At 44.1% G+C, this 144179-nt stretch overlaps 2 protein-coding genes, 1 long non-coding RNA gene and 1 pseudogene across 9 annotated transcripts in view; 2 read left to right on the top strand and 2 right to left on the bottom strand.

The window, feature by feature from the left end:
- ABCC12 (ATP binding cassette subfamily C member 12) overlaps window positions 1-50083 on the bottom strand; it is a 59461-nt gene extending 9378 nt beyond the window's left edge. The window contains exons 1-22 of one of the 4 annotated variants that reach the window (XM_079117620.1): window positions 49964-50083; window positions 47775-47930; window positions 45399-45546; window positions 44882-45115; window positions 43530-43703; window positions 42959-43106; window positions 39879-40027; window positions 37234-37341; window positions 34923-35201; window positions 30277-30348; window positions 27232-27356; window positions 24092-24164; window positions 22303-22506; window positions 18504-18638; window positions 18321-18396; window positions 18172-18267; window positions 14885-14974; window positions 14116-14219; window positions 11999-12196; window positions 11060-11286; window positions 8666-8803; window positions 4818-4974 (exon numbers count right to left, since the gene is read on the bottom strand). In XM_079117620.1, coding sequence (XP_078973746.1) covers window positions 4818-4974; window positions 8666-8803; window positions 11060-11286; window positions 11999-12196; window positions 14116-14219; window positions 14885-14974; window positions 18172-18267; window positions 18321-18396; window positions 18504-18638; window positions 22303-22506; window positions 24092-24164; window positions 27232-27356; window positions 30277-30348; window positions 34923-35201; window positions 37234-37341; window positions 39879-40027; window positions 42959-43106; window positions 43530-43703; window positions 44882-45115; window positions 45399-45546; window positions 47775-47930; window positions 49964-50082 — 3210 coding nt within the window. In that variant the 5' untranslated portion in view covers window position 50083. Of the gene's footprint in view, window positions 1-4817; window positions 5005-8665; window positions 8804-11059; window positions 11287-11998; window positions 12197-14115; window positions 14220-14884; window positions 14975-18171; window positions 18268-18320; window positions 18397-18503; window positions 18639-22302; window positions 22507-24091; window positions 24165-27231; window positions 27357-30276; window positions 30349-34922; window positions 35202-37233; window positions 37342-39878; window positions 40028-42958; window positions 43107-43529; window positions 43704-44881; window positions 45116-45398; window positions 45547-47774; window positions 47931-49963 lie in introns of those variants that run through there. The other 3 variants (XM_079117619.1, XM_079117622.1, XM_079117621.1) reach the window with 3 other exon arrangements.
- Window positions 50084-78565: 28482 nt separating this feature from the next.
- On the bottom strand, window positions 78566-142197 carry ABCC11 (ATP binding cassette subfamily C member 11). 3 transcript variants are annotated; one of them, XM_079117605.1, is made up of 29 exons: window positions 141557-142197; window positions 139952-140088; window positions 137527-137685; window positions 133246-133393; window positions 131128-131361; window positions 126786-126959; window positions 124890-125037; window positions 124615-124763; window positions 122803-122910; window positions 120288-120548; window positions 118236-118307; window positions 113764-113888; window positions 111694-111766; window positions 109366-109569; window positions 107103-107237; window positions 106918-107014; window positions 105495-105584; window positions 103353-103453; window positions 102352-102549; window positions 96337-96563; window positions 96077-96214; window positions 93473-93659; window positions 89103-89192; window positions 87602-87791; window positions 85618-85777; window positions 81821-81899; window positions 81102-81215; window positions 79214-79378; window positions 78572-79088 (listed from the first exon to the last, which is right to left on the bottom strand). In XM_079117605.1, exons 1-29 carry the CDS (start codon window positions 141758-141760, stop codon window positions 78996-78998), a joined length of 4260 nt encoding a protein of 1419 aa, XP_078973731.1. In that variant the 5' UTR covers window positions 141761-142197; the 3' UTR covers window positions 78572-78995. The 3 variants fall into 3 exon arrangements, with proteins under 3 accessions (XP_078973732.1, XP_078973733.1, XP_078973731.1); XM_079117606.1 differs by lacking the exon at window positions 79214-79378 and having other exon boundaries at window positions 78566-79088; XM_079117607.1 differs by lacking the exons at window positions 111694-111766; window positions 113764-113888; window positions 118236-118307; window positions 120288-120548; window positions 122803-122910 and having other exon boundaries at window positions 78571-79088.
- On the top strand, window positions 81224-87534 carry LOC306648004. The gene is made up of 3 exons (XR_013760242.1): window positions 81224-81366; window positions 85677-85818; window positions 86740-87534. It is a non-coding gene; the product is annotated as an uncharacterized lncRNA (long non-coding RNA).
- LOC306647669 (S-adenosylmethionine decarboxylase proenzyme 2-like) lies at window positions 96701-99816 on the top strand (annotated as a pseudogene). The gene is made up of 2 exons: window positions 96701-96806; window positions 98813-99816. The product of its transcript is annotated as an S-adenosylmethionine decarboxylase proenzyme 2-like (transcript).
- Window positions 142198-144179: the final 1982 nt, after the last annotated feature.

The following is a 144179-nucleotide window of genomic DNA, read 5'->3' as shown; positions in this document are numbered from 1 at the left end:
CTGCAGGCAACTGGGATTCCCTTGCACTGGGGAGATCCCGGACACCGTAGGGGCCACATCACAGTTGTTCCATGCCAGGGCAAGAAGTTACCTCTCAGTATCCTCAAGGGACTGATTGCAAGACGCCACCACCATCACCCTCTGCAGATACCAAAATCCAAAGATGCTCAAGAACTATACATGAAATGGCATGGTATTTGCATCTTACTTAGGTACCTCCCCCAAATAGCCAAATAGTCTGTCACCTCCGGATTTCCCCTAACCTCTAACACAATGTAAATGCTTGTAAAGGATTGTCACACTGTATTTAGGGAATAATGACAAGAAAACTAGTCTACATGTTCATTGTAGATGTTGTCATTTTTTTGCTGAATATTTTCAATCTGCAGGTGGCTGAATCTGTGATGTGGAACATGTGGATTCTGAAGGTCAATGTATCCACTAACTCCCCTCACTCACTGCTGAGGCTGACAGACTGAGAACCCCATCCTCCATCGCTGGCTCTTTGCGGTTCCAAAATCCATGGATATTTGTCACCGCCTGCAGCAACAACTTGCACGGGTCTTATGGGTGGTGGAGTGGAAACTGAGGCATTTCTATCTTTCTCTTTGGTGCACTGCTTTCTTGCTTGTTTATAGAGGATAGAGGAAATGAGGTTTACTTGCTTTGAGAGGAGAGAGAGAGACCCCGCTTATCAGAGAGAAAGAAACTTTGCTTAAGAGAGAAACTTTGAAAGAAAGACAGGCTTTTCTCCGTTCCGCGATCTGCCTTCCGCTGCTGCCCCTACTCGCTGCTGTGTTTTCTCTGGCTTTTTTGCTAATGGCTGCTGTGGCGTGTCTTCTCTCTGACCGCTTCTAATGGCTGCTGTGTCTGTCTCGCTCCGCCTACGCTTATATCACTTCCATGACGCGAAGAGCAGGGCCACGCCTCTTACGCAAAGATTAGGCAAGACGCTCTGAGCAGGCAATTAGTGCTGGAGAACACATGCGCATACATTGTGTGCGTGGACGAGAAAATCACCTGAGTGTGCTTATGTCAATCAACCTCCTGGCTGCCGATGTGATCAGGCGCCATCCCCACCGCCAACATGGCACAGCCCCCAACAATCCTCCACATCTCCAGCCACCCATGGGCTTAACCTAGCAGAAAATGGTTAGAGGCAGGACCAGTCTTCTCTCACTAGAAGACACACGTTTACTAAGCAGTAGTGAAGGGCCCAGTAATGGTCAGGGTGCTGGTTTTCCAGGGTTGAACGTGATAGACAAGACCCCTGCACTCATGGGCTTACATTCTAGTGGGCTGGAAGGTGGAAATTTCAGGAACTGTAAGAACAGGATAATGAAAAACCAGGATGCTGTGGGAGATTGGCTAAGGTTAGGCGTGGGGAGCCAGTTCAGAGTGGTTAGGGAGGACTGTGTGAGCTGAGCACGAATGATAACAAGTCCACCAGGCAAACTTCAGGCAAGAAAGCTCTGGAAAGCAGCAAGCAGCCTTCACAGAAGGCAGTGGAGCCCAAGTAGGTGAATGTAGCCGGAAGAGGAGTGACCGCACACCCTCACAGGCCTCCCTAGCACCTACCTCAACGGCTCAACACAGGTCAGGCCTTCCTGGTTCTCTCAGAACAATGGCTCTTGACCTGGGTGATCATGTCCCCAGGGGACATTAGGCAATGTCTAGAGACATTTTTGGTTGTTACAACCTGGGGGAAGGGATGTAATATTGGCATCTAACAGGTAGAGGCCAGGGAGGCTGCTGAATATCTTCAAATGCAAAAGATAGTCCCCCAGAGAAAGCATTATCTAGCCCAAATGCATATTAGAATTCAGGTAATGCCCCTTCCCCGGCTTACAAAGCTCCACGTATCTTACCCCTGCCAACCCTCAGACTTTATTTTTTACCTTTGTTAGGCCACACAGACGTTTCACACCCTCAAACATGCCAAGCTCAGACCTGCCTGCCCCCTCCCCATGCCTTTCCCTTGTCCCTCTGCCCGCTGTGCTCTTCCTCCAAATCCTCCACCGCTGGCTTTTCATTGTTCTGCTCTCAGCTGGAAGTCAGCCCCCAGCAGAGGCCTCCTGGGGCTTTTGGTTATAATATTGTCCCCACTTCCCCATCACTTTACCCTACTTCATCCTCCTCACAGCACTTTCCAAAGCCTCCTTAATTATGTACTGGCCACCATATTTATCCCAGCTCTGCACCAGAATGTAAGCTCCATGAGGGCAGGAGGGCCAGACTGTTTGCTGCTGGATCCACAACAACCAGTACAGTTCCTGGCTCACAGCAGCTGCTCAGTGGAGAACTGGCGAATGAACCAATGGACCCTGTCCTTGAAAGAGGCATATACATATCTTCTTAAGGACAGGAGGTCAGGGAGGCTGGAATAGCCTCAAGTGCAGAGGACAGCCCCACAGGAAAAGCATTATCTGTCCCAAATGCATATTAGGCCATCTCCTGAGGGCTTGGGCAACCCACCCAGGATTAGAATTTCCACATCAGCACAGCACTGGCCCCATTAAGTGCCTATTCTCCTCCACCGTGGTATATAGGACGGTTACTTTGCATTGACTTTCTTGCTCTGTGGTATTTCACAATAATTTCTCATCCATTTAGGGGGTCTCCTCTGTTCTCAAGTGAAGCCCTGTCATTTTGATTCTGTGTTCTCCAAAGGAGTTTAATGCTGGAAAAGCCCCAAAGCCAGCTGGAGGAGCGATCCCATAAACCTCAATGTGTGCAAATTCTTCTCTGAACCTACAGGAATGTTTGGAAACAATTTCATGGAAAGCCAATGATACTGCCCAAAAGCATGACCTTAGATGGGGCAAGCTGTTTTACTTGGACCAATTAAAGGAAACCATTCAACATCATCTGTTTGATTTTTTAACTAGGCAGCAACAAATGAAAGCATCCATCCATGAGGAAAACTGGCTGCCCAAAGAAAAATTCATTTTTTTCTCACCTTAGAGTATGGAGGATATATTTTTGTTCCTCCTCCTTCCCAAAATAATACTTAGAATGATATCAGAGAAATTTCCTCAAAAAGAATAGACCCTTAACAGTAAGGGGATTGGAAAGAGATGAAATTGAATGAGAGAGTCACAAATTTCTGCAAGATGGAAAGAGAATGAGAACCTTTTGATAAGATGGAAGCAGAATGGGCTAAAGGGATTTGAAGAGCCTTCTGTCTAGCAGAACCTGGAGAGTCTCCAGGTGTGAGGAGGGGGCCAAAAGAGGCTGGCAAATTGATAGTCTGTCTAGAGACAAAGACTCCTGGTGGACCCATTTATTCACTCCATCTTTCTCCCAACCAGAAGCAGTTACGCACTGTAAATCTAGGCACAGGAATGCATGCGCACAATTTTCCCTCTAAAGAAATTGAACTAACTACCTGGGGCTCCAGGAATAGTACCCTAGATAAAAAAATTCCCTTTAATTTTAGCATGTGGGTGCCTAAAGGACAGCTCCCATGCTTAAATGCAAACAGATTGAGAGATAGTTGAGCAAATCCAATGGCATGAAAGAGCAAGAACTGGATAGACAAAAAGAAAAAGTGATCCAGGAAAAAACAGATCTAAGTCAAAGAAGAGGGGAGAGTCTAAGAGGAGGGGGAAAAACTCTAATATAAAATATCCTCAGAGAAATGAAAAACACTCCAATGATTTTAAAAAGTTATTTTCTTAAAAACAGAAAGAATAAGAGCATGTGAAAATTAAATATATGAATATATGATTGTCAATCTTAAAATTCAAAAAAATGGCTGAATGGCAGGACTAAGGCAAATTCCCAGAATAAAAACAAAAGACTAGAACAGAAACTTTGAGATAAAAGAAAAGAAGCAGAAGATTGATGCAAGAAATCTAATATGCAACCAATATGAGTCATAGGAAGAAAACAGAGAAAGGGAAGAAATTGTCAAAATAAAGGAGAAATTTTTCTGAATTGAAGGGAGATTTGACTTTAAACAAAAAGACATTGAACAGAATATTTTAAAATGACCCACATTCCAAAATATCATTCTGGAATTTCAAGTGCCATGGGTAAGACTACACTGGAAAAGTTTCCAGAGAGAAAAATGTGACCATATATCAAGGGACAAGATTCAAGAAGCATCAGACCTGAGTGGTCTGGCTTTAAATCCTGGCTTTCAGATATGACATGTATGTGATCTTAGCAAGTTTTTCTGGGTCTTGGTTTCCTCATCTTTAATATGGGGCTTACAGCAGCATCATAAGATCATCCTGGGGGAGTAAATGAATTAATTTATATAAAGCACTGTAAATGCCATGTGTTTGCCTATTATTGCTGTTATTCAAAATAAAACAACCAAGAAGACAAGCCAGTCATAGACACTGCCATCGCCTCTCCAGTATTCATTTCACAGCCCCCATTGTAGAGCAGCTATACAAATTGGTGGTGGTAAGGGGAATGACCCTTAGCCTAAACCAATCATCCCAATCCCATCAAACCATTGATTAGTTCTGGGGTACCTGAATTAATCCAATAAGAGTAAAGTTCAGGATTTGTCTAATGGTTAGGACAGGAAATACGTTTCTCCCAGCCATAGACCCCAGAGGATGTTGGTCACCATTGCACAGCTATGAGGGAAGGTATCACAGGAGAAGGGCAAAGATAAGAACCATGATCCAACTGTGCCTGAAGCCCACACAACTGCCAACATTTTAATGACGTGAGCCACTAAACTCTTTTTATTGTGTAAGCCCATTTGAGTTTTCTGTCGTGTCCAACCAAAAGCTCCTTCCCTAATATTTTTTATGCCAGAGCCTCCAAGCCAAGCCCAACCCTGCACCAGCGGTTACCTGGATGATGTAAGATAGTGACAAGCCTTTGGATGAAGCACTGATTGAGGAGAAACTCAGGGTCACCAACAAGGCCACAATGAGGGTGACGATGTTCATGAGGACATCCATTCTTAAAGCAAACCACCGGAGGGCACAGTTAAAATACAGAAGGTGGCTGGAGTTTTCATCGTTTAGCATCTTAAACCTACAATTAAGAAAATCAGACAAAATAAGGTCAGGTTATGCTTAGGTCACATAGACTTAGGATTAGGGCAACTGGGGAAATGAATTGAGGGACTCTTGACTCAAAGAGAAGCACCCTCTCACACAGGAAACATTGAGCATCTATCTATCCACCTTCTATCTGCACAGACACCTTTGATGTGCACGTATATTGAGAGATTCCATGTGGTGATTGCCAGTGGTGCTAAGTGGGCTCTTTCTGTCTTTCCCCAGAGCTGGCCACTGGAATCCACGACTGAGAATAAAAGCTACCAGAAACTTCATGCAGTTTGCCTCCCTCCAAGGCCTTGTGGAAGCAGTTGGCCCTGTGATCTATATAATGGATGGGGGTGGATAGTGGAAGAGACCACCCTCTGGGGAGAGTCGCTGTTTGTGATGGCGAAGGAGGAAGGGAGAGTGTTTGCCTGGTTTCCCCTCCTGACTTTAGAAAGACAAGATTCAAAATCACTGCTTAGAAAGCTGGGAGGCCTCTTCAAGGACAGGAGGTTACATCTTGCACCCCTGCCACATGTCCACTGAGCCAAAGGACTCACTGAGGGAGAAAGAGCACAAGGCAGAGTAACAGAGAGATGACACACCAGAGCACAGAGGCAAGACCCACCCCTGGAGTTCCCCGGTCCCTGGGTGAAAGCAGGACGCAGTCTGCCTGTTCCTGCAGTTCCTGGAATTGAGGGTGCTGCAGGCTTGATGTAGTATTCCTCAGCGCGAGGCCAAGAGGAACCCGGTGGGATGCTGTCAAACAGCTCACCAGTAACCCCAGCAAACCTGGTGCGGCAATCCTGGCAGAGCTGCTTGGGATTTGATCTTGTTGGGACTCCGCCCTGCCGTGCCACATCTGTACAGTGGATCAGCGGGGTTGCAGGGATGAGCTGCGGAAGCCAGAGAATGGCCCAGAGGCAGGCCGCCCCCTAGGAATGTGTCTTTTCTGCTCCCCTCCCAATTTCCCTGCACCAGCATCAGAAGACCAGACTCGGAGAAAAGGGAGAATGAATTTAAAAGAAAAAGAAAAGACCAAGTGCTTCCCAACTGCAAGTCTACAAATCCCTCCAGACCCTCCAACACACACACACACACACACACACACCCCGCACAGCCTTGCCATGCCAAGTCTGGGGAAAAAGAGAACCATGACTTTGAGTTTATGCACCAGTGAATTTTTACCCAGACTGAACCAACTATTGGGGGCATCAGAATCCCTGGCCACTGAGCGTTCCCTGACCGGTGAAAAAGGGGCTTCCTCAGAACAATTGGTAGAAGTTATTGAGGGGAAAAAATGAGACATTTCAAAGTTTAAAGTCCCATGGAGTGACAGTTCCTCCATCATCCTGAATGTCTGAGACACTGCCATTGTACCCTGTCCTTAAGAGTCCCCCTTGGATTCTACCGGGAAGCACCTCTGACCAGCCATCTTGGACTCTGCCACACCGTCCTCCCTTCTGGGTCTCCAATCAACTTTTTTCCTCTAAAGCTTAACCAAGATATTCTTCCAAATGCCACAATCTTTCTAATTCCCTGGTGACAAATGCAATGTGCATCAGGAGCCCAAGCCCTCTGAAAAGAAAGTATTAAAAGAGGGAAGACCCCACTTGTGGGGCTCAGATCCCTACGGAAGTCTCTTAGGCATCTTGAAGGAGAATCTGTGGGAAACCCAGCTTGAAACTGTTTTGTTTGTCAAGGGTGAAGAGATGAGTGGTTCCACAAACTCTTCTCGTGATCAGAACATGGCAACAGTCTACTTGGGATGCAGGACTCGGCAAAATAATGTCAAACCTTGACACCAGGTCCAATTAGTAACAGGACCAGCTGCTGACTGAACCAAAGACAAACTGTGAAGTCAAGTCCATTGAGATCCTGGGTGGCCAAATAGGGAGACAGTGAGAGAGAGAGAGTTAGACCAGCATCAAAGTGTGTGCTAACTTTTTAAGGAAGGAAAAGATAGGAAAGAAAAAAATGATACAAAGGCTGCTTGAGATTCATCACATTTCATTTTCATGTCTTCCTTTGAACACAGCTGGACCTCATTCCCTGGCATCCTGTGCAGGTGGAGTGAGCCCATGTGGCTGAAATTAGGTCAATGAATGTACAGAAATGTATCTTCACTGGGGTTGGGCCTTAAACCCTTTCTCCTCTCTCCCCTTCCTAAGTCCTATGGGACAGAAAAGCCTCGGAGATTACGTGCCTGAGTGTGGAACAGAATTCCCTTCTCCTGCCCCATGGATCCTCATTAAATTGGTACTTGAGGAGGAATAAATATTTATTGTTAAGATCCCAAGTCTTGGAGTTGTTTGTCACTGCAGAGAGCCTATTGTGATTGCTACATTTTCTATGGTATTTTTGGAGTTTGGAGCTGGAAGACTCCAGAGAAATTTACTCTATCCACAAAATTGAAAGAAACGTGGCCTTTAAAAATTATTTTTACATCGCTAATAAGTGGATGATGACGACACATAATGGGGGGAGGGAGGGGTTAGTGTTAGGGTTACAGTTAGGGTTAGGGAGGGTGGCAAGAATGAAGGAAGGAAGGACTATATGGAGGGAAAAGAGGGGTGGGAGGGGTGGGGGGAAGGGAAAAAATAACAGAATGAATCAAAGAACAATACCCTATGTAAATTTATGATTACACAAAATTTATGATTACGCCATGTACAAACAGAGAAACAACATGTATCCCATTTGTTTACAATAAAAAAAAGCTAAATAAAAAAAATTAGAAATTTAAATGTGATATTTTGAAAAAAAATTATTTTTACAAAGAACGTGTAATAACATGAAAATTGGGATTTAAAATACGTAAATTAAAAAAGAAACAATAAAATGATCATAAATATTTAAGAAAATTTCCTTGAATAGAATCTTCTGATCCATAGTTAGATGTGCCCCTGGCCCACTAAACCAAATTAAACAGAATGAAAGAAAAGACAGGAAATAAATACAGGTTGACTATAACGATCTGAAATTCTTAAGACCAGAAGTGTTTCAGATCTAGGCTTTTTTCAGATTTTAGAATATTTACGTATACATAATGAGCTGTCTTGGGAATGAGACCCAAATTTAAACTAAATTCACTTATGTTTCATATATGCCTTATATTATACATAGCCTGTGGGTAATTTTTATACAATATTTGTACTGTGTTTGTGTTTTGACCATGATCCATCCCGTGAGGTCAAGTGTGGAATTTTCTACTTGTACAGCCATATCAAAAAGTTTTGTGTTTTAGAACACTTCAGATTGCAGGTTTTCAGATTAGGGATGCTCAAACTCTCTATGAAAAGTGTCAGCAGGATTGGGGGTGGGGCCTATGAGCAACTTTTTCTTCTTTGTTTCTGCTTTCCTGTTTTCCTGAACTAAACACATTTTTGCCTTTCAAGTGAAAAAATGAAACATAAGGTCGCATACTGAGGCCATCACTGAACGAGCTCCCCTAATTCATATCTTTTGGGGGCCCCAGATGCTGGAAAAAGAGGCAGGTATCGGACAGTGCTCTGCCCAGTTGCTAGCTCACCCATCAGTCCCCTGCAGCCCAGACTTCCCTTCTCAGAACCACAGAGGACATTGGTTTCTGCAAACTCCTTTTGGGGTCAGGCAGGAAGCAGGAAAGAGGGACCCAGCCCAGGACTTACTTGTTGATGCAGTCTTCCTTTTTGTCATAGGCATGAATGACACCCAGGCCCTGCATGGAAGAGGTGATGTGGGAAAACCAGGGTGACCGGCTGACGTTCTCCACCTTCTTGAGCTCCTGGACTCCTCGGTGGAAAACACTGTGAGGAAATCAAGAGGGGCCAAGAGACCCACAAAGTAGGGTCTCGATGGGCTTGACCTCAGCACATGAAGCCCCAACCATGCCCTCAGTGTGACAGTTAAGTCAGAGATGGTGCCATCTAAGTTGAGAGAATGAATGGTCTACCCTTCTGTATCCCCAGGGAGGCTGGAATCATTGCCACCCTCCTGCCATCACCCAGGTGGCCATTGCCCTGTCCAATGGAATGAACAATGGGCATCTGAGAAAGGTGAGGCTGGGGTCCCTTCATTTGCTCTCAGACCTAAGTGTTTCCTGTCATGCTGCATAAGATGTAATTCTAGTTTTTGAAGACCAGAATTTTTTTATAAGGTTCAACCCTTGAACCACTTAGATGCCCAACCAGAGAAAAAAGGGATCTGTTCTATCTTGGAGGGAAACCTGGTTGTCATATGCCAATGTGTGGTCTTCTAAAGGCATTTTCAAAGACCATTTTGAACTAACATCATGATAGCCTCAGGAGGTGACTTTAAAACCAAACCCTCACAGGATGCTGCTCCCTTTGCCTAGAAGCCCCAGGAAGCCAAGTGAGCAGGAGACCCGTGGCCTCAGGCTTATACATTAGCTGGCTGCTCATGAGAGGGAGGCTAATCCTGCCTCCCGACTCTCAGATAAAACTAACCCAGGGGAGCAAGGGAGGAACCTCATTAGATTAGAACTCAAGTAAGTTGGATGAAAACATTAGGATAATTCAATCAGGGCCAGCTCTGGTCTACCCTGTCTTTAAAGCAAGAAGTGGGGGTGCAGGGCAGAGAAAAGGCTTATGCTGAGTCAATCAACAGTATAAACAGGACAGCAGACAGGAACGAGGGTCTAACACAGGTGCTGCCCAATGAACACAAGTCCACAGGATCCATTGGAAGTGATGGTCCTTTCTTTGAAAGAACTTGCAGGCATTATTTTTTATTTTTGTCCAAATAAACCCTTGAGTTTGGAGATTGAGGCCAGGTGTCCTCTCTCAGAGTTAAAGGCATACTGCAGTGAGCGCCTGGCTCTCCCCACTCCCAGGGCACTTCCCACCCACACGCCAAGCTCCCATACAGATGCCAAGTCCAGCTCCCTAGCCCCAGGGACTCTCTACCCACATTTGCCATTATCCACTGGCACCATCTGTGGATCTCTGATGAACAAACTTGAGTAATCCAAAACCAAACATATAATTGTGACTATCCAAACTGCCTATCCTCCCATATCACCTGTACTCCCCACATTGGGATCATCCTTGGTTCTTCCCATCTTCTTAACACCCCAAATTCCACCAGCCATGAAACCCCAATGAATCTACCTTACAAATGACTCTTAAATCCATCTTGTTTTCTGTTCCCACTGCCGCTGTCTATGCCTAGTCCTTGTCAACTTACACTCCAAAACTCTCGTCTGCATTACATTTTACTGTGATTTTTATTTGACGTAAATTCATCATCTAGTCATTTGATCCTCACAACAAACCCTTCTGAAGTAGGTGAGGCATATATTTCTGTGATTTTCATTTTGAGATGAAGAAATCAAGCTTTGGAGCCTTTCTCTGGTTTCTCCGAGGTCCTCCAGCCAGCTTTGTGGCAGAGCTGAGACTCCGGTGCAATTTTTTCTGATTGGCAACATTTTGCCCTCACTCAACACCCACCACCTACCTGCTGCTAAGAACCTCTGTTCACCCCTGAAATGGGGGGAGCTGTATCCCCCCGGGGAGGCTGTAATCATTGCCACCCTCCTGCCATCGCCCAGGAGGGCATTCAGAGCCTCAGCAGGAATCCCCGGTGCAAAGCAGGCCTTTCTGTAACCACGCCAGTGATTAGGGTGCAGGCTATTTCTCAAAGCCCAGAGTGCATGAGAATTGGCCTCCTCTCTCTCTCTCTCTCTCTTTCTCTCTCGTCCAGCAGCAGTAATGGCAGAGCCCAGTGGTTAAGAACATATCATCAGACAGACAGCAACCATGGTTACTATTTTTCTGACCTGGGACCAGTGACAATCTCCCAATAATATCCACCTCTCAGGGTTGCTCTGAGGCTAAAATGCCAGATGTGACCAAAGCACTTAGCACCTGGAGTTTAGTAAGTGCTGAAAATCAATGTGCTTTACCATCAGAGGGACAGTAAGTGCTCACTATCACCTGAAACTTGGCCATTGTGCATGTCGTGTGTGTGTGTGTGTGTGTGTGTGTGTGTGTGTGTTTGTGTGTGTGTGGTGTTTCTCCTTTTTAAATAGTGTGTAAACCTACCATAAAAGAACCAAGAAGATTATAGCAAGGCCAGCCAGGACCAAAAGGACAGCGGGAAACACAGCAGCCAATATCATGAGAATAAACACCACCATAAAAAACTGCTGCAGAAAGTTCTCGGCGTGAAACGGCAGCCTCACATCCAGTTCATCCATATCTTTGGAAAAACGATTCATTAGCCTGCCAGTGGGAGTCGTGTCAAAGAAGCTCATTGGGCTCTTTAAGATCTGTAGATAAAAGTGGAGATTCAAACTGGGTCGGGGAGAGTGTTTGGCAAACCCTGGCCACTCTGCTGGGGCTGGAATTACGAACTCAGGGCCTGACCTTTTTCTGAGGGTACACCCAAAGACCCAGGTGATCTTGAGAAGGTGAGGGTGGGTGCTACCCATTCCTGTGGGCATCAGGTATGGGTGTGGGGCCCTGCAGGTCAGGCTTCTGAAAATCTGGGAGGCAGCCTGGGATGAGAGAGAGGCTGATACCTTTGGAGGAAGGAGGGACATCTCCCTCCCTAGGGCAATAAAAAGCCAAGTTACATTTTGCCTCTCTTTCCTCAAAGTGTGGCCCACACCTGTCCCTGGCAAGGACCCTCACAACCAAAGGCTGCCACCCACTATGGCAATGGAGTGTGAAGGGGATAAAAAGTCCATCTTGGGGCCCTTACTGTATCCAGGACTGGCAGGAGCAGGAGACGCCCTCTTGGCCTGCACATCTCTACTCCCTACCTCCACCTCTGGCCTCGCCTTGGGGCCTGTGATGTACCCCTACAGTTCCCTGGAATTGACCTTCACAACTGTAATGAGATACGTGGAAGACTCTTAACTGACTTCGAGCTCCCTGAGGGCTGTTCTGCCCCAGGCCCCAGCACAGTGCCCCGCACAGAGGAGGGACCCAATAAACCCTGTGAAAAGCGGATGTGCCTGTGGCCCCTGGTAACTGCACCTTGTCGAACACTTGGTCGTGCAGTGAGGAGGACGCCATCAGTGTGGTCTTGGTGAAGGTCAAGCCTTTGATAATGCCAAACACCAGCACGAACACCATGCTGGCTGCATATACCCACTGGTACATGTGCTGCCCGGTGTCTGCTAGGACCTTGCCAATCTCACACATGCTCTTGTTGCTCTGGGACCCACAGGTCATCTTTGAAGCAAAACAAGAGAAGCACCATGAATTGGTAAACTATCAAGGGAGATTTTTTCCAGAGAGAAGAAATTAAAAAGAGCCCACAGTGGTGAGGGATCGGGGCAAACACAAGGGTCTCCCACCACGGCTGCACGCTCCATGGCCTACTGGGAAGGCATCCATTAAGAATGAGTCTGGTGGGTAAAATCAAATCAACTCCCTCTGGGGTCTAGGAGCTTTGCATGGGGGCACCTGACTTATGAGCATCACCCAGTTGGGGGGAAACAAGGCAATGAGCTAGGCAGGCACAGGGCAACCATCTCAGAAGCTATCTGTGCCTCAGGGGACCAAAAGTGATGCTGAGTCAGGAAGATCCAGAAACAAGGAATCTGGATGCCATGAGGCTAGATGTGTAGCCATTAGGCAGCCCAGATAAGACGGGATCGGGGACCAGTCTCTGACTTGCTGAGCTGCTCAGGGTTTCTGGGAGACTCCAGGGGACTTCTCAGTCCAACAGACCAGCTTCACAGTCTCTCCCCTCTCCTTTTCCCAAAGGCCAACTCTGAGGCTGCTGGGACATGACCCTGGGTTCCCTAACTGGGGAGGAGGAGGCTAGAGAACACACGGGGCTCCCTGCTGCCCAGTGAGAAGATCATTTCCCCAGCCTTTCCAGGGGGAGGCCGTCTTTCCTTCCTTCTCCTGAGAAACTGGCAGTTTCATCTTTCTTTGGGCTCTGTGCTAAAAGTCAAGAGGGCCTTTGGGGAACAAACAAACATCTTTCTTCTAAATGCCATTCTGCTGATTACAGTAATGGAGGAAATGTAAACCAGAGGTGGCTGATGGATGAACGTCTATAAAGGCAAAAGCAGCCCCAGGGAGTTAACGGATAGAAGGCCCAACTTGGAGGGAGGGGTTTCCCTGTGCCTTAGGCTGAGCCCACAGTGGTGAGAGATCGGGGCAAACACAAGGGCCTCCCACCACGGCTGCACGCTCCATGGCCTACTGGGAAGGCATCCAGCCTAGGAGGTGGCTTCTCCTTGACCCTATGCCTGAGGCTCTCCAAGGAAAGGGCTCTTCCTTGGGAAGAATACATATGTTCTGGGAGAATACATATGTTCCAGACATGACTCTCTGTTCCTGCACAGAGCAGGTGAGCAGTTGCCCTTTTCTCTTGGGAATGGTCTCAGAAAGCTACACCAAGCAGCCTCTCTCCTACCAAAACTTCCCCCATGCCTGCTCACTTTGGTTGTCATAGCAACAGAACTGTGCCAAAATGTAATCTCAAAGGATGGGCAGGCACCCCCACAGCATTCCCTGGGGGCCCAGAAAAGCTTTGAAACCACTGGCCATCAGCTGGAAGAGCTTCCAGCAAGCTCGAAGGAGAGAAAACTTCTCAGTACTTCCCCGGAGGGACCCTGGCCAAGGTAGTAGCCTTGGGAGGCAGAAAAGGGCTCCTGGTGGCCCTGTAGCATTTTCAGACTGAGTCTGACTCTTCCATGTCCTGAGAGCAACACTGGGGAACACAGCCATGAAGAACCTTCCGGCACCAGAAGTCTCTATGATAAGATGCCAGTTTCTCTTCAGAGGCTTCACTAGCCCCTCCCTTACCCTCCTCAGAGAAAATTTAGGACAGAAGCTGCAGAACCTCCCCATCCTGCATGTACTTGACCCCACTCGCTGTATCTGACTAACACTATCTTTTTTAGTCCACCCTTTACAGTCTGAAAGGGGCACATAAAAATCCAGACATCCTACTTGTCTTGAAAAAGTGAAGGCGGAGCGTGAATCACGTGGTGTAAGCAACTGATCTCAACTTCACAAAAAGGGGCAAAAGAACGAAAATGAGCTCACTGTGTACCACTGGACACATTCAGGTTTTTCTACCAGAAACCCTTTCGCTCCAAGACACACACTCGGCATTGCCAAATGAAACTCACCTGTGACTCCTTGTCTAACCAGAGACCCAGCCACCAGTTGCTGAAGGCAGAGCTGCCAATCATCAGAAAGAAGAGGAACATGGCAAAGAGAGAGAGAAGGTACCCTGCAAGAGGAGGGGAGAGTGAGGGGCGGCAGCCGGCTTATCATCCTCAGAGCCCAACCCTGGGAATTTGGGAAGTTCAAAGTCTGCAGGAAAATGACTCCCACCTCTGGGAACCACATTCTAGACTGATTCAAGATGTCTAGGTGTTAGGCCCCTGAACCCCAATGAGGTTGGAAAATGGTTCGGAATTGTCAAGGTATTAGAAAAACCTCCAACATGCACTCTAATAGAAGCAACTCAGTATTCTTTACAAGGAAACCAATAAAAACCCAGTCTTGGGGAGAAACTAGAAATCAAACTACAGATATGTTCCGCACACGGAGGTGAGAATTGGGTGCAGATGACAGGTAATAAGCTGATTGTGTCTGTACTCAGTGATTAGAGAGCCAAGGTGTGGAAGAACCATCGCTAGTTCATGGCTGCTGCCCACTCAGCTCCAATAAAACCGAGTCTGGCAGCTTTAATGGAGATAAAAAATGATCCCATTTAAAAGGCAGCATTATCAGACTTTAGTTTTCAGGGGGAAAAAAATAAAAAGCATTGATAAACAGCCCTAGCATAAAGACAGTAATTGTTAAAGGAATCATAAAATGTGAAACCAACAGTTTAAGAACAGATTTTTTAAATGCAAATTAAATCAAGAAACCCTTTGTTTTATACCGAACCTCCGGAAGCCTTAATGTACGTGTGATATGTTTTCCAGGTCACAGTTCCTTCCTGGGAGGATTCAGTCTGGACAAGCTGGTGCACAGGAACTACGGAGAAAAACACAAGCCATGGCCCTGGGTCCTGACCCAGCCCCCTGGATATGCCATACCTCTGCTAAGGGAACCTGTGACCCATCCTCCCATTTGCCCTATGCTTTCAAATTTCTACCATACTTTAGCTCATTCTGTTTTATTTGATCTTCATCACAGCCCTGGAAGCAGGTGGTATTAGGTCTTTTGAGAAACACTTATTAAGCACCTACCGTGTGCTCATTCCTAGAGATACAAGTTGCGTTGGTGTTTCTCCCACAAGACCCCCAACTAGTAGACAGGAATGCACGTACAGGTGACCCTCGGTACCCACGTGACTCTGCATCTGCAGGTTCAACCAACTTCAGATTGAAAATATTTGGGGAAATTTTTTCAACTATCCTAAACCTATACAAACTTTTCATCCTGCCATCACTCCCTTAATAATATAGTATAATGACCGTTCGCCTAGCATTAATATTGTGCTAGGTATTAAGTAAAATAGAGACGATTTAAGGTATGAGGGAATGTGTGTGTTGGTTATATGCAATTACTATTCCATTTCATAAGGGTCTTGATCAACCACAGGTTTTGGCATCTGCTGGGTACTCCTGGAACCAATCCCCGGAAGGATGCTGAGGGGTAACTGTGGTTTATTTGGGAGCTAAAGGGAAGAAATGAAAGGGAAGGGAAGGCTACAATAAAAGATGTGCCAACCCCTGTGGGCACCTGGGGCTTAATCCCATTGTAGAGAAACCTCAGAGCCAGTGGGGAAATACTTCTTAGAGCTTTTTTCACATGAGAGGGATCTGAGATTTCCTATGCCATCTCCTCTGGGCCACTTGGGGAGGGCTCCTCCTTGGGGAGGTTAATTCTGCAGCTTGTCTCCTGGCCACCAGAGACAGTTCCCAGGCAAAGGTATGAAGAGGTGGCAGTTGGGAGTCAAGCTGTGTGCACTGGAGTGACAACGCCCCCCCTCCAGCCTCTTCTAAGGGGTGCCCTCCTGGGCCAGCTGCTGCATGGACCCCTGACTCCCTGCAGTGGCCGTCCCAAGTACTCTCCATTCTCCAAGGAGAAAGAGTAAAGTTCTCCTGGAAACAGCAATTTACAAATACCGAGATGCTGGCCAAGGCAGCTCCCAGCAGCCAGTACTGAGTGTACATTTCCTCTTTCTCCTCCATACAGAGGATGAAAGTTGATGAACAGAATTATAAACCATACTTGGCTTTTGCAAACAGAGATAAAAAGGGCTGGATGAGGGGGGACCCTACACATGGACTCTTTCGCACCTCAAAGGTGACTCCATGAAGAGAGCCACCATTATTCTCTGCCTGAGAACCTGTGTGCTTCTTTGAAAATGGTCAGGATGACTTTCACGCGTTGTGTCTCCCTCTTGGACTGGAAGATGAGGGAGATGGGTGTGGACAGAGCCTAAGGAATGGCACTCTGGAGCACAAAAGGAACCGGTGTAATCCGCTGCAGCCTGCCGGCCCAGCCAGGCATGTGGCTGGTGCCCTGCTTGCCTCTGCTGGACTTTAGAAGCTGCTCTGATCCTTTAGGTCTGCCTGGCCTCTTCCCTACCTTTCAGAGTACTGAGCACCTGGTGTATATCCTGGAGGATTAGGTCTCTCTGGGGCCACATTTCACAACCTCACTTCCCTCTCCAGTGAAGGGTGGGTGGGAGGAAATGAGGAACTGGGATTACTCTCTCCCCAGGACCCCCAATCCTGGGCAGCCTGGAGTTTTTTCCCCAAAACACGAGAAAGATGTCTGAGCGCTTCACTTCATCCCAAGAAGCTTCAGAGCAGTAAAAATAAATTATCCTTCCAAACATGCGTGCCTGTGTCACAAGCTCTATTAATGGTGCCCAAATCCATGGATTTGGGGACTTTTTATTCCTTCACATTTCAACATCTCTGAAATCTGGATGTGCCTTCCACTCAATAATATATGATGTCATTTAATTGGAAGAGAGTTTTTTTCTCAGTGGTATATAAAATAATGGTGGGCTTAAAAAATTGATGGCATTTTAAATTTGATGAAATGTCCCTTTAAAAAAAAAAAGCTACATCTTAATGAAGATTAGGACTCTAACTTGGAAATCCACCTTGCTGTGGGTGCTTTGAGGAGTTGGGACCCCCTCCCCTGTCTGTACTCAGTGCAAGGCAGGGCACAGAGCTAATACTCAAGGGACATGGAAAGGATGACGGGATGGAAGAATACGGTCTAAGGAGAACTGGCTTGACCAGACTGGCCCTTGCCCAGTTCATCTCTCTCCTTGGCTTCAAACCCTCCACCCTTCTCCTCTTCTTACCACAGTATTCTTAGCAAATTCCTGCACATCCTTGGGGAACCAATTTGAAGGCCACCCTCTCCATGAAGCCCTCCCAGATTTGTTTGTTACTCCCATCAGGACTCCCTGTTTCCCAGAGCTATCCATTTGCCTGTGATCCCCACCAGACCATGAGGTCCCAAGAACTCAGACATTTGTTCTTTCTCTCCTGTCCGAGCCTAGTACCTCACACAGAATATTTAGTCCCTATTTGTTAAAAGAACAAATAACCATATCCCATCTCAATCCCTTCACGGCTTCACAATCCTTTCTCAGTGTTCCCCATCAAAGATGGGAAAGAGCTCTTGCTGGTTTTTGCCTCTAATTAATCCCCGTGCATTATTTTGATCTCTCCAACGAATAATGATAATGACTATCAAGGGTCACTCTGTGTCAGGCCCTGTGTTGATCACTCCATGTGTAGGCTGTCGTTTAATTTTTGCAAGAACCTATAAGGATACTCTTCATTAAAAGCTTGAAAGACCTGGGCACGGTGTCGCATACCTGTGTTCCCAGAGACTCAGGAGGCTGAGGCAGGAGGATTGCAAGTTTGAGGCCAGCCTCAGCAACCTCTCTGGTCTCTATCCATTAAATACCAGTAGCGTTTCTTTCCCCAATTTGGCAAGTAGAAATATCCCCCATTTTATGGATTAGGAAGCTAAGATTTCAATACTCTCAGGATCTGCCTCAAGGTCACAGAAGTAGTTAAGTGGTAGAGCCAGAATTTAGACTAGCCGTTGAAGCCCCAGGTTTATTTCCCAGGATGCCACACAATTCTAGCTACCTCAGATGACATTTGCAATGCCTCTATGTTCCTATTCCGAGTAGAATGCCCAACATACACTTGAGTATTTAAACAAGGGAATGAATGCTAAGTAAATACCTTTGGTGTCTACAAATTCTGAATTGGTTTCAGATTCCTTTCCTTCATCTTTCTCATCTCCTGGAGTCAAAACTAGGGTGAGAAAGAAAGAGAGGTCTGTGTCGGCTCCTGGGCCAGGGGTGGGAAGAGGCGGGATTCGAACTCTGTACCTGCGTCTTCATCTGTCTCCTCAGGGCTCTCCTGAAGGGCTTCCACCATGGCTTCATTGTAAATGTGCTCAGGGTCCTGGAGACAAAATCAAATTCCTTCTGAGAGCCAAATGGCAGAATTTCCACCGGGCCAGACCTCACCAGGGAAGGCTCCCACCCGCCACCACCCAGATGCACAGTTACCTTGAATTGCAACCCCCGGAGATTGTGGATCAGTTTTGCATACTGCCCTCTCTCCTCCATTAGCTTCTTGTGGGTTCCCTTTTCACAAATCTCTCCGTCTTCTAACAAGATGACCTCATCGCAAGACTCCAAAAACTGCGGAGAGAGTAATCGCCAAAGAGCAATTCTTGCTTTGAAAAGAGAGAGGAGAACCCACAGCAAACTCCCACCTGGAAGTGTCCCAGTCTTATAACCCAGGGGTTCTCGATCTTGACATCATTGACAGTAGGGGCCAAATAATTCTTTGTCTTCTGGGGGCAGTCCTGTGCATTGTACGATATTTAACAACCTCTCTGGTCTCTATCCATTAAATACCAGTAGCATTTCTTTCCCCAGTTTGGCAAGTAGAAATGTCTCCCAACATTGCCCAATGTCCCTTGAGTGTCCCCAGTTGAGAACCACTGATCTCGTACTCACAGATCTCATGAGTACAAAAGCCAGCCTTTGTCCAAAACAGTGAAGTACATTAAATTTTCCTTTGCTCCTGCTTCCTAAATGAGCTGCCCTGCTAAGAAATCTGATTGCAGATATTTGGAAAATGAAATTGACAGTCACTGTAGTCATGATTTGGTTGGGAGGGGAAATATCATCTCAGCAATGGCCTTCCTCTGCTTTAACACTATAAGACCCCCCTCACCATTCCCACTGAGCACAGGAGAAGCAGACTGGGGCAGTAGCTCAAGCCACACTCCAAGCCTAGGTTTACACCAGCTTTAATTCTATGACAAAAGCACAGCTACAGCTACATTTAATGTGGGCATCCCCTGATTTGCTCAAAGCACTTCTGTTTTTCTCATTTGAATTCTCTATCATTTCCATATCACTCCTATGATCAAAGAGTTCTGCTAAGAGGGGTTTCCCTTCACTTTGGAAGAAGATAGAGCTCTCTCCACAGCATCAACCCCAGAAGGGCAGAAAGCCCCCTCCTAGAGATGGGCAAGATGAGTTTAAAATGGTCTGACTGAAAGTAACCTTAACAACAAGGTCCAAGGTCAAATCAACCTGGGATACTCTTCATTAAAAACTTGAAAGACCTGGGCATGGTGCTGCACACCTGTAATCCCAGAGACTCAGGAGGCTGAGGCAGGAGGATCACAAGTTTGAGGCCAGCCTCAGCAACTTGGTGAGACCCTGCCTCAAAATTAACAACAGCAATAAAAAAATTAAATTAAAAAGTCTGAAAGAAGTAGCTCTATTTATTCACTGTACACCTGACAGGGGTGGGGAAGAGGATGGCACCTAAAAAGTTAAATGATAGCAGTTCTCATGGCTTGGGTGATTCTGGTCTTTACTCCTCCCTGAAACTAACTGTCCTACCACCAGTCACTTCCTCAGAGAGCCCATGCAGGAACGGCCTGGCTTTTAATGTCCAGTTGAGGCACTTTCTGACAGAGCCTCATCTCAGAAGACCACCTCTCACCTTCGCACTGCATCTTCTGCCTTCTCGAAGCCTGGCCTTGTCTCTCATCTCTCAACCTCCCACACCCCAGTACCGTACGAAGGCAGGTAGCCTTGTTACCCGCTGATTTTCCAAATGGGGACTCGCAGAACCACTGGGCCTGTTACAGCCCCACGGCCTTTTCTGCCCATGCCAGGGCCCACACCCCAGCCCTCCGAAACCTCCTGGTAAAGCCCCCAGGGGCCAGCAAGTCCCCAGTTCACTTCAGCCAGACCAGACAGATTGCAGTGGCTTTATTCTGCAGAATCACGAACCTGACCCTGGGTTAGGTATCAGCGGCTGCCACTGGCCTCATTTCATTTGTTTCCTCAAGTAAATAGGAGAGCAATCACCCAGCCCAGCCACTCAGAGGCATCCAGAGTAAAAGCAGCAGAGACAGAAATGGTCTGGAAAAGCCCCAGGGCTCCAGTTCTGGAGCCGAGTCCCCTCCTCCCTTCCAGCGGGTGGGATGATCAGACAAGGATTCTGCTGCCACCTGGTGGCCACTTGCAATTTCCAACACTCAAACTGAGCTAAAATGACCTTGGGGGAAAGGTAAATGGACTCTGGGGAGACTGAAGGGGAGGGGGCCGGTACTGCCCACTGTCACCCTGCTGGTCCCTGAGTTTCAAAGACCGCGGCTGAGGTTATGACGTCCCCTCCAAGAGCACTCCAGGAAGGAGAGCTCTGACTCCCATTTGTCAGGGGACAGGAGTTCCCCTCCTGGTTCCCAGGACCCTCAGGACAACCCTCCCCACTGCTGGTTTTCTCCAGGGACCAGTCAGTCACAGGCCAGAACTATGGTTACCATGTTCAGCAACACGGCTGGCCCAGAGCCCCCATTCCGTCACCACATGGGGTTCCAGAAGAAATCCAACCTTCTCCACCCTGACCTGCACAGGCAGAGGAGCTGGGAACTCTCATTCACACCAGCCCAGCTCAGCACTTCCAGGAGGTAGTCCAGCCCCCTCCAAGGAAACCCAGACCACCTGTGCATGCCGAATTTGAACACTTTAGCCCTGAGCTAAGATCAGCTCAGGGGCAAGGCCAGAGTGATGGGAAAACTGGGTTTTCTAGGTCTCTGAAAAACTCCTCAGGTTCGCCCTCTTGGCCACTGTCAAAGGATCCTAAGATGCTGGCTGCAGTGTCCTGTAGCCATGGTAACCTCATTTGCTACCACCCTCTCTCTCCCTGCCCCAGCCTGACTTACCCTTGCAAGGCAATGAGACCTGTTTCCTACCCTCAATCCAGGCCCTTGTTGAACATGGTTCCTGAAGGAGAGAGAAGACAGGACTTCTGCTCTCCTGTCCCAGTGAGCCTCCCACTGCAGGTCAGTCCCATGGATCTGTCCTCCTACAGGAGACCCCCACACACAACACACGCATACACACATGCTTTTGTGCACCAAAACGTGTTGCACATCTCTGGGGAGAGGAGAGAGGGAGACGGCATGAGAAAAGGGAAACCTGGATTTTCTTAAGATGGAGAAGAGTCCTAGATTCCCCTCAGGCATTTAGAAACCCCTTGAGTGAGTCTGGGGTCCCTACCCTGCCAAATTCTCCAACTTACTCAGTAAGACCCCAGTCACTTTCTTCAGCAAGATTCATGTCCCGCGGGTTGGGGATATAGCTCAGTTGGTAGAGTGTTTGCCTTGCAAGCACAAGGCCCTGGGTTCAATCCCCAGTACCGAAAAAAAAAAAAAAAAAAAAAAAAAAAAAAGTTTCATGTCCCTAAGCCTGACAGAGACACAGCTTCCCAAAAGTGAGGGGTCAGGTTCTGAGCAGGAAGAAACTTCCCCAAAGCCTTAACCTTCACCCCAAAGTCCTAGCCTCATGCCCTTTTCCCCTGAGGTGTGGTGACCGGAGCACCTGGCCTGTCATCCGGGGGCCCACTACCCCATCGTGCCCAGCCAAGGTGCCCCTGGTCTCAGGCCTACCCAGTGCTTGTTGGAGGAAGGGTGGGGTATGAACTGTTTCCTCCTGGCTCCCCATCTCCTCTCCACCAATGGCCCAGAGCTCAGCAGGGGAACCTCATGTCCACCCCACAGGTAAGAGTCAGTTGTTTATGGAGAATCCACTCTGATGAAAGAAATATCTTGGCTCCCCTGAACCCAAAGTTAGGACCTATGGAGGACATACACAGAGAGCAGCAGGCTGAGCTACCAGAAGCCTGGGGGGATCATTGGTGTCTCCTGCTCCCGCCATGCCCTGTCCAGTCAAGCACAGCCTCGGGCGAGAGAGACAGGTTGTACAGAACAGGAGACCAGGAGCATCAGGTGCCCCATACCCCCAAGAGCTCATGGACCCTGCGTGTCCCAGTCACCTGCAGCTGGTGGGTCACCAGGACGACAGTCTTCCCCTTGAGCGTCTTCTTAATACATTCCTCAAAGACATGCTTCCCCACGTGGGCATCCACCGCTGACAGGGGGTCATCCAGCAGGTAGAGCTGACGGTCTGAGTAGACAGCGCGGGCCAGGCTGATCCTCTGCCTCTGACCCCCAGAGAGGTTGAGACCCCGCTCCCCAATCTGTGGACAGGGACAATGGCACCACCCATCATCAGGTCCCAGTTCTCAAAGGACAGGTGCTTCCTGAAGCTTCTCAGGATTCAGAGGAGAGATATACAGACCGACCATCCTCTCGCCCAAGCTCCCCACCCTCCACTCGGTGTTTAACTGGTGAGGGGAGAGGTGCCCTTCCCTTGCTCCCCCAGGAGACTCAGTGAACAGCTTGTTCCAATGCTGGGGGATAGGCGCCTGCCTCACCACATCCCCATCCCAAAGCACAGCGGCAGGGAACAGATGTATCTTGACCAATAACACCAAAGAGAGTAGGTTAAGCACATAACTCTGGGAGAACAGACCGGTGAACAGGAGGGAGTCCTGTTCCCTTTCTTATGCAGCAGTCTACGCCGCCCCCTAGGCAAGTCTATAATCCACAAAGAGAGGAAGCATGCTCCCTGGTCATTATCACACTCTGGGCAGAGAATAGATGCTCAGTAAATATTTACTGAAAGAATGAACAGCCTAGGTTGCTAACTTCAGGGGATTCCATCCTTCTGAACCCCAAGCGAACCCCCCATCATGCTCAGCCATTTGGGTGTTGAGCTGGGCACTGGGAACTGGACACACACTGGACAGGATAAGTGCCCAATCTTTCAGAAGCTCACGTTGTTAGAGCACAGTTATATGCACAATCATGGTACCAAGCAGAATCCAAAAAGTGCCAGCTGAGAAGCATATTTAGAGCCCTTTGAGGAAAGTTGCTTTGGGCTGTGGGACTGGAGAAAAGGAGGTGGATTTGGGGTTAGAACTCAATGCAGGGTAACAGGAGCAGGAGGAAAGACTGGGAGGCTAGGAGAGAGTGGGCACTCTGGCAGGTAGGGGTAAAGAGAAGCACAACCTGGAAGGGTAGTCCAGGGCTGCTGCGTGCCAGGCCAGGAAGGCTGCGCTGGCCCATTCCTTGACTAGGAGACTAAGGGCACTCCCAGAGAAAGACTGTGCTTTGAGCTGATCTCTTGGTGAGAACTTCAGCTTTGAGCTCCACCTGGGCTCCTGGGCAAAGTGGTGAAGACTGTGCAAAAGGCACAAGTAAGCCAGGGAGAGAAGAGGATGGCATGGTGACTTCCCAGGTCACTTGCATTGACAGATAGCTCAAGATTGAGTCAGGCTCTTTGGACAAGCACCCCAAAGGCAATGTCTGGAGGTGACTCCTACCCTTCTGGACTGGGCAGAGCCAGTGAGGCAAGAAGGAGCCCTTGAGATTCCTGCTGTGTGCAACACTCCTGGACCCCTGCTTTGGAGGACAGAGCTGGTCCTTGAGGTAAGGAAGCAATTTTCACCAGAGGCCTTTCCCGAGATGGCTAGGGAGATTGGGAGTGGCCTCTGAAAGTGACCACAACGAACCAAACACAAGTGGGCTTGGTGTCATGCCACTGTGATGTCCATGAAGTACAGACCCAGGTAGAGAATTCCCAGTGGTCAGAACCTGAACTTTGCCCATATTTTCTGACAGCCTTTCTGCCTCACAGGTATCTGGAAGCAGATCTGGGCTGGACTGGGGAAAAGGGTTGCTGGGCAGCTGTGCTGGGCTTGAGCTCCCAACTCGGCTCACCTCAGTCAGGTCTCCATAAGGGAGGCTGCGGAGGTCCTTCTGGAGGCCACAGACACGAACTGTGTGCTGATACCTGTGGGCACAGAAGTCAAGTCAGCACAGTGAGAAAGACCCCACAGCACTGCTGCCTTGGGCTGCTTCTGAAGGCACCAGTGGTCATCACTGATCAACTCCCCAGCCAGTTGCCTTGTCTTTGATGTCCCAGGGGCAACATGGCCTTGGCTCCCGGGGCACTTCCCCTGACCTGAAACAAAGTCGATTGAGGGATGGGTCCTTCCTTTGCAGGGTTCCCGCCATACAGGGAGGACGACACCAGAGTCCGTGCATCCCCTGGAAGGAGTGCCAACTGCTAACACTACTCATGGGAATCAGAGAATGGGGTCAACTTTGTGGGCGGAGTCACTGGGGATGGATTCTGGGAAGGCAACAGAGCTGAAGCAAGACAGGAAGTGTGGCTGAGCCTAATGGCATGGGTTTGGGTGATTACAAATGGCAACCATAACATCTGCTGAGCCCCTTTGGCTCCAGAAAACTACTGCATCCACCCATCACTCCTACCAGGTTGGAGAGAATGGGGACAACCAAAGACACTAAGGCTTAGAGAATGTCACCTAAAAGGGAGAGAGAGGCCAAGTGGGAGTAGGGCCCTGGCTCTTGGGCCTCTCAACCTCTCTGTTTTGCTCCCTCAGCATCAGTCACTGTCAAGCCTTGGAGTTTGGTCTTTGGGGAGTTTGACTTATGGGGTCCTAAGTTTCTGGGACCAGCAACTCATGTGCAAAGGGTAGAAAAGTTAACAGGCTCAGCACCACCACTGTTCCACTGGGCACGACAACATTCGGCCCAGGGAGAAGCCCATCCCCTGAGAGTTCTGGCACTGAGTGATCTAGAAAGTCAGGGCTCAGTGGGATGCCCAGGCTGGCGTCATGAAAGGAGTCTGCACTCTCCTCCCTCAGTATTCTCTGCACCCAACCCACATGGTGCCTCTGTAAACAGAATTTCAGTGCCCCTCAGCCATGCACAGCCACCTCGGGAACTAGCTTCTGCTCTGAATGGCTGGTGTGCCAGGTGGCAGTCAGGTGTGGACCCCATCCAAGCACTTGTTGGATGGACCCTACAATTGGACCCTAGATTTGTGTCCCTCTGGACAGGCTACCTAGCTCCACCAGGGTTGTTTAATGATTAACTAAGAGATTGACAGACATCATTATCACATCATCATCATCATCAGGACCTGCTTCCACAATGTCCAACAGGCAAGCCTCACGTCTCGGACTTCACAAGACACACCTTCCCAATAAAGAGGCAGTGGCAAGGGAGAAAGTGGGCAGGCCTTGAGAAACTGCCCTCCAGGTGGCACACAGGGCCCGGCAGCACTTGAGAGCCAGAACAGAACCTGGGCACAGTCCTGAGCATCACACTCAAAAGCCAACTTCAGGACTGGAGTATGCCGTGGTGATGGCTGGAGGCTTTGAAATAAGACGGATGTGGGTTTGAATCCCACAGGGTGACCTTGGACAAGTGACTGTACCTCCCCGTCCCTCATGCTCCACTCAGTAAAGCTGGGCCAATAACTCCTTGGGTTACTGTGAGAATAGAGAGGAAACACTGCAAAGCCATCGCCACTGTGTCCCGCACAGGGCAAATCCTCCATGGAGAGAGCAATGTCTTCACCAATCTTCAACTACAAGCCCAGGCTGCTCGGCACGTCCCCATCCCCTCACCACACCCCATCTTAAATTTCCTCCCACTGTCCTGCATCCTGTGGCCTGAGAGTCACAATTTCTAACCTAGGAGCCAGAGCTCTGCTGAAGGTTCCATGAATGGAGGCTACTTGATTCATCCTTCAACGTTCATCTAGTGCCACCCTCTCTTGCCTGACCTCCACCCACCCCCTGCTCCCTCTGGACAAGCTGCCACAGTCTCCTGCCACTCAGCACGATCCTCCCTGTTGCACTGCCATTTCTGTGCATCTCTTATAGCCCCTCCAAGACTTGAGCAAAAATTCATCTGAGCCATCTCTGGGTCCCCTGTGGTGTCCTGCATGTTGCAAGGCATTTGGTAACTATCTACCCTTTGAACTTCCTTGTTGATAAATAAAGGAACCCTCCTCCCAGGTTGCTCCTGTGGAAAGAGAAGCATTCCAGGTGGGGGTAGGAGGAGGCACAGTTAAAGAGGCCAAGGCCAGGAGACCTGAGCAGAATGATCTGGTCTCTGCCGAGGACTCCATGCTGATCAGACCTTCCTGCCATGCCCGAGCCTCCTGGTAACAGGAGAAAGCACATGCTGGCCAATGCCAGCCAGCAGGGACAGAGTGTGTGGGTTCAAACAACAGAATGAGAAAGTCCACAGCTTAGCCAGATTCCTAAGACCAACCCTCATTATTTCAGCACAGCAGTACTTGAGTGACCCAGCTGTCAGGCAGTTCCAGCTACAGCAAATGATGCTGGAGTTCACAACATAAGTCTGAAACTCAAGTCTACCATTAAATAGCTTTGACCTTGGGCCAGTCAACTCTAGGCTTGTGGCCTCAGTTTCTTCATCTGGAAAATGGGGATGTAATGCCAGGATCCCCTCTAAATAGATGGTTAGGGGACTCAAATGAGAGAATACATGTGACAACACACTGCACTAAGCAAAGAACACAGCCTACAGTATATCAAATAATTATAACTGGAACTTTGCTTTTATTTCATTAGATCATTTTGAGGACACTAACGACAATATATCCTGATAACACTGATGTCAATTAATAATGTCAGAGCTGATTAACTGCATGCCTACTGCTCATGATTTCAAGTGAAGTTTTGGTTACTCAATCTAAAGCAAAATTGCCAGATTCATTTTTCTCCAGTCAGATAACATATGCCCTGTTTCAGAAAACCACAGAACATATGGTACTATGCCCTGGGAACAAGGTGTCAATTGCATCCTCTCCTCAGTGTGCAATCGCAGGCCTGCAGAAGGGGCCTCTCCCAAACTCTTGGGTTGGGAAGGAAACAACAGGGCCTGTGTGGATCCAATGAATGTTTCATCAGAACTCGTTAAAGAAACCCACTTAGCGATCATTACCAATGGCATCAGCATCTGCAATAGAGCATACCAAACACTACAGAGCTTCACGCTTTAAAAGTTAATGTTACCTTTGGTGATCGTACTTTTCTCCAAATAATATGTTTTCTCTCACATTTCCATGGAAGATCCAGGCTTGCTGTGAAACATAGGCCAAGGTTCCGTTGACAGCCACAATTCCTTTCTGTAACTGCATCTGCAGTGACAATACCAGAAAAGCCTCAGAAGCCGAACCTCGAGGCCTTTTTCAAAAGCCGATTGTACCTGGCCACCCACTTATTCTATGAGCATTGATTATGGAGGTCATTTTGTCCGTGCACTGCAAAACCCAGCTCTGCAGAGGGGCAGTCTCAAAGTCAAACACCTGCGAGGGTCCTGGAGGGAACATTAGGGAGGAGGCAATGGCAAGTCCTACTGTGAACTAGAGAGCCCAGGCTGCAGGGCCACTGCCACACAAATGGCATCCCCATGCCAACCCAGATGCCTTCTGAGCCGACTGATCAGAAGAGGCTCCCCTTCTTCCAGGTGCACTGACAGGCTCTGATCCTCCTTAGCCAAGTCCCCAGGGAGCAGGACACAGCCTGCACCACTGTGGGTAGTGGCCCTAAAGTGCCTCACCTTAAGGAAGAAGCTACAATTCAGTTGTACAGTTGGCACCATGCAAGGATGCGGGCCAGGTGTTATCAGAGCTTCGGATTTTTCAGGAGGAATGGAAAATCCAGTTTCATGTAGGACTTTGGGACTTTTCAAACATCAAGCACTCTGATCAAAAAACAATGGTCTTGGTACACAAGACCATTTAGGATGACCCTAAATGAAGGGCTTCTGTTAGATCATGGTAGACATTAGGGTGGTACAATGCTCAAAGACACGGAAAGAGGACATGTGAGGCATGTCTTTGACATGTGAGGACATGTGAGGCAGGCCCTGGTGATCAGGCTGATGCTCGTGGGACAACAGCAGTGTTCTGAGGGTAGGGAAGGAGGATAGCAAAACTGTCAAGGGGTATGGGTGCCATTTCCTCTCAAGAATGATCCAAGGAACAAAGACGCAGAGGAGAGAGGGTGATGTTAACAATACCAGTAACAATAATAGAAGGTAAAAATGTGTGAGCGATGGAGTCTTATTTAGCTACAAAGAAGAAAAAAAGTATGTCACATGCAGGAAAACGGATGGAAGTTGAGAACATTAAGCAACATAAGCCAAATTCAGCAAGTCGAGAGTTGTATGTTTTTTTCTCATATGTGAAAGCTAGAGAGGAAAAAGGAAAAGAAAGCTGAAGGCAGGGGAATCTCATGAAAATGGAAGAGAGATGAGTAAAGGCAGGGAGCAGGGGGAGGGAGGAGAAGAGGAAATGGGGAAATACCGGGGAATGATATTGGCCAAATCATATTGTTATGGTGTGTGCATGTGTGAAAGTGTAACAAAGCCTACCACTACGTACAGCTATAATGTGCCAATAAAAAATATGGAAAAGGTGTGTAGGTATATTCCAGGTACTTGTGAACTGTGTATAAAGATTTTTATTACCACGATTGGCTTTGGGAATTATCCTAAATAATAGGATATTATAATATCCTAAATAATAGGATTTATGAAATAGTTGGTTGAAACCAACTATTACATAAATGTTCTCATTTCATCCTCACTAAGCTCCATTTTATAGATGAAGAAAACAAGGCTCAGGATGGTTAATTCACCTAACCAAGGTTAAACAGCGAGCATGTGGCTGAGACAGGTGGTGAATCCAGGCAGACTGGAGCCCATGGGCTTCCTGTCACCCCCATGCACGGTGAGGACCCCAATCTCACCACTGTCTCATGGGAGATATTCTATTTTCTCTGAGAAGTTCCAAAGGAGCAGAGCAAAGGACAGAAGTCAAGAAAGCAAATTTTATTTCAGTATATATCAAAACACTCCAAAGAAGGAACTGCATATGAAATAATGAGTTTCACGTCATTGGAGATATCTGAGCACAGGGTGGATCATCTCTTATACTGTCAGGAGGATCTAAGCTTTTATGGGGAGAATTGGGCTGGATCACCTCCAATATCCCTGCTGACTCCAGGGTCATCACAGAGGCAAACATGCTGAATCTCAGGGCACAGGTGACCTTAGGGGCTCACCCAACTCAGCCCTGCCTCCACCTCCAGGCAGAAAAGGGGACCTCACTCTTTCTACAGAGTATTCAACAGAGGCCAAAAGAAGTTACTCATGTTGGAGCTTAGAACACACACACAACCCTCCCCATCCTGCTTCACCGAGCCAGGCCCCTTGGTCTCCTCAGACACCTCAGCCTCTTCCTGTTACAGGCAATCCCCGCTGCAAAAAAACTTCTCCCAAACTTATCTTTAGGGGCAGCAGAGTGAGGAGAAGGAGGACTCAACATTTTTCCCCAGAAAACTTCTCATTCATTTAGGACGCAGCTTAGGAGCCACGAGAACACAGAGGCCTGTGAATGCAGTTAGTGGCTTCATCATTTCCCCTGGAGTCTCACAGCTAGTGGGAGGAGAGAAGGGACAGGACCTGGCTTCTTCCCTCCTCCTGTACAAGGCTTGTAGAGAAGTCGGGAGCACATTGCTGCTTCAGCTATGCCTTCCTTCAGCCCCCCTTCATCAAGGCAAGCCTGGTTGAGCATGTGCTCTTGGCAGACACTGGGGCAGGGACCTGGGGTATGGAGATTAATGAGGGAAAAGTACATCGAAAGTCATCATGAGTGCCAGACTCCGTTGTTTTCCATGAAGCTGCCTTGCTGGATTTTCTAAATCAGAGCAGCTCAGGTCCTGGGGAAAACCATGAACCTAATGATCCATCTCTTCCTTTGACCAAGATGGGGCTCTAGGTGAGGGAGCCGTCCCCATTTAACACACATCCTCAGGGGGCAAACCCAAGAGTGCATGCAAAGCTTAGCCCTTGTCTAGCCGAGGGGCATAGAGCTGCCGAGCACATCAACCTCCCAGAAAGCATCATTAACTATGTGCCCAGTGTCCAGTGCAGCCAAGCCCATGAGCTGAGTTCATGATTCCACCACCAAAAAGCCCCAAACTCCGCAGGAAGCAAACCATCCCATTGTCATTCGAATACCCTGGCTTCACAGCACTCACCACTCAGCTTACCTGCCCTAGGACAGCTGCAATGAGGGAGCTCTTTCCACTTCCAACATTCCCACAGATCCCTAGGACTTTCCCCTGCCAGGAAAATAGAGATAAGCCACCATCACTCCTCTAAGTCCTTGGAGGGTCTCGGACCAAAGGCATCCCTCCCAGTCTATGCTGCCTAGGCTAGGGCAGGAGAAGGCGTGACTACTGGCTCTATGAGGTGACAGCTGCAGTCTCACATCCCAAACTCAGTACACACAACCTGGGAGGATGCAGGAATGTAAGTCTTAATTAAGTGCTCTCCCTTGTGCAGCATAGCAGGGCACCCAGAGGGCTTCCAGAAATCATGTACAGGCACTGATGTAAAACAACCTTGTGCTGGTCTGGGAGACACAGGCCCTGGACATGAGCACTGTCCTCTGCCCAGATCCCAGGAAAGCAAATCTAATGGAAGCTAAATGTCTGCACAGCCCAGGGGTTTGAGAGTAGCCTTTGAAGTATGGAGAGCTGGGTGCTTTTCAAGTCATTTTTGATGAATTCCTCCACCATAACAACTCAATTTAAAAATACTGAACAGTTGTACTATTTTCAACATGTTGGACTCCTGGATTACTCTACAGCTGCAGATTTATTAATTCAACCATCAAATTATTATTTAGCACTCACTATGTGCCTGGGGTTGTTCTGAGCACCAACAGTAACACAGCAAGGAGCACAACAGACCCATTTGCTGTCTGTCCCCACGGAGCTTATGTCTTAGTTGGGGAAGACGGACAGGAAGCCATAGAAGTGAAAAGTACATCAATACCCACCACAGAGGAAAAGGCAGCAGGGAAGAGACAGGGAGTGTGGTAGAGGCAGATGTGCTGGGAGAGCCTTCCTGGAAAGGCAGACATCTTGAGTTCTCCCAGAATCAGATACCTAAGGTTTTGAGTGAAAGCAACTAATTTGGGAGGTGCAGGAAAGCGACAGGAGGGAAGAGGGGAAGTGATATAGGAAAGGGAAGGTGGCCACAAAACCTATATTAAGTCAGCTCCTGCAGGAAGCAAATGAAGCTCCATGCTTCAGGGAAACTCTGGAAACCCTGGAAACTGAGTATGGTTTCATATGAACACCCCACAATCATTGTCTGTGGACTCCTCCCTGGACTGTTAAGGTCTTAGAGCTTGGTGGGTAGGGTGGAGAGACCTCAGTGCCAGATGTAGATCTGGCTATTAGAGGACAGCCAGAGCACACCCAAAGGCCCAAGACATAGGCCATGGAAAGCATCTGGTACTACTGATGTTTGAGTAAGCTCTGAAGTAAGTGAGGGAGAAGGCCACACAGACCACTGCAAGGAACTACTTACTATAGGCAGAGTATTCAGATAGAGACTCTGAGGTGGGAGCATGCCTATGGCTGCATTCAAGCAAACACAATATTTCCCATGGAACGTTCTAGAACATTTGCATTTAAACCTGTTCCCTGCAGTCCCTAGAGCAAAGATGCCCAACATGGGGCCACATATGACTGCTTCCCCATCCCAAGCTACACCAGAAGGCCCATCACCTGCTTGCCACACCCAACACCTGAGATGTTGTCATCGTAATTGCTTTGACAAGTCTTTACTGAATACCAGCTAAGAATGGGAGATAAAACAGTGATCAGGACAGATATGGTCCCTGTCCTTGTAGAGCTCACAGTTTCATTAAAGCTGCAGGTGTATGAAACAAATCCTTTTAAATTCCACTAAAAGTACTCAAGGAACTGGGCATCACGGAAACTTTGAGACAAAGAGATCACTGGTACGGATCCAGCCTCGCTGCATATTTGGCTTTCCTCCAGTCCTGTCCATTTTGGAAGACCAGATAAGAACCCTCTAGATCAATCCTTGTCTTCAAGAAAAATCCCTGAGCCCTGCGTCCTCCAAGCTTCTGATTATTCATTTGTTCATTTGGCAAACATGTTGGGAATATCTGAGTTGGGCACTGGGCTCAGTGCTAAGGACGTAACTCTGAATAACACACCCTGACTTCATCCTGGAGGATAGAGTCTAATGGAATTGTGGAGCTAAATTTGGGAAAGCACGGATGGCCTGAATTTAGAGCATTTAAGGGCATCATGTAAGTTTAACATGATTGTTGTTAAAGGCAACAGCAGTTGCTGAGATCAGGTGACAATCTGGGCTTAGTATTTTATTGTAAACAAATGGGATACATATTGTTTCTCTGTTTGTACATGGCACAAAGGCATACCATTTGTGTAATCATAAATTTACATAGGGTAATGTTGTTTGATTCATTCTGTTATTTTTTCCCTTCCCCCCACCCCTCCCACCCCTCTTTACCCTCTATACAGTCCTTCCTTCCTCCATACTTGCCCCCCTCCCTAACACTAACTCTAACCCTAACACTAACCCTTCCCTCCCCCCCATTATGTGTCATCCTCCACTTATTAGCGATATCATTCGTCCTTTGGCTTTTTGAGATTGGCTTATCTCACTTAGCATGATATTCTCCAATTTCATCCATTTGCCTGCAAATGCCATAATTTTATCATTCTTTATGGCTGAGTAATATTCCATTGTATATATATACCACAGTTTCTTTATCCACTCATCAATTGAAGGGCATCTAGGTTGGTTCCACAGTCTGGCTATTGTGAATTGAGCAGCTATGAACATTGATGTGGCTGTATCTCTGTAGTATGCTGATTTTAAGTCCTTTGGGTATAGGCCAAGGAGTGGGATAGCTGGGTCAAATGGAGGGTCCATTCCGAGTTTTCTAAGGAATCTCCACACTGTGGGCTTAGTATTTTTTACGGGTCTCCCCATTCTTTTTTACATGAGTCTCCCCATTCTTACAACCACCTTGTGAAATGGGTACTATTATAAAATCTATGGATCAGATAAAGAGACAGATTTCAGGAGGACCTTAGGCAATATACTCAAAGTCAAGTGGTTGGTACTGGAACCCAGTCCATCAGGCTTCAGGAGCATATTCCGAACCTACATGACAAATGTATGGCCCCAACTATATCTTCCACTTATTTCACAAAATATTGACCCTGCTCTTGATGCACAAATCGAGACACGACCAATGCCCTGAAAAGAGCATTTGGAGTAAAGAACTAGGAGAGTTAAATGGCAGTTTCTCTATAAGATGAGAGCAGTTTGCTGGGGTCTTTCTGAAGCAACTAAGAAAGCAGGGTTGGAGCGTCAGGGCCTGCACCACAGAGGCCACAGAGAGTGAGGAGAAGGCAGAGTAGCTGCATTCAATAGCACTTAACTGAGACCTGAGCTCAACTGCACTCAGCCCACAAATATCAAATGAATATGTGGCAGACAATCTTGTTAGCTACAAGAGGTACCATTTTCACACTGCCTATTGAGCTTAACGGTACATAATAAATAAGAACCTCTCCTTCTATAGTGTTTGCATAGGGAAAGAGAGAGTTAACAAGGTGGGAGATTAAAAAAACTAGGCAAAAGATTAATGCTGAGCCCTCTGTGGCAGAATCGACACTGCCACCTTCGGAGCACTAATGCCAGGTTCCCAGTGCAAGAAGATACCTGCAGGAGATGCAAGAGCAAGCCAAGCACTCCCTAAATTCATAGCTTCACCCAAAAACTCTATTCTCAATCCTGAGGAAAGGTAGGGCCCACAGTCTCTGATGGCTCGACTGACTTTGTTCTGGCCACCCATTTCTGGGTTGCTTGTGGATTTCATTTTGCTTTTTACAAGAGCAATATTTCATGGCAGTTCAGAATACAAACTCTGGAGCTTGGCATTGTGTGTGGAGCCCTCCTCTGCCATTTGACCCTGGGCCAGTTATTTAACTTCCTAGCACTTGAGTTTCCTCAATTATAAAGTGGGGGTATTGTAGTATTTACCTCATAAAGCTCCTGGAGGGGCTCAATGAGTTAATTATGTACCTGGTAAGTAGTAAGCTCTCTTGTCAGTTACTATTATTTATCTTACAACTCCAATGTTAAGAAAAAATCTAATAAGATTATGAAAGCTAGTCAGTTTGAGGTTAACCACCTGGAATAGATTGTCCATTCAAAATTGCAACCATCTCCAAAGTAGGCATTGAAGACCAGTAATAATATGAAACCCTCTTCCAGAATTAAGTTTGAGAAGAATGTCTCCAATGTTTACACACATAGTGTTTAAATTGAGTTGGGGGGACAACAAAGAACCTGGTGAGAGAAATCTCATTACCATCTCCAGTTCAAACTGAATTTTATTAGTTTAGGCTGAGAAGGCCATAGCTATGTGATACAAGAGGAAGGAGGCCGTACTTTTAGAACACACACCCACTGCTACAGTTTGGATATCAAAAGTCCCCCAAAGGTCCATGTATTAAAGGCTTGGTGGTGTTATTGGGAGGGAGTGTTGACTTTTAGCAGGAGAGGCCTTGTGGAGGAGCCTTAGGTCATTGGAGGCATGCCCTCAAAGGGGATGTGGAACCTGATCTCTTTTTCTCTCTCTTGTTTCCTGTCTTACAATGCAAGTGATTAGCTCTTCCACACTTTTCCTGCCATGATGAGTTATGCTCACCAAAGGCTCAAAGCCAACGGGCTGTCAATCTTGGATGAAACCTCCAGAACTATGAACCAAAATCAACTTAGAAGTTAATTGTCTCAGGTGTTTCATTTTAAAATGCAAAGATAATGCACCCACCTTTCTCACCACAAAGCTTATGTTGTGCAGAACCGATTTGGGGCCACCATTTTGTTCCTCTGAGCCAGCAAATCCCTGGGCTGATGGACTGCTCTCAGTATATAGTTCCTGTCTCCGTTTCTTGAAAAAGTGCCTTTTCTGGTCCTGCACTTTCTTTGAGTTATTCTTCTTGTTGGTTTCTTGCTCCCATGTCAAGGTGGCATTTGCTAAAAGCAAGACAATATCTGGGTCTTCTGGTTGGGTGATGTAAGATGGGGGGCTTTTATCTATGAGAATTTTCTAAGAATAAAGAGACAAAATTAGATGGGCAGATGTCATCCATTTGCAAGAATCTTCCCAATATATCTTCTAATGACCCCAAATCACAATCTTGGCAAGTCTACCCAGGAGATCCAGGGAAGAGATTCTGAAGTTATTTCCTCAGAATAAACAGTAGAAGAAATAGTCCACCATTACATATTATCTGGGACACATGCCTCTTTAACCATGAGGGCTATGTGGGTCACCCACACTGGAGAATGCCCATCCCAACTACATTTCACCCTCATGCATTGGATAATTAGCCTTTGCCAGTATTTTGGTGATGGATTTCTCTGCTTGACACTAATATATGTGAAACCAAGGCCTATTGTGCCTACTTCCTACATTCCCACTCTGCTCAGTTTGACAAAGTGTTTGCCAAGTGCCTACCATGTGCCTGGTCATGGGATAAACAGCAGAAATGCAAATATAAATGAAGCCTGGTTCTTGTCCTTCAGATTGGTCTGGAAGGAGATGGGAACATGCAAAGATCATTTCAGTGAAATATGTCAAGGATAAAGCACTGTTATTTCCAGATAAGGGACACTTGACTCCCCAGCCAGAGGTCCACATGTTTGGTGCCCAATCTGAATTTGTACAGGTGCTCTACAGGCAAAGATGAGGAACAAGAGGGAGAATGAGAACCTGGGAGTGGAGGACACCAATGGGAAAGACAAGGAAGCATGCAAAACATGGCTTGTTGTTGGGGTGTGGTGAGGGCATGAACAAGCAATTCAGGATTACTTGAGTGACAGGGCTTAAAGCAGAAAAGGGATGGGAAGCAATTGAGACCAAACTGAGGAGCCATTGATGGAGGGCCTGAGGTTCTAGAGAGGACAAGCACTCTAGAATTTTGAGCAGTTAAGAATCCATGATGGAACCAATATTTTAATAGCTTTCTGAGAGTTGAGTGTGATACTAGGTTGAGAAGGAGGAAGTTGGAAAAGGAGGACTGGTTCATAAATAACTGACAATTCAGATACCAATTGATGGAGCCCCTGAATAAAGGTGATGGCAATAAGGACAGAGAGGAGACTGAGGATTCAAGAAATAACACCCTTCCTCTGTTTGAGGAAGCATCTTTAATTTTTTTCTGATGTAACCATATATACAATGAATGTGGAGGTGGTGATTCTTGTGTTGGGTCCAGAAGACAGTAACAGTGTACCTTCTAATCCAATCTTAACAATGATACCTCTTAAAATTGGGGAAATACAGTGATCAGGAGGTGACTCAACATGGCTTTAAATTGTTGGATGCACACAGTAAGTGAGAAGAGGGGAACAGGAACCAAAGATGCTTATGAGGACTTCTGGAAGTCTAGCTTGAGTAAGACCATCTGATCACTTCACAGATATCTGAAGTGCTATTTTCTTGACTAGAATGCCCGGCTCCTTTTCCATTCTTCACCTGAACTTCAAAACCACTTTTATCTACCCTTCTTGAATGTTGCTTATGTCCTTACCATGTACATAAATTACTAGTGTACCTGGTCCTATGCCAGAATGGGGACTCTTGAGGGTAAAGAATCTCTTAGTTTTGCATTTCCCACACGTCTTGTGTTGAGGAGACACATAGTAAATCTTTGGTGAATGAATAGAGTGACTAAATGGAGGTCACTTTATTCTTTATCACTTTCACCACCACGCCCATCACAGTTCAAACTACTTAAAAGGGGGAAGATTCGGAGCAACACAGCAAACCCATACCCACTGCTGGAACAATTTTAAATTTATTGTTTGGATCAAGAGTAAAGGTCAGGAACATCATCTCCACGTACAGAGATTCTATTTCATTTTTCCTACAAGGGCAGACCACCTATAAAACTCACACCTATAAAACTCCCTCCATGCTTATTTATTGCTCCAACTCTAAATGGATATCCTTCTCTCAATGTCAACCCAACAAGGGACCCAGCCCTCCAATGGATTGGTGCAACATCCCCAAATCAGAGCATTTTTCCACCCAGAAATGAAATCTCTCTTCCCTACTCACCCAGTGTTAGTTATACCTTCATTCTCCTTAGAGAGACATTGGCTTCGGCCATTGCTTTGACCGAGAAAGGCAAGATTGCAATTGAAAACTTCATTACATTAAACATGGCAATCACACTAAATGCCTGCAGAACAAAAAAGAGACACAAAGGTTCAGAATGGGAAGTTGCGTTGACTCTAAACCATTCTATCTGTGGGGGTTAAACTTACTGAGATTAAAAAAATGATAACACAGGGTCACAGAGGAATATTTTTTTTTTCTTTTCATGGCTCAGAAACCATAGGTTAGAAAATTAGGGACAGTGGCATCCTAATCTATGTTGCTTCTGAATTTTCACCAAAATTGTAGGATATGTATCCCCTTGTCTCTGTTGAACTAGAAGGGAAAAGATCTGAGACAGCCCTTTTAACTGAATACTTCTGGAAATCTCCATCCACACCACATTCTTATTTAAGACTAGACCATTCACTCAAAACCCTGGGCAGATATTCCTAGGTCATTCCCTGCTCTCTGTTCTTTAGAGGACAAGAAGATCCTTCTCCACACCACATACAACCCCAGGGATAGAGGTGGTAGCTCCCTGGAAGGACCTGCTTACCCCTGCTAACAGCTAGAGTGTGACCTCCAGCTCTCCTGCTCCCAGTGCCTGGCCTCTACCCCCTCCCTTCCTACACACTAATGCCAGATTTGAGAGCTTTTGTTCTATTGCACCTCCTGGCAAAAGTCGCCTCCTGTCTTCATTGAGTTCTTGCCCTCTGAGTCCTACCGAGTAGGTAATTAATATTGGATAGCCTCAGTGAAGACAAGTTTCCTCCCTTCTCTTGGTACCCCAGGGGTACAGGATCTCATCTCCCAAACTTCATGTTCTCATCTGTCTGACTTGTAATTAGCAGCCTCTCTCTAGCCACCCATTTTAAAAATTAATAACCCAACTTTCTTCACCAAATCCTAAGTGACCCTGCCTGCTATTGAATGCGCCCCATGGACAGGGCCTCAGGCTTCAACTAATTCTACATATGTTGCTAAGAGGATAATGAAGGATGCTTCTATCACATCTGGTCCTTAATACATCCCCAAAGCAACTCTGTCAGATCCCAAAGCACCATCTTTGCTTAGGAAGCCCAGGCCTTAATTGACAGAGCACCTGGGCTCTCTGACCTGACCAAAAACCTCTGGGCTGACCTCCTACCCACATGGTCCTAGCAAAAGAAGTGACTGCAAGGTATTCTGAATCCAAAGAAATAAAGAGTCCCCACATTCAGGAAATTTGGTTGGGTTTAAATTTCTTCTAAACCATCACAGTAGAAAATATTAACTATATGCACTTAATTTGGTTTCAAATTGACTTGCTTGATGTGCTATATTGCTGGAGGGAAAAAAATTGTTTGGGATCATAGAAAGTAGGCACAATAATTGGGCAGTGTTCCGTTCAGCCTTCAGTACATCACTGCCATTGATTTCAGCTTTGGGTTCGTGGCTAGGTCCAAAGCCCTAGAGTATTCCAGAAAGGAAACTAGGCACAGGTGATTACCTGCTAAAGAACTTGAGAAAATAAAAACATTTCTCCCACTCTCTCTCTCTGTCTCTCTCCCTCCCTCCCTCCCTCTCTCCCTTCCTCCTTCCCCCTCCTTCCTTCCCCACTCCCTCTCTCCCTCTCTCTCTCCCTAATCCTTGGTGTCTTTCCTCTAACTACTTGTCCTGAAGAACTTCCTTTAATATCTTTGCTGCTTTTAAAAAATTTATTTACTTAAGCCAAGGGTCATTTTCTCTCTGGCTCTGTGTTCCTTTACCTTTGAAGGCTCAAGTCCATTGTAAAAAGCACACACATATCACATTCATCCCAGTCCGCCTGAGGCTTGCAACCCACTTTTGCCTGGCCTGAGTGAGAATCAGGCTAATAAGAACAGAACACACTGATACAGCACTTAAGGGCCAGAATGTGATTCCATGTGTGTTGTATAAAATGACCCATTTAGTCCTCACAACCGCACTGATAGAGACAATTATCCTCCTCTTAAAAGATAATAAAAACCAAGGCAAGCTAGGGTTGTGGCTCAGAGGTAGAGTGCTTGCCTAGCACATGTGAGGCACTGGGTTCCATCCTCAGCACCACATAAAAATAAATAAATAAAAATAATAGCAGATGGAGTTAAAATTAAAAAAAAAAAAAAAACAAGGCAAGAGATGTTCAAAAATTTGCCATAACTCATAGCTAGGAAGTAGTAGACTCAGGATTCAAACAGGGCAGACCCAGCTCCCAATCTGGGTAGACTCAGACCCCAACACTGCCTCTCCCAAGGCTTCCAAATCCTTTGACCCAGAGAATGTTCTCAAATTCTCCTTCTTGGAGCATACAGTAGATGGATAAAATACCCAGGTGCTATTTTGGTTTCTATCTTTTCCCGAAACATAAAATTACATCCCATTCTTAACTATTACCTCTCCCCTGCCATGAACAGGGTAAGAATCATGGTTAGGATCTCTCGGAATCCTGGTCACTCAAACAGCTGTTTTAAATTTGAGGGCTGAATTCTGGCACAGTTTGGCCTATTGTGAATGGGTACTTTGATACCAGGGTCTAACAAAGGTGGGAAGGGGCTTCCCACCTGGGTCTTGCCAGGGACAGGGTACAAAAGAGGCCAGATCTAGAGATGTTCTTACCACAGGGGCAGTGAGTTTGCGCCTCAGGAGGATGTGGCAGGTGAAAGTCAACACAATGGCTATGGTGGACACAATGGGGGCCAGGGCCGAGTTTCCACTCTGGACATATCCAGCTTTTTCCAGTAATTTTCTTTCCCTCTTTCTTATATCTGTGAAATAGAAAGCAGTTCAAGGTGGTCTTGTTTTGTATATCAAGCACCAGCAAGAAGAAATGTCTCCATGCTGCCTGATCCTCCTCCAAATGAGGGTTAGTGATTTCTGTTGTACGAAAGCCCCAGGCACAAGCCCAGCATGGACTTGGAGCTCAATATGCAGGAGCCAGTTGCCATAACTGGATGACTTCCAAGGTCCCTTGCTGTCCTGTTACTCTACATGTCAGGAGTCACAGGCCCAGATGCCTACAGGGGCAAGGCAAGGGCTGTAAGTGACAGGAGTGAGGAGAATGAGACCAGAGGGAACGTGACAGAATGAAGAGCCCAGACCACAGTGAGCGCCTGGGAGCCCAGTGTCACCAGAACTTCGACTCTTGGGGAGTTTGAGATCTGGACCTCTGTGAGCTGTCTTCCTACTTTTTAATGTTGGGAACTCATTGGGGAAAAGTTTATAAATATTGTAGGGGACAGGCAAAGCACATGCTGACCCAAAGACTGCCAGATGGGGGCCCAGCCCTGTGCCCCATACCAGCCACCAACGCTCAAGAGTATTTTTTCCTTTCATAAGGCTGCAAGGTGCCCAGAACTCCACACTGTCCACAAATCAAATCCAAGCCACCTTCCTGTGGTGGCTCATCCCCAATTCCAGCCTCCTCTGCAAAAGCCCTTTCACATCAACTGCAATAGCCGCGGCTGTTCTTCCTGAGTGCTCTCTGTGAGCCAAATGCTCCACTCAGCGCCTCACGGCCTCACGTCTCATTAGGTTCTTCACACCACCGTGATGACAGAGAGGCCATTATGATGCACTTTTGACAGGAGAGGACACCACCTTAACAGGTTAACTAATTTGCCTTTTAAGTGATGGAGGAAGAACCAGAGCCCACTTCTACTGGGATCCCGAGCTTCGCTACCCATGTGCCCTTCACCCCAGGACACCCAGCTGTGCACTTTCCCCAAGCGTGCCCCTGCATCTTCACCCCCAGGACGGTGCTCCTACCTGGGGCTTCCCCAGATCTCTGTGTGTCTGCGCGCTTCCTGTCTTTAAGGCCTACCTGAAGTTCACCTCTGCCAGGAAGCCTTTGCTGACCTCCCACCCATTGTGCTTCCCCCTGAGAGCTCCCAGCAGCTTCTCTCAGATCCTCTTGGGGCATTTCCCCCTTTTATCTTATAGAATAATTAATTTGGGTACTCACCCTTGGAACAAATTTTAATCTGATGTTTACTATATGATAGGCATTGCACTTGGTGTTGGGGAATATAGGAACAAATAGGGTCTCTGCCCTCTTCCAAGAGGGAGAGCAACAATAAAGAAACAATTAAATAAGACGATTTTAAGTTGTGTTGAATGATCTGGAAGAAATGACCAAGGTAAAGCAATAAAGAGGCATTGGTAGAGCATAGACAGGTTTGGGACTCTGATCCAGAAGGTCTCTTTGAGTCAGTCACATTCAAAGGAGACCTAAAATCAAGGCAGAGTCACTGTGGACACCTAGCAGAAGAGTCTAGGCAGAAAAATAGCATGTGCAAAGATCCTGAGGTGTGAAGGATTTGACATGTTGCTGTAGAAACTGAAGGTTCTTGTGGCTCAGGTGGAATTATCAAAATTTTCACTAAAATGTGGTGGAGTCAGAGAGTTCACCAGGGGTCAGATCATGTAGGACCTAATAGGTTATATGAAGGAATTGGGGACTTAGTTCAAAAGAGTTGAAAAATCAAAGTGGGATAAGAAACCACTAAAGAGTTTCTGGCAGGACCTAATGGGCATTTTTAAAAGGTCACACTGGTGCATAATGTATTGAGGGGGAAGGTGAAAATCAGGAGGGGTGCACACCTAAACCTTCTCTCCATAGCCCAGGAGAGAAGATTGGCTTGGACTGGGGTGGTAGTTGGGTGGAGAGAAGCTGATGGATTCTGGATGTCTTCTGGAGCTAGAGCCAACAAATTTGGGGCTATTTTTGAGCTTAGTCATCTCAGCCTCTTTTAATCTTCAAAATCGGAAACCCTTTGCCTGATCACTTGTATAACTCCCATGGTCTTGCACATAGTAGGAATTTTATTTTTTTTATTAAATTGATTTGAGTTAAATTGAGTTGAGCTGAATTAAGTCAAATGGAATGAAATTTAATAAAACCAAAGTAGACTGTATTGAAGTGAGTTCATAATAGGAGGAAGTGTGTCCAAGCCTTCAAAGAGAGTCCCATAGGACTGCTGATGTCCCTCTCAGTAGCACTTCCTTCAGCAAACACAGAAACAGGTTTCCTAAATCCCTTCTCTGACGTGCACACAGCTTCAGCCCCAATTACATGCCGATGCAAAAGTGTAATTGTAGATTGAGAGAGTCAATTGTAACAGTGATTCAGATCATTAATTGACCAACCACCTGAGTCCATGTCAGCAGTTATGGAAATGTCCCTGCAATTAAGATTTGCATTTATATTTGATTGAAATAGTTTTAATATCATCTTTAAAAAAAAAAAAAACCTAAAAATGCATCTTCATATCTGCCTGAGGAATGTTGAGTCAGTGGGCCATTCAAACATGAAGCTGCTGCAAGCGAGGAGATTTGTGCGTGTGTGAGTGTGTGTGTGTGTGTTTTTGTAGACTTCTTATAAGTCAAGAAAATAGCTTGAGGCAACTCCTCTATTGCTTAAAATGTTAGTGGATTATTTTTCTAAAAGGTACTGGTCATGCCAGGATCCCATGCCCCAGCAAAATCAAAACCATATGTCGCTCACCCTTGGATTCATCACAACAGATGCCTGGCTCTTAAAATCTCCATAATCCTTGGGAAAATCCTTGAACCCACAGAGCAGCTCAGGGGGTTCCCTCAACTTGTTTGTGCAATGCCTGGCCCTGGAAACCTTAAGAACTCCCTAGAAGAACACATTCTACAGTGTAAGTGGTTCTCTCAGCAGTTTCTCACCCTACCTCGAATGGTGTTTGTAAAAGATCTCTCCCAGGCGTACATTTTAATCAGCTTGATGCAGGTCAGAAACTCATTCATTGTCTGAACTCTCTTGTCTGTCACCGAAATTGCTGATCTTCGGAAAGCTGAATTGAGCTTAGCCATAAACATCTGAAAGCAAGGTACAAACACTGTGTTCAGGGAGAATTGCTGAGTTGCAGTCGGACTAAAAATTCAGGGACCAGAGCACAAGTGCCAAGATAAGTTCTAAGAGAAGTTGGCTGAACTTCTCAGTTGAGTCCTTCCCTTGAGCTTTAGCAGCTGACCAGGCCTGGGAGAAACCACTGGGGATCAGGAGGATGATATATAATGAATTGCCAGGATGCAAGGGGGAATGCTGGGGACTTTGGCAAACTGAAGAAGCATGCCCCTCTCCCCCAAAGCATTCAAATTCAAGTTCTTCCAAATCTACACTATGGCAGCAAAAGAAAGCACCACCTGCAAGCACAAAGCCCCAGAGATGAAGCCTTCTGCCAATTCCATGAAAGCAAATGCAAATGTACAGCGGTTCCAATTGCAGAGGTCTGCCATTACCTGGACGGGGATGAATATGATATACACGGATATCCCGATGAGAGCTGTGGGCCCCAGAATGAAATAGGCGTACACCGCACAAACGGCCATTAGGATAGGGATGGTGGCTGGCAAGGGACAAAACAAGGCAGCTTCAAACAAAGAATAGCTATCACTTGATAGTATATTGAGAACCTGGAAAGAAAACACATGGGTTCAGACTTGGGAGGGTAATTCAAATATTTCCTTACTGAGGGGTTTCTGAATGACCTCATGAGTTTTGTGGCCTCATTTTGGTATGACTTTGGAGAGGTCAGTCTTTTAGGACTGAGAATCCCAAAGAAGAACCACTTACAGAGTAGTAGAACTATCTAGGAACACGCTGGAGAGACTGCTTGCTGCCTATCCTGGGTCTGTCTGCCCTTCTTCCTATGTAGCAGAGTTCAGGCAGTAACATGCCCGGCCACATTTCCCAGCCTCCTTGGTGGAAGGGCTGACTGTGTGAAGGGTATGATGAGATATAAGGTGTGTAATGGGACGTTGGGATGGGTTCTTAGGAGGGATCAACTCAACTTGGAAGACACACCCCTTTGGTTTTTCTCTCTTCTCCAACCAACAATCTGAAACATGGTTGGGATGGCTGGATCTCTAGAATCTATCCTGAACCATTCTGGGAACTACAGGCTAAGACAGTGACGAAGAAAGAGAAGCATCCTGAAATCTTCCTGCCAGCCCTGCATTGCCCTCTTCCAGACTCCTTTTAAATGGTGAAATAAATTCATCTTGTTTAATCCACGGTTATGTTGGGGTTTCTGTTACATGCAGATTCTAATTATAATTGATATGGGACTCTTTGAACACACCAAAAGAGCAACTGTAAGAGCAGAGCAAGCCCTTTCTCTTAACTCACACCACCTGGGGTTCCCTTGATTAAGAGAATTTTAAGAGAATAAGCAGCAAGGATTTTATTGCTGAGGATTAAGGGCTAAAGAAAATGTCAACTCTGAAGTATAATAGGCACAGTTTTCATTATGGCTCTGGCACCCCAAATGCTACACAATTATTGGATCCATCCATCAATCAATTTTTTTTAAATATCGATAGTGTGCTCTTCATTGACAATAGAATGAAGTCACCCTTAAGGCCTGATCCAGCTGTAACTAGGAAGTCTTTCCCAATTCTCCAGCTTGAACAGAGCCCTCCTTTCTCTGAACTTTTCCCATGTTTTGAGTCCCAACCACCTCTGAGATGCAACATGATGGGCAGGATATGGATAATCAAAATAGATGCCAGTGCTCCATCCAGGAAGTACCTCTCACACATATTTTAAAAACTCAATTTTCTAAAATTAGACTCCTTCTGGACAAGCTTACCTCACCAACAGAGAAGTGTGTCAATGTCTTGAAGGACACCAGGTTTTCGAAAACCAGGGTGGAGAGGGCCACCTTCAACCGGATCGCCGTGCGGTAATTTATGGCCCAGGCAAGGGCCCAAAAGAGGACCTTGGTAAACTCGGTGGCAAAAAGGGCTATGCACAGGCTGATGCCAACCCAGACTTTGCCGGAGGAGCTCTCGGTGTGCTGGAGGATTTGGTGAATGAGAACCGTCTGTAAAACAGCGCGGTGGAGAGAGGAGAGGGCCACTGGGGGTGGAGGTTGGTATACGAGGCCTCAGATAATGTCAGCAAGCTGACTTTATGAGGCAAACTTTTTAATTAATTTCAGTGGCTGCTGCGCTTGACAAGGATTAAGTTTATGAAAATTCACCCCTGAGGAGCACAGAGATAATGACAATGCACTAAACCCACCAGTTCGTAGAGAAAGTAACTAATGGCATGCTTTGCCCAGCTGGGGACCTAGGAGACAAGGCAGAAGGGCCGCCCCCACTCACCGGCCCTATGGCTGACATGATAATGCATAGGATATTGGCCAAGATATCCATTAAGACACGCGTCCTCTGGAATTTCCAGGCCACATGGCCCAGGGAGGCCTTCTCAGGACCCACCCTTTCTACCTCTTCATCCCAAAGGATTCGAAATCTGCGATGAAAGAACAGAAAAGAGATTGACATTGCCATTTCCTCTTTAAAACTGCTCTGGTGGGCAAACCCTGACAACACAGCCCTTATCCCTGAGAGCGTGCTTCGCCTCAGACAAGCAGCTCAAAGTCTCCTTTCTTCTTTGCCAGGGGAGGTGGGACACAGGAGGGGCAGAGGGCAATGCCGAGACACAGCTGGTAGGAACAGCTGGCACGTGGGCACTCCCAGACTTTGCTTCTACTGTCTCCTGGCCAGCTAAGATAAGAAGACAGAGACAGCCAAGAAGTCAACAGAAAAATCTTCCCCAGGTCAAAAAGGACTGTCCATTTCAAAGATCTGAAAGAAGACCAGTGTGCAGGAGAGGAACTGAGGAGGCAAGGGGGCACGGCTGGGCCAAATCTCACGAGACCTCACAGGCTCCGCAAGGAGTCTTGATTGCATTTCGATCTAAAGTGCAGAAGAAGCCATGGCAGGTTTTTAAGCCAAGAAAACAGGACCATTTTACATATCTAAAAGATCACTTGGCTGCTGTGAAAGCAACGGATTATTGGGGGAGCAAGGGAAAGGTAAGCATGCCACAGTAGGGGACTGTTTGCATCCAGGTGAAAGCTGACAGTGGCATGCACAGTAGGGCAGTGGCTGCAAGGAAAGGTGGAAGGGAGCAACAGCAGGACTTACCCATGAATTAGAGGTAGGAGGAAAGGAGAAGGGAAACCAAGAGTGGATCCCCGTTTCTTGGCTTGACCAACTGTGTGAATGGAGTTTAAAGAGTCAGGGAAAAGAGGAAGAGGAGAACATTGCCAGGTTGGGACTGAGGTCACTAATGCAGCTTTAAGCACTTACCTACCACGTGGAAGGCCCTGGGTTCAATTTCTAGCAGGTGCATGCACACACACACACACACACACACACTCACACACAATACAGATTTAGATATAGATGTTTGTGAGTCACCCAAATGCCACTGTCCAGTGGGACACAAATTCAGAATCTGGAAGAAAGACCAGGACTAGAGATGGATACATCATTGAGTAGCCTGCATGTGCTTGGCATCTAAGCTTTTGAAGCAGAAGACAGCATAGAAGAGAAGAGGATCTAAGTTGATGTTGGGTAGATGGAAGGGCACAATAGAAATGGAGAGATACTGGCCAGAGAACTAGAAGGAAAATCCAGTACTCCAGACACAGCCCTCTTCTCTCTGTGCTGTCTGGCAACTTTCTCCAGATAGTAGATTTTAGAAATTACCACTAGCTGAAATGTCTTCAGGGCAGAGATGAGGAGAAGCAATAGCAAGGCTGTACTCCCAGCCCTTGAAGTATTTGCTCCAAGCTATGCCCTGTGCTTTACCCCCAGGTGGCCAAAGACAGGGCGATTTCCAGGAGAAAAACGCACAGAGGGCTTTTGAGAACTTCCTCCTTGTGTAAGACATTCTTGGTCATTAGAACTTAGCACTCAATGAGGCTGCTGAAAAGAAGAAAATTGGTGTCTTTGTGTAGAGGTGCACAAGTCTTCATGTATTTCCAACTGAAAAGAGCAAAGTAATGAACAAGTATGTAGTAAGTTTCACTTTTTTCTTGAAATGTAAAAAGCACAACCACTGAGTGGAGAGGGGAAAAGAAGAGGCATTCCCCTGTAGAGGGTGATGGCATAGGACATGTTTAACCAGAGTAGGAAAATTCTGGAAAGGACCACATCAACATTTTAACAGTGCTTAACCTCTGGGACGCAATAATGTTTTAGAGATACTTCTACTGCTTAAATTCTGTTGCTTTAACATTTTTATAATGAACATGACGTTTACAGTTTTACAAGTCAAAATGGCAAATACTGGTGCCATTTACGTTTGGTTCAACCTAAGTGCATTTCATGATACAGAAGTCCAATAATGATTTTTAAAGTGAAACAAAACACAGTGCTGAGAGCTATATGCAGCAGTCAGGCAGGGCCCACCAACATCAAGCAAAGTGAGTTTCCAGCCACAAATGAGCTGAAGGATCCTGAGCCCCAGACTATAGCTCTCCAACCAACTCTGCCCAATCCTCACCTCCCCTGAGACAGACAAGAAGGGCAGGTAGTCAGCCCAAATCTCAGAGAGCAGCCACTGAGAAGGATCACCAGCAGCTGTGTGTGTCAATTCCATACAGGGGAAATGGAGGCACTCAAAGGGGCCCACAGACCCCCTTCCTAGGGAAGGCGCCTCTCCCCAGGTGACCAAAGCAAATCTGGTACCTTCTTGCATTGGTGTCAGATGAGTCATATGGTGACAGCGGGGGCAGGGTATCCACAGTCAGCGTGTGCCTGTAACTTCTAACCATCATCGGTGTGAGCCAGGAAAATGTGGCAAAGGAGAGCAGCCCTGCATTGTCCACCGGGTTGGATGCCAACCTAAAGACAATGCAATACTCAGTGTCTCTGGGTGTTGGGGTCATTGCCCTGGCCTGCTGGCTTGACTAAGTAACCACAGTAATAACCACAGCCACACTTAGAACCCGGGACTTGCATTCATTAACCCTGGAGCCCGCTTATACAAGCTCATGAGAGACATTATTAAATTTTCAGGAATTTTGCAAGTCAATTGCTAAAGGCAGCCAAAATTCAAAATTAAGTTACATGAATTTAAATAAATTATCCTAAAGACAAAGGTGCTCCATGCTCGGATCTCATCACTTCCTAAGTATGTTACTATTATCTGTTATTTGCATCTATTTATCATCTTTATAATGGAAACACCATAGAATGGTGTGCTACCATCTCTTCCCAACTTGGCATTCAATAGCGTCATATAGGTGACTCAAAATTGACCATGGTAGAGTATTAACACAATAATAATTGATAAATGTTATAAACTGGTGATTTTTTTTTTTTTTTCAGTGAACTGGTTGTTGAACAATTCGCCAGTGCTTGAGCCTTCTGATCATCACATGGGAAGGAGGGCACTTACCACATTTGAGAAATGAGGAAACAAGAGACCCATTTAGTTTGCCATCAGACGGGTCAAGTACCTGTCTTTTGCTTTCTGGAAGACGGATAAAGTCCAGAGCGGGGCATGCTACAGAGAGCGATGCATCCCAAGAAGGCAAGAGCTGGAGGAAAACTCTCAGTTTATTATGAGGACTGAATGCATCAACTTATACAAAGTGCTACATAAATATTAGCTATCAGATAAAGGAGGAAGGTAGGGAAGGGGATAGGAAGAAGAAAGGAGAGGAGCAGGAAGAAGAGGAGGAGGAAACTGAAGAAAAAGAAGAAATGAAGAAGGAAGAGGAAAAAGACGAGCCAGAGGAAAGAAGGAGAAGGAAATGTTTTTAAGAAGGACAAAAAACCAATGTTTTTGCCCTTGAGGAATTAATCAACTAAGAGAGAATAAAAGTCAAAGACACAGAGCATTAGCTACCAATGACTGAATATTAGCCATATTCCAGATGCCAGAGCTCTATATTGGTAGTCGATGCTGTAAATGTACCCTGACATCCTCCTCTCAGCGAGGAGAGGAGAGGGTTCCAAGCAAGCTCTTGCTGCCAGTGTCCCCTCTCAAATGCACACTGTGCCTAGCCACCATTGTTTCACCATGTCTTCTCGGGAGCACTAGTGCAGCTCAGAATTGCAGGGGGTTAATTCCCCCAGAGGCAAATCTGAACTAAGAGTGTGTTAGACCATGGGTAAATGCTCCCACCTCAATCCTTTGGGAAGAAGCTTGGACCCTTCTCAGGAGAACCTACTAGAGTAGGTCCCCCTTGCCCACAGCAGTGACCCATCCCATGTTGCCTTTTACTCCTTCCCTGTCTCGCTCTCCCTAAACCTTTCCCCCTGCTTCTTGGAGGGTGAGTGACCACTTAGCCCAGTGGTCCCCTGTCCAACAGCCAACCTACATCCAGGAGCACAGTCACCTTGCTGGACAATAGATATCTAAGACCAGGTGAAATACCCCAACCGACTCAGCCCAAGTTGCTTCATTTTATGGGTCACCCATAAAATTATAAGCTAACTGAGTGGCAATTGTCTTAAGCCACCAAGTGTCAAGAAAGTAAGCCACTAAGTGAAGAAGTTTGTTAAAAATTAAAGACTGCCTTGAGGCAAGTTATTTAAGCTTTCTGTGACTCAGTTTCCTCTCCTATCAGATAAAGAGAACACCAGTACCTCCAGGGTGGTTGTGAAGAGTGACTGGGAAGATGCTTGAAAGGCACTTGTGCAGGTCCCAACTCCTGATAAGTTCTCTATTAACATTCGCTATTGGTTCCCTCTCACCAAAACTCAGGAGGAGACAGGAAGCCAGTGATCAATAAGTGAGTGCATATGCAGATGGGTGGATGAACAAAGGACAAACATGGGGAGCAGCATGGCGCCCACTCTCCTGATGGGCTGACAGCCATTCCTGGAGGCCCTGTCCTGAGCCCACTGCAATCCTCCTCCGGACTTACCTTGCATAGGGTCGCACTGGGATCATGGTCCTCAGGCTGGGGTCATATCTCTCTGAAAAGGACCTCCGCTGGCCTCTCCGATCCAGATCAGAGATAAGGTAAGGTCCTTCCCCCACCATCATGAAGAGTCTGGAGTCTTAGGTGAAAAGCCTAAGGACACTTTCACTCTGTGGCAGAGAGATGGGGAAGGTTCATTGAGAAATGAAGACATCTGGAACAGAATCAGACAGCTCCTACTCCACCCAGACCTGTTCCCTGGCATTGACCCCACAGACCTGGTTTTACCAACCAGCCATCTGCTCTGAGACTGCCATCTTAGTAAGAACATTTTGTTCCTCTTCTTTTCCCATTTTGGGTTGGGTGAGAGCAAAAAATCCTATTGTGAGTTTTCTGGTGGGAACCAGGCTGAATGCCAACTTGGCAAAAAAAAGATTTCTAAGAAAATGGATTTGCTTTCTTAGCATGACCCAGCGTGAGGTTTGTCACCCCCACACACCCTTTATTCTCCTCCACAAACTTGTGTATCTACCTCCCCTCTACCTGGACACCCAAATGGTAAGAGGACTTCAACCAAGCTACCTCTCAAGCAGACCCATATTTCTCCCACCTCTGTGGCCACTACCCCCAATGGAGCCCAACAACCCAGGTGGAGAGGACACTTTTCAGTGTTGTATATCCAGCCACAAAACAAACACCTCATTCTCTAACCTCCTAAGCACTTCATTTCCTTCTTTTCCCATGTTGGGTTGGTTGGGAGCTAAAAAACTACTCTTGCCTTAAGATTCCATGATAGCCCTCTCCCTGTATCCTGGAAACAAATTCTCCCTTTTTAAACCTCATTTCTGTTGAGTCAGTTTCTGTCACTTGCAATCAGAGGCCACAATATTATATATACACAAGGGGTCACACCCCAATGAGTTCTCTCTGTAAGTTTTCATGGTTAGAAACTTTGAATATACCCATTCCCACCACAGTAGTAATGCCTGATAAACATATAGCATGGCAGAGCTGGGAGTATCCTTGGATACAAACTTTCACAAATTCCTTATTATACAGAAAAGGAAACAGAGGTCCATAGTGGGGAAAGATTTACTTCATCATATACAGAGAAAAGTGTCAACATCTCATCTGGTGTAATCTAGACACAAGGGAAATAGACTCCCTTCTTTCTGCAATAACCCTGGGAAAACCCTTGCTTATAAGAGGTACTCCTCTAGAAAAATATGATGGGATTCTTTTCTTACAAAATACTTTGAAAATCACAATGTCTTTATTGCAAAAAGACAGATTCTCCAAAGTGGGAACTAAAGAACTGTAGTCAGCTGGAAGAGGCACATGCTTTACAGGCAGTAGATCTGCTCACAATTTCTCCAGTCATTACTAACTGAATACCATAGACCCAGCTCTAGATTCTTAGTTCAGTCAGAAAATTAGAAGTTGCCAATCAAACTCACTCAGTTTATTGCTGACCTGTACCCTACTCTACACCCCACTCTGTTTGCACCAACTAACACTGAGCACCAGCAATGCTGAGTCTTAATACTCCCTGAACAAAGTGCCAACTCCTCCTGTCTTCGGGTCTTTGTTCTCACCACCGTCACCACTGGAACAATCACCTACCTCTCCTTCTCTTGACCAACTTCTGCTCAGCCATCAAGGCTCATTTCAGACATTTCCCTTGTTGGGACAACTTACTTACTCACTTTTCTATTTACCCAAGCAGACTGTGAGCCTCATGTCCATCCCTTTCACAGCTGTATTTCAAACACCCAGCACAGCCCCTGTGTGTAGTAGATGTTCAACACATATTTATCAAAAGACTCACTAGCGATGAGTTCATGACAGTAGTCTAAGACAAATCCTCCCCCTAGCAAGGAGAAATTAACACACAATAGCACACAGTATGGTGTTAGCCCTGGGGGAAAAATAATATAAACTTCTTAAAGCTAAAAAGTTTTAATCAAGTTCATAAAATGGAACACTAAATTATAGATTAACCCAAAAAAAGATAGGCAAGGAACAACAGAGGGTTAAATTGAATACATAGAAAACAAATAGCAAGCCAATAGGCTTAAACCCAATCATATCAATTATTACATTAAATATTAAAGGACTAAATATTTCAGTTAAGAAACAGATTGTCAGACAAGATATAAAAGCAAGATTCAATGATATACTGCCTACAAGAGGTGTACTTTAAATATAAAGACATGCATGGTTGCAACTAAAAGACTTGAAAAGGAAATACCATACTAACAGTAAGAAGTGAATAGATATATTTATGATCTTCAAATAAGGAAGGATTTCTTAAAGAATATTCAAAAAGTAAGTCATAAGTTTGAAATTACAGATGTCTGTTCATCAAGAAGGCACAATGTTTAAGAGATTAAAAGGATACAACATGCTGGTATAAATGGTGATCCATTTAACTATAAAGAATTATATGCATAAATCATAAATAATTTTCAATACATCAATAGCAAAAGAACAATCAATTAGAAAAGTGAACAAAGGATAGAAATAGGCAATTGATAGATGAGTCAAATAAACACAAGAAAATATGTTCAGTTTCTAAGTGCCAGGGAATTGTGGATTAAAACCAAACCACAGTAACAACAATGTCATTCTTCAAATGGGCAATATTAAAAAGCATAGAAATTTCAAGTCTTGATATATATATATGGAACAGACCAACCCTTAAATCCTGATGGTGGGACTATAAATTGTACAACTAATTTGTAGAGCAATATGGCATTATCAGGTAAAGTTAAAGATTGTCTTACTAACAAAGCCACCTTATCCTCCTTGGATACGGACATGCCAGGAGAAAAATCTGTCTGTCCAAGCAGTCACATACAGAGTGGTCACAAACTTTGCAAGCTCCTTTTTATTTTCCTTACAAATTCCCCACCACCTGTACTAGCCTTTCTTCTCTCATATTTATTGGTGTCAACCCTGAAGTTAATCTAGAAAACACAAGGAAACAATCCACAGAGGATTGAATCTCTTGCAAAAGTGTCTTTGTGGCCCCTCTACAAGGATATCTAAAGTAACTCTGTTTATAGCATCTCAAACATCTGCAAATAGGAAAATGGATAAACAAACTGTATAATATGAATAGAGTATATTACTATTCAACACTAAAAATGAATGAACTAGGACCACGTATCAACCCATGTGAACATCACACATGATAAATTGAGAGCAGAAAAAACATAAATTGCAAAAAAATTGCACTCTGATACAACTGTGCAAAGTTCACATACTTGCAAAACAATATATATACTTCATTTACTAATAACTATATTCGTAATAAAATTCCATTTCTCCGAGTACCCATGACTCCTTTTATTGGAGAACGGTATTAGAAACCAAGATCTGGGCACTAGTTTTGTTCTTTGTTATCAGAGTACTTTTGCTTCTGGGCCCTCTCAGCTGACGGAACAAGAAAATATATGTGTTGTATATTGACTAGTGTAAATGTGCATAGCTATGAATATTTCCTTATGTAACTATCTGTATCTATTTTAATCTAAGCATACTGATTCTCCAACTTTAATCCATGGTCGTAATTGTCCTAATTCTAGCCTCCTCGCCTGGCTTATCTACAAACTCCAAATCTAAAAGTGAAAACCTGGCTCTTACCATCCACCTTCCATTTACTTAATTGTCCAATTAAGTATACCAGTAGAGCAGCATCAGAATTATCACCCCATTACCCTAGAAACAACTAGAATACAATGCTTCTGGGAGTTAAGTACAATATAGAAAAGGAAAAAATAATAATAACTGTACAGTGAAGATAACCTGACAATCACCACTTCGGCCAGGTGATTGGGGTCAGTATCAAGAGTGGTAAGTCATGCGAATGGTATGTGCCCTTGAAATGATGTGATGAGAGCGATCTTCCTCCCAAAAACCTATAATCCCAGCCCAATCTTGAGAAACACATGAGGCAAATACCAGTTGAGGGACATTCCTGACCAGTGCTCCTTACAATTATCAAGGTTGGGGCTGGGGTGTAGCTCAGTAGTAGAATATGTCCTTCCTGTGCATGAGACCCTGTGTTTAATTCCCAGCACCAAAGCAAAACTATCAAAGTCATCAAAAATAAGGAAAGTCTGAGAACGTCACATAGCCAGGAAGGACTTAAGGAAACAGAATAACAAAAGAGATATCTTGGATGAGATCTTGGAACAAAAAAAGAACATTGGAAAAAAATTAAGGAGAGTTGATGTAGCAATACCTGCTTATGAATTATAATACACATACTGTGATAATACAGAATATTATACGTAGGACAAACTGGATGTGTGGTGTGTGGGAACTTTCTATGCTATCTTTACAATTTTTCTATAAATCTAAAACTTTCTTAAAAAATAAGGTTCACTTTTAAGAAACGAATGGGAAAGCTACACACCAAATTCAACATGATGTATGTTGAATAGGAAATGAGACCTGGAAGTTACACAGGGATCCTCCCATGTGGTAATATTTAATCATAAACCCTGCAACCAAGCTGCATGTGCTCAGTCTCACCAAATCATGCAGAACACCTGTGCTACAGAAGTTCCAGGACAGAGAGGTCAGTGTGGTCCGAGAGGAGATGGAATTAGGAAGAATGTCCTGGGGGAGGTGAGACTGCATCTGGATTGTTGCAGAAGAGTAGAAAAGAAAAGAGGAGTTTGAGAGAAAGCCCAGACCAAGACTTTTGGCCAAGACTGAGTGGGTTTGTGGAGCTGCATTGTGAGGTTCCTAAGGGGACCTTACCATGTGTAGCAGGCTTGGGTAAGAGAATCAGGAAACAAGACTGCATAAAGAATGAAATTATGGCATTTGCTGGTAAATGGATTGAACTGGAGACTATCATGCTAAGCAAAATAAGCCAGTCCCCCCCAAACCAAAGGCTAAATGTTCTCTCTGATATGTGGATGGTAACACACAATCGGGGTGGGGAGAGGGAAGAATAGAAGTTCAGTGGATTAGACAAAGGGGAATGAAGGGCAGGGAGGGGGAGGGGAATAGGAAAGACAGTAGAATGAGTCAGACATAACTTTCCCACGTTCATGTATGAATGCACAACCTGTGTAACTCCACATCATGTTACAACCACAAGAATGGGAAGTTACATTTTATGTATGTATAATGTGTCAAAATACATTCTACTGTCATGTGTAACTAAAAATAGAAAATTTAAAAAACAAGGTTGAGAATAGGAAAAAGGGTTTCAGATTTGTTCCCATTTATGTAGATAGCAATCTGGTCAGCTGGTTCCTACATAGGACTAGACCTAGGCTAAAATGAAACTGGAGAACATTTTCCAGAAACTTCTGTGTTAGTTAATTTTCCATCACTGTGACCAAAATACCTGACAAGCACAACTTAGGGCAGGAGAAGTTCCTTTTGGCTCATGCTTTCAGAGATTCAGCCAATGGGTAGCCGACCTCACTGCTCTGAACCCAGGGAGAGGCAGAACATCATTGTGGACAGGCATGGTGGAGGAAAGCTGCTCAGTTCTCATAGCCAAGAAACAGAGAGTGGGAGAGATAAGTCAGGGTCAAAATATATAATCCCCAGGCATGACCCCATTGACCCACTTCCTCCTGCCTACAGCTACTACCCAGTAATCCATTCAAATCATTAACAGATAAAATGGATCAATCCACTACAGCTCCCATAATCTGATCATTTTACCTCCTGCATTAATACATGAGCTTGTTTTTTTTTTTGGGGGGGGGGGAGGGGAACATCCCATATTCAAACCATGACAATGTCCATTTGTTTGTGTATCAGAAAGTTCTTCAGAGCTTTCTCTACCCAAAGCACCATGTCCCTGGCTTTTATGAATTCATTGCAGGAAGACAATGGAGGGCTACTAGTCACTCTAAAGGATGCCCAGGCTGAGAACAGAAATTTGCTTCTCATCCTTAGATGGGTCATTGGCCCCTGAGTAAATGCAATCTAAGCTCTTACCATAAAGGCAAGAAGAGACCAGGACACCGGTATAGCCTTTGTGCACACTTGAAACCATATTCTGATCCTCAATATGACTGCACCACGGGTGAATGATCAAGCTGTGGTCCCTGAGAGTTGCTGGTGACCTCCCAGTAATTTCTGAGTCACTCTCTTGCTAGCCATGACCTGAGCAAAGCAGAACTGATTAGCTGGTACAGAAGAACAAATTCACTGCAAGTTCTGAAGTCCAACTGAAATTATTTGGGGGTGAATCACAGAATCCAACAATTTTAAGAATTCAAGAAGACCTCAGACATGAAAAACTCAGTCACCCATATGAAGATTTCCTTCTGGCCAACCTGATCATGCTTCAACAAGCTTCGACAACAGACCCCTGTCACTTCTCAAGCTAACCCTCATGTAGCACACATGCAGAAAATGCAGAAACTGAATCTAGAGGACATATCAGACAAGTTCAAAGGAGCATTCTACAAAATAACTGACCTGGGCTCTTCAGAAACATTAGTATCCTGAAAGACAAGCAAAGGTGAGGAAATACTTTGGATTAAAAGAAGCTAAAGAGACACAGCAGCTGAAAGCAGTATACAATTCTGGATGGGATGCTGGACTGAAAAAATAAAATTAAAAAACATTCTTGGGACAACTAGAGAAATTCGAATATGAACTCTATGTAATATGAACTCTATGTAATAGAATTGTATCAAAGTTAAAGTGATTTTAATCACTGTATGTTTGGATCATTTTGATAATATGTTCTTTGAAAATACATACTGAAGTATTTGGGGATAAAGGAACAAAATATCCACAGTTGATTTTCAAATGTGTCAGAAAAATAATAATAATGCATAGAGAGATTATTAAAGCAACTGTGGCAAAATATTAGTTTGCAAATCTCAGTAAAGGATAGTCAGAATATCTTAGCATTGTTCTTATTACTTTTCTGTACATTTTAAATCATTTCAAAGGTAAGCACTTCTTAAGGAAATAGCCCTAAAGGGAATCTATTTTTTTTTTCCTTCTGTAGAACCAAATGTGATTTTTCTGCAACCACTGCTCTAGTCTCAGCCATTTAGACAACAGCTATGCCCTTTCCATGTGCCCTCTGATATTCTAAAATGCCCTTCATTTCCTTCAACTCACCCCCAACCACCCAGGCTGTCCTCTTGTCCAGGCTGAATTTCCCAGCCTCTCAGTCCAGACCTGCCTTCTGGGAGGGTAGGCCTCATTTGTTGGTGCAGTGCCCTTACCTAGAATTTCTGGGTTTTTTGGTTCACATTTTTACTGGCAAAAGGTCCCAGAAGCAAACTGTCAGCAGCTTGTCTTAAAAGGTCCTGAGTCCAAGATGCCCAATGGAGAAGGGTAGCTTCCCTGGCCAGTTTTGGGCAATCAGAGTACGTAGGAAATTGGTGCTGGGAGTAATTTCCTTGAACACTCCACAGGGAATGCAGAGTTATGATTACCTAAGACAGCTTGGAAGCTTTGCAGCTGGAATGGCACTTTGCTAAATTTGGCAGCCCCGGAGGGAAATGCGACTTTTTAAATCAGGAAGTCGGCTTTGGCTAACGTCTCTATCGCCGTCTGTCATGCCATCCTCTGCCAGGAGTGAGAAGCTGCCTAGAGTGAGAAATCTGCTAGCAAGCAGTCATGACGGGGAGGAGGGAACAGCTGAGAAGAGCTTCCAGGAGCCGGCACATGCCCAGGCCAGGGCCCCTGTGGCCATCACGACTCTGTTCTTGCCCTGACTTTTTCCACTCAGAGCATTTGAGGGCTGGCAGGAGGTGTCACGAATCCCCTGGTGCACCTCTCTGCTTGCAGGCAGGGGGTTCCTTACCTAACCTCAATACACTGGACAGGTGGAAGCAGAGGAGGCCTCTGCTTAGAGAGGACACAAATTAATAGGTTGATGACCTATGCAACCTACAGCTCCATTTTATGTGGACTATAGTTTTTAAATTTTTTTTAATGTGTGGAAAACATTTAATAATTAGGAGACATCAAATTAAAAAAAAAAAAAGACCTCTTGGCTTTCTTTTTCTGAAAAACCATTTGCTCTGTACACACATATGGCTATGGTCAGTCCATGCTCAGTGGACGTAACCCCTGTGGGCAAGACTTTCAGGCTTTATTTAACCACAGTTCTCATCATTCCTTATTGCTCCCTAACTCTACAGTTCTGAATCACTGAGCATTTAGCATAAGGCTTACACTGTTATTGTTCATAAGTTGAGTCATTTTTCTCTATCCTTGTCTCTGTCCAAGGTGGGAAAACAAAAGATGTGCAGAGGGCACCTCGAGAAAAGACATCTTCTATACCTAACACTTCACATTCCATTTCTGCCTCTCTAACCCAGAAAACTGACAATTTTATGTTTGAGAATTGGATTCCCAGTTTTCCTTGGTGCCCCACAATGGAAATCCTTTCTTAGAACTCCTTCCCAGAGAAGAGACTACGCTGTTGTTCTGGAGATGCAACCCAGAGCCTTGTGCATGCTAGATAAGCGCTCTGGCCCTGAGCTGCATCCCCAACTCAATGAACACATTCTTAATTTAAAACTACCCGAATTAGCAATATCTGATGGTCTCACAGCCTCCCCCAACTTCCTCCAGAGCTTGAGCAGCCTCCAGCTCAGAGGAGGCTTTCCTCAGGCCCCACCCCTCACTTCTGTCTGTCCAGGTTGGCTGTTCCCAGCACTTGTACGGGTAGGCAGACCAGAGAAGAATACCCAAGTGATGAGGGACTGGTGTCACAGTGAGGGTCCCAGGAGGGAAGGAAGGAGCACAGGGTGAGTCAGCACAAAGTCTGAGGGGGCAGGAAGTGTGGAGAGGGGTGCTCAAGGCCTCTATCCCCTGAGGGCCTAAAATATTGGCCTGTGATGCCATCTCCAAATGAGGTCACCCCTTCGGGACAGAGATGTTATGACATAACTAAGAAAGATGAGAACCCTTGTCTTAAACATACAAGAACCACATAGCAATGCACCATGCATTCAAGGTTTTTATAAAAAAAAAAAAAAAATCCTCATGATTAAACTGTGAACAGTACTGTGTGTGTGTGTTTCAGGGCGGGGGTGGGCACTGAAAGGCCTCATTTATTCAAGGTAGGCTTTTGTGTCACAGATCTTGAAGTCCCATCCTGGTATTTCTGCTTTTTCTTTCACATATCAAGAGTCTCCAAAAATGGAAGAGCCCAGGCTTCCTTTACCCTCTGGGAGCCCAGGCCCCTGTTTCTTCCCACAGGGCAGCCACCTGCGACCAGGTCACCCACTGGAGTCTGTCCTGGGGATGAGAGACAAAGACCCTCAGGACCAATTGGTAGCCAATAATTGCAACAAAGAGAAACTGTACCTGGACAGGAAATGCTCTGAGTTCTCAGGTGGAGAGGGAGGGAAGCAGGTGCCAGAAGTCATGAGCCTCGGGGGGCAGTACCTGCTGCCCACTTTGCCTGGACCTCCTTCTCTCTATGGACCTTGGGTTTGGCTTCTCTTGTCCCACTTGCTCCCACCTGCCGGGAGCCCTCCTCTCCAACTGCCCCATTCAACTGCCACTCCCACCACACCTGAGGAGGGAACTCTGGGGGGCCAACATTCCCTCAGCCCACATTAAAGGGCACTGCCCCCTCTCAGGGTGGGCCATCAGCTCTTTCAGGGACAGATGGAGTGGGTGGGCCATCAGCTCCTTCAGGGACAGATGGAGTTTGTGCAATGTGCTTGCCTAGCCGTCTCCTCATGACCTGTCACAGAACGCCTTTGTATGGAAGTAGGGAGGGTCCTCCCTCCAGGCCCCATTCCAGGCATTGCAAACGTGTCGCGACTGGGGTGGAGCCAGGCTGAGACCAGTATCCACATCTGCTGACCCTACTTCTGGCCCCTACCTGTGACAATTCATTCCATTTCTTTCTCTGTTCCTACAAAGGTGAAGCAACCCTGGACCCAGGAGAGGGGAGGGGAATCCAACCTTCAAAACAGAAAATCTCATTCACTCATTCATTTCCCATTCACTTAACCAGAAATAGAAGGGCAATTTGATCTCAATTCTTTTTTTCCTGAATTGACCAAAAGGTAAGTCTGAGACTGGCCCTTTGCATGTAAGCTTCCTGCTTGTCACACTGCAAACTTCACACACTCGGGAGCCTGGGTCTTGTTTGATTCCTTGGGTCCCTTCTCCACCTTGCCTCGAACAGTTGCCCAATCTCAGTTAGCAGAAGGATTTCACAGTGGCCAATGAATTGGTTAGGAGGGAGAAAAATCTCAATTCAGAAAAAACAAATCTCGATGCATTCTGAAGAATTATTTAGACATTTAAGATGATCTTCTCTACCTAGCTCACAGGGATTTAAGGACAGATTTTGCTATAGTCTTTTAAACCTGCCAAAGGCTCTTCCTACTCTTATACTGGTCAATTCCTCCCCCTGCTGGTGGTTTCTGGCTTCTCCGCTCCCTGGAGATGCAATTCACTGATGACCTGAGCTGAAATGGGGAGGGTCTGGAGACAGATGTGGTGTGGGAAAAGGATCCCTTGAGGAAGCTGCCCTGGCCTGGGGAGTGGTGAGACCAGCAGATGTTTTCCTTATGCATGCCCAAAGTGTCCCACTTTGTTTACCTCCATCCCTGCCTCCGCGGATGCAAATCACTGCTGATAATAACACTTGACATTTGTGCAGCCCTTTGTGTATCCTGAAGTTTTTTATCCACTTGATCACTCGATCTTCTCCACAGTCCTGGTAGGGAGGGTTCTCAGGTTCACAGACTGCCTCGAACAGTCTTGCAGCTGCTATCAAGTTAACCAATTGAGGATGCTGAGCAGTTTCTCTGCATGTTCATACAAGGCCAGGTGGAGATGGAGTTTTACCTACACAAACAGTATTCTGGTACTAAGTAAAGAAGAGTCTGATCTTTCAAGGAACAGATTCTAGAGTGGAATCTCTGGCCAAGGGGGTCCTTCAGCACAGAATAGATCAGCTCCTATTTCAGACAGGGCATGGATTTGTCCAAGGTGAGGGAAGGGGTCCAGCCTGGTGAGCACTCCTGGTGGGGAGTGGAAGGGAACATGAGAACCTATTGGAGTACAGGAAGAAAAATCAGAAATCCTTGCTACATTTTTTCCTCATCCTTTAAAACATTTTGGTTTGAGTACAATTAAATCAAATCTTTTGAGACTTAAGAGTCTCTGAAATAAAAGGATTAATTGAACCATTAAAATGGTAGCCAGGAAAACAAAGGACCAGGTTCAGAGATAAGATTCTACAACTATGATCAGGGAGCGGGGAGCAGGTGAAGGATGTTCCCCGGACCAGCACTAAGAGCGCATGTCATAAGCTCTGGGAAAGGGAAGCTCTGTGCCCTCCACTGCCTACAGATACAGGGGCTTGGGGTGTGGACCACACAAAGGGAGGAAAACTTTGGGACAGGAGGATGTCCATAAGAAGAAGGCACTGTTGTTTCTGGGTTGGTTGGAGCTAACTGTGCCGGAAGTTATTGTAAGCAGGGTATGGTGGCCCAGGGGGTCAGCCTTGGTGGGATTTAAGTCAAAGTTTCAACACAAAGAGTGTTTTTGTTGGTTTCACCTGCAACCATGTACTGATTGACTTCCTTAGCTCTTGCCCTCTCTGCTCTCTGGTCTATGTAATTAAAATTCAAGACATCTCATTGTTTTTCTTTTATCAGTGCAAGTACAGTGCAAATACATCAACACAGGGATTTGCATGTCTAATATCCTGCTCATCATTTGTAAATAATGATATATGCATATAACAGGAGTCTATGTGCCCAAAGATAGTGGTGCTTGGTGGCAAATAGAAAGTCATGTTTGCTGGAAAAGAGAATTTTCCCAGCTCTGAGCTTCTAGGACACCTTCATTCTAAAATGAGACTCTGTCTAAAATCTTCAAAAGGAAATGTACATACATACATATATATATATGTACATATATATATATATATATACACTCACACACCCACACATGCACATACACATATAAAATCATTTATATGTAATAACAATTATACAAAGGCAGAGGTTCAGAGAAAGAGACAGCAAGTCCTGAACCAAAAGCACTTTGAAATCAGTGTGTGGAGTTGTTTAGACTCCATATCATGTAGCGATTAAGAATAGGAGCTCTAAATCAGATCTGACATCAAAGTTTCTAAATTTCAATTTCTCCAACTACAAAATGAGAACACTGACCTCAAAGCATTGTAGGTTTAAATTAAATAGCATGAATGAAGGGTTTAGCACAGTGCCTTTTACATAGTAAACACTCAATAAACAGTAGTTGTCATTTGTGAATAATTTTTAAATTGGCATGCTCTCTCAAGATAAGAATTGCTGTTGGTCTGCCTGGAAACATGTGCTTAAAGTTTTGGCTTAAAGTTTTGGCTTATAAGTTTTGGCTTATATGCTTTGATTATTTTCCTGATGAATTAAGGAGCAAGATGCAGGAGGAGGACCAAAGTTGGTATCAAATGGCTTTAGAAAGTGGTGTGGAATTTGAATGGATTTTTAAAACAGGTAGAAGAAACAATAGGATTAGTGAACTAGAAATACATGCACGCAACAATTAGAGAACAAGTCTAATAAAGCACAAAAATATTTCATAAACAGAAAATGGTCTCAGTTTCACCACTCACAGCTTAAAAATGTGAGCAAGTCCTTTGGCTCTGAGAGCTCAGTCTGGGAATTAAAACTCACCCTGAACATGCAAAAGGTTACTCTGTATCCTCAGTACTAGAAAAACTATGCTGACCATGAACTACTAAATTTTGTCTTTAAATGGTTGGTTTATGATATTGTAATACACCTATTTCCTTCTTTGCATTGACTCTTAAGAAGCTCAGAGTGAAAACACAACCATCTCAGGCAACAACAACCAATCCTACACTTTATGTAAAATGGTATTTCTGTGGTAGTGTTCTGTAAGCTCTCACTCATGAACAGGCAAAACCCCAGGACCACAGAGTCCACAGAGTGACGTGTGTGGGGAGAAGGAGGTAGAAGGAACATTGTGCCCACAGTCTACTTGTGCCAGGGCATTAAGGTAGGATGCAGGAAAGCCAAAGAAAGTGCCCAGAGACAACATGAAAGATGCCTGGTTTATTGTGGGAAGTTTACAAGAGATCAGTCACAGCTCCAAGAGGGGTTCAGTGGCAACAGGTTGAACAGACAGCACCTCCATCCCTCAAAGTGCTCAGCAAGCAGCGCTTCCTCTCTCTTGTGGCATTGTGTTCAGTGGCAGCCAGCTGGACAAATGACAGGTACCCTTTCCATGGTCATTCATGGCCAGTCCCCACTTACAGAGAGGTTTTAGCTGGGCACAGTGGCACGTGCTTGTAACCCAGCAGCTTGGGAGGCTGAGGCAAGAGGATCCCAAGTTCGAGGCCAGCCTCAGCAACTTAGCAAGACTTTGTCTCAGAAAAAAAAAAAAAAAAAAGGCTGGGATGTGGGTCAGTGGTTAAGTACCCCTTGTTTCAATCCCTGGTGAGAGAGAGGGCGGGGGTTATATATTAAACTGCAGAAGCAGTGACATCATTAGCATTAACTTTCTTATATGACTTGCATCACAAAGAGGAACCATCCCAGTATACATGCAGAAAGTACTTTCTACAGATAGTACTAACTTGACCTTAGTTCCCAGTGTGCATACGAGAAACCAGCGTCCTTCAAGATGATATGTTTCTGTATCTTCTGGCTCAGGCTTGCTCTCATTGTCTCCTTAACTTAGCAAGTTAACAGAAAACTGAAAAGTCACCTTCAGGCACATGGTATTTTACTGTCCCCCTCTTCTTTAGGGAAGACCCAGGAGCATTTCAGGGACTGCCAGCGTAATTGACTCCCTCATACTGGAACAGAAGTTTATGAATCTATACCGTTTTCTCTAGGGCACAGGAGAGACCCACGGGCATCTGGGGACCAAGAATTTGGTCAGAAATGTCATTATTAAATTGGAAAATTACACTCCTCTGTTTTAGTCAGCTATTTCACTACTGTGACTAAATGACCAGCACAACTGTAAAGGAGGAAAAGTTTATTTGAGGGCTCAGTTTCAGAGGTCTTACTCCATAGAAGGCTGGCTCCATTCTTCAGGGCTCAAGGTGAGGCGGGAGAGGGTGGTGGAGGGAAGCAGCTTACATCATGCTGATCAGAAAGCAGAGAGAAAGAAAGTGACTCCGCTTTCCAGATACAAAACATATACCCAACAGCCACACCCCAATTCCCACGTCCTCCAGCCACACCCTAACACTTCAGTTAATCCCATCTGGGATTAATTCACTGATTGGGTTAAGACTCTTACCACCTAATCATTTCTCTTCTGAACCTTCCTGCATTGTCTCACCTGTGAGCTTTGGGGGACACCTCACATCCAAACCAGAACATCCTCTTTGTTCTAATGAGAAATAGTTTTGCCTTGACGCTGCTCACAGTTTCTTCAGCAGGTGGCAAGAACTGGGTAAGGAGGGGCAGACCATGCCCTACTGCAGAATTGAGGTGAGGCCATTGTCCCCATATCTTGCCATTTGCCTATCCCTCCTCATTCTTTCCTCCACCTTTTTAGATTTAGGTCCCAAGACAGCCTGTTAGAAACCAGTTGCATAGTTGTGAGCAAGTTACCTCCTCTGCCTAGGACTCAGGTTCTCTCAGTAAAATCAGAACTGAATTAGATGAGGGTTCTTAATTTCTTTTTTTGTGCCATGGATCTCTTTGGCACTCTAGTGTATTCTCAGGATGTTCTTTCTAATTCCTACAGTAAAGTACATAATATCATAAATAGAATCAATTATATGGAAACATGGTTATCAAAATATGTATGAAAAAACAAAATTGAACATTTTAAGATATAATCTTCTAAATGATGCACTAAATAACATGATCTAGCAGTAAGTCTAATGACTACTATAATTTCAAAGCACTGATGCATGTAAATGATATTTTGAATTATCTGAAACCATTGAAATAAGATTTGAGAATATCTATTGGTAACAAATTCAAAGTTAATGATACTAATACTACATAGTTTGTTGTTTCAAACACAATCAAGGGAAATGCTAAATTTCTGTTAGTAAAAATAAAGATGTAATTTTTTTCTTGTCGAAATACATAGATCTCCTGCATCTAGTTAACAGGTCTGTGGGCCACAAGTTAACTTCTGGACTAGAAATCTCCTAAGTAGCTTCAGACTCTGACATAGTTGGATTTCATAGAATTGTCTAAATGAGACAGGAGGATAGAATAGGAGACATTTGGGGAAATCAGGTGAAATTTTACAATCTTAACAGCCGGCACCAGAGTGTCTCCGGTAGAAACTGTTAGTCCAAGAATTGGGAGTTGGGGGGGCAAGGAGATCGCAGAGGATACTAGTGTATAGCAAGAAGGAGACTGGAGCCTGAGAGGGTGGAAATGCAATGAGGGTGGAAATCCTAAGAAGATGGGCGTTTGATGTTCCATGGCAGTTGTAGAGTTACTGGAATAACACCCCCACCACAGCACAAAACTTCATTAAAGTCCTCTCTATGGACAAAGAAAATAAGAAAAAGTGCTGAGCTCTCCCTCTACCTCCGCTGAAGAAAAGGACAGGCTGTGGCCCAGTGAGCCAGAGATCATAAGTACACACGTGTGGGCTGCAGATGTGGCTCAGTGGAAGGCACTTGCCTCATGTACACACGTGCCCTGAAGATACCAGAAACTCCCAGCCATGGGGAGAACCCTGCTCCTCAGCAGCTACTCCCTAGTGGGACCTATCTAATGGCCTGCCCTCTCTCTGTGCCTCCTGGCCTGAGGCCCTCCTCTGAAGACACTTGAGCAATGTGAAGACTGGAGTCTGATCCCTTTTGTTTTCTGTCCTTCCTGTTCCCTCTCACAGCCTGGTGTTCAGTCCACTACTGTTGTTGTCCTTTGGAGACCCTCTATCAGTGTTCCTCTTAAAATAGTGTCTAGAGCTGGGGATGGAGGGCAGGACAGGGCCAGAGCCATGGGACTGTTGCTTCCTTTCATCTCTATATCTAGCTGTGATCACAGCTGTGATCATCCTGAGCTGGCCTGCTGCCTGGGACCATGAGAAATGTAGGCCCTGAGGATAGATTAAAGCCTTTAGAACCCCTAGACCCTAGTCACTAACAACACTCTGATCTCTTCTCTGCCAGCATGTAATTAAAAATAAAAATAACAAATCACTAAATAAGTACAAAGAAGTAGAACAAAGTGAGGGGTTTTCAAGATGGTAGAATAGAGGAGTTCACTTTCCTGACTGCTCCATGGAGTGAAACCAAGAAAGCAGACAGGCAGCTTCTCAGCAAGGTGAGTGAACAGCAACAACAACAAAGTAGGGGGACTTTACTGGAATTTAAAGCTGGCCATTCATGGGGATGTGGCTCAGTGGTTAAGGACCAATGGGTTCAATCCCTGGTGCCAAAAAAACAAAAACAAAACAAAACAAAAACAAAAACAAATAAAACCTGGACAGTCAAAGCAAATCAGGGACTCAGGAGGTTGGATGTAATAAAATAAGGAAGAAATTCCCAGTGGCACAGACACCGCCACCGCCAGGCCCAAAGCACCAGTCAGAGTATATATGAGCATAGTGGAGGGATAAGGGAATTAAAGGAACTGCATTTTTGGGAGGTCAGAGGCATGTCTGGGTACAGAGCATTTAGAGATCAAGGACATTGCCTGGCAAACCTGAAAGATGCACTGTACAATATCCATGTGCAGGAAAAGAAGCCACCATCTCTCCAGGTGGTGTGTGGAGGACAAAGAAAGGAACCATTTTGCAGCTGCTGCATGGGAGCCAGCAGTTGAGGGGGATGATTCCTGACAAACCCAAGTTTGGCCTGAAATACAGCACGACCTAGAGTGTGCTTAAGTGACCAGGAAAAAACCAAACGTGGAGAGAGGTTTACACAGGGGACATCTGGTTGTGGAAAACCACCCGGCTCTACCCCTCCCACTCCAATCTGACTGCTTACAGGACCCACTGGGAGAGATACATCTGACCAGGAACTCGGAAGGGTGGGGGCAGGAGACTGAACCCCAAACCAGGAAATGTGGCATTGGAAGGTGATGTAGGGGACTACGAATTGGGTCCCCCACCACACGAGTGGAACCCAGGGGAGATCCCTGGTGTACAGTGTTCCAGCATGGACTAGCAAGTACTGGGCACTGGAGGTGTGCTGATTTAAAATCTCCTGACCAATTGGCATTCAGTGAAGAAACTAGAGTCCATCTAGGTAGGCCTTAACCTGCCTCCAGGAATTCCACCTCTCACACTCCAGCAACCCAGAGGGTGGAGTATCACACTCCAGATTATACCCCCTAAAACTGCTGAGAAGAGAAACTGACAATGTTTTGAACTCCAACAGAAAGAATTCTTTAACTTCTCATCAAGATCTTTTTTTTTTTTTTCTTTTTCTCTAATTGTGACCTTAATGGTACATGGACATTTATGCATATCTGTATTTGTTTTTTTTTTTTTTTCTCATTTCTAGCATTTTTGAGCCAGTTATTTTTCATGGATTAGTTTTTTGTTAACTAGGTTGTTTAAATAGTATGTTTTAGTTTTGTTTTTTATTTTTAATTTTTTAATTTTTAAATTAAAAAAAATTTTACTTTATATATATATTTTTTCCTCCTATTTCCCTTGATTCTCTTTTCTTCTACTAACAGCCAATCTCTATTGTTCTTGTTTCATTCTTCCTTTAATTTTTACTTCTTCTTTTCTAATCTTCCCTCACAATCATCACAACCTATATCACTTCTGTTCTCTCCCTGTCCTACATTTGAAATTATAAACTCTTGCAAAGTTGCTGTTTTTATTATTGCAATAACTGGTCATATCATTTCTGATTATGTGATAATTAACATTGTATATGTCATAGTTGGAATTACTTGGTTTAATGCTATATATTGTTTGCATTGGTTGTTGTTATTATTTGTCTTCCCCTAAACAGTGAGGTACTGGAAACCTTTAGGGACACTATAAGTCCCCAGGGTAGAAACACCATTGCTTCAAATCCATAGTGTTAGATGGGTAGACGCAAAAACAACATGAAAAAGCAAGGGGAAAAATGGCCCCAAGCAAACCAAGTTACTCCAATAACAGAATCTGTTGACACAATCGTGGAAGAAATGTCAGAGAAGGAGTTTACAATGTACATAGTTAAACTGACCTGTGAAGTGAAGGATGGTATAAGAAATGTAATCAGAGAGAAAATACAGGAAGTGAAAGATCACTTCAATAAAGAGACAGAGATTCTGACAAAAAAAAAAAAGCAAAAATCCTCAAAATGAAGGAAACAATAAACCAAATTAAAAATTCAATAGAAAGCATCATCAACAGACTAGACCACTTGGAAGACAGAACCTCAGGCAATGAAGAAAAAATATATAATCTTGAAAAAAAAGAGTTGACCATGAACAGAAGATGTTAAGAAACCATGAACAGAACTTCCAAGAACTATGGGATAACATGAAAAGACCCAATTTAAGATTTATTGGGATAGAATAAGGTGCAGAGATATAAACCAAAGGAATGCCCAATCTTTTCAACGAAATAATATCAGAAAATATTCCCAAACTTAAAGAATGAAATGGAAAATCAAATACAAGAGGCTTACAAGACCCCAAATATACAAAATTACAACAGACCCACACAAAGCTACATTATAATGAAAATGCCTAACATACAGAATAAAGATAGAATTTTAAAGGTTTAAGAGAAAAATATCAGATTACCTATTGGGGGAAAACAATTCAGATCTCAGATGATTTGTCAACCCAGAACCTCAAAGCTAGGAGGTCCTGCAATAACATAAACCAAGCACTGAAAAAAATGGACACCAACCAAGAATCTTATATCCAGCAAAATTAAGCTTCAGATTTGAAGATGAAATAAAAACCTTCCATGATAAACAAAAGTTAAAAGAATTTGCAACTAGAAAGCAGAACATTCTCAATGAAACATTCCATGAAGATGAAATGAAAAAAAGAAAAAGTGAAAATCAGCAAAAGGAGGAACTACACTAAAGGAATAGTCAATCAAAGGAGAAACCAATTCAAATTAAAAGCTAGAAATAAACCCAAATGACCAGGAATACAAATCATATCTCAATAATAACCTTGAACATTAATGACTTCCACTCATCCATCAAAAGACGCAGACTAGCAGACTGGATTAAAAAACAAGACCCAATCACTGGTTGGCCGCAGTTGCAGAGCCAGCTGGTGGCTGAGTCAGGAGGCCTACATCGCGGAGGTAAGTGGCAGGCAGATAACCCGCCCAGCCAGCAGGCCAAGGACAGATGTCATAACTGAGCAACCCTGCCTGACCCCTGCACCTAGGTGGATGCCATCACTGGTTGGTCACAGTCGTGGAGTGAGCTGGCAGGCGAGTCAGGCGGCTTGCATCATGGAGGTAGCAGGCGGGCACCCAACCCCCTGCCTTGCAGAGCTGGGGGGTGGGTAGCCAACCCACACAACCACCAGGTCAAAGACAGACGCCATCACTGAACAACCCCACCCGACCACCACGCCGAGGTTTGTCGCCATCACGGAATTAGCCAGAGGCTTCTTTATAGACTGGTGCAGGCATTTTAAATTACTCCTGAGGACGTGGCCATCATCATTAGAAGGGCAACTCCCTTCCTGAGACACCTACAGGAGGCTAGAGGACCTTTGACAAGCCCCAGGAGCCAAGAAGAGGAGGTATTGAGAGACTCGGGACCAATTCAGAACCATGGGGGAATATACCCCACCTGAAGACCACCACCCCAAGAAGGCCTGCTTCCTGCTAGAGCACCACATTATCAAGTTCCTCCAAGACTTCAGGCTACCGAAGGCTAAGAGGTGAGTTATTGGAAATCTACAGAGACAATATTAGTCAATAGAGGAAATCTGCAGTATCCCAGAGTTTCACTACTAGAGGGGTAGATACCTGAGCAATATGAGAAAACAAGAGAAGAAAATGTCCCAAACAAACCTAGATGGTATAGCAATAATATCCAATGACAGCATGGCAAAAGAAATGTCAGAAAGGGAGTTCAGAATGTACATAATCAAAACAATCAGGGAAGCAAAAGAGGAGATGAAAGAGCAAATGCAGGCACTGAATGATGAGATGAAAGAGCAAATGCAGGCATTTAATGATAGTACCAATCGACAGTTAAAAGAGCAAATACAGGAAGCAAAAGATCATTTCAATAAAGAGTTAGAGATATTGAAAAAAAAAAAACAGTAATCCTTGAAATGAAGGAAACAATAAACCAAATTAAGAACTCCATAGAAAGCAAAACCAATAGGATAGAACACCCGGAAGACAGAAGCTCAGATATCAAAGACAAAATATTTAATCTTGAAAACAAAGTTGACCAAACAGAGAAGATGGTAAGAAAACATGAACAGAATCTACAAGAACTATGGGATAGCATGAAAAGGCCAAATTTAAGAATAATCGGGATTGAGAAAGGCACAGAGCAACAAACCAGAGGAATGAACAATCTATTCAATGAAATAATATCAGAAAATTTCCCAAATCTGAAAAATGAAATGGAAAATCAAGAACAAGAGGCTTATAGGACTCCAAATACACAAAATTACAATAGACACACACCAAGGCACATTGTAATGAAAATACCTAACATACAAAATAAAGACAGAATTTTAAAGGCTGCGAGAGAAAAGAATCAAATTACATTCAGGGGGAAACCAATACAGATATCAGCAGATTTTTCAATCCAGACCCTAAAAAGCTAGAAGGGCCTGGAACAACATTTTTCAAGATCTGAAAGAAAATGGATGCCAACCAAGAATCTTATACCCAGCAAAACTTACTTTCAGATTTGATGACGAAATAAAATCCTTCCATGATAAACAAAAGCTAAAAGAATTTACAAAAAGAAAGCCGGCATTACAGAACATTCTCAGCAAAGTATTCCATGAGGAAGAGATGAAAAACAATGATGTAAATCAGCAAAGGGAGGAGCTACCCTAAAGGAGCAGCCAAATAAAGGAGAAATCAAGTCGTGTCAAAAAAAAAAAAAAAAAAATGAGCCAAATGACCGGGAATACAAATCATATCTCAATAATAACCCTGAATGTTAATGGCCTGAACTCATCAATCGAAAGACATAGACTGGCAGATTGGATTAAAAAGAAAGACCCAACAATATGTTGCCTGCAAGAGACTCACCTCATAGAAAGAGATATTCATAGACCAAAGGTGAAAGGATGGGGGAAAACATACCATGCACATGGACACAGCAAAAAAGCCAGAGTATCCATCCTCATATCAAATAATGTGGACTTCAAGCCAAAGTTAGTCAGAGGGATAAAGAAGGACATTTCATACTGCTTAAGGGAAGCATAAATCAGCAAGTCATAACAATCATAAATATCTATGCCCCAAACAGTGGCTCATCTATGTACATCAAACAAATCCTTCTCAATTCCAGAAATCAAATAGACCACAACACAATACTAGGTGATTTTAACACGCCTCTCTCACCACTGGACAGATCCTCCAACAAAAATTGAACAAAGAAATCATAGATCTCAAAAACACAATCAATAATTTAGACTTAACGGGCATTTATAGAATATACCATCCAATAAAGAGCAAATACACTTTCTTCTCAGCAGCACATGGATACTTCTCTAAAATAGACCATATATTATGCCAAAAAGCTACTGTTAGCAAATACAAGAAGATAGAAATAATACCTTGTATTCTATCAGATCATAATGAAGTGAAATTAGAAATGACAGAGTAAAAAACAGAAACGACTCCAACACCTGGAGATTAAATAATTATGCTATTGTATGATGAATGGATGACAGAAGATATCAGGAAGGAAATTAAAAAATTCTTAGAGGTAAATGAGAACAAAGAAACAACATATCAAAATCTCTGGGACACTATGAAAGCACTTCTTAGAGGAAAATTCATTGCATGGAGCTCATTCAATAAAAGAAGAAAAAATCAACAAATAAACAACCTAACACTACGGCTCAAAGCCCTAGAAAGAGAAGAACAGATTAAAAGCAAAAGTAGTAGAAGACAGGAAATAGTTGAAATCAGAGCTGAAATCAACAAAATTGAAACAAAAGAAACAATAGAAAAAATTGACAAAATAAATAGTTGGTTCCTTGAAAAAATAAACAAAACCCTTAACCACACTAACAAAGAGAAGAAGAGAGAAAACCCAAATTACTAAAATTTGGAATGAACAAAGAAATATCACAACAGACACGAATGAAATACAAAACATAATTAGAAGCTATTTTGAAAATCTATACTCCAACAAAATAGAAAATCTCAAAGATATCAACAGCTTTCTAGAGACATATGAATTACCTAAACTGAACGAGGAGGACATACACAATTTAAATATATCAATTTCAAGTAATGAAATAGAAGAAGTCATCAAAAGCCTACCAACAAAGAAATGTCCGGGACCAGATCGGTTCTCAGCCGAGTTCTACGAAACCTTTCAAGAAGAGCTCATTCCAATACTTCTCAAAGTATTTCATGAAATAAAAGAGGAGGGAATCCTCCCAAACACTTTCTATGAAGCCAATATCACCCTGATACCTAAATCAGACAGAGACACATCAAGGTAAGAAAATTTCAGACCAATATCCTTAATGAACATTGATGCAAAAATTCTCAACAAAATCTTAGCAAATCGCATACAAATATATACTAAAAAGATAGTGAACCACTATCAAGTGAGTTTTATCCCAGGGATGCAAGGTTGGTTCAACATCCTGAAATCAATAAATGTAATTCACCATATCAATAGACTTAAAGTTAAGAATCGCATGATTATTTCAAAAGATGCAGAAAAAGCATTTGATAAAATACAGCATCCCTTCATGCTCAAAACACTGGAAAAAATAGGGATAGTGGGAACATTCCTTAACATTGTAAAGGCCATCTATGCTAAGCCCATGGCCAATATCATTCTAAATGGTGAAAAACTGAAAACATTCCCCCTAAAACTGCAACAAGGCAGGGATGCCCTCTTTCACCACTTCTATTCAACATTGTCCTCAAAACTCTAGCCAGAGCAATTAGACAGACCAAGGAAATTAAAGGGATACGAATAGGAAAAGAAGAACTCAAACTATCCCTATTTGCTGATGACATGATTATATATTTAGAGGAACCTGGAAATTCCACCAGAAAACTTTTAGAACTCATAAGTGAATTCAGTAAAGTAGCAGGTTACAAGATCAATGCTCATAAATCCAATGCATTTTTATACATAAGTGATGAATCTTCAGAAAGAGAAATTAGGAAAACTACCCCATTCACAATAGCTTCAAAAAAAAAATAAAATACTTGGGAATCGATATAACAAAAGAGGTGAAAGACCTCTACAATGAGAACTACAGAACACTAAAGAAAGAAATTAAAGAAAACCTTAGAAGATGGAAAGATCTCCCATGTTCTTGGATAGGCAGAACTAATATTGTCAAAAAGACCATACTACCAAAAGTGCTATACAGATTCAATGCAATTCCAATTAAAATCCCAATGACATACCTTACAGAAATAGAGCAAGCCATCATGAAATTTATCTGGAAGAATAAGAAACCCAGAATAGCTAAAGTAATCCTTAGCAGGAAGAGCGAAGCAGGGGGTATTGCAATACCAGATCTTCAACTATACTACAAAGCAATAGTAACAAAAATGGCATGGTATTGGCACCAAAATAGACAGGTAGATCAATGGTACAGAATAGAGGACACGGACACAAACCCAAATAAATAAATTTTCTCATACTAGACAAAGGTGCCAAAAATATGCAATAGAGAAAAGATAGCCTCTTCAACAAATGGTGCTGGGAAAACTGGAAATCCATATGCAACAGAATGAAAATAAATCCCTATCTCACCCTGCACAAAAATCAACTCAAAATGGATCAAGGACCCAGACCAGAGATCCTGCATCTTATAGAAGAAAAAGAAGGTCCAAATCTTCAACTTGTTGGCTTAGGACCAGACTTCCTTAACAGGAATCCCATAGCACAAGAAATAAAAGCAAGAATCAACAACTGGGATAGATTCAAACTAAATAGCTTTCTCTCAGCAAAGGAAACTATCAGCAATGCGAAGAGAGAGCCTACAGAGTGGGAGAAAATCTTTGCCAATCATACTTCAGATAGAGCACTAATTTCCAGAATATATAGAACTCTAAAAACTGTACACGAAGAATACAAATAACCCAATCAACAAATGGGCTAAGGATATGAACAGACACTTCACAGAAGAAGATATACAAGCAATCAATGAACACATGAAAAAATGTTCACCATCTTTAGTAACAAGAGAAATGCAAATCAAAACTACCCTAAGATTCCATCTCACCCCAATTAGAATGGTGATTATCAAGAATACAAGCAACAATAGGTGTTGGAGAGGATGTGGGGAAAAAGGTACACTCATACATTGCTGGTGGGGATGCAAATTAGTGCAGCAACTCTGGAAAGCAGTGTGGAGATTCCTTAGAAAACTTGGAATGGAACCACCATTTGACCCAGCTATCCCACTCCTCGGCCTATACCCAAAGGATGTAAAATCAGCATACTACAAAGATACAGTCACAACAATGTTCATAGCTGCTCAATTCACAATAGCCAGATTGTGGAACCAACCTAGATGCCCCTCAATTGATGAATGGATAAAGAAACTGTAATATATATATTATTACTATCTATCTATCTATCTATCTATCTATCTATCTATATACACATACATACCATGGAATATTACTCAGCCATAAAGAATAATAAAATTATGACATTTACAGGCAAATATATATATATATATATATATACATACCATGTATATATATATGGAATCAATATGTGTGTATATATATATATATATATATATATAATATTCCATGGTATGTATATATACATACCATGGAATATTACTCAGCCATAAAGAATAATAAAATTATGGCATTTGCAGGCAAATGGATGCAGTTGGAGAATATCATGCTAAATGAGATAAGCTAATCTCAAAAAACCAAAGGACGAATGATCTTGCTAATAAGCGGATGATGACACATATAGGAGGTGGGAAGGGGGCAAGAATGGAGGAAGGAGGGACTCTATAGAGGGATAAGAGGGTTGGGAGGGGTGTCAGGGGGAAAATAGAATGAATCAAAAACTGTTACCCTGGGTAAATGTATGATTACACAAATGGTATGCCTCTACTTCATGTACAAACAGAGAAACAAGATGTATCCCATTTGTTTACAATAAAAACAAATGTAAAAAAAAAAAAAGACCCGACAATATGCTGTCCCCAAGAGACTCACCCTATAGGCAAAGACATCCACAGACTGAAGATGAAAGGATGGGAAAAAACATATCACTCATATGGATCACATAAATAAGCAGGAGTTTCCATCCTCATATCAGATAAAGTAGACTTCAAGCCAAAGTTAATCAGAAGGGGAAAAGAAGGCCATATTATACTGTCTGAGGGAATTACATCAACGAGACATGACAATTGTAAATATTTGTACCCCAAACAATGGAGCATCAACCTACATCAAACAAACCCTTCTCAATTTCAAGAATCAAATAAACCACAACACAATAATACTGGTTAACTTTAACATGCCTCTGTCATCCCTGGAAGATCTTCCAAACAAAAACTAAATAAAGCAGCTATGGAAGTAAAAAATACAATTGATAATTTAGTCTTAACAGTCATATATAGAAATATTTCATCCATGAAATGACTGAATACACTTTCTTCTCAGTAGCACGCAGATCCTTCTCTAATATAGACCATGTTATATAAGATATCACATATGTTGGCATATAACTGTAATATTACCTTAATATATTTTTAGTATCTGTGGGGTTATTTTGATAGCTCCCTTTCCATTGATATTGATTTTTGTGTTCTTACTTTTTTCTTGATTAGACTTATTTGATATTTATCTAATTTTAGCTGTATTATTTCTTCTCTATTTCATATATTTCTGCTCCTACTCTTATTTTTCTTTCCTACTATGTAATTTGAAAGTAATTTATTATTCTAGTTTCTTTCTGATAAAAATACTTTAAGCTATAAATGTTCCTCTGAGTACTTTTTCCGTTCCAGAGATCCTGGCATTTTAAGCTTTTATTATCACTTAGTTCAAAGCACTTTTTATTTATTTTTCTTGTGCTTTCTTCCTTGACCTCGGAGATATTTATAAGTGTGCCATTTAATTTTGAAAGAGTTGACATGTGGGGGTGAGTTTCTATATATCTTAAGGTGATTGATTTCTAATGTAACAAACCATGCAGAAAACACAGTCTGCATGATTTCAAATTTTAAAAAGTAACAAAAATGCTTTTTATATTGATCGTATTGGTTACATACATGTCAAAACTGACCAAATTGCATACTTCAAATGTGTGCATTTTATTGTACTTCAATTTTACCTCAATAATGCTATGGGGAAAAAAAGAAATAGAACAAAGTTTTACCTTCTCTCAATTTTTGAAATGTCAAATGCTAATTTTTAAAACTTTCATTATAAAATATTTCAGAAACCCAAAAGGTATAAAAGATCATTAAAAACAAACTAACAGGGCTGGGGATATAGCTCGGTGGTAGAGAGATTGCCTGGTATCCTCAAGGCACCACAAAACAAAACAAAAGGAAACAAATACACACAAGTATACACTTACCGCTCAGCTTAAGAAATTAAATATTACTGATAATGTTTGTTAATATTACGTTTTTCAAAGAAAATCTGTTTATTGGAACTTGGAGCCAATAGTTCTCAAATCTGCTGCAATTTAGATTCTCCTAAAACTTTTTAAAAAATCCCTACACCCAGTTTCCACACAAATCAACACAATCAGAGCCACTATGAGTGAACATCAATATTTCAAAAGCTCTAAGAGATTCCAACAAGGTCAACTTTCAGAATCGTACCAGGAAGAGAGGTTGCAGCCAGAGGTGGGGACAGAGGCAGGTGGAATGGAGTCCAGTAGATCTGGTGGCAGTGGGCTCTATTTCCTGTCCTCTGACACTTTCCTTGGATTCTCTGTGGATCCTGCCAGCAGGGCCTTCCCACATTTTTGGGAAGAAGCTGCCATCTGCTGGTCTACAAGAGGAAAACGCGACAGCTGCATTCGGATGGACAAAGACACATGGGAGAAGTATCATGGGTCACAGTGCACGGTTTTTAAGCGTATTTTCTCCGAGGTATTGCAGGTCATTGACCTACTGCAGCTCTGGAAGGAAGGCAGGCCCAGGTGAGTGGCATCGTTTGCACTTGGCAACTCTGTGGCCCTGCAGAGGTGGGATGGCATGGAACAAGTGGGGCTCCCAGGACCCCAAAAGGTTAAAAAAAAAAAAAATCAAGGATTGGGGAAGGTAATAAAAGAATAAAGGGATTTTTTAAGAGCAAAAGTAAATAAATAAATAAAAGCCTTCATTCAGGAGGAGAAGCAGGTGCAACCAGAGAATTCTAGGAAAGGTAAAAGATGACAAGGGAGACCTGCCACCACTTAATCCCGGTGCCAGTTCATTCCTGCAGGGGTGGATTTGCTGTTCTCTTTGTCTTGAACAGATCCTTCTTGCCTTATCCTCATCATCTGAGTAAATGCTTGTTCATTACAGATCTCGGGCAACTGCAACCTCAGTTCCACCAGGAAGCCCAGTCTCCTTCACCTTGTCGTCACCTCCTGGCCCTATGCTCATTATTTACTTGTTTACTGTTTAGTTAGGCTCCCAAGATTCCAAATTCCATGAAGGCAGGGATATCATTACATCCCCACCACCTATCCCAGTGCAAGAAACAGGGGGAAATATTGGTTCACTGAATTAGTTTTTCTTATGGAATTTTGGAACATCAGATACTATGACTGGAAGACAAAGGGAAAGTACTTTGAAACCTATTTCCCCCCAATGATGAGGTCTCCCTAGAAGTAAATTGGAAATAGCTTCCTTTTCTACTTCTATATTATTGTTGGAAGGAGGAGGAATATATGTTATAAGTTAACTTTTTATTCCACCCATTTATGCTCCTAATTAGTAAATAAACATAGTAGACAGGTACTATTTTGGTCTACCGAGCATCCACATCCATTTTTCTTTCATGTCCTCATAGCATCCTAATTTAATTTTGGAGGGAAAAAAAAAAAAAAACCTTGTACTGAGTCCAGATGATTCAGGGAAGCTGACCCCATCTCCAGGCCCTGGCTTGGGTATGTGAGTGAGCCTGGAAAAGTCACTGTATTCCAATAGCTGGGGCTGGGGATATAGGTCAGTTGGTAGAGTGCTTGCCTAGCGTGCACAAGGCCTGGGTTCAACCCCCAGCACCACCAAAAAAAAAAAAGATAATTCTAATAGCCAAGCACACTTTGCTTGAATCATTAGGGTAAGAAGACCTGGAATGCTGAGCCAGAAGCTGGCAGCCATGTTGCCACCAAGAAGTGAAAGGTGACCAGAGACTGAAGCCAAATACAAGAAAGGAAAGGTGACAGAAGAGAGACAGGGTCCTCAAGACAGACATCCTTTCAATACTTGCACCCAATCCAGAACTTTTTCTGGACCTTCTTGTTATATGAGCCTATAAAGTACCCTTTCCAGAAGTCAGTGAAGGGAGTCTTTGTTCCTGGAACTGAGTGGATCCTAGCTGACACAGAAAGCAGAACAAAGAACGTGAACTTGTTTTCTCGGTTTTATTTTTTTACAAAATCAACACATCATTTGCAATACTTCTAACACAGATCAGAAAACTATAGTAATAAGCTTTAACACTATTGTAGAAGTATTCAGCATGAGTTTAAAAGAGACACATGATCACTTGACCCCATAGTATGAAACCATGCTGGGGATCTAAGTTTCAGGGAGTCACAGAGTGACCTATTCCAGATTTTGTTGCCTCAGTCCCCTTTTCCTTCCCAGTACCCCTGCCCACATGTCAGCCCTGTTTCCAGGAGAAGGGCCATCTCTAGAAGAGAAGGTCATAGACTGCAGGCCTCACAGCTGCTCCCAAGCAATCCCCTGAGCTCAGCCAACAGTCTCCAGACCGTCTCTACTTCCTCTTAGCTCAGTGAAGAATGGGCTGTTGTCAGCAGGGCTGCAAACAATGACCCAGGTTGCTTCTGCAGGACCTCAGGTCTGTCAAACTCTACAGCCTGGGAGGTGGGGAAAGAAGGGGACAGGGACACAGCCAGTTCACTGCAGGAGAATCCACAGGCCTCCCGTGCAGCGACCTGAGCATGCATTCAACCTCGCACCAGCCCAGGGATGTGGCTCTCACCTTCCCATTGTCCATGACCAGAATTCGGTCACAGTTTAGCACAGTGGTGACACGGTGAGCAATGACCAGCACTGTGCAGCCCTGAAAGGCTTCGCGGATTGTGCGCTGAATCAGGGTGTCAGTCTCCATATCAATGGAGGCTGTGGCTTCATCAATAAAGACGATCTGGTGGATACAAAACAGGGGTGAAGGCAGCCTCCTCGGGCCCCAGAGACCTGGCTTAGTCCTTGGTTCTCCCTCTAATTCACCAGGCTTCCATTTCCTTAGCTGCCAAGTGAGAGAACTGAGCTGGTTCAAAACTCACTTTACGCTCCAATTATCTCTTACACTATGAAGAGAATAACAGATCTCAACCAAGAACTGACTATATCTCAGTGACCAGAGAATTAAGGGCTTGGAACTGAAAATGGACCAGTGACTAAATGTGTGTGTGTGTGTGTACGTGTGTGTGTGTGTGTGTGTGTGTATGTGTGTGTTGCTGGGGATCAAACCCAAGGCCTAATACATGCAAAGTATGCACTGTACCACTGAACTACACCCCCAACTCCCAGAGACAACTTCTTGCTTTATTGATTACCTTCCCTTTTTCTTGAATTAAAGTAGAACAGTGTTCCCCAAAGGGGATCAGGAACACACCTCAGGAGGCACATGGGATGGTTGTAGCCAATATATGAACAAGCATTCTCGTTAGTTTAACATTTTGGTGATGATTCATTAACAATATGCATTAAGAAACTGTAACTAGCACAGAAAACATGATTTCACAAATGTTACTGGTCAGGAGAAGGCCATTTTTGAGAAGGGTACATCATCAGTAAATCATGACAGGTGGGTTGCAGAGATGACAAAAATCAGAAAGTGATGACTCAAAATTGGGAAGCAATATAGAGGAAGCAACTTCAGCACCAAGTGACTAAGTAACTGTGAAAGAAGGAACTGAGAAGTTAAGAAAGTGCTACAAGCGCATTGCAAATTCTGTTGTTCATCTCTGAGGAAGAGAAAACTCTTCTCTTCTGCAACTTTCTCCCCCACTACAGGCCCCACTAGCTCTTTTCTCAGTTCTGACAGTTTGCACCCACGTTTTTTGCATTTATCATTAACTAACCATGGTGGCTGTGAGCGTGTGCGTGCATTTGTGCATACCTCTGTGTACACAGGTACATATGTGCGAGCATGGAGGCAGTGTGTGTATGCGCATGTGAGAGAGAGACAGAGAAAGAGAGAGAGAGAGAGAGTGTGAGTGTTGCCTCACCTGTGACAGAGCTCTGTTCCTGGCTATCCCAGGTAATGAAACTATAGGAAAATTATCTTGGAAACTTTGAGAAACATTGTTACATCAAACTTTTTAAAAATATGGAGTTAGTGCTGGGGAGGTAGCTCAGTGGTAAAGCCTATAAAGCCTGAGCTTTGCATGAGCAAGGCCCTGGCTTCTACTCCCAGCACCATACAAAAAAATTTTTTTTTAAATTTTTTAAATGCAGTTTTGCCCCAGAGCAGCTGTCCTGTGATTCCTGATTCTAGCAAAGACAAAAAGAATGTCTTGCATACAAGTTTCAAGAAGAATGTCCAGTAGACAATTTTTAACTCACCAGGCTTCTAACCTTTCGCCTTCTTTAGAGAATAGAGTATTCTAACTTGGTACCAGTCACCACCATTTTAGTGGGATATCAGGGTCTGAGGGAGCCCAGGCTGAGACTCTCCCCGCAACCACGCCTCATCCACAACACAAACACGTGTGAAAGGACAATCAGCAAAGCAAGGGGGGCCTTTGGATTCCAGTGGAAAGAACGGTGACCACTGCCCTGTGATAATGGAGGAGGAAACAGTGCAGGTTCCCACCCCGTATCATCTGCAGCTCCTTATGGCCACTCAGTCATGGCAGTCTCACCTTGGCGTCTCGAAGAAGGGCTCGAGCAATGCAGAGCAGCTGCCTCTCCCCCACGGAGAAGTTTCCGCCGTTTTCCACCACTTCTGCATATAGTCCTTGGGGGAACTTTGAGATCTGAGACATGGAGGCAGGAGAGACCAGACGTGGGTCACTGTGGGTGAGACTCGTGGGCTTTCCGTAACGCTCTCCCCCGCTGCACTCAAGCCTCCCATCTTCTTGGTCCTTAGCAGCACCAGCTCACTCTCATCTCAGAGCCTCTGCCTAGGTAAGTTCCTGTACCTGGGATGTTTTCTCAAAGAGCTTTCCCCAGCTGCCCCCTCAGTATTTGATCTCTGCTCAACTGTCGCATCCTTAAAGATTTCTCTCCTGGCCACCCTATCAAAAGGGGCTTCTCCCCTACTGGAGTTTCTATTGGTCCCATTACCTTCATGGCACTTGATACTACCCGAAAGTATCTCCATTTATTTGTTGTCTTTACCACCTGCGGAGTATAAGCACCTGGAGGGCAAAGACATCATCTGCCTTATCTTTGCTGTGCCCCCAAACCTAGAACAGTGCCTGGCACATTGTTGGTGTCTGAGCCATTGGCCTTTGTTTAGGAATTCCAAGTCACCTGGTGAGATTATTTAAACCATGACCCAAAGCAATAGCCTCTGAGATACCTTATGAAGGAAGTCCCAAAGGACTGAGACCAAAAATTGGACCTTGGGTCTACTTACAGTCTTGGTCAGGAATATCTTCTCCAAGACATTCCAGATCTGCTCGTCTGTGTGACTGTCAAAGGGATCTAGATTGAATCTGTCATATGAGAGGAAGAAAGAGGTTCAATGACCTCACCAACCTTTGAGCACTTTATTTCTATACACAGTAATTACCAAGAATGGTTAGAATTAGATTATTTGGTTTAGAGAGTTCATGGAACAGCCAGGAGCAATCATTTCTTGTATCTCTCTGGCACCCAGTCCTTCTGTAGGCAGTGGCCCTCAAGCTGTGTTAGGACACTACCTCCTCTGGAGCCAGGTGTTTCCAAGCAGGGCTCCCCCATCTGCCCCAGGGTGGAGCCAGCAACCCAAGTATCAGCCAATCAGCCCAGGGCAATCCCTGGACACTGATTAGTCCTGGCTTGGAAGGTAACCAATCAGAGCACACCTCGGGACTTTAAGGCAATCACAGGAAACAAACCAAACAAATCTGTAACCATCTTGCCTCAGGAATAGGACACATGGAGCCCCCTAGGGTCCTCAGGTAGACCTTGAAAATGAAGCAAAGGCAGAGCCAGGGGAAAACTGGGTGCTGGAATCCAACCTTGGGCTTCCCAGTATTATGAATTAATTTGCTTAAGCCACTAGAATTTGGTTGTTTTGCTTTTGTGGTAGAATATATATGACATAGTATTTGTCTTTTGAATCTCTAAGTGTAAAATTCAGCAGCAGTAAACACATTAACGATGTTGTGTAACCGTAACCCCTGTCTATACCCAGGACTTTTCATTATCTACAACAAAAACTCATACACATTAAACAATTCCCCCTTTCTCTTCACCCCGCCCCCAATTCCTAGTAACCTCTATTCTACTTTCTAGCTACGAATCTGCTCATTCCAGCTGAAAGACCCAGAAAACCACTCTGGACGCAGGAACTCACACAAGAGATTTTAATAAGCAGATTAACAGAGTATCTGCCCTTAAGGGTGAAAGAGAAGGAGAGCAAATGGCAGGGAAACTATTCTTCAGCAGTGGAAGTTTGCAGGATAATGGGACCAACGACTGACGAGGAAGTTAACAATCTAGATTGTAAAATGGTGTGTGTGCAGCGGCAGAATCAGGGGAGAAATGACTGCAGCCTTGCTCCTTCACCAGCTACCTCATGTAAGTGGAATCATGTAGTATTGGTCTTTCTGTATCTGGCTTATTTCACTTAGCATAAAGTTTTCTAGGTTCATCCATGTTGTAGCATATATCAAAATTTCACTCTTTTTAGGGCCGAAAACTATTCCACTATCTATGTATTTATACACCAGGTTTTGTTTATCCCATTCATCTATTGATGAACGTTTGAGTTGTTTCCAACTTTTGACTTTTGTGAATAATGCTGCTCCTAACATGAATATACAAATATCTTTTCGAGTCTGTCCTCCACTCTTTCGGGTATATAACTAGAAGTATAATTGCTGGATTAAATGGCAATTCTATGTTTAATTTTGTAAGCCTCCCCTGGAGGCTGCATGATTTTGTAGCAATATTCAAGGGTTCCGGATTCTCTACATCCTCACTAACATCTATTTTTTTTTTTTATTATAGCATCCTAGTAAGGGTGAAGAGGCAGCTTATTGTAGTTGCATTAGAATTTCTGTCTCTTGCAGTGAAAAGAATCCTTACTGGTTATCCAGGCAACTAACATCAGGTTGGGATCTATACAGTCTTTAGACCCAGTGAGGTTTGCACTTCGACTCGGCACAAACATTATAAACATTTCCCTGTTGTGCACACACACACTGCCCTAAGTGACACCTGCTAACCTCTGCTCTACCTGTCCCCAGTTCTGGCAGCCCCACACACTTCACACATAGAGCTCGGCTGAATTGAAGAAGCAGCAGGTACAATGACTGGTTCGTGTGACATTTGATAGTCTCCAAAGCATTTTCACAGACAGACTCATTGGATATCCCCTGCCCTCAGATGGGTATACCCCTTTCATTGATGAGGAAAATGTCTTGTTCACTGTGACAACATAAGTCAGTATGAGAGCCAGGATGGAATCAAAGACTAAGACAGAATCCTAAGGAGAGAGAACCCAAGACTCCTGGATTTCAGTTCACATTTCTGCATGCACCCAGGGGGAATGTCACAGATTATGGATTTAGACTACCTGGGAGGCTATCTCATCTTCACTTTTACTTGAAGGTCCTTAAACAAATTACCTTTCGCTGGGTGTGGTGGCGCACACCTGTAATCCCAGTGACTCTCAAGACTGAGGCAGGATGACTGCAAGTTAAAACCAGCCTTAGCAACTTAGTGAGGCACTAAGCAACTCAGTGAGACCCTGTCTGTAAATAAAATACCAAAAAAAGGGCTGGGGATATGGCTCAGTGGTTAAACACCCCTGGGTTCAGTCTCCAGTACAAAAAAAAAAAAAAAAAAAATTACCTTCCTAATTTTAGTTTTTTCATCTGTGAAATGGGCAACATGAAATAAGCTCCTAGGATTATTAAGACAGTTAAATGAGAAAGTACATTAAAGCATATAACTGACCCATATAAATGATCAGTCAATGTTAGCGTATATTTGTACTACTCCTTATGCCAAGGCAACAGCCAATTGAATAGCTAAGATCTACCTTAACATAGGGATCTACCACTAAATGTTTTATCATTCCCTGCATCAGTGCACATATTGCTCACTGTCCCTGGAAAGACTTTCACCTGTTTTTCTACCAGGCAAGTTTCTTGTTCTTCAAAATCCTACTCAAATATCCCCTCATCTGTAAAGCCTTCTGGATTCACTCCAGCAGTTACTCATCACACCCTGGCTCCCTGGGCACTTTGTTCATCTCTGATCTAGCAAGTGCCTCCTTCTAATTCTTCAGGTCTTACACCTGCACAAAACCATCTTCCCCCAACTACACTGAGCTCCTGGGGAAGAAGAGAAAATGTTCATTTATCCAAGTGTCCCTAGTATCTAGCACAGTCAGAAGCATAGAAAAGGCAAATGAAATGCACAGAATGAATGAGTTTATCCTCTTGCCTCTAAGAATACCTCTTAAATATCACTGAACTATGGGGGCCTGGCTTGTTTTTAATCTATGGGTCTTCCTTGGTCTCCGTGTGTTCCTTCACAGCTAACATGCACTGTCAAGAGCTCAGGATGTGGCTCAGTGGTACAGTTACATGAAGACCTGGGTTCCATCCCCAGCACTGCAAATAAATAAAGTGCACTATCAGGTAAAAACACTAATTTGGATAAGGCTTGGTCCCTGGGTCAACTTCTGGGATGTGGAAGACATGAAGAATCTGCTGAAAGATTGGGCTCTGTGTGCTTCACTGGCTGGCCTGCCTAGATCTTTTCTCACTCCCACTGCCCAGAACGTGCCCCCTGTGTAGAAGCACCTGCTAACAACCACCCCAGAGTTTTCTCCAGTGGTCCATGGGGTGAGAGAAGAGGGTAAGTCACATCTGGACACAAAAGAATAGGGTAGCCGTGGTGCAAATCCTTAATGGGGGACCAAATTCTGACCAATCCCATTGACCTATTACAAAATGAAAGCATGCCTTGTCTTCATTTAGGACATTATGGTTTACAACAAGCTCCTGTCTATTTCAGAACCTCATTCAATCCTCAACGACACCTTAGTGAGGTGGACCAGGTAGGCCTGACTGGCGCAAAATGCCTACGAGAGATAGGAGACCCAGAAATTGAGGCATTATTAATTTGAGGCAGACAGGTGCTAGAATCCCCATCCTGTGACTCTCCCCACAACGCTGGCCTCCACACGAGGCTGGCCTCCAGCTTAGCACTTGCCTGATGGTTCCCGAGAACAGGACTGGATCTTGGGGGATAACAGACAGCTTGGACCGCAGGTCCTCTAGGCCAATGCTGCAGATATCCACACCATCCATAAGAATCCTGCCTGCAGTGGGCTCCACCAGACGGAAGAGAGCCACACCCAAGGAGGACTTCCCTGTGGGACAAGAAATGAGTGGAGCACCAGGAGAAGTAGAGGTCAGTCCTGGCATTTGCACCTGACCCACTCCCCTCCATGTCCCATGAGAGGGTAAGAAGGCTGGGGTCTCTGCTCCAAAAGGTTCCAGTTCCGAGCAGCTTTCTTAAAGCCCAGATCAACAGAGCCCCTGGATCAAAGCCAGCCAACACATATGCTTTGTTTTACACACACAGCGTTACAGTTAATTTTAAAATTTCTTGCTGGCATTTAAAAAAATCCCAAAGATCCTATAGACAGGAATTCAAATTGCATGTTTCTCTTGAAACTATAGAAATGGGAGCCCTGGGCCCATATCCCCTAGGCAACAGGGAGCCAGGGCTGAGAGTGCGCATCTTTCAGAAGGAACAGGACATTCAGATACACCACTCCACCCTCCCCACCCCACCCCCACGTCACACCCAGACCCTTTTCACTCATCTGTGGTCAACAAGGCATTGAGTTTTCAACCCCTGTGCTCAAAGATCTACAAGGACAGAAGCCATGTGCCTTGTTTCCCTTCAAATTCTGCTAAGGTTTGGATCTGGAATGTCCCCCAAAAGCTCATGTGTTGGACACTCGGTCCCCTGTGCAGCAGTGTTCACAAGTGGAACTTTGGGAAAGTGATTGGATCGTAATGGCTCTGACCTCATCAATGGATTAATCCATTCATGAGCTCATAGCTGAATGGGCTATTAAGAGGTGGGGTTCCATTGGGGGAAGAAGTGGTCACTGGCGACGAGCCTCTGGCCTCTTGTGTGGGCTGGCTCATGCTCTCTCTCCCTCTCTTTCTCTTTCCTGGATACCATGGGGTCAGCAGCTCTGCTCTACCACATGCTTCTCACCATGACATCCAGCCTCACCAAAGGCCCAAAGCAACAAAGCCAAGTGACCATGTATGTGTGCCAAAGTAAAATTCTCCTCCTTTAAATTTATTTTCTCAGGTATATTGTCACAGCAACAAAGAACCTTCTAATGCAAGTTCCCAGGCATGTAATAGCTACTCAACAAATATCTACTATATGAACATAGTCAACTGCACCAGTACTGAGAGCTCCTCTAGGAGAGATCCCAGCCCTTACAGGCCAACTGGCACGTAAAAAGAGCAAGGTAACAACACATAAAGAAATACTGCTGGAAGTCCTTCCAACCTGCAGGGTTGAAAGGTACAGCTGAGGAGGTAGAGACCCATGAAGACTCGAGTCACCCTGGACTGTCCAAGGAGTAAAGATGGCGGCCAAGAAGCAAGTCTGAACTGTGCCTTTGAACAATGTAGAGTAACGTTTGTACCAGATCTCCCAAAAGTAATTGGAGAATAAGGACAAGAGAAAAATCAGGAAGGAGGAAGGAAAGGGGGAGGAGGGGAAGGAGGAGGAGGAGGAGACTGATGAGAGGTTCAGGAAGGAAAGGCAGGAGGGAAGTAAGGACAGGAGGACCCAGGTAGGTGCTACTCTGCCCTGCTCCTCACTCTAGTTGAGGTCCTGCACTGTATCCACCTGAAGACACTCCATTGTCCCCATGGTCCCCACGGTCCCCGCTCATCCTTCATATCTTAGCCCAGACCTCTGTAACTCAACACCAACTTCATGACCCCTAAAACACCACCCTGTTTATTTCCTTCATGGCAGCCACTGCAACCTGTAATTATCATCTTTGTTTCTTTATGTGATGATTTGTTGCACATCCATCTCCTCCACTGGAGTACCGTGACCTTGGTTTTGTTCACCAATGTCTACTTAGCACAGCACATGCCCTGAAGTGGTCAAATGAGAGGATGCGGATGCTCCCCAGGAATGCTCAGCTCACCAGAGCCCGTTCTTCCCACGATGCCCACCACTTCTTGGCCACCAATGGTCAGGTTGATGCCATCAAGGACAACAGGTGTGTGGTCTCTGTATTTCATCTGATAGTTCTGGAATGTGATTTCGCCATGCCTTGGCCACCCAAGGGGACAACATTTGCCTTCCACATGTAAAGGTGCCTCAGAGACACACATCTTGTTTTAAAAGAAAGAAAAAGAAATCAATGGTTATGATTAACCTCTGTCTACCTCTTCTCAACTGTCCTCCAGTTGCTGGGCATGTGACATGCCCTGGCCTGTCCTGCAGCATAGTCAAGCCACTGCCATGTGATGAGAAGGACACTCTAAGAGGAACATCCTTTCACTCTGTACCTACCTGAAATGGGCATGGTTTGTCCCAGAAGGATAAGAAATCCATCTATCTAGCCCCCTCGCAGTTGACACAGGGCACTTTTCCTGATTTATCATGAGGCTTTGAAGAATTAGAACCCAGAAAAAAAGCAGCAGAAATAACTGACCCTTATGTTTTATAGCTCAGAAACCTTGCTCACTCTCTCCATCTTCATCCTACTTTACAGACTTTGGTAGATGTGTTTCATGGGAAATGAAGGCTCCACAAGTTAAATGACTTGAGAGCACATTTATGAGTGGACCAACTGGGACCCAAAGCCAGACCTGCCTACCTCCAAGACCCTGAGACTGCATTCGCTACGTGTCCTGGGAGGAGAGAGCACTAGGGAAAAGGCAGGGTCACCTGGCTGTAAAACCATGGGTCCCCACGGCTGGTGCAATGTCACAAAGGAGCCCCTTGGCATTAAACCAGAGCCCTGCAATTCACAATGTCATCACAGGGGCAGGAGACCCAGCTTTAGAGGGCTCTGCCAGCTCCAGGCTGTGTCATCCCAGGAAGCAAGGCGCTCACTCGGCAAGCCTCAGTTCTTCATCTGGATAATGGAAATAAGAATTCAATGGACCTCATACACTTGTAATTTCATGATAATTTGCATAAAGGGACCAGCAGTGCCTGGTCCATGGAAAGGGCTCAATTTTGATAATTACATTATTGAGTCTTTGCTATGCTCAATGAAGAAGATACTATTATCTTTTCTATATGAGAGACAGTGAACAGAGAGTGTAAGTTGCACAAGGTCACACAGCTGATTTAAGTGGCAAAAATATGAACTTGAACTCAGGTGATCTGTGATTTTAACTACTATGACATAAATAGAAGCAATAATGACAATTACCATTATTGTATTTGGGCAAACCTCTTATCTCTAAGAAGAGCAGATTATTCCCTGTATACCCAGGGTTACTGGAAGGATGTGGTCAAAATGAGCCAGCAGGTACAGAAGAGCTTCAGCGGTCCTGGGGAAGAAGGGTCAGGAGTCCCCCTGCTTCCTGGGAAAGTCTCAGCGCCCCACGAGTAGGAGGGACTTGCGGAGGTTGGAGAAGCCATGGCCCACCCTGCAGAGCTCCCACACCGGCCCCGGACCCACAACCCACCTTTGCATAATGCAGCATCCTCTCTGCAGCCAGCAAGTGCGCCTCTGTCTCTGAGCCGAGTCGCACAGTGGCCTGGAAGCTGGATGCCAGCTAGAAGGAAGGAGAGGCACCAGTGGCCAAGAGGCTGCTGGGGAGGCTCGGGCCCTCCATGCTCCTGAAAACCATGGGCTGCCACTGCCCCTGAGCAACTCCTCAGTGCAAGTTAGTTTCCCTTCAAGAATGGAGCAGTCTCCACTGGTGCCCCGCCAGCCATTTCTGAATATAGCTGCCACCTTGGCGAAAGCTCTGCGTGAGACTCCATCCCCCTGAGGCTGCTCCACCTCCAGCACCCTCCATGTGTCCCTCTTCTTTCTGCTCAAAACCCTCACCCAAGCCACAGAAGCCCACACCACCCATACAAAGTGCATCCCAGACACAGAGGAGCAAAGACTATTGAGATCCCTCAAATCATGGGGAACAGGAGCTGGCAGATAAATGCCCCCATCTTTACAGCCTTTGGGGAGCAGTCTGTATGCTTCACAGGAGATCCCAGTAAAGTTGACCCTCAGTAACCTAGAGCAAGGACCTCGATGACACTCCATGATGGATGCCCCTCCCTGTCTTACTCTTCTGCTCCCCCGATCCTGTTTCCAAGTAGAATCTCTCAGATAAGCAGCACCCAAGTCCTGGATTCAGAATCTGCCTTCAGGAAACCCATGCTAGGGAAATCTGGGGATTCTTAGGAATTAGAGACATGAAAGGGAAACTGAGGCCAGAGAAGATGACACACAGAATCATCTGGAAGCTGGAGGCAGAGCTGGGATTGGGAACTCAACCTTTATGTTCTTTGTCACCCAGTGGGCAAACAGGACACGCAGAGGGTGTTGAATGACAAGGTCATCATACTTACATTCAACACACTGTGCCAGGCGCTCAGCAGATGGAAAGACAAGTCGACAGAGACGGGCAGTGCCGAGGGATTCCTCCATGACAGATTCAGCATGGAGCGCCACAGGGTTCAACAGAAGGGGCTCCCAGACAAGGGTCACCAGAGGATTCCCAGGGGAATTTAAATTACGTGAAATCGGACTTAAGTTTTTAAGGAAAGGTAAGATTTAGAAGCTAAAAGTGGGTGGAGAAGTAATTTCAAACTGAGGGGACGGCCTACAGAAGTCCTGAAAATAGGAAAGGAATGGGTTACCTTCAGGGACCTATAAGCTGTCAACAGAGTGGAAGGAGAAGAAAAACCTTCTATATGTCAGAGAAGGTGGACACCACTTGAAATAACACTAAGTTGGAAAAGGAGATCCAGTCACCAGTATGTCAGATGCTACTGCTTGTCTTGCCAGGAGACCCTCCATTATGTTTAGTTTTCTGGCAGCCTTGTGCTTCAGGGAAGTTTGGTTAATCCAAAAAAAAAAAAAAAAAAAAAAAAACCTCATGTCAATTCTACTACTCTTGCCAGTGATTGCCTTAGGGATGGGCCCATAATGCCATTCTGGACAATGAAGTATGAAAAATTGTCAGAGCATTCTGGGAAACTCTTCCATGTTGGTAAAAAGGGATGCATGGGAAAAAGTTATCTCCTCTCCAGTCTTTTACAGCTGTTTTTGTGTGAGAATGTGTTGTTTGGGGCTGTAGCAGCCACTTTGTGACCACGAGTAGACAACCCTGCAGACAAAAGTCAGGTTGTAGATTACAGAGAAGAAGGGTAAAATGATTGTGGGTTCATGCTAGGCCACTGAATCAACCAGTGAAGAAGAGCCTGACCCCAGCCTTCTGGTTATAACAAAGAGTAAGTTTCCAGATGGTCGAGGTCATTTTGAGTTGGTCCTTTTGCTTTCAGCCAGAAACATTCCTGGCATTCAATGAGAAACCTCTTAGGTCTCCAAAGCAGCATAGTGTGCTATTCCTGCTGCCTAAAGTTTGAACATAATTCCTTGAGAATGCATACAGAAGTTAATGGGATACCGGCTTGACCAACTAAAGAATGCCTGTGTGGGTCCCAGGGCCAGTTTTGGGGTCTCCAGGGCAGGCTTCTGAGCTTAGGCTTGGTGCATAAGGAGACAGTCTGAAGGTTTCTGAACAAGACAGTGACCTCTCACTGGTGAGAGTGGAAGGTAGAATGGAAGGTGTTGAGGGGGCAGGGAAACCGGGAGGGTGTTAACCAGGATGGAGATGAGACACTCAAACAGGGCAGTGAACACTGAGAAGAAAGAATGGCCCCAAGGGCCACTGTGAAGCTGTGATATTGTGAAATAAATATTTGATCTTAGTCTCTGTTTCCAGGGGAAAAACTCCTAACTCAATATCTCCAGTGTGATAAAAATGTCTTTCACATGCAATGAGCTGGCTGGTTACTGAGGGGCCAAGGTAGCTTCAGGATGGGGCTAGTCACCTGAAAGACCAAGACTAGATTATGGGGTGGGGACTTCCAGCCCCAAACCCCAACATCCAGAGAAGGGAGGGAAGCTGAAGATTGAGTTATCACCAACAGCCAAGGATATACTCAATCATGCTATGTAATAAAAATCCCAAAAACCCCCAATAAGGACAGGACTCGGGAGCTTCCTGATAGCTGAACACGTGGAGGTCCCTGGAGGATGGTGTGAGAGAGGACACGGAAGCTCTGCGCCCCTTCCCACTTGACTTGCCAGAACCATCTCTCATCACCTGGCTTTGTAATATTCTTTATAATAGACCAGTAAATATGTTTCCCTGATTTCTGTGAGCCACCCTGGCAAATTAATGAAACACGGAAGAGAGCACAGGATCCCTAATTTATAGCCAGCTGGTCAGAAATACAGGTCACAGCCTGTGCCTGCAACAGGCCTGAGCTGGGAGGGCATCTAGTGGGACTGAGCCCTCACCTATGGGCTCTGACGCCCTCTCCAGGTGCACAGTGTCAGAACTGAATCGGGTTATAGGATAGCAACCAGTAGCTGCCGGAGAGTCTGCTGTAGACCTGGTGACTGGTGGGGAGAAAGTTCCCCAGCACAGCCTTGGTGACCAGAGGTGGAGCACTCTGTGTGGATAAGAGTAGGAAACATGCACCGAGGGGTTCACTTCACAGCACAAGTCCAGCTTGGCCTCTGGGACAGGCAAGTGCCTACCTGTCCTCAGTGACCCTGGGAGAGGTGGGCCTCTGCTCCCTGCCACAGGACTGTGCCCAGGGCCACGCCAGCACTGCATGTGAGCTTTGCACTCCTGGTTGATGTCCTGCACACTCAGGAGGGATCTCTGGGCCTTCATGATTGCAAGGCTCCTGAGATTCAGCTTGCCACCTCTCCCCAGAGTTCTAGAAGGCTTGGGAATAACTCTGCATTGTGTGTGTGTGTGTGTGTGTGCGCGCGCTCACGCACACGGGATGCACTCTGGTGCTAATACGTACTTGCTCTACTGGAACAAATGAGGAGTGAGGCCCTTGCACATCCAAAACAACTCCTCAGCACTGAGGATAGAGAAAGCTCAGGGGAACACGTGACATCTCAAGTCAACTAGAGAAAAGGCCACATGAGCACAGAGGGGAAGTTAAAGAGTAACGCCTCGGGAAGGGGGCACCTGGAACTGTACAGCCAGGCCTCCCTGAGCTGGCCTCTGGCCTCGCAGCCTTTCAGGGACAGCCCTTCTGGGGATGACCCTTGACCAGCTACTCCCTCTCCACGCCTCCTCCCACCCCCACTGCTCTGCGTGTGGAGAAATTCAGGCCAAGAGGTACGGAGGTCGCTCACTCAGAATCTCCTAGAGAATCTATTTTCAAAACTAGACTTCAAAAGCCTGACCTACAAAGGGCTCAGCATCTCTATGGCTGAGCTCCTAAGTGTGGGTCCTCTGTTGGCCCCACCTGGACTGAGGCTAAGTAAAACCTCCCCAGTGGAGGCCCTGCAGTCTGTTTCATGCCTGGCGCATATTAAAGCTTGAGAAGCCCTGCTCCCCGGAAGGGGTTGGGAAACCTGCCTTTTTAACCACTTTGCCAGGTGATTCAGGAAAGTTTGACAAGCCAATCAGGGCATGAGCAATTAAGTACAAAAACATCAGCTAAGAAACCGAGATGCCAGGGCTTGTCCTGGTTCTGCTGATGCTCGTGTGGACAAGTCCTTTCTCTGCCTGGGCCTCAGTTTCCCCACCTATACAATAAGTGTGGGGGATTCTGTGGTGATGGGCTCCCTTTCAAACTCAAGTTCTATATCAGTTCATTAAATAGAGACTTTAAATATAGTCTTCCCAGTACAGAGGTGACCACAAGGAAACAGAGAAGGCCGAGCACAGAACTCAGAAGATCTCAAATAGCCAAATCCCAAAGTCCTGTGACCCCTGAGTTTACCCAGGGGTTTCAGGTGGAGGATAGGCACAGTCCAGGAGAACCTCTCTGTCTAAGTATCCCTTCTCACCTGCAGCACAAGGCTGACAGCCATGACTTTGTAGGAGTAGAGAGTGGAGGAGAAGCCAAAAGCCACAAACAAGGTTAAGGCCAAGGTCACCAGGTTGGCCATGACCTCCATCCTCAGGGCCACCCATCGAGTGGAAGACAGAAACATCAGCAGGTAGTTATTCTGTGTATCAGTCAGCCTTTGAAACCTGCAAAAAGAGAGCACAACCTGAACACATGTTTGTCCCCCCCAGGGCTCTCCAGTGGACACTGCTTGCTTCCTCCAGCACCCACTCCCACTGGCAGGACCAACTTTTCTGGCAGGGTAGGGGGAAGTCCTCCTCTTCCTCCTGCTTTGTCAACCATGGAGTTGATCCAATCAAGGAGTGGGCTCTGTGGGTGTGCTCTTCCCCTAAACTCTGTGACTTTGGGAGTCTTTGGGGGATGAGTGGATTACACACCTGGGCCAATGACAAGAGTGATTGCCAGAATCTGTGAGTAAAGGGAAGGGAGTGAGTAGGAGGGTCACGGGAGTCTGAAACAACCATTGTGCTACCATGACGGGAAGTCTCCAAGACCTTGAAGATGAAATAATGCCAAGGAGGGCGACATAATAAACCAGAGACAGTCGGGGTCACTGGGGACTTCATCTGAGCCTCTGGTTCAGGACTCAACTTGAAGTTTCTTCATTTCTCTCACCCAGCCTATTGCTATAAACAGTTTTATATATACAAAAAAAGTAAAATGCTGATTTAATGAACATCCATTTACCCTCTAATAGAAAAGTTGTTAATGTTTTTATTATTTAAAAAGTCTTTTCTTTTTAAGCTAGTTTGAATTCATTTTTTCTGTCACTTCCAACCAAAAGAAACCTACAAATTTCCAATTTCTATATACCACCATCATGATTTTCCAAACCAATGCACAACCTATACTATTATTAATAGTATTTTTTCTTTTAGTTGATCTAATATATTCTATAATTAATACCAAAAGAAATTTTTATCGCTACCTTAAAATAATGGGTTTGATGTGTTAGATGAATTTTTCTAAGGTACCTTCAAATAAACTTTTGATTATTGTAATAAAGCACCAACTAAAACCATCTTCTTACTGCTGGAGTCCTTACCCCGAGCACAGCGGTCTTGTGAATCATTCTGGCCATATCTTCCGAACTTTTGTACAAACCATCCGACCCTTCCAAAATGACTGCATCATCCCTACTTGGAGGCCTTTTCAGATTAATTACAATTTAATTCATCTGGTGACCCCTCTCTTCAAGTCACCTTGCTGTCCTTCAAATCCTTCCTCTGAGATCTTCCTTGAGAGCAGCTCCAGTCCACCAGTCTCTTGGTGTCCCCTCACCTGCTTTATGCTTCAGAGCAGGAATGGGGTCCGTCTTCTTCCCTGTTGTAGAGTCTGTGGGCGCTGGGCACATGGGGTTCTCAGTATGGGCTGGATGAATAAATTGCTCCTTGATCCTCTCAGTCTATATTATCCTTGGGTGCTCGCTAATGCCAGTAGGACATTAGGCATCAAGGTTCACCTAGGATTTCAGCTATCAGAGACACACATCTCCCTTGCCAAATCTCACCCAGCATTCAAGGCCAACTCAGATATCATCTTCTCCCCAAATCTTTCCCTGGCCACCTCTTTCCCACTGAATTTCCATGCTATCTTATCAGGGCCCTTCTTTTATCTTCCTTCCTATCCAATCCTGTGTTATTACAAAAATATGTGTCCCCATCTCTTATCTTCCACCACATTGTGAGTTTCTTATAGGTGAAGGCCATGTTCAGTTATTCTCTACAAGTAGATAACTTCGTATTATACAATTAAGCCTCAACAACAATCTCAGGATTTCCTTGTTTACTTCAACAAACATTCAGAGGGCAAATCTATAGTGCAAGCAGTGAATGGAGTTCTGTTACTCAGAAAGCTATTGTTCCTCTTTAATTTATTAAGATGAGATATTTGTTCAGAAGTGAAAGAAAAAACATAATGCAAGATGAATTTGCATAATAATATACCTTATTATTAAACATAAAAAACCGCAGTTATCCTTCAGCATGCAGATTGCTTCCCGACCTGAAGGCAACCAAAACCTGAGGATGCTCAAGTCCCTTTATAAAACAGGGTAGTAGTTACAATGTGACCTACACAATATTCCTGAGTACTTTAAATCATTTCTAGATTACTTATGATGCCTAATTCAATGTCAATGCTAAGTAAATAGTTGCTATATTGTATCATTTATGAAATAATGACAAGGAAAAAAAAAGTTTGTACATATTCAGTTCAGGCACAATTTTCCCCCTAAATTTTTCTGATCTGCAAGTGGCTGAATCCATCGATGCCAAACTAGTGGATATGGAGAGCCAAGTGTGTACATAAACTAGCCATAGGTCTTTAAAATTTGCAAACCCATTTTCCATATCATTTCCACTTTTTATTCTGATAAACACCATCCTACGGATGAGGTTCTGGAGGCTCAGAGAAATACATGGAATAAAACAATGCTCTGATTCTTTTAAAGAAGACACCATCCCCAGAAGCTCTGTTTCCTTTCTGTTCCTGCCCACCCCCTCATCCTCCATCACTGTCAGATGGCAGCAGAAGGACTCACTGGCTGATGAAGTCTTCCGTTTTTCCATAGACACGGATGGAGCTCAGGCCATGCAAAGAGGTGAGGATGTGGGAGAATAAAGGGGACCGGCTGCAGTTCTCCAATCTCTTGAACACGTTGACAGCCCTCTTGAACATCCTGCATCAGGAACGAGAGTGAGTAACTGGGGCCATCCACCCTGGGAACCATTCAATCTAGGTTGGCCCCAGTCTTGTACCCAAGTCTCAAACCCCACTTGTAAGCACAAAGAACATACTCACATATAGTAAACAAGGCAGACAATGATTACTATGGCTGCCATCAACAGGACGTATGGAGACAGGACACTGACAATCAACAGGATGGCTATCACCATCAAAAACAGGAGCAGGAACTCCTCAGCAACAATGGGCAACAACTGGTCCAGCTCATCCAAGTCCCCCGCGAAGCAGTTCAAGAGTCGGCCTACTGGGGTTGTGTCAAAGAAACTCATGGGGCAGCAGAAAACCTACAGGGACAAAATCCACATCCATGAACACAGCAGCAGGTCTTGCTTAGGACTGGACAAAGATGCCCATTACCTTTAGGCTCTGAAGGGGGGTGCAGGATGAAGCCTAAAAGTCATCCAGGGAGGAAGCATAGAGCATGGATGGGCTCTGGAGCCCACCTGCCTGGATTCCAGTGCTACCCAACTTCTCCACCTTCTGCTGTTTGCCCTTGCGCAAGTTATTTAGCCCCTCTGAGTCTCAAGGTCCACATCGATTGTATTTCCAGTATAATGATACTTCATAGAGTTGCATATTTCTGCAAATATCCTAGACACCTATGAGTTGTACAATCTAAGAAGGCAAATATGGTCTGTGAATTATAAGTCAATATACATGGAAAGGGTTCAGAACAGTGTCTATCCCTAGTAAGCATTTCATCAATATCAGCTCCCTAACATTTTCTTTTTTTTTTTTTAAAGTAAGCAAACGTATTGAAGCTTAAATTGTGATACAGAAATACATTTCAACGGATATAAGTGCAACACCAATGAAAAGAGAAGTCATGGCACCAGATTTTTCTCTCTTCTGTCACACTGGGATAGATCCTATTCAATCTACAGTTTTTATCTCCCTGGGCTTTGTTCTACACAAATTTGTGCAAATTTTCAACATTAGAAGTCTTAGGTGTATTAGAGGAAAGAAAAAATTTAAAAAAATAAATAAAATAAAAATCAGACCTCAAGCCAACAAATGTTACCAATCTATTGGGATACTGCTCCAAAACAAAATCCACCTTCAGTGCAGGTCCTCACAACAGAGCAAGTCAAAACATTAGGTGCTATGCTCATTACAAAATCAAAGGTCAAGTTGATTGAAAGCTTCCTCAATGAAACATTTGATCAACAGCATGCTTGACATATAAATCAAAAGAGTGTTGCAACCACTTGATTTCAAACCAAGTAGATTCTATATTTAAGAAACACTGAAAAACGTGTTTCTTTTATAATTACGGAAGGAACAAGGCATCACTGCATCGATTCAGAAACTATCAGGAAAATATTGTGAGTTCAAGAAATAACAAGATTTAGTCAATTTTTCTGTTCTCTCAGTTGCTTAAATACCACAGTATTTGCAAATACAGCTAAAAGATCCCAACTTTGAGAGCCTATATTACTAGTCATTTCCCACTGAATATTTTTAGAATTTAAATTTTCTAAATCTATCCATACACTCTACTACCTGGTGATATCTGAATAGCCTGGACAGTTTCCACCCTGGGCAGTCATTCATTTTATCCTCTGAATGCCAAGGCGGAAGGGAGATGATACAGGAACAGATGAAGTCAGGGCACGCACATGTATCACTTAATCACAGAACTTCTTAAGATCGAAAACCACTGACTCTGCTTTGAACCAAAGTTTACCATATACTATTAAAGGAAATTAGTGGCAATGGCTACTAAAAGTAAAATTTAAGGTGGATGATTCATGCTGACAGGACTTAATGAATCCAGGACAACCTATATGCTAAATCTCCTTGCTTAACTACTGAGTGATAAAAATCCTTTTATACCACCACTTAGCAAGTTAGTAAAGGCATGGTACTCCATTAGAAGTTAATCTCATTTACTAAAGAGCACAGCATAGCATAGGGTGTAAAGTTCAGTCAATACACCCTAATCTCCATCTATAACTACATGTTCTCCCTCCAAGTTAACATTGGAGACACTTAATATTCTTTTGTAGGAGACATTTAATTTTGTCATTTATCTTCCAAAAGAGCCCATGCCAATAAAAAGGAGGCCAAATTAATATGCCCAGAGACTTTACCCCCTTTTCCCACCTGGAGTATAAGATTAGTATAAAAACCCACAGTGTAAGTGTATTACTTAATTTGTGGGACTAAGCGGGAAGACACCAGCTTGAGGGAAGAAATCAAAGGACTACAAGTGCAGAAACAATTATTAAAATAGTAATATGCAAAATGAGTAATTGGAATCATTTTCTTAAGGACTTGTGAAAGAAAAATTTAATTGCTGTTGCAAAAAACATCTGTATGAAACTGGTTTCAACAACATTAATAGAGAATGTGTTCTAGAAAGTGGAGGTAACTGGATGTAAAATTCAGGTAGCAATTTAATAGAACAGTCCCAGATGGTTAGGCTGAGGCTCACACCTTATGAGGACAAAAGTCTTGTTGGTGGAGAATTCTGGACCATACCTGCAGAAATATTATAGTGTATATAAACCAAACTGAATTGTTTTCACAGGTGTTGTAAAGTCTAATTTTTGGTACTTGTATGCTCTGGATTTCCTAGAGTCAGGTAATAAGTCAGCCAAATCAAACCCTGGAAATTTTGATGAGTGAGTTTGACCCAGCAGTTTTGGACCAGTTCTATGTGAAAGATGTTGTTACCACAAAGGATGTCACTTGGGAGAGTGGAATTTGTGACCCCATACCAGGTTCTGTCATTCCACACTGTTCAATCCTTGTGGGTATTCAACAAATGGAATGAAATTGGATGGAACTTATTGGACTATTCACATCCCTCCAGAACCAAAATTTTCTTATGTTAGCTTTGAAACAAACTTGAGTCAGACCTCTTATGATGATCTGATCAGGAAAGTTGTGGAAGTCTTCAAGTCAGGAAGATTTGTGGCCACCGTTTTTGTTAATCAAAGTTCTAAATGTCACACAGTGGTTTCTTCACCCCAGAAGAAGGTTTTAAACATCTTGATTGCCAGAGTTCTATGTCCAATGATTACAATTTTGTTTTTACCAGTTTTGCCAAGAAGCAGCAACAGCAGCAGAGTCAATTAAGGAAAAATGAAGAAAAAAATCCCCAAAGAGAGCACCCATAGAAGGTGGTGGCTGCTTTCTAGGTGTTGATATTGGGGGCCATGCTTTCCAAAACCACCACCTTGTAACTGCAGAAAGCCTTAGATGTAATGATAGTATAATCATTTTGAAGTGTACGCATTATTATATCAAGGAGTTAGATATCTTACAAGAATGCTCTCTTCTGCGTTTAGGTAGTCTGCCACTCTTGATGTGAAATTGAAGTGCATGTAGGAAAAAAAACTTTTACTATTTGAAGCTCCTAACATTTTCTATAGAAGGGATGATTTTCACTCCGGATGGCCAAGGGCAATTCCACTGAAATTGCACAAGACTTGGACTGTTGGGTTGAATTTCACTATGATTGCCCCATCTTGAAAGTGAAACCCAACTTGATCTCTGAAAGCCAGTGGACATGAGGCCCTTTGGAGATCAAAGAACATTTCAAACTGAAAGTACTCTAAAAATCATCTAGTTCAGTGTCCTTGTTTAAAGGACAAAAAAAAAAAAAAAAAAAAAAAAGAACACAGAAACTCAGAGGAGGAGCAGTGGTTTTTTGACTTGCTCAAGGTCACCTAGGTAGTAATGTCAAAGCCATGACCCGAACAGGCCTCTTAAGTCTTCCCCCAACCTCAGCACAGCCAGCTCTTCACGGTAGACACTTCTTAAAGGCCCATGGTACTGACGGACAGAACACTTTCATTTCCCTACGGATCTCTCAAACCACAATGCAAGAAATAGGAATTAATAAAAGCTAATAGGATCTATTAAAGCCAAAATTAAAGGGAAGAGGGAAAGGGACATTGTGACTATTAAGAGATAGTAACTAACAGAGTCACCGAGTGCCCCTGCAGCACCTGCCACTGCAAATGCCTGGATAGTTCATGCTCATGTTTGCTTCCTAAGAGGTCAGGGGAGCAGATTACCATCTTCTTTACTTTTTCTGTTTCCAAAATGCCTTTAATATTATTTCCAAAATCTTTTGTTAAACACTTAAGCTAAAGCAATCAGAACTGTCACAATCACTTCAAGAAATCAGAGGACAAAAGGGTCATTCTCTCAAGGACTCCCAGCACCCAAGGGGGAGGCTGAGTGCTACGGAGCAGGGGCCACAGGAACAGACCTCGGTTCTGCTGTGGGGGTGTGAGCCGACTGTGAGAGCCCAGGGTCACTGAGGATTAGGGGCAAATGCTGGAGACACAGGGAAAAGGGTCTGGGGTTGCCTCCTAAGTATAAAACTAAGCAGAGATGTTTCTGTTGGTTGATTGGTTTTAGTTTAGTTTTGTTGTTCTTCTTACCATTGAGTCAAGTTTCTCAGAGATTTCATCCTTCACTCATAATTTTTTTAAAACTACAAAGGCCAATTTAAAAATCAATAAAGTCATGAAAGAACTACAAAGAGAAATATTCAAAATACGAAGCACTTTTTAATGGAAAGAAACTTGGATATTTCTTAAAATTAAGGTACAAAATATCATTCACAGGACTAGCCTTTAGGTATTTCTAGAATCTTGAAGTACACAGCCAGAGGCTCCTAGAGACTATGAAGCCAAGTGCTTTTCTACTGCCTGGGTGGTAAATGTTAGGCCTCAGGTAGCACTGCCCTCTCCTGCCAGTTTAATTACCTTATCTGAGAAGCGGGACAAAGCCCTTTCTCATCCTTCCAGGACTGAAACACTTTTAACGGCAACGCAACTTGCATTCAACCTGCCATAAATACCGGGTCCCTTCCTTGCCTTCCAAGCACCCCTATCAGAATGCCTATCCCACACCTCTGAGCTCCAGGCTTCTGCACTCCACTCACTTCCCCAGAAAAGGTCTGCGTTTGCCCACCTCCAGCTGCCTAAATCCCAACGCATCCTTCAAAGAGTGACTACATCCTCCAAGAAGCCTTCTTGGACTACCTGACCCCTGACTTCCTTCCACCATACCCAAGCCAAGGTTAGGTGCTTCCTATGTTCTCAGGTCCCCGTGTGCTCCATCCCCTGGAAAACTTGCACACCACATTACAATAACCCATTTTCTTCCCTGTCTCCCCTATTGGACCATAAGCCCATCATGGCCCAAACCCTGCCCACACTGTTCATTCACCATTGCAAGCCTAAAACTCACTACAGAATCTGTCAGTAGTGATACTTGATGAGAGGGAGGGGTGATATTTCTAAGAGGTGGTGTGATACCATATGGTATTCTAACATGTGATATCATATGTGTATCTAACATACATAACACACAATGCACATTCTAACCATAATGCACATGGAATTTCAGTTATCCCATATGAGGATAATCAAATGAGGATGATCATACCAACTTCAATGAGCCCTTGGGAGAACTATCAGCAACTCTATATGTGATAGGGCTCAGCAAACAGAGGCTAGCATCGTGTGTCCCTTAGGCCTCCACCAAGGAACACTGAACTCTTAACTCATTCTTCCAGCAGCAGGAGAACTTTGAGGCACCTTTCTCAATCCCTATCCACCTAGTGACACAGTGCACTCCCGTGTAACTATGACCTTCTAGAAAACTACGAAGAACTATGCAGAACTATGGAGACAGAAAGAGCAATCAGGAATTTGGGGTATGGGAGGGAGAGATGCACACGTGGAGCACAGAGGATTTTTAGGGCAGGGAAACTCTTTTCTATATTATAATGGTGGATACATTTGTCAAAATTCACAAAATATGCAATACAAAGAGTTAACCCAAATGCAACCTGTGTACTTTAGTTAGTAATAGCAAGGTATCAATAGTGACTTATTGATTTTAACAAATGTTCCACAGTAATGCAAGATATTAAGAGTAAGAGAAACGGAGGGAGTGGATGTGGGAGGGGATATGGAAATGTTCTTGCTTTCCACTCAATTTCTCTAGAAATCAAAAACTGCTCCTAAAATAAATCTGCTAATTAAAAACAAGTTAGGTAAGGTCAGGGCTCAGCCTTGGCACACCCAGGACCCAAGCCCATACCTTGTCAAGGAGCTTGTCATGCAAGGCTGTCGATGCTTTTCTGGTGACCTTGGTGAAGGCCCCTGAGGAGCAGATCCCTGTACAGATTAGGCACAGGATGCTGAGGCCATATACCAGCTGGTAAAAGGGCAGCTGAGGATTGTCCAGCATGTCTCCTGGGTCTGCAGTGGTCCTGTTGCTCTCTTGGCTATGATTGGTCTTCAAGAAAGAACAGGGGTCCAGGGTGAATTTCAGAGGAGGGAATGTCCTTCTCTCAGGGGCCACATAAGACTCCATGGCTGGCAGGTGAAACCACGTGTTCAAACCTCCCTGCTCTGTGCTTTGGTTGTTCTTCCTCCTGCCGTACCCTGCCCTGGATTAGGCCCTCAATGTCCACTTCCTGAACCACAACAGTCACCCCTTCTACATTCTCCACTGCAATGCAAAGAAGATGGACACTTGATCTCCCAGGCCCCTTGCCAGCATGATTTCAGATTAGATTCCACCAAGGAGAAGCACTCACAGGAAATCTGAAAGGTGGAAAACGAGAAGTCATGATACTCTGGTAGCAACTGGGCAGGTGCATGGGATATAGAGTTTTGCCATTGGCTTTCAGGTGTCTTTCTAAGAATCACCACTTTAATTCTTTTACAGTGTGGCACACGGTGGCTCCCAGCCCCCAGTGCCCAGGGTGCAGGGGCATACTTTAAATAAAGAACAGTAAGGAGGCAAATTTCAAACCAAAGGAAAAGCCCACTAAGGAGACAGGCACAGATTCCTGGGGGCTGTTTTGGGACAGAAATCTCTTGGGTTTGTCCCCAAAAGATTATGTGGTGATTACCCATCCTATAAAGCCAGAAGGCCAGTGCAGGATCTCAGCTCCCAGACTATCCTCCCTGGAATACACCTGTCAACTCAACTCTGGGCTTGCCCTGTGAGTTCCCAGCTATGTTCTAGCCTTCAAGGGGCCTTAAGGGAGCAAGAAGTCATCCACTCACACAAGCCCACATCATGGTACTCACCCCTGAGCCCTGCTCCAACCAATAGCTCAGCCACCAGAGATTGAAGGTTGTGAGGAAGACCATCGCCACCAAGAGAAAGAAAACTGTGACAGACAGGTAACCTGGGAGGAAGGTAGAGGGGATGCACAGGTGCCATGAGAAGATGCCAAGCAACTAGTATCAGAACTGCTAAGGCCTGAATCATTTGATCTCCCTGACCCCCAGCCATCCCGGACACCCTGGATGACTGGGAAGAGCTGGACTCCCAAGTTGGAGAGCCCTGGGTTCAACTCCTGGTTCAAATTCTGACTTCCAAGTTGCATGACCCTGGAGAAAGCATTAAATGTCAGTAATAGTCTATTTCCTTGCCTATTAAATGGTGATGGTCAAGAACAAACCAAAGATGACAAGAAATTGTGTCAGGTACCCAGCCCAGTGCCTGGCACAGCAGTAGTATTCTAAAGAAGTTAGTGCCACTTTATGCAGATCCTGAGGGTTCACCTGCAGAAATAACCTTAATAGTCACCTTTCATACGTTAGAGTATACTATGAACTATTATGTTCTATATGCCATTTCTGAGTTAGGGATTCCTATTCTCATTTACATGGGTGTAACATGTGATATGTGTCCCTCCAAAGTTCTCATGTTGAAACCAAACCACCAAGGTGATGGTATCAGAAGGTGGCGCTCTGGGAGGTGTCAGATCATGAGGGTTCCACCCTTGTGAGTAGGAATAGTGCCTTTATAAAAGATTTTGTGAGAACTGCCTTGTCCCTTTTCTGTGTCCCCTCTGGAGGACAGAGGGCACAGCATTCAAGCTACCATCTCAGAAGCAAACATCAGGTCTCTCTAGACACTGAACTTGGCAGTGCCTTGATCTTGGACTTCCTGCCTCCAGAACTATGAGAAATAAATTCCTGTTTCTTGTAAATTACCCAGTCTTGGGCATGTTGTATTAATAGCACAAAGACAATGAAGAAACTAAATCTCAGAGAGAGGAAATACCTTTCCCAGAGTCACAGAGCTGGTAAGTGGAAGAGCTGGGATTCAAAAAGTCAAGGACGGGAGGTGCATTCCCACCTTTGGTATCTGCCTCTTGCCCCAGACTCCACCCACCTACCAGTCTATGTCCCATGCCCATGTATCCTTCCCAAATTCTACCTTTCTTCCAAGGCTGTCTTTTCTTTGATGAGACCTGAGACTATTCCTGGCCACAAAGGTCCCTCTCAAATCTGGAGGATGCAAGTTCTTTATCTCTAGACAGGTTTCAGGATTGGTTCTTAGACTTTAAACGCCCTCCCTCAGAGCTTAGCCTGGCACAAGTAGGTACTATGTAAATTCAGACCAATCAACTGTTCAATTCATTCATTTATTTCACCAGGATTTGCTGTTCCCTGCTCTGGGCAGGTCACGTGTTACACCTTGCAGGGATGTCCCTGGTGGAAGGAAGGGGCAGGGATGGGTGACCTCTGCACAGTCCACTTCTTCTCACCACCCACCCCTGGGTGGAGAAGAGACTCACCTTACACAAAGCTAGGTTCCAAAGTCATTAAAAAGCAAAAAAGTTGCATGGAGTCAAAAGGACTAAAAAATCCTTTAAATTGCTTAAAAAGGAGAGTGCCATATATTAGGATTCTTGTTCACAACATGGTACAATAAGTGTGCATGATGACATACATCATTTAATAAAACGGTAAATGTGAAAATTCTAATTGCCATCTTCCTGCCTTAAGGAACACATTTTAAAGCACACCTACTGAAAACCAAAATAAAAATTCAGCCAGTGTCTCTACATGCAGTGCTTGCTGGTCTTTTCTGTCCTGTTCTGTTTCGTTTCTTTCAGGGCTGCTCCTAATCCATTCAGTTGATTTCCTGACCCACTAGTGAGTCAGGACCCAAAGTTTAGAAAACACTGAAATAACATGTATACTGAAATAATAAGCAGATGTGAAAACATCTCCGCCAGCGTTGACTCTGGTGGTAGAGTTACTACAACTGAGAAGGTTGGATTTGGGCAAGTCAGTTTCCATGAATGGCATGACCCCTCTGTGCCTCTCCACCTCCCATGATCTCACAGGTTCTAGCCCCACCCAGTTTCAGGGACGGTGCTGATCAGGATAAGAGCCCCAGGCCCAGGGTGGACGCTGACAGACAGACCATACCTCCAGCCGCTCTGATGTACTGGAGGTAGACATTCCAACTCAGGGAACCTTCTTCCATCTCTTCCTTCTTTGTGAGCTGCTGTTTTGGCACTGGGTTGGGAGAAGACAAGAAGAAAATAGAAAGCCTCCCAATTAGCTGCTCCCCTTCTGGGGTCAAGAGGGAGTCCTGGCAGAGCCTTCTGCTCCTGGCTGCATCCTTTTCCAGTTTCCTCACCTTCCAGGGAGGGTGAGTGTGGAACTAGAATTTACCTAGGTCCGAACAGCAAGTTTTCCATGGAAAATGTAGCTGAAGATAATCATTGACCTGAGCTCCAGAGTCTGGATAGAGGGTCCTAGAGGGCCCAGCAGGCATTGTGGTGAACACCTGTGATACCAGAGGCTTGGGGGGCTGAGGCAGGAGGATCGAGAGTCCAAAGCCAGCCTCAGCAAAAGTGAGGCACTCAGCAACTCAGTGAGACCCTGTCTCTAAATAAAATACAAAATAGGGCTGGGGATGTGGCTCAGTGGTTGAGTGCCCCTAAGTTCAATCCCTAGTACAAAACAAAACAGAACCCGGAGGGCTTACAGTTCCCACGTGTTTAATGGGTTGAGAGAGCCGGGGCAATGAAGGAAGCAGTGATGTGGGACCAGAAAGTCTGGGTTCCAGATTGTCACCGTGTCACTGTGCAACCTCAGACAAATCACATAACCTGTTTTCCCATCTGAAAAATAGCAAGACTGGATGGTTGCCAGGATGCTCTGCAGCAATACATATTTGAGACAACTTTTCAAAAAAGAGTCATGACACCTGTCTAGGCAGAGCACTTGCCTGGAGCGTGGCCTACAGAGTAGTGCCTGGAAATACCAGTAGGTACTTCTGATAATAACAACAACCACCAGCACGGTGGTGAATGTCTGTTGTGTCTGCCTGACACTCCCCCTTCCACTAATAACAGAACCCCAATAGTTCCTGGGAAGAGGCTCCCTTCCTAAAATTTGAATCTGAGAAAAATTAGAGTAGGGCAGAAAATCTTGCAATGAGCTTTCTCTCAAAAGACTCTGTACTTGTTACTGCTGCTTGGACCCCAAAGATGCTGGTCCTAATTCTTTTCTTTTTATTTTGTGGTCCACACCCTGTCCTGCCAAAAAATTGTTTTACTGTTTATACTAACTAGCCCAAATTTGTTTCTGACCCTGGAGGCTGAAGACTGTTGGCAACAGGAGACTATGATGTGCCATGCACTGTGCTGGGGACTTCTCTAGGCCTGACCACATTTAATCTCTAGTGCAACCCTGCAAAGTAAGTACTATTATCTCCACTTTTGCCAGGGAGGGTTCAGAGAGGTTGCACTGCTTGACTGGGATCACACATCTTTGTAAGCAATAGAACCTCAGAGGATCCCACAGGCATGCAGACATGGTGGAACTTTTCCCACATCATTACCAGCATTCTCACTGAAGGACTCTTCCCTGGTGGTGGCCTGAGCCTGATCTCCTGCTGGCATGTTCTCTGCAGTCTCTGCTGCCTCCTGCAATGTGTCCTGGGAAGAGAGCAGAAGCCTGGTGAAGGAAGAGGTGCTCTGCCCTTCCCTGGGGAGCGAGGGGTGGGCGGGGGGGGGGGGAAATCACCTGCGAGGCATCCTCCCGCATCTTCTGGACAAGTTGGGTGTACCGCCCCCTTTTCTGCATTAACTCGCTGTGCGTTCCATTTTCACAGATCCTCCCATCTTCCAGCAAAATGATCTGGTCGCAAAACTCTAAGTACTGGGCAATCAAAATAAATAAGGTCTTTAGTGAGCATATGTGAGAGTGTTCAACTTCATTACTCATCGGCAAAATGTAAACTTAAATGATAATAAATGTTATTTTGTACCACCAGGTTGGCAAAAACTCACATGTCAGAAGACCCTGCATATTGGTGACAATCCAAAATAAAGAGAACTCTCATATAGTGCTGGGGAGATGGCAGGTTGGCACAGACGCTTTGGAGGCTATATGAGACTATCTAGCAATGTGCGAGGTTTTTTTGGTTTGGTTTGGTTTGGTTTGGGGGGACTGGGGACCAAATCTAGGGCCTCCTGCATGCTAGGCAAACTCTACACCCCAAGTTCTTAGGATTTTTGGAGAATTATGAACTAAAAAATGACTCCTAAAACTCTATCCTAAGATAGAAACTTCTCAAGCCTATTTACAAGGACAGATGTAGAAAGATGTACACCGAAGTATTTTTTTTTTTTTTTGTAAAGGTGAAAAATGAGAAACTAAAGTTCATCTGGGAGAAATAAATTCTACTATGTTCAAATTCTGGAACACTATACCAGTGAGAATTCAATAAAATGACAGATCAACATGGGAGATCTCAGAAACAAAGTTGAGTGAAAAAAATTTACTGGACACAGTTAAATATCAATAATATAATGTTTAAAGTATGCAAAAGGAGCCAGACACGGTGGCTCATGCCTATAACCCCAGTGACCTGAGAGGCTGACACAGGAAGATCTCAAGTTCCAGACCACCTCTAGCAACTTAGTGAGGCCCTAAGCAACTTAAGGAGACCCTGTCTCGAAATAAAAAATAAAAAGGGCTGGGGATGTAGCTCAGTAGTAAAGCACCCTTGGGTTCAATCCCAGTACCAAACACATTAAAATATTTATGTGTGCATGTGTGTGTGTATAAAACTTTGTCATGTTTAGAGATTCCTATATGTATTGTAGAAAGCATGAGGACCACAAGCAGCAAAGGGTAGCAAGAGGAAGGAGAGAGTACAATCTAGGAGGGTAATCATTGTTTTATTGCTTACTCTGGCTGGTAGATACACAGGTTTTCACTGATTTTTTTTCCTAACCCTTTTTTGATCTTAAATATTTCATACCAAAAAGTAAATAAATAGTAAGACAGAAATCAGGGCAAGAGAAGAAGTAAAAAAGGGGAAAAAAAAAAATAAGTCCTTAAGGCCAGTACCATATGTGAAAATCTCCAGGGAAAACTCGTGAGAGGCAGTGCCAGAAACAGACACTGCACTGTGGCAGTTGTCTAAGAGAAAGTCATCTGAGGTGGCTCTTAACCTAAGGATCTGAGACCTGGAGAATTCTTCTGGGAGGAATTTTTTTCATTATTTGAAAAGGAGGAGTTCACTCATAAAGTTTTGAAGATAGAGGAGACCTTAAACTTTGGTTTCAATTTTTACGAGTCACAGAAATCTTTTGCCAATCTATATTCTCTTTGACAACAGCAGAGGAAATCCAAGTTCTTGACGACATTCCCCACATGCTATGTTTTGGGTGTAACTGTCCGTGAAAGGTTCATGTACCAGAAACTTGGTCCCCACTATAATGGCATTGAGTGGTAGTGGGACCTTTAAGAGGTGGGGCCTAGTGGGAAGGGATTAGGTCATGGGGCTCCACACTCATGAATGGATCTACATCTCTCAAGAGACTGGGTTAGTTCACTCCAAACTGGATTAGCTTCTCTCAGAAGGGAGTTTAGGTCTTAAGGGCCTGGATTAGTTATTATGAAAGTGGATTGTTACAAAGTGGGTCAGCCTCCCCTGTGTCTCTTTCTCACGTATGTGCTCCCCTCCTGTGTGTACCCACTTCCCCTTTCTGCTTCTCCACCATGATGTGACACAGCCCATGATGAGGCCCTCACTTGAAGCCAACAAGATGCTACCACCAGAATCATGAACCAAAATAAACCTCTTTTCTTTATAAGTTGTCCAGCCTCAGTTATTTTGTTATAGAAACAAAATGGACTAAGACACCAAATTTGGAGGAGTCTAATCTGAGATGAAGGGACAACTGCTGTGAGGTTGTTGTTGTGTACTCTGAGATGGTAGATCCTAAGGATCTACATTAGCCATCAATCATGGTCAGAGCCCTGGAGGGGTGGTCACCTGCAACTGGTGGGTGACCAGTATGACAGTCTTCCCCCTGAGTGTCTTCCTAATGCATTCTTCAAAGATGCACTTCCCCACACGGGCATCCACTGCAGACAGGGGGTCATCCAGTAGGTAGAGTTGATGGTTGGCATAGACAGCACGGGCCAGGCTGATCCTCTGCTTCTGCCCCCCTGAGAGGTTGAGACCCCTCTCCCCAATCTGCAGACAGGCAGCAAAAAGTACATGTTTAGAGGGCAAAGACAATCAGTTGTGCTCAAATGGGTGGATAAATGTGGCAGATGGAATCCCCCCAGTACAGACCAAGATACACCAACATTCCAGAGTACCTGATGATTTTCAGAATTGTGGCCATCTCTTAATTGGATACAATTTTTCTAAGCCTGTCAATTTCTCGGGAGACATATGTAATGGTTAATTTGAATTGTCAACTTGATTGGATTAAGAGATGCGAATGATTAAGAGGCACCAATGATTAAGAGGCTTCTGGGTGTGTCAATGAGGGCGCGTCTAGGAATGACTGGCATGTGGGATAGTGAACTGAAGTGGAGACCCTCCCTAAGCGTGGGCAGCACCGCCCAATAGAATGGTGGCTTGGATGGAATAAAAGCTGGAAGAACAAGGAAGCAGCAGCAGATGCAAGCTCAGCTCTTCTTGAACAGGTTCTTGATGGCTGCTTGAATTGTCTGGTGATACTGGACTCTCACTTCTTTACTCTTCCAAAGCAAACTCTGCCAGTGATTCTCCAGGGAGTTTCCAGAAGCTTTTGGTCTCTCACTAGGTTAGCACTATTGATCCCTCTTTTTCTGGGGCTTCTGCCTCTTGGACAGCTACTGGTTCTTAACAGCTCTCCAGCTTACAGATGGTCATTGTGGACTCTCTAGCTTCTGGTTGTGTAAGCCAACCTAATAAATCCCCTTTTTATATTCATACTTCCTGTTGATTCTGTTCCTCTAGAGAACCTGACTAATATAGCCTATTAAACTACTAAAAATTTATACAATAAAATAAATCACTCATTCCCAAGAAGCAGTACTATCTTACATCTCATTTAAGTTTCAGACCTCTATTGACTGCACCTGTCTCCTTGTGGGACAGTCAACCTGGGTTAGGGGTGTCATCTGAGACTATCTGCACTGTTTGTAACCATTGACAGTTGTAGTGGCTTGGGGGTGGGCTTTGCTGTTGCTGTCATGGGAAGGGCCACCTCCCATGCACCTGCTCTGTTAGGAATCCAGGGTGGAAACTGAGCCACGTGTTTGTGTCCCCTTGAGGATTAACACTGCAGGCAGCTGACAGCTGGTCCATCCCTCAGCCGGGCTCTGTAAACTATGTCAGAGGCTATGTTCTACTCTCTGTCTACTATGAACTCTGTAGGTGTCTAGAGAGAAGCTAAGTTCAAAAGGTGGGAACTCAGCCTCTTATCACTGCTCTGTAGCTGGGTCACCATCCTGTGACCGTGGACAAGCAACTTCACCTTACTGAGGCCAAGTTCCCCATTTATTCAACCAATCCTTATTAAATAGCTACGACTGTGCTCTTAGAGTAATAGTTAACACCTGTTCTCTGCCCAACACTATTCAAAGTAGTTCGATGAATTAATTCATTTAAACTTGAAAGTAATTCAATAAGCTCAGTCATCTTATTTAAGCCACTTTACAGATGAGACCTGTTCTACCCAGAGAAGGAACAACCTTAAACAAGAGCATTAAGCTCTCTATCTGCAAGGATTTATAGTCCCATCTTTGAAAGGATAACAAAAGGACTGTCCTCCTAGCGCTCATATGAGGCTCACCCAAGACACTGCAAATTGCTGGTACCACACTTTGCATATAGCAAGTGCTTAACAGATCAAGCTCTTCCTGGATGACAGTAAAACCAAGATAACAAGACCACTTTTATCATGAGGGGAGGGGTCTTACCTGTATTAAAAGTAGCTGTAAATAGTGAAATACCAGAAAAATGTTAGTCAGAAATTAGCTTGCCTCTGGCCAATGTTCCCACTAGCAGAGGAAGTGCTGATGGATTGGGGTGAGGACAGAGCAAGGACGCTTGGGAAAAAGGCGACCTCTCGTCTTTACAGGGTCTTTGTTCTTGTTCCAGGAAGAGCTGGAGATCAGCTCTCCACTCCGTGGACAGGGTAGCCTCTTTGGTTTCCAGCTCCCACTATAAAATGAGCCCCACCTTCCCCCAGGGGAGACTTTGTTAGTGACCTTGAAATAGTGGCTGCAGGCAAAGCTTAAACTGTTTTGGAAAAGGAGAGTTGGTGTCCTTCCTCTACCTGTCCAATGAGGCAGCCTGAATGGGAGAGCACCTCCTGCTCACCTCTGTCACGTCTCCAAAGGGCAGTGTTTCCAGGTCCTGATTCAGGCAGCAGCAATGGAGCACTTGGAGGTACCTGCCAAGGACAGGTAACTGAAGGTACAAGTGGCCAGACCTCAGACCACCTGAAGTTTTAAAGGGGAAGGTCTTAAATTCCAAGCTAAGAAATTTGAACTTGGTCTTGGAGGCCTTTATCTTCTTTCTTTCTTTCTTTCTTTCTTTCTTTCTTTCTTTCTTTCTTTCTTTCTTTCTTTCTTTCTTTCTTTTCTTTCTTTCTTTCTTTCTTTTTTGGTACTGGGGATTGAACTCAGGAGCAATTGACCACTGAAACACATCCCCAGCCCTATTTTGTATTTTATTTAGAGACAGGGTCTCATTGAATTGCTTAGCACCTTGCTTTTGCTGAGGTTGACTTTGAACTTATGACACTCCTGCCTCATCCTCCTGAGTTGCTGGGATTACAGGTGTGTGTCCCCCCTCCCCCGCACCCAGCCCTTTTTAATTTCTCTTAAACTAATGCATGCACTTGGCAAATATTTGAACAGAAAAAGTAGTAAAAAGCAAGTCTCCCTCTTTTAGTTGTGTTTCTCAGAAGCAGTCACTGTTACAGTGTCTTATATATTTATTCAGAAGTTGTTCATATCTGAATATAGAGATTTTTTATAGAGATTTATATTGTTTTAATGGCACCATAGTATTCCATTATAAGACTATGCCATGCATTATTTAGCCAGTTCTCTAGTGATGGACTTTTGGATGGTTTTTAGTCTTTTGCTCCTATGAACAATGCAGTATGAACCTTCTTTTGTGTGGGTCTTTGTGTTCATGGATGGAAATATCCACCCATTAGATACCTAGCAATAGATTTGCTGAGTCAAACACTTGGTGTACTTTTATTTATGACAGACATTTCAAAACTGCTCTGTGAGTTGTATTAGTCTTAAAGCAGAGCAATGGCAAAATGAGACCTGTGTTTTAGCATGATTGCCTGGGACAGAGAGGGGGACTAGAGACAGAGGCCTTGTTCTCTAACAAGAGAACACAGACTGAAGAAGAGATCGCAGAAGAGATGGAGAAGAGAGAGTGCAAGAGATGTTTAGGAGACAGACTTATCCAGGGCTGGTGACCAATCAGTATGGAAGGCATCAGAGGAGGAGGCCTCAGGCTGGGTCAAGGGCAAAGTTTGGGTGATTCCCCTAAACTGAATAGGACAGCTGGGGAAGAGAAGTGAGGGGAGCTGGGGAAACAAGGTGAGCAACAGCTGGTATTGCCCATGATGTTGAAGTGCTTGTTATGATTTAGATATGAGGTGTCAGATGGAAGTGGCCAGTTTAGACACCTACATGTACATGTCTCTCGCTGATGTTACCCGGGACAGAATGCAAATCAAGCAAACAGTCACAGGACATCAGAGTCCACCAGAGTTGGAAGCATAGCTGCAGCATTCAGGGCAGTTTTCCCGGATCCTCCACTGACTAGGTGTCACTCTAAAATTCCAAGTACTTGTCTCTAGCAAGTCAACCTCAGGGTTCCGAGGGAGGGAGAGGCCACAAAGGGGACACTGATGGGAGCTGGGAGGGTCTCAGGCCATGAATCTGAACTCATTTCCTCTTCATTGCATAATCTCATAATCTCCCTTTGTTTTCCTTTCAACATAGGACCAAGGGTTTAATTAATGCAAAAGAATTGGTCACATTTCTGGAGCCACAAGGTGTACTGACCATTTTGAGTCAAAACAGAGTAATAAGTTTCTGCAAGAATCTGGGTTCAGATCCTGGCTCTATCCTATCCTATCTCCTGTGTGACCTGGAGTGAACGGTTGAATATCTTGAGGCCTCAGCTGACTCCTCTGCACATGATCATAATATTTCTTTCAAACTGAGCAGGAAATATAGTAATATAGTACACACATGCGTGCGCACGCGCGCACACACACACACACACACACACATAGAGAGAAATGCTGATACGTGAACATACAAGTGTTGGCAGTTGTCAAATCACCATCACCAGCTGGAGGCCCCATCCCCAAACCAGCCACGCATCCCCTCCCTACCCCTTCCAGAAGCTCACCTGGCCTTGTCATACTGGCCTCCCATGAGGATGTTCTCCCTGATGCTGCCCCCGATGATCCAGGGCTGCTGGGGAACATAGGCCAAGCTTCCACACACCCCAACTGTGCCCTCAAGCAAATGCATCTGCAGCAGAGTAAGTCCAGGCTCAGGACCAAGGCAGGACAGGGTTTGGACCCTACCTGGTTTGCAGCCCCAGTGCTCTCTGGGACCCTGGAGACTTTCCTATGTAAAAAGGACTTCTAACGTGGCCCTGCCAGGCCCACCAGTGAATCTGAGGGGAACAGCTATGGGAACATGTGCAAGCACTTGGAGCCACACCAGGCCAGTTCCACTCTGACGGCAAGGTCTGCATGGAAGATATCTCACACCTTGTCCTCTTATTTCTCCAGTCCCATATTCCCCAGCAACCAGTTCTTCCACAGTTCTCATGGTGGAGCCTCAATGTCTCAAGTTGTCTCTGACCATGCCTGTATATTATGGAATTATTATTGTTTGGCATGATAGTGTTATTGTGATCAGACAGAAAAGAATTTTACTTTTGGACATCAAGCATTTAGTAGAGAAAGTGCCATAGCTCCATGATCTTTGGGCTACAAAGACCTCAAAAATGACCACAGGCAAAGAAACTGGGGGCTCACATCTCAAGGACAGGGACAGTCAGTAGGTGTGGAGATTCCACTGCTGGAGAAGGGAAAGGGGAAGTACGGGGGAATGAGATGGAGTAAATTATGTTTTGTGCTTATATGAATATGTCATAATAAACTCCACTGTTATGCATAATTATAATGCACTAATAAAAACAGGTTTTAAAAAATATTGTCAATCAATCTAACCAAAGAGGTAAAAGATCTCTACAATGAAAACTACAGAACATTAAAGAAAGAAATTGAAGAAAACCTTAGAAGATGAAAAGATCTCCCGTGTTCTTGGACAGGCAGAATTAATATTGTCAAAATGGCCATACTTCCAAAGACGCTATACAGATTTAACACAATTCCAATTAAAATCCCAATGATATGTCTCATAGAAATAGAGAAAGCAATCATGAAATTCATCTGGAAGAATGAAAGACCCAGAATAGTCAAAGCAATCCTGGGCAGGAAGAGTGATGCAGGAGCTATCACAATACCACACTTTAAATTCTACTGTATAATAAGTGATGAATCTTCAGAAAGAGAAATTAGGAAAACTACCCCATTCACAGTAGCATCAAAAAAAAATAAAATACTTGGGACTCAATCTCACAAAAGAGGTGAAAGACCTCTACAATGAGAACTACAGAACACTAAAGAAAGAAATTAAAGAAAATCTTAGAAGATGGAAAGATCTCCCATGTTCTTGGATAGGCAGAATTAATATTGTCAAAATGGCCATACTACCAAAAGTGCTATACAGATTCAGTGCAATTCCAATTAAAATCCCAATGATGTACCTTACAGAAATAGAGCAAGCAATTATGAAATTTATCTAGAAGAATAAGAAACCCAGAATAGCTAAAGCAATCCTCAATAGAAAGAGCGAAGCAGGGGGTATCACAATACCAGATCTTCAACTCTACTACAAAGCAATAGTAACAAAAACGACATGGTATTGGTACCAAAATAGACAGGTAGATCAATGGTACAGAATAGAGGACATGGACACAAACCCAAATAAATACAATTTTCTCATACTAGACAAAGGTGCCAAAAAAATATGCAATGGAAAAAAGATAGCCTCTTCAACAAATGGTGCTGGGAAAACTGGAAAACCATATGCAACAGAATGAAATTAAACCCCTATCTCTCACCCTGCACAAAACTCAACTCAAAATGGATCAAGGACCTCGGAATCAGACCAGAGACCTTGCATCTTATAGAAGAAAAAGTAGGTCCAAACCTTCACCTTGTTGGCTTAGGATCAGACTTCCTTAACAGGACTCCCATAGCACAAGAAATAAAAGCAAGAATCAATAACTGGGATAGATTCAAACTAAAAAGCTTTCTCTCAGCAAACTATCAGTAATGTGAAGAGAGAGCCTACAGAGTGGGAGAATATCTTTGCCACTCATACTTCAGATAGAGCACTAATTTCCAGAATCTATAAAGAACTCAAAAAACTCTACACCAAAAATACAAATAATCCAATCAACAAATGGGCTAAGGAAATGAACAGACACTTCACAGAAGAAGATGTACAAGCAATCAACAGATATATGAAAAAATGTTCAACATCTCTAGTAATAAGAGAAATGCAAATCAAAACTACACTAAGATTCCATCTCACCCCAATTAGAATGGTGATTATCAAGAACACAAGCAACAATAGGTGTTGGTGAGGATGTGGGGAAAAAGGTACACTCATACATTGCTGGTGGGGTTGCAAATTAGTGCAGTCACTCTGGAAAGCAGTATGGCGATTCCTCAGAAAGCTTGGAATGGAACCACCATTTGACCCAGCTATCCCACTCCATGGCCTATACCCAAAGGACTTAAAATCAGCATACTACAGAGATACAGCCACATCAATGTTCATAGCTGCTCAATTCACCATAGCCAGATTGTGGAACCAACCTAGATGCCCTTCAGTTGATGAATGGATAAAGAAACTGTGGCATATATATACAATGGAATATTACTCTGCCATGAAGAATGATAAAATTATGGCATTTGCAGGCAAATGGATGAAATTGGAGAATATCATGCTAAGTGAGATAAGCCAATCTTAAAAAACTAAAGGATGAATGATCTCGCTGATAAGCGGATGAGGACATATAATGGGGGGTAGGAGCGGTTAGCGTTAGGGTTAGGGTTAGGTTTAGGGTTAGGGATAAGGAGGGTGGTAAGAATGGAGGAAGGAAGGACTATATAGAGGGAAAAGAGGGGTAAGGGGTGGGAGGGGTGGGGGGAAAGGGAAAAAAATAACAGAATGAATCAAACAACATTGCCCTATGTAAATTTATAATTTTTAATTAAAAAAAAAACTAGAACTGCAAAAAAAATAAAAAATAAAAAATAAAAAAAAATAAATTCTACTGTATAGCAATAGTAACAAAAATGGCATCGTATTGGCACCAAAATAGACAGGTAGATCAAAGGTACAGGATAGAAGACACAGAGATATACCCACATAAGTACAGTTATCTCATACTAGACAAAGGTGCCAAAAACTTACAATGGAGAAAAAATAGCCTCTTCAACAAATGGTGCTGACAAAACTGGAAACCCATAAGCAGTAAAATGAAATTAAAACCCTATCTCTTGCCCTGTACAAAACTCAACTCAAAATGGATCAGGACCTAGGAATTAGGCCCAAGACTCTTCACAAAATAGAAGAAAAAGTAGGCCCAAATCGTCATCACCTTGGTTTAGGACCAGACTTCCTTAACAAGACCCCCATAGCACAAGAAATAAAAGCAAGAATCAATAAATGGGATAGATTCAAACTAAAAAAAAATTTCTCAGCACAGAAAGCAATCAATAATGTGAAAAGAGAGTCTACAAAGTAGGAGAAAATCTTTTCCACACACACTTCAGACAGAGCACTAATCTCCAAAGTTTGTAAAGAACTTTAAAAACTTTACACCAAAAATACAAAAACCCAATCAATAAATGGGCGAAGGTACTGGGCAGACACTTCACAGAAGAAGATATACAGGTGATTAACAAATATATGAAAAAGTGCTCATCATCCCTAATAATTAGAGAAATGCAAATTAAAACCGCCCTAAGATTTCATCTAACTCCAATTAGAATGGCTATTATCAAGAACACAAGCAATAATAAGTGTTGGCATGGATGTGGGGAAAAAGACACACTCATACATTGCTGGTGGAGTTGCAAATTGGTACAGCCACTCTGGAAAGCAATATGGAGATTCCTCAGAAAACTTGGAATGAACTCACCATTTGACCCAGCTATCCCACTCCTTGGTCTATACCCAAAGGACTTAAATTCAGCATACTACAGTGATGCAGCCATATCAATGTTCATAGCAGCTCAATTCACAGTAGCTAGATTGTGGAACCAACCTAGATGCCCTTTGATTAGTGAGTGGATAAAGAAACTGTGGTATATGTACACAATGGAATATTACTCAGCCATAGAGAAGAATAAAATTATGGCATTTGCTGGTAAATGGATGAAGCTGAAAAATATCATGCTAAGTGAAATAGGCCAAGTCCCAAAAACCAAAGGCTGAATGTTTTCTCTGATAAGTGGATGATGATATATATTGAGGGGCAGTGGCAGTCGGGGGAGAGAAGAATGAAGAAACTTTGAAAGGTGTAGAGGAAAAAGGGGTGGGAGGGGTGGGGGACAGAAAGATAGTAGAATGAGACAGTACGCACAAATGGGGCGATTTACTAAAAAAATCTCACTTGCTCAGAACCCTTCCAGGAAGAAAGTGTCAGTAAGCCTTGTTGGGGACACTCAGGGGTGGGAGCAGGGGACTGCCTGTGGGAGGATATATATGTGGCCACAAGTCACTTACCTCACCCAGGACAGCTGACAGCAGGCTGCTCTTGCCACTCCCGGTGTTGCCGCAGACCCCTAACATCATCCCCTGCAAAGCCAAGGGAGACAGGTAAGTCCGGTGGCACAACCCTGCCACTGGCTCAGGCAGGGTGGATTGAACACAGAATGATAAACAGGAAACAAAATAACACAGGCACTCCCAAACCCGCAGACAAGACAGCTCAGGTGGGGCTTCGAGTTCAGTCTATGAGGGCTGAATGGGCAGCGGGAGGAATCCGTGAGTGGCAGAGGAATTAAGAAGCCTGAATTCCAGACTGGCATCTACTCTACTCTACTCTGATCCTGGGAAAGCCACTTGGCCTCCAGTTTCTTCTTCTGTAAAGTGGAGCTAAAGAAGAGAGTCTCACAGAACTCACACATATATCCATTCATTCATTCATCTATTCACCAAATATTCACTTGAGTTTCTTCTTTTACTAAGTAAAGAAATTTTCTGTGATGTTAATTCTAGTAGATGTGGGGAGAGAGAACAATCAATCAATCGATTGATAAAATCAGAGGTAATAAATGATACAAGTTGAAGGAAAATCAGCTCCTATGACACAGCGTTCCTTGGAAGCTAAGGCAGTTTTAGTCAGATAGGGAAGCCTTCTTGAGAGCAGGTATTGTTGCAGCTTAGACCTGAATGACAAGAACCAGAAACAGAAAGATTTGGAGCAAGAGTGTTCCAGGTTGTGGGCACAGGAAGTGCAAAGGTCCTGAGGCTGGGGTGAGGCTTGCTTCCAAAGAGCCGAGAAAAGGTTGGTGGAGTTGGGAAGGAGGAAGTGAATAGAGTTCAAAGGCAGTTTTTGGAGGAAACCTGAGCTCCCATAGCAAAGGCAGTGGAAAGTTGCTGAATTTAAGCAGGAGAGTAGCTTGAATTGGTTTACAGTTTAGAAAGATCCTTCTATCTGCTGCATGGTAAGACATCATAAAAGGGCAAACAAAAGCAGGGAGGCTGATAAGGAGGTTCTGAAAATACCCTGGTGATGGCTGGGGACAGGGCAGTGGAGGGGGCTGTGGTGAGAGGTAGCTGGTTTCTAGAGAGATGTCCAAGCAGAACTGACAGGGTTGCTGATTGATGGGGTTGGTAGGAGGGAAACAAAGGAATCAAGTTTGACTCCCAAGACATCAGCCACTGGAAGAATGGTAGTGTCATCTCCTGAGAGGAGGAAGATGTGGGGAACTGATCAGAAAGGTGAAAGTCAAGACCCTGTTTCACTTGAAATGTTAGCTTGATATTTCAGAGAAAGGTTAAATATGCAGTTGAGGCTGGAGCCGAGGGGACACTGCCAAGCTAGTGATAGCAGCACAGAGATGGAATTTAAAGACAATCTCCAAGGGAGAAAGCCTAAGTAGATAGACTGTAGATATTAATAACTATTACTATGAGTAATATCAATTTTAGATTTTATACTTCCCACAAGATATAGATCAATAATTACATCTATTTTATATCTATTATTAGATATTACCATAATATCTAATATAATAGAGAAGAGGACCAGAGGTGAAAACAGGAAGAACAGGAAGCTTGCTCTTGATAACAGTAGGCAGAGAAGGAGCTAGATAAGGTGAGGTCACAGAAAAACCAAATTAAACCATATGGGATAGAACTTGGCTTATACTAAGAATTTTATAAATGTCAATTTATTCTTCCCTTTTCCTTTCTGTGTCTTTTATTCCCCCAAGGACAAGCATACAGTGCTTCTGTATTATTCTAGATCTTGCTTATTCTTCCCCCAAATTTAGAAGATTGATTAATTCGCACTGAAGTGTGAAAGACTTCCTATATTGGTCCTGCATAAAAAAATCTGCATTTGGGGTTGGGGGGTGCTGTGAATGGAATGTGCTAGGGATTGAGCCCTAGCTTATATACCACCACTGAATTACACCTCAAACAAATTTTGTATTTTAAAGGGAGATCTTAGAGAAGGCAGGTTTCAATCAGGGAACTACTTGGCCAAGCTCCCAGCCTTGGGCTGCAAGTCTGGCAGCAGGTTGGCCTGCATGACTTGGACAAGGCTACCTTGGACACCACCAGGCTTATCTTGTGCAACTCTGGGCCAAAGAGCTCCCCTTTGTCCTCTGGCCTGAGGGCATCTAAATGTGGCTGAGCCCTGGTCACCCTCTCAGCAACGTGTCCGTTCCTCTCCAGCTCCAATGCCCCATTGACAGCTCCAGGGCAGATCTGTCGCCATGACAAGGTGGCTTCCTCCAAAACCAGGGCTCTGCTGGGGTCTTGCAATGCCTGGACATATGAGACGGGGCTCTCTTGGAGGAAAAACTTCTGTAAAGACAAAGAGAAAGGGAGAGAGGGAGGAAGGGAGGGAGGGAGAGAGGGAGAGTTCAGTTCTTTAGTTCAATAGGAAAGCATGGCCAGTTTTTCTGACCTGCCAGCTGATATGGTTTAGTGAACTTCTAATAAGCACTGAAAGTTAGAAGTATCACCACCAACCAGGAGAAAGTGAGTCTCTGTTGGTGACAATTCTAAACCACCAGGCCAAACCCCCACATTTGTATACCACCTGTGTATTTGCATACCATTAACTAAGGCCTAACTTATTCCAAGGGTTACTAGCCATTGTCTTGTGGGATTGATGTACATTTTTCTAATTAAACTTCATGTATAACTATTGAAAATAAAACTGACTTCTCTCTGTCTCCAACTCCCCATCTGTAAAACACTAGGGCTGAGCTACATAAATTCTAGCATTTAAAAAAGGTGTCTGGGAGTATGAGTCAACTGAAGCCAAGTTACATTCATGTATCTCTACCTGAATATTGGCCTAGACGGAGATCTAGAAGGATACTTACTGACATTTGGGATGCCCTTACTCTCCCTTCTGAGTCCAGATTATAGATTCTTCATGTCTGCCCACCCCATGGGTGAAAACAGGCAAAAAGGAGAGGACAGAGGGACAACCTTCATGGGGAGGAAGGAACAGGGGTCCTGACGAAGTTTCTGAGGAGCTCTTGGGGCTGTTGACAAGTACAGGGCTGTCTTTGTGTTACTCAGACAAGCCAAGTTCATCCAACCACAGGACTTTTGCACTTTCTCTTCCCTCTGCCTAGTCATCATGACTCAGCTCAAAATAACCTTGGGAGAGGAGACTTCCCCAACCAGGTTATCCACAATTCCCTTCGAGTCTCTCTAAAATACTCTATATAACATCACGTTTTTATCGTCCTCCTGTGGGGATGCAGATCAAGGTGTTTAATTGTCTCGTGGTTGTGGTATGCCTGCACTGGGATCCCCCTGTGCAGAGGTATGAGTTAACATTGCCCAGTTGCTATGGCGACACCAGCCTGAAAACACTCTATGCAAAAGCTCAGAGTTGTCAGTCTTAACCTTGAAACCGAGACACTAGCTCCCAAGGATAGAGGATTCTGAGCATAGCAAGATAACCATAATGTCTTGTCAGCATTGTGACCTTTGAGCCTGCTTGCTTTGCAGAAACTTTCCCATGAATAACCTTTTGATAATAAAACCTACATAATAAACACACGGAGCCAGCTCTGGATCACTGTTCTCTCAGAGATCAATTTCCCACCTGATCCCACTTTTCTCTCTAAATGTTTGTGTGTCTTCCTTAATCTCCTTCACCAGCTTCCTGAATTAATGACTGCACAGGTCATATCTCTTCTGGTGATCTGATATAATCCTCTTTGATCATTAATTTACTTGTTAATTATCTGTTTCCAATACCAGATTGGAAACCCTGAAAGGAAGGATACTATTGGTCATATTTAATGTAGTATTCTCAAGTGCCTGGCATGTGGTAAGTGCTCAATAAATATTTATTGAATGAATGAATGAATGGATGAATGGATAGAAGAATTGATGGGTGGATGGGTAGATGGATACAGGCCCGGAACTCAAATGCCTGTTGGAGCGAGACCAGTTTTATAAATAAGTGAAGTGGACCATTTCTAAGATGACAAACGGTAAGTAAAATGCAGCCCTGATGTTAGCAGGTCAATAGGGCATGGTGGAGTCTGCAGCAAATGCATCCAAACACCCCATCTAATCAGGAATCTAGCAGCTCAGCTCAGCTCCAGCTGCTTCTGACCACAGGAGAATATGATCCAGTGCTGTCAGATCTGCAGATTAATCAAGAGAATTCAGAAATCTGGTTTTTCATATAAATTTTCCAGATTTTTAAAGGTAAGCAACAGATACAAGTTTGGCTTCCAGTTTTGTGTGTGTGTGTGTATGGTTTTTTTGTTTGTTTGTTTGTTTTTGTTGTTTTGTTTTTGGTTTTCAAGTAAGGCTACCAGGATAATCCTATGTAAATCTAGATCAGGTCTGCAGACCACCTGTCTGAAACCTGGCTTGGATTCACTATCCTAAGATCTCCTTGGGGACGGGGACCTGTCCTGATTCATCTGTTGCCCCAGCCTGAGCACGGGAGGTCATTGAGATAGCCAATGCCTCTCTCCTCCACCTTGGCCAGGGACACAGTCAGGAGGAGCATCGCAGGGGATGAAGGCAAATAGGCTCTGGAGCAGAGCGCCAGGCAGCCAGTCTTTTCTCCACTCACCTTGAACCTCTCCGCTGCAGACTTGGAATTCCTGAGGGCTTTAACCGCAAAGGGCACAAAGAACACTGCCAGGCGCAGGGGATTTAGGGTGGCCACTGCGGTGAAGGCCTGGATGAGAGGGGGAGGAGGCGGCACAGGTCTCAGTCCTTCCTGCTTCCTTCCTTCCCTGGGGCTCCCTTCCCGGAGTCTCAAGTCACAGAGCCACCCTGCAGCTTCTACCAAGCTGGTATTTGGGAGAGACTGAGAAAGGGGAGGAAGGAGCACTTGTCTTGGAGTCTTATAATTAGAAGGCCTCCTTCCTGTTGCAGCTTAGTCATTGGGTAATTCTGTAACCCTAGGCAGGTGCTCATTGTCCCTATTGGCATAGTGACAAGAATCACCAAAGTCAGTACAAGAATAAGGTTTGGGAAACCCTGAGAAAATCCATTGGAGAGAACTTTACTGTCCATGTAGCTTGGTATTATCACCATGATCAAGATCCTCTTTCTTCTTCGCCTTAAATGCTTGTTATAGTTTGGATGTGAGGTGTCCTCCAAAAGCTCACACGCGAGATAATGCAAGAACGTTCAGAGGAGAAAGTATTGGGTTGTAAAAGTCTTAACCCAATCAGTGAATTAATCCTCTGATAGGGATTAACTGAGTGGGTACTGAAGTGGTAGGAGGTGGGAACTGGGGTGTGGCTTTGGGTATATATTTTGTAGCTGAAGAGTGGAGACTCTCTCTCTGCTTCCTGATCGTAATGTGAGCTGCTTCCCTCTGTCACACTCTCCCACCATGATGCTCAGCCTCACCTCAAACCCTGAGGAATGGAACTGGCCTTCTATGGACTAAGACCTCTGAAACCTGAGCCCTCAAATAAACTTTTCCTCCTCTACAATTGTTCTGGCCAGATCTTTCAGTCACAGCAGTGAAACAGCTGACTGAAGTATTGCTTGCTTCCTCTTTAACTTCCCAAATCTCCTTACCCTTCAAGCCTACGGCAAGCCCCACTCTGATACAGCAAACCACCACAGGATCATAGCTCCCTGAGTATGACCTCTGAGGTGCTGAAGGACCTTCTAATCTAAGCCCATCGCCACCCCTTTCGTCTTCAATTTAAATCCAAAGATAAACTTGAGTGGTGCTGAGTGCCTTGGTCTGCTCCTACCTTGGTTTGAGTGCAGTCCACCTAAAGCCCTCCTAAATGTTTTTCTTCCAAAACCCCAACCAACCTTCACACTCAGACTTCTCAGGGGTGGTTCTCTGGTGCCAAGCAGAGGTGACGGCTGCCTGGAGCACACAGCTTGGCCACAGACCCCCAAAAACTCCCCTTCACACTTCAGGTGCAAGCTCCTGGCCTCCCTGACTGGATTTCCCCCTCTCCAAGAGTGGCACCCTGTCCTATTCTCTACAAGGAATTGGATTCTTTATCCTAAAAGGCAGCTGCTGCTTCTTGGGGCCAGGGTCCGGCCACAAAGGGAAAGACTGAAAAAGCTACACCTTTCCATTCAAAGTGCAGTTCCAGGGCCCTTATTTTGGGATCAAACTCCTCCGATTCTGTGAGAATGGTCAAGAGTTTTAACTACGCATGTACCTCTCAGCAGCCCCAGAGGATTCTGCCATCCCTCCCTCCCACCGCTGCTCTGCAAGGGATGTCACTTTCTCAGATGGGCTGAGGAGGAAGAAAGCTTGCATCATCTGGAAAACCAAAATCAGTATCCATTTGCAAAGCTTTCCGTCTTTGAGGAGCATGGGCTGGGAAGGACACATGTGAAAACTCCCCATCATTATTGGATGCGGGGTGGGGTGGGGACAGAGCACCAAGACACTTACTAATGAAGCTGTGAGTTTCAATTCTAAGAAAGTGTGAGCAAGAAACATGGCGACTATGGCCACTGTCGGGGTGATGAACAAGGTGGCAGTAGTCAGGCTCTGGACAAGCCCACTCTTCTCCAAGAGTTTCCTCTCCTTCCTTCTTAGGTCTGGGAGATTAAGAGAAAAGAAATACACCAAAAGTTAGTACAAACATGAAAGAATCCCTCAAAGGTGATGGGCTTGCAACACCATGGTGTCACCAGGCTCTGAGCAGAAAACCAGACTCTGCATACCTTTAATCATTTCTGCAAATGGTCTCTCCCACGTGTACATTTTAATCAATTTAATGTGAGTGAGAACCTCACTGGTCACACGGATGCGCTGGTCACTGACCTCAGATGTGTGATTGTGTATCTTCACGACCGTTCTGGTCAGGAATACCTGAGTCAGGGTGCAGTAACTGTGTTAATGCACAATAGTGACTTTTGACAAGGACAGGGTGTAATGTACAAAGCTGCTCCCCCTGACCTTTCCGGTGCAGTCATTTTCCCCGCCTCCCAACCACTTGTTAATCTGTGAACATCCTAGCTAGCTATTGGTTCATCAGTCAGCTTGCAAGTGTCCTTCTCCTATATTGGTCCCTTGTTAGCCCAGCGGAATTCAATTGCTTTACTGTAGCTACCCCGCCATCTTTTCTCATCCTTCTGTCTCTCCTCCTCACTTTATCCTCCTGGCTTTCACACTCTCTCTAGCACGCGCGTCCTTTCTCTTTTCCTCTCATTTTCTCTCTTACCCTGCAGGGAGACTGTTTGCTTAATAAACTCCCTTATGTGATTTCCTGTATCCAGTGTGGTTTCCGTGGGATTCCCTACACAGGGGAGTTCAATCGGCATTAGTAGAGTAACTAGGAATACACTTACCCCTTCTTACTATCCTTGGGGAATTAGTTCTAGGACTCTCCTCCACCCCAGGACACCAAAACCCACAGATGCTTAAGTCCGTTATATAAAATGAGGTCATATTTGCAGATAACCTATGCACATCCTCCAGTATACTTTAAATTTTCTTTAGATTCCTTAGAATACTTCATGCAAAGTAAAGGTTATGTAAATGGTCATTATCCAATACGGTTTAGGAAATTATTACAAGAAAAAAGTCTGTACATGCTCAGTACAGGAGCAGTTTTTTCCCCAAACATTTTCTATCCATGGTTCATTGATTCCTGGGATGCAGAACCTGCAGATAAAGAGGGTCAACTGTATTTTCAAAGGCAAATTCCAGCTGGGCACAGTGGCACATGCCTATAATCCCAGAGACTCAGGAGGCTGCGGCAGGAGAATCGGGAGTTCAAAACCAGCCTCAGCAACTTAGCAAGGCCCTAAGTAACTTAGTGAGACCCTGTCTCAAAATAAAAAATTTTTAAAAAGACTGGGAATGTAGCTCAGTGATTAAGCATCCCTGGGTTCAATCCCAAATACAAAAGAAAAAAGAAAAAGAAAAAAAAGTAAACTGTAAAAACTGTAAACTCTAGATGTGAACTGAGTACAGGTTTAATCCTGTACTGAGTGAATCCATTATGGCTCTTAGTTGCTGGTCCCTGTTAAAGGTTTTCCAACAGATACCTCAAGTCTTAGGGCAACCCGAAGGCCTTTCTTTCCTGGGCTCCAAGCCAGGCTGCAGCTAGCTGAACAGAAATACAGCTCTTTTTCTTCCTGAAACCTGAAGCCCCTAACAATGCAATCCCTTTGGAGGACAGTAACTGTACTGAGGGAGGAAAACATCCAATTTCAACCATTCAGAGTCACTTCTGCTTTGTCCAATTTTATTTCACCTGAATCTTGGCAGCACATTTCCTTTCTTCCCCCCATTTACTGTGCCATCTACATTTTTTTTAAACCAGGTAGAAGGAATAAGAATCTTTCACAGAGGTCATCTATCAAGGAAAGTCTGTGAAGCACATAATCCCTCGTGGAAGCCTAAGCGGTAGACCCCGCCCATCACATTCACATCTTATTTATTAACCAAGCATGGTGGCCGGAGGACAGTGGGCAGTAAGACTTGCAGCTGAATCTTGACCACAATGGAATGAACAAGAAGCAACACTCCCCCTCAGCGGGATCCTAGATTCCAGAGCCCTGGGAGTTCTAGGGGATGCCCAACATGAAGTGGGGGGCAAAGAAGGATGTTACCTCCAATGGGAAAACCAGGAGATAGCAAAGCATGGCAATGAGCACAGAGGGTCCAAGAATAAGGTAGGTGGCGATGCTGCAGGCCATCAGCAAGGAACAGGTGAGCAGTAACATGGGGCCATAGTACACCCCTTCAAACAGGTAGTGTAGGTCGCTGGTGAAGAAGCAGATGACCTGTAAGACAGCAAGCCCAGGGCACAGGTATCACCTCTTCAGTACCCAGACAAGATGGTCGGTGGTCTCTCCATGCTCTTCTAACAGGAAGGCTTTGGGGCAGAGAAAGAGCAGACAAAGACTTCCCAGGTTCACAGCTCTCCTCTGACTGGCTATGTGACCCCCGATGAGGTACTTGCTCACTCGTGCCTCAGCTTCCCATCTGCAAAGCCAAAGTCATTATACCTGTTTCTTATGTTTCTCTGGGAATTTCAATGAAATATAAAGTTTCCGTACAGATTGCACTTTTACTGAAGGTATCTTTTACTATTATTATTACTAATAATATCTAGATTTCAGATCATTGTTTATGTTCTACTATTCTGTTTTGTTATATTCATTGTTCTACTAATAATAATATTAACTGAGTCATCGTCTCTTGCTCCTTCTTCATTTTTGCTGTAGATTTTTCTACCCACTGCCCTCTCTCCACACATAAATGTCATGTTTAATTTAATGTCATGTAAAATGTCATAAAAACTTAATGTCATATAAAAACTGGCATTCCAAATCAAGAAATCTTTAAGAAAACAATTTATTCATGTCCTATAGGGTACCAATATGAATTGCTTAAGAAGTGATTTCCTTTAATATCACCTGATCTCCTTCCAGTTCACAGAACATGTCCCAACCTGAGCCTTTAAAAAATAATTAAAGCACATTAGGTGGCATAATAGGTTCTTTGGAGGTAATTTAACTATAACTTCTAAAATTAAAAATTGCGCAGACCATGTGATCTTCATTTCTCTGCTGAGAAACATTGATACAGGCTGGAGAAGCATGCACAAAGATGTTCACACAGCACTGTTTATTCCAGCCAAACCCTGGACACAGCCCACATGTCTTTGGTGGGAAGAGGTCAAAAGGTCACTCCAGCTGGGCTCATATCTGTAATCCCAACAGCTCAGGAGGCTGAGGTAGGAGGATCACCAGCTCAAAGACAGCATCAGCAACTTAGCAAGGAACTAAGCAACTTGGTGAGAACTTGTTTCTAAATAAAATACAAAGGGGCTGGGGATATAGCTCGGTTGGTAGAGTGCTTGTCTTGCATGCACAAGGCCCTGGGTTCAATCCCCAGCCCTGCAAAAAAAAAAAAAAAAAAAATAGGGCTGGGGATGTGATTCAGTGGTTGAGTGCCCCTGAGTTCAATTCCTGATACCCCTCCCCCCCAAAAAAGTCCACCCATAAGCACTGGGAACATTGGGTCCTGGACCTAAACTACCAGAGCTCATGTCCCAGACTTGTCATTCACTTGCTGTGGAACCACAGATAAGGGCTTACACTCCCTGGGCTTCTGCACCTCATCAGTAAAATAAGGCACTTTAACTGAAGGCATCTTTTACTATATACCTACCTCATAATTTCCTTTGAGAACTGAGTGAGATAATGCCCATAAAGCAATTTATTTTGGGACATTGAAAGTACTATAATTATGATTAGGCATTACTGAAAAGGAACGAGGAAGATCTATTGTACTAACATGAGAAGCTAAAACATAATGAGGTTTTCTATCAATAAAAAGAAGTTGCAAGCCCGGTGAGGTAGCTCAAGCCTGTAATCCCAGCATCTCAGGAGGCTGAGGCAGGAGGATTTTGAGTTCAAAGCCAGCCTCAGCAAAAGAGAGGTGCTAAGCAACTCAGTGAGACCCTGTCTCTAAATAAAACACAAAATAGGGCTGGGGATGTGGCTCCATGGTCGAGTACCCCCGAGTTCAATCCCCTGTACAAAAAAAAAAAAAAAAAAATTGCAAAAAAATACATAAATGGTAGTAGAATTTATGTAAACGCACACACGCACACACATAATACAACATATTTTCTATGACTAACTTGCATGTGTGCCTACATGTACTTTGAGAGGTCTAGAAGAATATAAAATGAATTGAAAAATGATAATGGTGATAACCTCTGTGCATAAGGGAAGAGACCACGTCTACGGCATCCTCTATATAGTGTGTGTGTGTGTGTGTGTGTGTGTGTGTGTGTGTGTGTGCGCGCACACATGTGTATTTGTGATGCTAGGGATTGAACCCAGGGTCTCATGCCCAGGAGGCAAGCACTTTAAATCTGACTTACATTACCAGTCATCTGTACATTTTTTTCTTGTTTTTTTTTTTTTTTTTCTCCCAAGGAGAATGTATTCAGTTGAGTTTTCTAAAGTAAAATGTATAGAAGCAACTCTCAAAAACCCCTCCTTGAGTAGTCAGTTCATCTCCACTTCCAAATGGGCCATTTGCTTTATGTTTCTGTGAAAATGATTTGGAGAAATATGACCTTGCATACAGCAGGTGCTCAGAACAGAGACATGCAGAAAGGAACCAGTGAAGGCCTCAGTGCAGGTCTCCCTTAGCGAGGCAGGTACATGCAACATTCAGAGGCCAGGCCACTGTGAACAAATTCATGCTCTACTACTGACCAGTCATATGACCTTGTACACACTACCCATATTACCCACCCTGCCCTTGCCCTGTTTTCCTCCTCTGTGACAAGGGGAACATTAACAGAATCCATCATGCAAGAGGGATGTCAGAAAATGACTGAGCTAATCTAATACAAGTTAAGCACCTGAAACCATGTCTGACTTAGAGTAACAGTAACTTAGCAATTGTTATGATAACTTTGCCAAGAAAAACAGGGAGAAGGGCTGTCTGGACCTTTTAATTGTCAGTCAAGGGCAGGAAAGCAGAACAGCCTTCCAGTTCAAGGCCTAACAGAAACTAATAATAATTACACCACTGACACATGAATTGCTATTCCCTTTCTACCTGCTTTATATGTGCTAACTTGTTTAATCCTGTGAGACAACAATCCTGTGAGATTGGTTCTGTTCTTTTTCTACAGTGTTAAGGAGGCTGGGCATGTTACCTAAGGACACAGAGCTAATAAAAAGGTGAAGTATGATAATGGTAGAGATGGTTACAATAAATACCTAATGTTCGTCAGCTCGTTGAGTTTACAGAAAACTTCTACTTGACAATGGTTTAACAGATGTGTTGGGGACATCTGTCCTAATTCAGATGCTGAATCTTTTGAGGGATTAAGTGGTGAATTCGAAATGGTTTGTGTCTTTGAAGGGGGCTCATATTAGTGGGGTAGCCAGCTTTGTACAAAAAGAACTATAAGGTGTAGTGAAGAAAGGGCCCAGGGTAGGGTTTGGGGAGACCATCAAGAAGGACACAACATCTAAACTGGGCCTTGAAGGATGAGTGGGATTTTTTAAAGACCAGAGGGTGGACATGTCTAATGTATGAGGGAACTAGAAGGAGCAGGAGGTTTAGCCCAGCCTGGATGGAAGGGAAGATGTCAACCCAGGACCTGAGGAGAGGATATGGGAAGAGCTGATGCTGAGAGGAGAGGCATGTCAGAGGACTGACTGGAGCAATACAAGTTAAGCAATGTCTGGCTTAGTGTAACTTAGCGATTATTATGAGGGACAGATGTCAGATCGCAAAGGGAGTTGGCTTGAGAAAGAGTCAAAGCACGACTGCCTTTTCCAAAAATTAAAATGCTGATCTAAACATAAAAGTAACCCACACTCGTCAATTGCAATCAGTGAGCAACAGAAAAATAGGAAAATTGAAATTAAATATATCAAATTTCTCATATACCCCTCATGGCAATGGAATCCATGTTGGAGTATCTTTCTCTAGCCTCACTGATGTTTGTGCTATGTTGTAAGAAGACCAAGAGCAAAGACTGAAAATTCAATCCATCAGGCAGGTTTAAGTATTTCTCTTTCACACATAAAAATATTAAAACTCAGGTTGCTTATGGTTGCTGTTGCCTACAACTCCCTAAACTATAAGTCCTCCCTGAACCCCAACCCCAGGTGGGCTTAGGGGATGTCCTTTCCAAAATGCTTCTACTGAGGTTTGTGTCTTTTTAGTTCACAGTTGAATTCCCAGTGCCCAGAACAGAATTTGGCCCAGACAGATTCTTTCCAAGTACTCTAAATGCAAGTGGCAGCTTGGATTATTGTTGACCTGTTTTTGTGAACCAGAGGCAGTAGTTGATGGTTCTAAGAATTATTTTCTTTCTCCCTCTTCTTCCTCCCTAACTCCCTCTCTCCCTCCTTTGGCTCCCAGGTACTGTTTGGAGGAGGGGAAGGGAAGTCTGCCCCAGTCACTTACCTCTCCTGAGGTGATATGCGTTAGAGACTTAAACTGGAGGAGTTTCTGAAAGGCAAAGGAGGAAATTGCTGTTCGAATCCTAATGCCTGTTCGCTGGTTGATGATCCAGACTGAGCACAGACTCAGAGACTTCAAAGACTCGGTGAGAAAAAGGGCAAAGCAAAGACCCACTCCATGGACAATATTCCCTGACCTGTCTTCAGAATATTCGAGGATCTTTGGTATAAGCAGCATCTAAAACAAAATAGGAGTTTGGACCATTTGGACTTCCCAAGCCATTCAGGCACATGTTTCACACTTATTTCCTGAAAGAAGGACAGGGAAGTCAGAGTTAATGTCAGGGATTTGCTGAAGGATCAAAATGGACTCAGACACAATCCTACCCTTAAGAAGGTCAAAGTCCAGTTGGAGGAGACCTGAGAATTCAACCGACCCAGATCTGAATCCCAGCTCTGCCACCTAGGAACTGGTTCTGACAGGAAACAAGGGGCATGCACACACACACACACACACACACACACACACACACACACACTGGATATTTTAGAAGTTAATAAAGTGACTATTTACAGAGACATGGGCAGAACTTAGGAAGTCCAAGAAGGGATGGTAGAGAACTATGGAGCTAGAAACAACAGGGAACTGTTACCACCCTAGAGCTAAGGGAAGAGGGCAGAGTGAGGTTAATGGGCCCAGAGGAGGGAAACATGAAGAGAGGACACCTCAGGAGCTCGGGTTATGAGGAGAGGCAGTCTGCCCTCATCCTTCTACCTTCTAGCCTCCTACCAGAGTCAGTGATCAAGCCCAGCCTGATGCCAGAGGAAAGGGGAGCCCTGTTGGTGTGACCCATATAGATCCCACACCCACAGCACAGGGTCAGGTGGAAAGTGGATCTAAAGGAACAAATGGAAAACACCCAGCATGCTAACTGTTAGCACAAAAAGACCTGGCTGGGCGCAAACCTCCCGAATCATCTCAGCTGTTTATTCAGGGATCAAGTCTCACACAGGAACAAGGAATGTAGGGATGAAATGGCGTTGGTGGACCCAATTTCCTGGTGGAAAATGAGCTATTATTTTGAGGGGTGATCTAGTGCACATATCAGTTTCCTTGGGCACTCAGGAATTTGAACTTTTGTGGGTCAGGGCTCTGTGGGCACTGTCTGGAGAGGATTTACTTTGAAGGAGATTAACGCCTCCTAGAGACAGTTACTTTAGGGATGATAAAACACCTCCTCCCTGTCTGTAGCCGTACCAGGAAAACATTTGTCTTGGGAGATGAAGGCTTTCAGCACCTGGCCTTCTTTTTCACCCCCTTTGCCCAGGCCACATTATCTTGGGGATTTTTCATTTTCCATATCATTACTAACTATCGCACAGGTCAGCAGTCTCTTTGGTGTCATCAGCTGTTTCTTCCTGACTTATATACCTTCTCCCCCAAAGCGGTAACAGTGCCTCAGTTTTCCTCTGGGGACACTTTTACTGCCCCCATTGGATGCAGTCGGGATAGATTGTCAGTCAAAGTGCCCCACCCTCTGGTGAACCTCTGAGTATGTGACCCCAGCAAATTGACCAATCAGACCCTTTCTCTGAAATAAGCATCTTGGACTGAGGAGCAAGAGGAGAGGAAATAGAGTCTATTCATTCCACCCACAGAACCTGGAGCAGACTATTAGCTCCTGCTACCTATATTCCCAGAGTTGTCCAGATATTTCTCAAATCAGCAAAAACTACTGAACCAGACCTCGTTCTAAGCAAATTATATATTTTATATATTTATCTCACTTAATGTTACACTATGAGACCAGTGACATCGTGATTTTCATTCATACAAGAGGGTATTATGGGGTTCCATGAGGAAAACAAGGTACTGAAAGGGTTTTTAAATTGTCCAAAGTCACCCAGAAATTCAGTGGCAGAGACAAAGTTTGAACCTAAGCAGTGGCTGCAGAGTTTGCACTGATAACTACTGCCCTTCCCTGCCCCCCAATGATCTTTATTTTCTGGATGCAGTTAAGACAAAAACATCCCCAACTCCTGGCATGGACTTCAACATGGCCCCTGTTCCATTTTTAATCACTAAAGCCTTGTCCCCAAACCTCACCAAGTCTGCACTTACCGGACCCAGTATACTCGCAACACAGAAGCAGCAGCCCAGAAGGACACCAAAAATAATCCTTGTTCTTTGGAACCGAAGTATCACTCGCAGCATACAGGCTTTTGCAGTTCCACGCCTTGAGACCTCTTCATCCCAAAGGCCATGAAGCCTTGAAAAGAGGGAAATTGAGGCAAGTGAAATCTCTTTGCATGGGTCACTCAAGTATCTGTCTCTGCACCCCATCTCTCTCCCCTCCTCCATCCTCTCTTTCTCTTCTCTTCTTTCTTTCTTCCTCTCTCTCACTCTCTTTCTCTGGTGGTGGTTGTTGTTTGGGGTACCGGGGATTGAATACTTTACCAGTGAGCTACGACCCCAGTCCTTTTTATTTTGAGACAAGATCTGAATAAGTTGCTTAGGGCCTCATGAAAATGCTGAGGCTGGCCTCAAATTTGCGATCTTCCTGCCTCAGCCTCTAGAGTGGCTGGGATTACAGACCTGGATCACTGAGCCTGGTGAAATTTTCAAAAACGGAGAGAACAAATAAGGGAATCTGCCAAGTACTCATCCTTCATCATTAAGATTATCAACACTTTTACAATTTTGTTTCATCTTCCTTCCTCTGTAACTTTTCTAGAGTATTTAAAGCAAATCTCAAACATTGTATCACTTCATGGAAAAATGCTTTAATATATATCTTTTTCAGATAAGACTTTTTTAAAAAAGAATCATAGTAACCACAATAATTCCTTAATGATATTTAATATTTTGCCTATATTCAAATTTTCCTAATTATTTCAAAAATGCAATTTTTGAAATACTTTGTCTTGAATGAAGATCAAACAGGGTCCACACCTTGCATTTAAAGAACAAATTCAATAGGCCTCTTTAAGAAAATCTTATTAAAAAACTGGCTTTTCCTCATTAACTGTTTTGTTCATCTGAAATACAGTTAGTTCAAGAAATGGCCCAGGACTTCAAATAGTGTCACGCTTCCCTTTTACATACACAAAGTAAGATTCATAAAGCCCAGAATTTTGACTTTCAAAAAAGTGCCTTTGATTATTTCAAAGTCTCCCAAAGGATGCCCCAGTGTTGGAGCAGCCAAATGAAAGTGGGTCCTCATTTTAACATTCCAGGATAATATTTCAGGATGTTTGTGTTACACCAAAAACAGAAAAACCAAAAACTTTTTTTTTCTTTTTTTCTTTTTTTATGGTACCAGGGATTGAACCAAAGGAGCAAACCACTGAGCCACATCCCCAGTCCTTTTTATTTATTTATTTATTTATTTATTTATTTATTTATTTATTTATTTATTTAGAGACAGGGTCTTACTAAGTTGCTTAGGACCTTGTAAGTTTCTGAGGCTGGCCTTGGACTTGTTATCCTCCTGCCTCAGCCTCCTTAGTTGCTGGAATTACAAGTAGGTACCACTGTGCTTGGCCCCAAAACATTTTTCTTTGAAGAAAACATGGATATATGTTTTAAAAATGCACTACAGAACACATGAAAAAGTTAAATGTGTGTTGACTTTCTCATAGTTTCTTGTTTTGAATTATATTTGAGGCAGGGGCAGAGGACTGGACAATAGTCTCTGTGGTGCTGAGGGCTTCCAGAAGATTTTATCTGGCTCTGGGATGCCTCACATATTCACAACCCAATCTGTTAGCTGCATCAGCATGTGGTACCTGCCCTTTTAACATGCTAGCTCCTACTCCCATATATCTGATTCCACTGCCTGAAAAGCTCAGGCTACCATCACATACGATGAGAACATCAAGGACGATGCCAAGGGACTTTCTGTGTTCCCTGAAGCTTCAGCTCTGTACCAGCATGGTAGACAGAATGGCTTCCCTTTCTGGGTCACTCTTTGCCACCAGCATTCAACAGCTGGTTCTCAGCCCTGCCCAGACTCGCCAAGTGTCGAGGCAAACAGTTCTAGCCCTTTCTACTCCTCTCTTCTAGCCATGGACACACACACCGAGCCTAAAACCCAATGGGAACAAACACCTTAAGGATCTTGCTACCTACTTTTCTTTACCTGCAAATAAAATTCTAGCTTTCTTCCCTGAGTTATAAATTAATCAAACCTGGACTGGGGTTGTAGCTCAGTGGCAGAGTGCTTGCCTAGCACATGTGAGACAATGGGTTCCATCCTCTGCACCATGTAAAATAAATACAATAATTAATTAATTAAAGGTATTTTTTAAATAAATAAATTAAATAATTAATCTTCTCCTACATCTACCAACAGATGAGTCAGATGAGCTGGACCCTAGCTCAGCAAAGCAAAAATGTTCTAATGACACCTGTGTGTGCTAGAGGAGTTTTTTGCTCACAGGTGAGATTTCTTGGACTGCATCACAGAGTGTCCTCTCCTTATTCCCACCCCTACATGTACACACTCCACAGAGATGACAAGCTCTAGAGCTGTTTCTACTCTGACTAAACACATCCAAATTTTCCACAATCTGCCCACAGCTCTCCTAGCAACTCTTCCAATTTCTGGCCATGATCACCAGACTCCATGTCAAATGACTCAGTTTCAAATTTATCTCCTCCCTTCATTAGATATGTGATTCCAGATAACCTCATTTCACTGAACTCGCATCTTCATCTGTAAAATGGGGAAAATAGTAGGTGTCATATTTATTTCAAAACTATTGTGAGGTCAAAGAACATAACTGATGGTGAGTTGCTCAGTAATTGGAAAACAATAAAGATTATTAAGAATCATTATGGTAATGAAGGAGGTGATAATACTATTACTGCTGCTGCTGATGGTGGAGGTGATCATGATGGTAAATAGTTTGTCAGAAAATCTTCTGCACTCAGAACTCTGCCTGCAAATAGTGAACATACAGATAGAAATCCTTTACTTCCCTAAAGGTATAAATGCACAGATAATTTTTTTTCAAATAAACATTCAAAAGTGGAGTAACTGCAACGGACAGATATAGTGAGTAATGGAATAAGAAGGGCAGAATTTGTGGACTGAAAGTGGATGGAAGTACTTAGATCTTGTATACACACTGGTTATGGAAGAAGCAAACTACAACTTAGGCGGATGCCTATTATGCATCAGGCACTTTCCCAGCTTCTTGTTTATTTTATTATTATTATTATTAATTACTATTATTAGTTTGGGTTACTGGGAATCAAACTCAGGGCCTCACACATGCTAGGCAAGTTCTCCACCGCTGAGCTATGCCCCTATCCTCCAGATACTTTAAACTTAGCTTGCCACCTCTTTTGATTTTTCAGATAGTCCTAACAAGCTCCATGAAATGATTTTATAGTCCACTATTTTATGCATAAAAACACAGGGCCACTTGTCCAACATTATGGTAAGAGGTGAGATTCTGACCAATATCTGGCTTATCCAAGAGATATTCCCTGGAATCTTTTTGTTTGTTTGTTTTTACTAAGTCTGAGAAGCAATGGATCAAAGTTTAGTCAGTTTCTGTACTATGGGTTTTCTGTTACCTCAAATACACTATTTGCTTTTTTAACCCCGAGACCTTGCTGGAATATAAAACATTTAACAAACTCTCCTGACCACTGAATGCTGTTTTCAGGGAAGCCCCTCTGAGACTACAATTTCCTGGAACACAATTGGAAGCTTCCCTTGTCCACCTGGTATCTCTTATGAAGGAACTAGATGTGGGAACATGAGTGCAAGCTATTTTAAATCACTTACCTGCTTTTTTCCCCATTTGAGCTTCGTATTATCTAGTTGGTAATACAGGAAATGTGATCACATGACTAGTTAGTAGTCGACTTGAAGCTCAGGAGATTGGGCCACTTACCCAAAATGTACCCAGTTCCACTGTTAAACATCTGATCCAGAAGAAACCATCCAAAGGGACCAGAGCCAGGTGCAGTGGTGTGCACCTGTAAGGCTGAGGCAGGATAATTGCAAGTCCAAGGCCCACTTTAGAAATTCAGCAATGCTCTAAGCAACTTAGCAAGTCCTTCTCTCAAAATAAAAAGTATTTAAAAAAAAAAAACAAAAGAAAGGAGCCTGGGACTAGAAGTGGCAATTTCTGTCTTCTTAGGATCATGAGCCTTTTGACAAATCTTATAAAAGATATGGAAAAAATCTCCAGCCAGATGTACAAAGTATGCTTATCATTTCAGGAGATTCATGAGACCCAGATTAAGAACCGTCCATCTAGCATGAGGCCTCTTGCTGTAAAGGAAGAACCAAATTGTCTGAGGGTGGACTAACAACCACCCTCATGCACTTTGGATCACCATCCCTCCAAGAGATGCTCTTTAACCCATTAAGTGACAGGCTACCTTTTGACGTTTTTGGCAGAGGCGTCGTGGACAGACAGCAGAGGGATGGAGTTCTCATCTAAGCGATTCTGTAAACCCTGGATCATGAGTGGGGTGAGCCATGACAGTGTGAGGTAGGAGAACAGACCAGCATCATCCAGTGGGTGAGAGGCAGGAAACCTAGCAGGGAGGTCACAGAGAAGAATAATGAAATTAGCCCAAGATTTTGAAAGCATAAATTATAACTATGTAAAAACTACCAGGTGTGTACACACAGTATTTTCTCATGATTATTATTTGTAAGTTAAAACCTGGGAAAAAAATTCCCATTAATAGGGCAATTATTTAAGAAAAAAGGGAGAAACTATGATATACCCATACATGGAACATAATATAGAAATTTTTAAAAATAAGAGTTAATCTATATCTAGGACATGGAAAAATGTCCAAGTATCTTAAAGAAGGAAAAAAAAGGTCACTTGTTGATCAATAAAATCAGTACTTAAAAATATATACATAAAAAGGAAGAAGAAAAGAGGGAGAAAACACCAAACAATATGTATAGTTGTATCAAATTGTTTTGAAAAAGGAATTGGAATTGGCAAAGGGAAAAGATTCTCAATGTTTTAATTTTCTAGGTATCTTTTGCAAAAATAATAAAATAGAATAAAAAGTTAAAAATTCTTGTCTTTAATAATGACTCAAATACAGACAAAAATTGTCGGATTAAGTATTGGAATTGTGTGTCATTTTTTTTCCTATTTTCAAAATCTCTAGTAATGTTATACATTTCAACATGAGGAAAAGTCAATTTGAAAAATATTTGGGGAGAAAGATAGGAAGATGAAAATGACAAACTCATGAGATTTGGGGGTGGGGAGCACTGTGGCTTCTTTTCTCCACTCGCTGGCCCTTTATACCCTCACAACCAGCCCACTAGGGCTGTGAGTTCTGGACAAGGTTAATCTCACTCTTGCCCAAGATGTTAGAGAGAGGCAGGAGGGAAGGAGTGGTGGTTTCACCAGGTATTTGGGGCCATCCATGACCACCCCAGGTAGGGTGAGAATCTGTGAGCTAGTGCCAATATTCCAAAGGCCCAACAGAAAACATGCTTATCTAATAGGTAAACTCTAGAACCGATGAACTGAGAGCTTGAACTTTGCTCTTGGTGCAGATTATCAACCCAGTGTGATAACAATGTGGCTAGTGTTGATAGAAGTTTTGGTTGTTTAGAAAATGGGAAAACCAAATGTAGCTTGTTTTTAAGTGCCTCCTCACACTGGGGACTGAACCCAGGGCCTGTGTATGCTAGGCAAGCATTCTATTGCTGAGCCACATCCCCAGCCCAGAAATGCAGTTTGTTGATAGATAAACTCTTAGAAAATGTGCTGGAAGGCTGAGGTTGTGTCTCAGTGGTAGAGGGCTTGACTGGCATGTGTGAGGCCCTAGGTTTGATACTCAGCACCACATATAAATAAATAAAATAAAAAATCCATTGACTACTAAAAAATATATCTAAAAAATTAAAGAAAAGAAAATGTGCTAGAGAGAGAATCAAACACAAAAGAGACTCTTGGTAATAAAATGCTGAAGAATCAGACTAGGAGTGTATTAAGGTCCTGTCAAGAAATGATGAATAAATGAATATGTACATGCTTAGAGTGTGATTCTGTAGGGCCCCTGACAGCAAGACTGTATCAAGTTAGAAAACAATCTGGAGATGGTTACAGCAAACTGCGATTTAATGGAGAAGGATAAATAGAATTTCTTTGATTCCTCAATGTAAGGTTAACATCATGGGGCTTTGAACCCTTCCCACGGCTCCCCTCTACTCTGAGAACGAAGACCAGCATCCTACTGGGGCCTGTAGGGCCCCACGTGGTCCTCTGGCATCTGCCTGCCTCTGCAGCTCATGTTATGTTATGGCATCATCCCGTGTGGCCCTCAGTTCCAGGACATCTCACTCTGTGTTCCTTCCACCTTAAGGAACAGGTTGCCCCCTGCCCAGATCATTCTTCCCCTTCTCTTGTCTAGTAAATTCTGGTTCATCCTCCAGGTCCCAGTTTAAGTCCCTCAACCTATCAAGCTCTCAAATGCCACTAGTCTCCATACATCCTCCTCCAACAGCTTGGATCACATGTCTACTTAGGAGTCCACTTGCTTATTGTCTTTCTCCCCGGTGTGGTGACAAAGATCATGTCGTCTCGCTCACTTCACTGCACTCCTGTGGTCTATGATGCCTGGCACATGTGGGTGCTCAGTGATCCTTGTCATGAATGAGCACATGGAAGGCCTGTGCTCTCCTGGGGCATCTCAGGCTGCTCTGCAAGCATTGGTTGAGTGACATGACTGGGTAGGGACATGGTTAGGTAACCTTGGGTAGGATGTGAGGGGTGAGGATTATCGCCCCTGTGGCTTCTGCCCTTCCCTCCCTCTCAGGACTCACTTTGGCTTGGGACGAAAGGGAATCATGGTTCTCCAGGCAGCACGGTACTTCTCCCAAGGGAGGACATCCACTTCCCTTTGTGCCTCGGGCTTCCTTTCCTGCTGGTTCCCAGGGCCATCTTTGAGAGTATGAGTTTTCTTAGGAGAGAAAAAATAAAAGGGTCTCAGTTTCAGATCTCATAAATACTGTCCTGAGGGAGGGTTGAATTAAATGTCCAAGGAGAGATGGATCTTTCTGCATCTAGCTCCCTAAAGAAAGGCTTCCAGGCAGGGAAAGAGCCTGGGCTGAGAGACACAGGACCACTAAATGCCAGTCTAGCCACTGCCCCACTTTCACTGGGCAGCTCACTCCACCTTCTTGGGTCTTTATCTGTCAACAAAGAATATGGACAGGAATAAAGGGTATGATAGTTACCCACTATCATACCAATGTGAGATCAAGTTGCCTTCCAAGGGCAAACCTACCTAAAAGAAAGTCAGTGAGTAAAGAAGTAAATCCCAAAATATTATAATAAATATGATTGACCTCTATATCCCCTGGGTTCTACATCAATGGATTCAACTGTGGGTCAAATATATTTGAAAAAAAAAATTACAGCTGTACTGAATATGTATAGGCATTTTCCATGTTATTGTTCCCTAGACAATATAATGGGAACAATCATTTGTATAGCACTCTCATTGTATTAATAACCCAGAGATGTATATATTATCTAGAGATGATTTAGTGAAAGTACACAGGAGGAGCTGGGGACAGTGGTGCTTGTAATCCCAGCAACTCTGGAGGTTGAGGCAGGAAGATCACAATTTTGAGGACAGCCTCAAACTTAGTGGGACCCCCCAACGACTTAGCAAGAATCCATCTCAAAAAAAAAAAAAAAAAAAAGATAAAAAGGACTAGGGATATATAGTTCAGTGGTAGCATGCTCTGGGTTCAATCTCTATACCAAAAAATAAATAAATAAAAGTGCAACTTAGTTGATGAAAAAAGATCCAGGGTAGTGGTTATGTCAGTTAGGGAAAGTTGGGAAATGAGATACAGGGAAAACCAATAGATGCATATGATTGTCAAGGTTCTGGGTTTACAGTTGGTTACTCTATAAATTGTAAATAAATACATAGAAAAATAGGTAGTAGATGATTGACAGATACATATAGAGATCAGGTAAGTAGGTAGATAAATAGATAGAAGTACACATGAACCACGAAGGTATGTATGACCAAGGATTATGATTTATCTATTGTGGAAGTCTAAGTTCCTTTGAAAAACTCAAGGGTAAATAAACATGGGATAGGCCGGGCGCGACAGCACATGGGATTACAGAATCCCAGCAGCTCAGGAAGCTGAGGCAGGAGGATGGCGAGTTCAAAGTCACTCTCAGCAAAGGCAAGGACTAAGCAACTCAGTGAGACCCTGTCTCTAAATAAAATACAAAATAGGGTTGGAGAGGTAGCTCAGTGATGGAGTGCCCCTGAGTTCAATTCCCAGTACCAAAAAAAAAAAAAAAAAAAAAAAGGATAAAATTCTGTGACCTAATTTGTGATTTTTGAGCATATGCTGTCAACTCACATTCCTGGTATTTTGAAACCATGAAAATCTACTTACATAGCTAAGTCCTGAAACCACATCATCACCTATGTCAATGCCAAGATTCACAAAGCCACCAGAGGAACTGGGAACCCGGTATGTTCTCTTCCTGGTCATTTTCAGTTGTTCTGCCAATTCTTTGTTTTCCAGCATCAGAGAATCTGAAAAGGCAACCGGTAGGAGCAACATAGACATAGCTTTGTGCAGCTGAGGGAGGGGCATGATCCTGTTGAGAACATTTTGGGGTCATGCAATGGGGTAGGTTATTGTCAGTGTCTGCACATCCCCCTGCTGGGGATGTGCTTGAGCCTTCTTTTGCGATATCTACTCGGGCCTCAGTTGCGGGTTACTTAGGGAAACTCTCTCTAACCACCTTCAGCACCTTGCTCCAATTCTGCACCCTTAGCCCAAGTCAGTTGCCTCTGATCCATCAAAGACGAGTTCATAACACCATGTTTCTTTCCTTTTCCCAGTCTCTACTTGGACATTTGTTTGAATTATAATTGGTTCAGAATCTCCACAATTCACGGAGAGCCTCACCAGGACAGGGGTGGATGAATTTCTGGGGCTTGACTCATGTTGGAGCACAGCAAGTACTCAATAAACAAACGATGAATAGATGGAGAAACAAATGAAAGGAACATCATTTTGTCATTTACCGACTCTTGGTTTTCATAGACTCCAGAGGGAATCTGGGTGCAATTTAGGAAACTTAAATAATGAAAGCATTAAAGAAAGCAACTAATATGCTTCTCATTTTTGCTTTTCTGAGTATGTGACTCGTTCCCTGCTTAACTCAAGAGAAGGAATGATAATTAGGAATATTTTGTAAGACACAGAAAGACAAAGTATACATCAGGGCCAGAGTCATCAGGGTACAATCTGTACAACACAGGACCCTAAGTCAGAAAGGCCTCGAGGTTGGGCTTAATGCTCTGCATTGCCATCTTGAAATTCTTAATCAATTTGAACAGGGAGCCCCATTTCTTCATTTTGCACAAGGCCCCCATGAATTCTATGGTTGGCTTGGGGTTCAGATTCTGCTTTTGATGTTTAAATATTGAATTGTGTTTCAAGTAAACAGATTACAACTCACCCATTGTTTTGGAAGAAGATTCTTTAAATTCCTTTACCCAACTCCTCCAGTCCCTCTGCCTCTTACAAATCAGAACCAAATTTGGTAGACTCACTTTCTGGAATTCCTCCGGAGACTGCACAAGATAGCCTTCCCAGCTATGGAACTGCAACCATGAGGTGTACTTGCCAAATCACGATAGAATGTGGACCCTTCATGATGATGGGAAACAGAAGAGAGATGTTTTAGGTAAGAAGGTGCCATATACTTGGTTTGAACTCTGAGAAGAGGCCAATTTCCTGGCTGCAATGAACCAGCCTAGGATATACACACGTTAAAGTAAAATGGACATGATTCAATAGCATGAGACCCTGGGAGTAGTGTCATCTTGTACTGTTTTGTTCACACTCAGCGATTCCCACTGGAATAAATAAAGGGTGGAGGATGAAGGCAGCAAAACCCAGATTGCAAGTCATGCACCCTGGTAAGGTGCTGCATCAGCCATGTGCTGATAACTACTATAATTAGCCTGTTTGCAATTGGTGAATGAATGTAGTTCCAACTTGAACACTGTTTGACATTTTGCTTTATTTTAAGGAGTAAGAGGAAAGTGAGATACCAAAAATATGTTAACTGAATTTTCACTCATTTTTCTAGAATCTGAGAGACTTTGCTGAATAGTTTTCAAATACTAAAAGAACATTCCTTTTGGTTGCGGGGAGGTGCACACCTGTGATCCCAGATGCTTACTTGGGAGGCTGAGACAGAAGGATCCCAAGTTTGAGGTCAGCCCAGACAACTTTCTGAGACCCTGTCTCAAAATAAAATAAAAAGGGCTGGTGATGTAACTCAGTATAGAACACTTGCCTAGCATGTGCAAGACTCTGGATTCAATCCCCAGTGCTGAGGGGGAGGGAAAAAATTACTTTAGTCCTCCTATTACAATGTAATAAGCTATAGATAATACACACTTGTAATCTGCAATCTGCATCTATGTTTCTTTCTTAAGCCTAAGCAGTCAACAAATAATAAATGAAACCCTGATTTGTAACTCTTACCAATTTCTATGGTGTAAATGCCCTTACCATGGCTGATTTCAAGATATTAACATAATTCCATGAATGCAGAGTTGGGAAAAGAAGTGCACTACAATATACTATTACCACCATAAAGACCGTTGTGGTAAGAAATTTCAGAATAAATAATAGTAAAATAATTAGGAGGTGATACATTTTGAACATTACCTTTGTTTTGCAGTGATTTGTTTAAATGCATATTTATACAATTTAAATTCTAATAATGTTTAGCAACTGGGCTCTCAAAATTCCTCAAATTTTGCTAGCTGGTTCCCATGAGCCAGTGTGAACAGGCTCCAGTGGACCACTGCTACATTCCTTTAAAAAAAAAAAAAAAAAGTGGTGACTTTTTCTAAATCCTCTTCCGATTAAGACATCTTTTTTCCAATTTACTCATGAGTACTCCATATGCTAGTATTGCCTGTGTGTGCCAGTTAGCTTTCCTGTCCCATGTAGTGTAAATGGGAACAAGAAGTAGCAAAAGTCTGAG

This window comes from Sciurus vulgaris, assembly GCF_902686455.1.
Source record: "Sciurus vulgaris genome assembly, chromosome: 17".
In the NCBI taxonomy this organism is placed as follows: Eukaryota; Metazoa; Chordata; class Mammalia; order Rodentia; family Sciuridae; genus Sciurus; species Sciurus vulgaris.
This window is presented reverse-complemented; position numbering and strand designations above follow the sequence as displayed.

Bases quoted from the DNA above. Each gene is read 5' to 3' on its own strand.
- ABCC11 (XM_079117605.1), bottom strand. From the start codon at position 141,760: ATGCCCCTCCCTCAGCTGCACAAAGCTATGTCTATGTTGCTCCTACCG. The intron at 131,362-133,245 runs GTAAGTGCAGAC...ATTTTGTTTTAG, and splicing joins TTGCGAGTATACTGGGTCCG to ATGCTGCTTATACCAAAGAT. The intron at 102,550-103,352 runs GTGAGTACCATG...TCTTTCTTGAAG, and splicing joins GGTTGGAGCAGGGCTCAGGG to ACCAATCATAGCCAAGAGAG.